General features: G+C 47.3%; 2 protein-coding genes across 3 annotated transcripts in view; both read left to right on the top strand.

Moving 5' to 3' along the window:
* Window positions 1–9,189: 9,189 nt before the first annotated feature.
* Window positions 9,190–82,387, top strand: AXL (AXL receptor tyrosine kinase). Of its 2 annotated transcripts, XM_081018669.1 has the most exons (19): window positions 9,190–10,102; window positions 24,793–24,991; window positions 30,871–30,971; window positions 32,319–32,501; window positions 50,372–50,452; window positions 51,642–51,757; window positions 53,447–53,642; window positions 55,164–55,303; window positions 55,417–55,582; window positions 58,809–58,938; window positions 59,114–59,205; window positions 60,456–60,551; window positions 70,126–70,203; window positions 70,617–70,709; window positions 74,543–74,664; window positions 75,725–75,834; window positions 76,841–77,000; window positions 77,386–77,522; window positions 79,129–82,387. In XM_081018669.1, the coding sequence occupies exons 1-19, from the start codon at window positions 10,030–10,032 to the stop codon at window positions 79,490–79,492; spliced, it is 2,637 nt and encodes an 878-aa protein (XP_080874795.1). In that variant the 5' UTR covers window positions 9,190–10,029; the 3' UTR covers window positions 79,493–82,387. The 2 variants fall into 2 exon arrangements, with proteins under 2 accessions (XP_080874795.1, XP_080874796.1); XM_081018670.1 differs by lacking the exons at window positions 9,190–10,102; window positions 24,793–24,991 and adding an exon at window positions 26,599–26,677.
* A 19,782-nt stretch (window positions 82,388–102,169) lies between these two features.
* Window positions 102,170–110,202, top strand: part of HNRNPUL1 (heterogeneous nuclear ribonucleoprotein U like 1) — a 23,731-nt gene continuing 15,698 nt past the window's right edge. Inside the window, exons 1-5 of the mRNA XM_081019546.1 lie at window positions 102,170–102,433; window positions 107,128–107,265; window positions 108,320–108,566; window positions 109,308–109,381; window positions 109,531–109,670. Of these exons, the coding sequence (XP_080875672.1) occupies window positions 102,250–102,433; window positions 107,128–107,265; window positions 108,320–108,566; window positions 109,308–109,381; window positions 109,531–109,670 (783 nt within the window). The 5' untranslated portion in view covers window positions 102,170–102,249. The remainder of the gene's footprint in view (window positions 102,434–107,127; window positions 107,266–108,319; window positions 108,567–109,307; window positions 109,382–109,530; window positions 109,671–110,202) is intronic.

The following is a 110,202-nucleotide window of genomic DNA, read 5'->3' as shown; positions in this document are numbered from 1 at the left end:
ATATACGGTACTCTAACAGTTTGTCTTGCCATTCCCTTTTTATTGGCACAATTTCTTTTTTCCAGTTTTTAGCAATTAGGATCCTTGCTGCTCCTGTGGCATAGAGGAATATTTTCTGATCTTCTCTTGCTATACCTGTGTCCATTATCCCTAGTAGAAAAGCTTCTGTATTTTTCATAAATACAAAAACAGTTGTGATACAAAAGGAAAATGGAACACGGAGGGAAGAAAAGTACTGCAGCAGCTGCATCTACACTGGCCGATGGATGGGCCAGGTTGGTCTCCCCATCACCATTAAGCTCTTCCTGGGAGGCAGGGGATGCAACCTCTCAGTGGTACCCAACCACCTGGCTAGGGAAAGGAGGATAGAGGTGAGACTCCCTAAAACATTGCATTGTGCGGGGTTGGACTAGATGACCCTTGGGGTCCCAACTCTACAATTCTACGTTTCTCTGAAAACAGGCATACTCCACGTGTTTCTAGCCGGGGTAGGATCATAGGGTTGTCACCAGGAAGGACGAGAAAGGACTTATTTACCATTTTCACTCGTCCTAATTGGTGCTCTTTTTATATCTAATTTTTCCTTCCTCGGGCCCCTCACTGCCTGCTGTTGTAAACAAAATCTGCGCTTCTTCCCTTACGGGGTATCCAAGAGCCCGTATAGAGTCCTTAAGTGGGATCCCTATCGGTAGGAGAAAATAACAGAGGCCAACCAGAGAATATTGAGAAGCAAAGCAACTAGAAAGCCTGATCTGTATTAAAGCTGTTGCCACAGAGTACTCCCCTCACACGCAGGAGGATGGAGGAAGACCCAGAACAAAGGTGTGCCCGCCCTTATATAGTCATTTTAAATTACCCGCCCTGGAGTCCAAGACCACCCCCAGAAGCATCATACATACATCATAGAAAAGGCGATCTACAACAGAAATCTGAGTGCATTGTTATCTCCTGTCTGGCAGGTTACCTGTTAATGGTCACTTGATTGGGAGCCTGGCCAGTTTTTTGTAATGATAAATACTTAGTTCCTGAGCCAGCTCACAGGCTCACCCTATTCATACACAGACATACCCTTAAGACAGGATTTGTGAACGACAATGGGGAGGCTTTTCCATTTTCCTTCAACCTTGCAGAGAAATATTTGAGGTCAATTTGGGAGGGACAAAATGGTCTCAGGACTTTTTCTGTGGGGTTTCAAACATGTGGTTTACACATGCAGTTATGAACATTTATCATATACATAAATGACCTTAAAAGTCTTATAACACAGCCTAACTTACTTTGCAGAGTTGCTGTGTGGGGATTAAATGAGAAGAGAGAAGAGAGAAGAATCACGTACGCTACCTGAGGTTCTTTGGAGAAAAACAGTAGGCTGTAATTTCAATAAATAGTTTTGCAAGCATTTAACAAACATGCAGTTAGAAGGATCCCCTTGAAGAGATGGTGCGCTCACAATTTCTAGCAATTTACTATCCACAGCCCCCTCTGCAAGGCTGGGTGGTGATAGGAGGGGAAACCAAAAAGGTCCCAAAGGATGACTCAGGAATGTAGAACATCGGACTGTTTTTTTGCTGAGAGGAGGGAGCGAAGATGCTTGCCTTTTTCCGACTTAAACAGAATTAGGCCTCTCTTGCAACTTCTGCCACCACCACCACCACCACCCAGCACACAAATTAAATTTATGAAAAACCAATGAATTGGAAATCCAACAGCAATACCTAAAATCAAACAGTTACAGCAGCAGGAGGTCCCTATTTTCCAGGGACCTCCCTGATTTAGAGAAGACATCTCGGTTTCTGATTTGATCCCAGAATGTCCCTCTTTTCCTTAGGATGTCCCTATTTTCATTGGAGAAATGTTGGAGGGTATGGAGTTATCCGACCTCCGAGCCGTCTGAAGGCAATCCTGTACAGGGAGGTGTTTTTTTAAATGTTAAATGTTTTATTTTATTATTATCTATGTTGGCCCAGTTGCCCAGTGCCTGCCCAGTAAGATGTGTGGGGTATATAGAGTAAAATTATCATTCTTCTTCTTCTTCTTCTTTATGGAATTGGATGTCCCTATTTTCATCAGGGAAACGTTGGAGGGTATGCCGATGTTATTGATCAGATCACAACCATCATTATGGGATGCCTGGAATGATAAGTATGGGGTGGGCCACAACCTTTGAATAGCTGTTATCTAATGGGAATAAAGGGAAGGATTGTGGAAAAGGCAAGGTGAAGGAAATCAGATGCAACAGTGGCAATTGTTATTCCTGGGAAAGTTAAATTGCTTGTCCAAATACCACCCTACTAATTCTGATAAGAAAAGCGTGCCTTCTCCAATAACTCTGAGCAGAAGATCTTTTCCTGCAAAAAGAATGCAAAGTGCATTGGCAGTGGCTCCAGGGCAGACTGATCATGGCTGACCAGCGGAATTTTATTCATTAATCTAGTTTTGTGCTGTCCTGGTCAATGCAATCTGAAGCACCAGCATTTTTTTTGTTCTTAAGCAAATTGCATCGTTATCTGCCCCTGAAATAACCTTGGCAAGATAAGCTTTGCCAGAGGTCAGCTGCCAAGTAGCAATACTTTCTGTAAAGAAAGCTTGCAGGACTCAAAACCTGGCAGAGGACTCTGCTGTGAAATGGGCTGGTGGTTGTTTGTCTGCATTGAGGAGAAAGTCCATTACAGAGAGAGAGAGAGGAGGGGGGATTATGTAGGACCTTCACATGTTTCAGGGCTTGAACTTTGACTTTCAAAACAAGTAATGAGAATAAACTGTGACTCAGTTTTATCTCTGGCTCCTTTTCAGCTGAGATTAGATTTATGAAATGCCTTTGCTGTGCAATTTAGAAGCCAAGTCCCCAAATGAGCATATTGAAATATTGGCTGGAATCAGTGATTTCAATTTCAGCATGGTTGTAAATGATTATTGTTGTGTTTCGTTTATTTTATTTTTATTAAACAGCTTAGAACCTTCACCTTGCGGTTGTTCCCATTGTGCAGATAAGGCAACTGAGGCAGGCATGCCACGGCTCGCCAAAGCCCTTGTTCGTTTTGTGATTGACAGGTAAGACCTTTGAATCCCAGGCCTTTCTGAAATTGTCTGGTGAGGAGCGCAGAGAAACGACATGGTGCATCTGCAGCAGTGCAGCCGGACGCCTTCCTCTGCCCCGGCTGCAACAAAACATGTCTCTCCTGCATCGGTCTCTAGAGCCACAGCAGGCGCTGTAACTCTCCAATGGTTTGACTTCACCTCTGAAAGCTCACTCCTCCATTGTCTCCCGAGGCAGACGGATGCCACCAAGTATCTACGGTAGTACAAAATACTTGCAAGTCACTAATACGGCTGCTACTCTGGAAATTAATGTTGATATTAATTGCTGCCTCAGACCCTCACCTCAGAGTGGATGGCACCAGTACGTATAGAGTCCTTAAGTGGGATCCCTATCGGTAGGAGAAAATAACAGAGGCCAACCAGAGAATATTGAGAAGCAAAGCAGCTAGTAAGCCTGATCTTTATTACAGCTGTTGCAACAGGGTGCTCCCCTCACCCGCAGGAAAGGAGGAGGACCCAGAACAAAGGTGTGCCCGCCCTTATGTTTTAAATTGCCCGCCCTGGAGTCCAAGACCACCCCCAGAAATATCATACCTACATCATAGAAAAGGCGGTTTACAGCAGAAATCTGAGTGTGCTGTTTATCTCCTGTCCGGCAGATTACCTGTTAATGGTCACTTGATTGGATTACCTGGGGAGCCTGGCCAGTCTTTTGCAATGATAAATACTTAGTTCCTGAGCCGGGTCACAGGCTCACCCTATTCATACACAGACATACCTTTAAGACAGGATTTGTGAACGAAAAGACAAGACAATGGAGAGGCTTTTCCATTTTCCTTCGACCTTGCAGAGAAATATTTGAGGTCAATTTGGGAGGGACAAAATGGTCTCAGGACTTTTTCTGTGGGGTTTCAAACATGTGGTTTACATATGCAGTTATGAACATTTATCTTTTTTATATATATGACCTTAAAATTCTTGTAACAGCTGCATGCATGAGGTGGGCAGGCCCAGAGGCAACTGAGCCATTGCCAGGTGTGGGGGGGGGGGTTTTGAACCCTGGTCTCCCAATTTCAAGTCCAGCCCTCTAACCACTGTACCATAATGAGGTTGTGTGTGTGTGTGTGTGTGTGTGTGTGTGTGTTCTGATCTGGTTTTTCACCTCAGCCATCGAAATGTCTTGGGGCTGGCATTGTTTTAGGGGGACGGCTGGAAAAGTCTAATAACTTTTGTGGAATTCTTACTTGCGAGGCTACGTGAAGGACTGAACCTTCGCACAGAAATTAAACAATCGGGCGCATGACGTCTTTGGAAACAGCTTGAGAAGACACAGCAGTCGGCCTGACATGCACAGAGCAAGTAAAAATTAACTAGCTACATCTTTCTGCAGATTGTGGAGCCTTTCCCCGGGAATGTGGATAAGGTTGCTGCTTTCACCCAAACCCACGCCAACAGCAGAAATTCATCCGGCGAGGCTTCTCCTTGCATGGAAATAGTGACTGCACTTCTAGGTGTCTCAGCTTCTCTGAAAAACCCAAGAATATTTTACTAGCCTTGCATCTGTGCCTTTAAGAACAGCCCTGTCAGGCAGATATCAGGCAGGTGAAGTTTCTCCAGTTTCATCACCACCCCAGGGAAAATATTTACCTGCCTGATTTCTGCCCATCAGACTGCAGGTCAAAGGCACAGCTCTCTTTGCTAGGGAGAGCGTATAAATTTTGCAAGGGGATGTGGGGATTTGGCCAGAGAATTCCTCCCCACCCCACCCCCTTTCCCCAATTCAAGCCTGACAGAGAGTTTAGGAGAGCTGTAGAAATATTGCCCTAATATGGCTTTTGGAACGGGCAATCTTTACATTTTGCCTAATAGTCGTGACTCTTTTCCCTTACCCTGGAGGTCTGAACACAGCGGCTTATCAGATCTCCCACCAGCCCAGCTCCCCAGAGTTGTGGGTAATGGTTAACTCTGCAATCTTGCACTGTGACCGCCCCCCCCCCCACCACATCCCCCAAAGAAACAAACAATGGGGCTGAAATATACTGGGAGTCCTAACAGGAGCGTTTTAAAGTGGCTTATCGTCGCATCTTTAGTTTATTAGCCAAACACACCTGGGGGGGGGGTGTGGCTTGCACAGCAGCTAGAGAAAGTTTGGGGGGGGGGACCTGCAGGGCTGACCTGAAGTCTCCAGGTTTTCCTGGCCCCTTCCAGGTGACTTATTGGGGGGGAATTGAATCTCCAGGAAGGCGAGAGTGACTAAAAAAAATGTTTCACGCCACCCCTATCGAGTGGTGAGAGAATCCAGGGGTTTAAGGCATTTACACGGGTTCAGTCTCCTTGGAAGGAAGGTCAATGGAGACTGTGGTGTTTTGGGTTTTGGTTTTTTTTTTACACATACACAACTTGATGCCACCAAGTATCTACGGTACTACAAAATTCTTGCATGTCACTAATACGGCTGCTACTCTGGAAATTAATATTGATATTAACTGCTGCCTCAGACCCTCACCTCAGACGAGTGGATGGCACCAGTACAAGGCTGGATTTAGATTTGATGAGGCCCTAAGCTACTGAAGGCAATGGGGCCCTTTATATGTCCAGCTGTCCTTTGTCAACAATAATTTGTCGCTGTTTTTTGTGTTGAATATATGCTATGTGGTAATTTATGGATCTAATAGGTATCTAACCAGTGATATTTTAGGGAGCAGGCTAGCAGGTGGGGCCCATGACTTACATCCTAGGAGCCTACACAACACAAAACACTGTTGCTGTATGTAGGTTTAATTTTATTTGTTTTTTATCTTGATAGTTTGGAAATGTACATCCGGGTTTTTTTCCCTTTCATTTTTTGCGGGCCTCCAAGAGAGCGGGGCCCTAAGCTATAGCTTGCTTAGCTTATACTGTACATAAATCCGGCACTGGGCTCACGGCATTAACACCCCCAGCAGATCTCAGTTCTCCATTAGTCGCCACTTTGGAATCCAGCACAGAGCACGCAGCTCTCTGTGTCTCCAGCTTCCAGGACCCACCAGTTTGAAAACTGACAACCTGGTTACAGGAATTCGCAATCTGAGATTCAGAGTCTCATGCTCTACCAACCGCGCATAAGGCCGAGCAATAAGGTAGGGACAGTGAAGCTCTGGCGCTCAAGATGTGGTTGGACTACAACTCCCATCATCCCCAGCCGTTGGCCATGTTAGCTGGGGCAATTGGGACTTGGCACCCAGCAATGCCTGGGTTCCTCATCCCTGGGATAAAGTGTGCTCAAATCAGGGAAGACATACTCAGAGCGGGAACTCCTACAGAGACACAGCAGATGCATCCCTCTGAGGGTAGATAGTCTTAGCCAGGATAGTTCTGTTGGTTAGGGTGTGGTGCTGATCATGCCAAGGTTGCAGGTTTGATCCCTGTAAGAAGTGGGTCCTAAGACCCTTAATCTCGCGCCTTAAAATACAACCTAGGCTCTGTGGTTTAGATCACAGTATCCTGAAGCACAAGGGACATGGGTGGTGCTGTGGGTTAAACCACAAAGCCCCGCGACGGGGTGAGCTCCCATTGCTCGGTCCCTGCTCCTGCCAACCTGCAGTTCGAAAGCACGTCAAAGTGCAAGTAGATAAATAGGTACCGCTCCGGCGGGAAGGTAAACGGCGTTTCCATGCACTGCTCTGGTTCACCAGAAGCGGCTCAGTCATGCTGGCCACATGACCCGGAAGCTGTACGCCGGCTCCCTCAGCCAATAAAGCGAGTGAGCACCGCAACCACAGAGTCGGCCACGACTGGACCTAATGGTCAGGGGTCCCTTTACCTTTTTATCCTGAAGCACAGGTTCCCTCCCTTGCCTCCCCATTGGCTCGGTACTACAAGGTTTACAGCCTGTCACGACTACCTACTAACATTCCCCTTATTTGGTCTACTTTCCTATGCTGTTACTTGCTAAGCCAAGCAAAAATACGACATCTTGACCACACGTTCTAAACATCCCCAGTTATGAGCAGTGGTTTGACCTAGACTGCAGGTGTCTGTCTGGCATCCTGTCCACATGCTCCATACTTCTCTAGTTATCAGGTGTGAATTGATCTGAACTGTAAACATCTGCCTGACTTGTTGCATTTGTGGCTGGGAGAAAGCAACATCCTCATTCTTCGCAATCTCCGAATGGGACAGCTGCGTTGCAGGGGGTTGGACTAGATGACCCTCGGGATCCCCTTCCAACGCCACAATTCTATGATTCTATCCACTCTGTGGAAAGTGCTGCAGGTGTTGAAGTAAGGTCTTTAGTTTCCATTGGGACCCATGCATAACTTAGCTGTCCAAAAGCACAGCACATCAGCCTTTAAGGTGCCCCAGGACTTGAACTTGGAAAAAGGGTAAAAGAATATTGGGAAATGATATATAATGAATTGGGGGGGAAATGTTTTAAAGTACCTTTCAAAAACAAACAAACAACCAGAGTCCTTTTTGTTGGGAATAATTCAGAGGGAAATTCCCAGGTGTCAAAAAAGAGTATTTATGTATGCTGCTACTGCGGCCCGCGTTTTGTTAGCCCCAAAATGGAAAACGAGTAAGGTCCCAACCGAAGAAGAATGGCAACTTAAACTGATGAATTACAGCTTGCAGATTTAACATATAGAATAAGAGAACAAGAAGAATGTACGTTTAAAGAAGACTGGAAAATGTTTACTGAATATATGGCGGGGGGGGGATTGTGTTTATTTAAAAATGCTGGTAGCATTAAGATAAATTCAACAGGATAAGTTTTGGAGGATGGTTGGAGGATGGATGGCGGCTAACAGATTGAGGTTGAATCCTGACAAGACAGAAGTACTGTTTTTGGGGGACAGGAGACAGGCAGGTGTGAAGGATTCCCTGGTCCTGAATGGGGTAACTGTGCCCCTGAAGGACCAGGTGTGCAGCCTGGGAGTCATTTTGGACTCACAGCTGTCCATGGAGGCACAGGTCAAATCTGTGTCCAGGGCAGCTGTTTACCAGCTCCATCTGGTACGTAGGCTGAGACCCTATCTGCCTGCGGACTGTCTCGCCAGAGTGGTGCATGCTCTGGTTATCTCCCGCTTGGACTACTGCAATGCACTCTACGTGGGGCTACCTTTGAAGGTGACTCGGAAACTACAACTAATCCAGAATGCGGCAGCTAGACTGGTAACTGGGGGCGGCCGCCGAGACCGTATAACACCGGTCCTGAGAGATCTGCATTGGCTCCCAGTACGTTTCCGAGCACAATTCAAAGTGTTGGTGCTGACCTTTAAAGCCCTAAACAGCCTCGGTCCAGTATACCCAGTATACCTCCACCCCCATCGTTATGCCCGGACGCTGAGGTCCAGTGCCGAGGGCCTTCTGGCGGTTCCCTCATTGCGAGAAGCAAAGCTACAGGGAACCAGGCAGAGGGCCTTCTCGGTAGTGGCGCCCACCCTGTGGAACGCCCTTCCAGCAGATGTCAAAGCGATAAACAACTACCTGACATTCAAAGACATCTTAAGGCAGCCCTGTTCAGGGAAGTTTTTAACGTGTGATATTTTACTGTATTTTTGGTTTCTATGGAAGCTGCCCAGAGTGGCTGGGGAGGCCCAGCCAGATGGGCGGGGTATAAATAATAAATTATTATTATTATTATTATTATTATTATTGATGGATATAGCAATGGATTACTGAATGGTTGTAAAATATGCAGGGGTGTACGGTATGCAAAATGAACCATGGAAAGAGGAGAAGGGAAGTCATTGATTTAAGGTTGTAGAAATGAATGTTTTGAAATGTCATTTAGAAAATTTTATAAAAATTATACATATATATAGTTTTCATTGAGACCCATGCGTACCTTAGCTGTCCAAAAGTACAGCACACCAGCCTTTAAGGTGCCCCAGGACTCTTCCTCCCCCCTTAACCATTAGGAATAACAGCTATGCTTCTGGGATGAGTTCTCACAAGTTTGGAAAACTTACTCTGCAGTCAAGCCTTGGGATGGCTTTGTATAGGGTCAGCACTGTCCAGTTCCACCTTGCCAATCTCTGTGCAGAATGCACCCATATTTTCTCGCTTCCTCTTTATTTATTTATATTTTTTTGGAATGTGGGTGCTTGTAACTTTAAGAAAAGTCTTTTTCTCTCCCTCCCTCTCTCTCTTTTCTGTTCCTCTCCTCCCATTAACCCTGCTTGGGCTGGAAGGAATGTTCACACACCCTTCCCTATTTCTCTCTTGCCCCCTCCTTCCCTTTCAACTTGCTAATCTCTCAAGCCTCTCTTCTTCTCCCAAACAATTTTTCAGCAGTGTGTAGGAGTGGGTGAGTCAGGAACAGAGCAAAAGAGGAAAAAAAAAAGGGGAAGGGACTTTCCCCCCCTTCTTCCACTGCCTTAGCTTTTCTCTGTTATATTTTTTTTTTTGGAGAAGTCAGCTTTTTTGGAAAGCGGGAAGCGCTTTGGAGAAGTTAACCGGGCAAGTTTTGTTATGATAGCCCTTGCTATAGATGTAGGCATCATCAGTTTTGCTTAGAAGCCAGGACAGAAAGAGCTTGGCAAAGCATGGAAAGGGGGGAAAATCAGGTGCAAGTTTTGAAAAGCTGCTGAGACGCAAGAGAGTAGGAAATCAGCGCTCGGAGTGGCAAGTGAAGCCAAACTTAAGCTTGGAAATTCGAAGGAAAGAACATTTTATTGGCACTCTCTTATTTTTGTGATACGGACAAAAGTTTCGAGCTGGGAAATTATTCTGAATTTCCACAAGGAGTTTTTTTTTTAATAGAAAAGTTTGGATCCAGTCGTTCTCCTGGGTACTGACTTCACCGAAGATTTCGTCACTTGTTTTTGGGATTCGGCTCCAGCGACAACCTTCTCCTTCGTCTCTTTTGAAACTTCTCAGTGAACTTGGGAGATATTTGAGAGAGAAACGGCCCCTGCCTCTTCCTGGGCTCCTCTGCCTCTGCCAATGAGCCCCTAGAGTGTTTTGGGGAGCTGGGAGCTGTTGTGGGGACTTCAGCTTTGGAAAATGGGTCAACTTGGCCGATCTTTTTTCTCCTGCCTGCTGGCTTTGTGGATGAGTATCGGCAACGCGCAAGAAGGTAAGTGAATGTTTGTGTGTTTCGGGGTGAAACTAGCTACACATCTGGGCATCTGGTCAGGGGTGAGCGACAGATCTAGGGCACCAAGAGCGATGTGATGGGTAAATTGTTGGGTGTGGACCAGGGAGAGACTGGTCCGAATGCCCACTGGGCAGCGATGCTGACGGAGAGCCAAGTGGCCATAACGCAGCCTCGACTTACACCGCAGGGTTATTGTCAGGGTGAAATAAGGCTGGATCCCTCTATAGCAGCGGTTCTCAACTTGTGGGTCCTAAGATGTTGTTGGACTACAACTCCCATCATCCATGAGCTCTGGCCTTGCTAGCTAGGGGTGATGGGAGTTGTAGTTCAAGAACATCTGGGGACCCGCAAGTTGAGAAAGGCTGCTCTATAGACACGATGCTCACAAAATGTTTCTTGGGCCAAGTGGCTACCTCTCAACTTAACCTGGACTCTCCTTCCTGGGAGGTCCTTAAACAGAGGTTGGATGGCCATCTGTCACGGATGCTTCAGTTGAGATTCCTGCATTGCAGGGGGTTGGACTAGATGACCCACGGGGTCCCTTCCAACACTACGATTTTACGATTCCTAGGGTGGTTGTGAGCATCAAACGCTATATCCGCACGGTGCGACCACCTGAAATCATGGGAGGAAAGACGAGATGATAAATATTTACTATTAAGCCGGTTTGTGTAAATGAGAAGCTGTGGAGAAGCCCCCCCCCCCCAATTTTCCTCACAACAGCCCTGTGAGGTAAATTGGGCTCAGGGCCACCCTTGTGGGTGTTTGTGGCCAACTGAGAACAGGATTTGAGCCCACTGTCTCCGCAACACCCGGCTGCCCCTCAAAACAGAGAGAGACAGAGGCACAATGGGATTTCTTCAAAACAGGCGGTCTCCCTTTCATCCCTGAGTCTGGTGACTGTGTGGGCTGGTGATTCAGTCATCCATCCTGCGCCAGCTTTCTGAAGGGCCTCAGCCTCCAGGAATGTCTCCCTTCTCCAGGTGTCCCCAGCTGGGCCACATCAGTCACCGCTTCTCCATCTCGGCCTCCCTGGAGTCGCCTCTTGAGTTTAGAGAGGGAAATCTGATTCTTTTTGGACTCTGGGGAGAGTAACGCAAGCAAAAACAGCTATTGTAACTAGAGCTGGGGTAGAACTTTGATGCTGTCAGGTGGGTCCCTGGAGAAGGCCTCTCTGACTGTGTGGATGGATCCGTGGTATAAGGGTCAGCACTAAGCTCCAGCCCCGACCCCACAAATCGCTTGCTGTTATTCCACTGATTTTCATATTCCAGAGCGGTAGTTGTCTTACTCTCTCTTGCGGCAAAAACAACAGAAAGCCCGGTGGCACCCACAAATTTATGATGGCATGAGCTTTTGCGGACTATGGTCTGCTTCATCGGTTGCAACTCAGAATAACGCTCCATGCGTCTCGTGAAGTGGACTGTGGTTTATCAAAACTTATGCTACCCTAAATTTGCCAGGCTTTAAGGTGCTTCAAAGACTTCTTGTTATATTGATGTTGGTAGCATTTGCAGAGTCCATAAGCAAAATTAATAGGTCTCTGCCCCAAGGGGTCCTCAAGTTACATTTTGACTAGGTTTGGTGAGGGTGGGTGGGTGGAATGGGCAATAAGAAATGAAATGAGGAAATGCAGGTCCTTATACCTAGAATGAATTTCCATTGGGAATGAGAATGGAAAGCTTAATCTAAAGACTTCATGATAGGTAACCTTCTCATGAAGGATTTGAAGGGAAATCATGAGTAGTGGAACTGCTTAGGTATTCGGAGAGGCTGTTTAAAAGTGACTCGGAAGCTACAGCTAATCCAGAATGTGGCAGCTAGACTGGTGACTGGGAACGGCAGCCAGGACCATATAATACCAGTCCTAAAAGAGCTACATTGGCTCCCAGTACATTTCTGAGCACAATTCACAGTGTTGGTGCTGACGTTTGAAGCCCTAAACGGCCTCAAGGGCCCAGTATACCTGAAGGTATGTCTCCACCCCCATTGTCCAGCCCAGACACGGAGGTCCAGCACTGAGGGCCTTCTGGTGGTTCCCTCACCGCGATAAATTAAGTTACAGGGAACCAAGCAGAGGGCCTTATTGGCACCCGCGCCCACTCTTCCATCAGATGTCAAGGAGGTAAATGACTTTATGGCTTTTAGAAGACATATGAAGGCAGCCCTGTATAGGGAGGTTTTTTAATGCCTGAGGGGTTTTTTAATGTTAGTACAGTGGTACCTTAGGTTAAGTACTTAATTCGTTCTGGAGGTCCGTTCTTAACCTGAAACTGTTCTTAACCTGAAGCACCACTTTAGCTAATGGGGCCTCCTGCTGCTGCTACGCCGCCGGAGCACGATTTCTGTTCTCATCCTGAAGCAAAGTTCTTAACCCGAGGTACTATTTCTGGGTTAGCGGAGTCTGTAACCTGAAGCGTATGTAACCTGAGGTACCACTGTATTTTGATGGAAGTTACCCAAAGCGGCTGGGGCAACCCAGTCAGATGGGCGGCATGTAAATAATCAGTGGTGATATATAAATATCCGTGATAATATATTGAGAGAATATGCTCAAGATATCTGAAGGAACGTCTCCACCCCCATCGTTCTGCCCGGACACTGAGGTCCAGCACCGAGGGCCTTCTGGCGGTTCCCTCACTGCGAGAAGCCAAGTTACAGGGAACCAGGCAGAGGGCCTTCTCGGTAGTGGCGCCTTCCCTGTGGAACACCCTCCCACCAGATGTCAAAGAGAACAACAACTACCAGGCTTTTAGAAGACATCTGAAGGCAGCCCTGTTTCGGGAAGCTTTTAAGGTTTGATGTATTATAGTATTTTAATATTCTTTTGGAAGCCGCCCAGAGTGGCTGGGGAAGCCCAGCCAGATGGGCGGGGTATAAATAATAAATTATTATTATTATTATTATTATTATTATTATTATTATTTCTTAACACAGACAGACAGTTGGATCAGTCCAAGGGGCCCCAATCTAGTCCAGCATCCTGTTCTCGCAGTGGCCAATGAGAACCCCAAAAAGCAGGGGCTGAACACAACATCACTCTCCCAATTTGTGATTCCCTGCATTCTGCCTCTGACAGTTGAGGGAGAACATAACCTTTGTGGTGTCTATCAGTTGGTTGCACCTGTAACCCACGTTCCTTTTTAAGAGAGGGTTGTCAACGGGCTTAAAGGGGATTTCCTTCCCCTCGCTGGATGATGCATATTTTCCAATTTATGTCTGAGATTGGGATTCGTAGCAGAAAGAATGCTCATGACTCGCCTTATTACTCAGAACCAAATGGGCGTGGTCTTGTTTTCTCCTTTAAAGGAGTATTAGATTCCGAATGGTGAAATGGAAGTGTGGGACTGGAGGGGTCAAGACTGCTGTCGCTGCACCCCGCTTCTCTGCAAAACAGCTGTATAAAACAAACCACCTGGAATCTTTTGTCAGGCAAAACAGCACAATGATAAGCTACGCAGGGTGGGCTGCCTGCAGCCTTTCTCTGCCGCCACCCATGTCTTTGTACTCCCTGCTGAATAAAATCTGGGGAAACTACGTCTTCTTGGGCTATATAAATAACTGCTAGCATAGCTCTTGTTCTTCACTCCACCCATGAGACTTTGCAGAAAGAGCAGGAGGAATTTCACCGTGCTAGTTTTGTACCTTAGGTTGGTCAAAGCGGAATGAATTGGTGCCTTTGAGTTCGTGCCTCTGGGAGGAGGGTGCAAAACTGGATCACCTGAAATATTTGCTGGGAAATGGGTGCGTTTGGCAGAACATATCAGGTTCCAGGAGAATGAGGAGCCAAGTCACTTTCATTGTGTTTAGCCAAAGGGTATAGCAAGATGAAACTGTTGGCTGGCCTCACCCAGAAGTGACAGGGGTTGTGATTAACTGAAACGTACCCTGCCCAACTTTGGACCAAGGAGCCACCTGTACAATTAACGGCCAGCATTTCGCCTGTTTCCCTCTACCGCTGTCTCAGAAAGCGCCGCTCTGTGGGTGGTATATAAATCTCGGCAGGTTAATCTCCCATCATATTTAAGTTCTTTCAAACAATATAGCAGGCTGCACTATTGTTCTAGAAAAAGAGGTTGCTGGAACTCACAATGAACACACCTCCCTTGTTCTCTTATAAGGCAGGAACTGAGTTCTTGTGAGCTCTGGCTGAAAAAAAGCCCTGGCCTCAGGTCACCCTGTGTGTTGCTGTTATTTCTTACCTATGTCATTTTAAACTGGTATTAATGCTGTATTCTTAGTTTTAGATTTTGATTTATGTCGAAATTGTTTCCCATTTGGTTGTGTATTTTTTTGAGGTGGGTTATTTATTGTTTATGATTTTTGTAATTTTGTAAAGCTTGTTATGCTGTAAGCTGCCTTGAGCATTGTTTTCTTAACTGTGGAAAGGCGGCATACAAGTAAAAAATGATGATGATGATGATGATGTAAGCACAAAGGGTAGAGTGAAAATGTCCCTGTGTCTGCAGCTCATAGCTCTGTACACTACGGTTCACCACAGTACTTCAGCGGCTTGGCTGATGCCACAGATTCTGAATCAGTTGATGATAGTCTTGGTTTCCCCCAAAGAATTCTGGGAGCTGTAGCTTGCAAAGGGTGCTGAGAGTTCTTCAGGAAACCGCTGTTCCCCTCCCAGAGCTACAAGTTGTCTGGGATGAATAAGTATGGGGTGAATATGGCCCCAGTCTTCCTTACCCAGGTTTGTGGAGGGGACGGATTTGAAACTATAAAAGTTCCCAGAAATACTGGGGGCAAGCCTTCCTGAACTTCTTGCCTTCTCGGTGTTCTGGATTACAAACCCCTGACCATTGTCCACGGGAGTAGCAGTCTACCAAATTCAAAGTGTTGGTGCTGACCTTTAAAGCCCTAAACAGCCTCGGTCCAGTATACCTGAAGGAGCGTCTCCACCTCCATCGTTCTGCCTGGACACTGAGGTCCAGTGCCGAGGGCCTTCTGGCGGTTCCCTCCCTGCGAGAAGCCACGTTACAGGGAACCAGGCAGAGGGCCTTCTCGGTAGTGGCGCCCGCCCTGTGGAACGCCCTCCCACCAGATGTCAAAGAGAAAAATAACTACCAAACTTTTAGAAGACATCTGAAGGCAGCCCTGTTTAGGGAAGCTTTTAATGTTTAATAGGTTATTGTATTTTAGTGTTTTGTTGGAAGCCACCCAGAGTGGCTGGGGAAACCCAGCCAGATGGGCAGGGTATAAATAATAAATTATTATTATTATTATACCAGCACTTGAAGGGGGGCAACCAGGTTGGATAAGGCTGATCATGACAAGCGTGCAGCTGCAATCGATTCTGGATCCGTGTTCACATCTGTCAGCCAGCTTGCGAACGTTAAGCTTAAAAACTATCTCCTTTGGGGACGAGGAATGTGTTGGCATCACAGAGGAGCGCCAGGCTCTCCGTAAGCCATAGCGTTTCAGAAATAGATTTTGAGGAGGTGCCAAAATGCTCTGGAAATCGGAAACAATTGTGTGTCGGATTTGCTGCAACCCAGTCAAGTGGGGCAGTGATTGCGAAGGCCTGCCTCTTTCCTCCTACGTGGGGAGGATACCTGAGTTTACCCCAGCCACTCCCCTTATGCACATTCCTTTGGTGGAATGAAATCCTGTAGACTGGAAGCTTAATGTGCAGGGCAAGGGAAGACAACTGGCTGTATCATACGTAGCCTGCAATAGCTGCATTTGTACTAGCTTAAAGGTAAAGGGACCCCTGACCGTTAGGTCCAGTCGTGGCCGACTCTGGGGTTGCGGCGCTCATCTCGCTTTATTGGCCGAGGGAGCTGGTGTACAGCTTCTGGGTCATGTGGCCAGCATGACTAAGCCGCTTTCTGGCGAACCAGAGCAGCGCACGGAAACGCCGTTCACCTTCCCACTGGAGCGGTACCTATTTACAGTGGTGCCTCGCAAGACGAAAATAATCCGTTCCGCGAGTCTCTTCGTCTAGCGGTTTTTTCGTCTTGCGAAGCAACCCTATTAGCGGATTAGCGGTTTAGCGGCTATTAAAGGCTTAGCGGCTTAGCGGCTTAGAAAAAGGGGGGGGAGCGGAAAAAATCGCAAGACTCGCAAGACTTTTTCGTCTAGCGAAGCAAGCCCATAGGGAAATTCGTCTTGCGAAGCGCATCGAAAAACGGAAAACCCTTTCGTCTAGCGGGTTTTTCGTCTTGCGAGGCATTCGTCTTGCGGGGCACCACTGTATCTACTTGCACTTTGATGTGCTTTTGAACTGCTAGGTTGGCAGGAGCAGGGACCGAGCAACGGGAGCTCACCCCGTCGCGAGGATTTGAACCGCCGACCTTCTGATCGGCAGGCCCTAGGCTCTGTGGTTTAGACCACTGCGCCACCCGCGTCCCATCTAGCTTAGACGGCTTTAAAAAACCCCCAACCACAATTAGATGTTCAAGGAGGAATGCCAGCAGCAATTAGCCATGAGATCTCAGTGGAACCTCCATGAACGCAAGCAGGCTATCTCTGAACAGCACAAGCTGGGAGCCAGCAGCAAGGGGAGGCCGAGACTTTCATGTTCTGCCTACGAAGTTGCCAGGAGCGACATTCTGGCAGAAATGCAGGGCTAGGTGGCCTTTTGGAGTGATGTGGCAGGGCCAGTTGCATGCCTGCAATTTAACAGGCCTAACCTGTGGTCTGGTTTGGGAGGAGTTACACGGTGCTGCCCTCAAACAAGAGGGGAAGAAAGCCACATATCTGAGCCTACTAATCCCAGATGCATCCACGGAGGCTAATACGGGCTGCTGAGAACAAAGCAGTGGTTCCTCTGCACATGCCCAGAGACACTCTGCTGTTTACTGTGGCCTTATATGTTCAAGGACTGAGAAGGATTACCAGTAGGCCCTGGGAAAGAGGTTTTATCTCCCTTCTTAGGCTGCCACCTTTTTCTGGACAAACCACTGTCCTTTAACTATTTGGCTGCCTGTTCTTTGAAATATATGTGAGCCTCATTTGCTCTGTTGCCTTACTGAGGCTGGGTTTAGGGTTGCCACCTCACCTGGACAAAACTAGCAGCCTGTAGACCGAGCTGTTGTTGAAGGCGCAGGAGCCAGGCCTGCAAAGGGACTTTGGCAACTCTATCCATGATAGAGGCCTGTGGGGGCAGGAAAGATTTGAGCCAGCTGGGAGGATCTGCCTTCCTCTGCTCCACTCTCCCAATTAACTTCCATCTCCAGGGGCTGCCCTGTGACACCATCAGGGCCCCACTCCTAGGTCTCAGGTTTGGGGCTTGAAATCTGGGCTGCTCTTGACCTGGCAAGCCTAGCTATGACTGTTAGCGCTGCCTGATGGGAGTTGTAGTCCAAAACCTCCAGTGGGTACCACTGGGGCAATCTTTGGGGCTTGGAACTGGATTTTTGGGGGGCGGGACGGGGGCTGCTGCTGGTGCCGGAGGGAGCAGTGATAGAGCGAGCCCGCCTCTCCACAACCACAACAGAGGTTTCAGTTCTCGCTGCAGTACTTGGCTCAAAAGGGAGGCGAATGGTCTCCAGCCCAGGCGTCCTGTGCCAACTTTTTCTCCCTGGGGCTGGGAGAGGCGGGCTTGTTTACATCATTTGCTCAGTGAGGTCATAGAGTTGAAAGGTCCATGCAGTCCACCCTTGTGTGGCTCCACTAGAGCTCTCTTCCCTGCTCCGGCAAGTCGGAGCAGGGCTTTTTAGTGTGAACACCCCCGTTCTGTGGAACAGCTTCCCTGTTGAAATGCAGCGGGCGCCCACAATTTCCACTTTCCGGAAACAATTGCAGTCGTTCCTGTTTGGACAAGCTTTTCCAGCTAAACGAAAAGGTCTCTGCCTAAGCTGTTTATTTTGTATTATTAAAAAACCTATACAGTGGTACCTCAGGTTACATACGCTTCAGGTTACAGACTCTGCTAACCCAGAAATAGTGCTTCAGGTTAAGAACTTTGCTTCAGGATGAGAACAGAAATCATGTGGCAGCAGCAGGAGGCCCCATTAGCTAAAGTGGTACCTCAGGTTAAGAACAGTTTCAGGTTAAGAACGGACCTCCAGAACGAATGAAGTTCTTAACCCAAGGTACCACTGTATTTTCTTTCTCGTACACTTTTGAAACCGTTTTCAGTCACTCCTATTGTATGCGCATGAGACTCATCGGAAAGACAATTCATGAATTAAATAATAAGATTAACATTAACAATAATAATAATATCAACATTAATAATCAGTGCTTTTTTTCTCGGGGGACGCAGTGGTACGCATTCCCTGGCCTAAACATTTTGTGAATCTAAGTTTGGCCTCATTGAGGGACAGTATTTCAATAAGAGTAGGAAAATGAGATTACCCCTAAACATTTTTTTTAGAAAAAAAGCACTAATGTTGTTGATGATGATATGCTTCGTCCAAATGCCTCCAGTAAGGGCTGTCAGATGCCAACCCCAGTATAGTGCCACTGATATAGTTGGCACTTTTGAGAATAATCCGAAAAGACAGGTCCCTGCCCCAACATGCTTACAATCAATCTTGAAAAAAAGAAAGAAAACACGACCAGGATGAGGGACATGGGCGTAGCCAGAATTTCACTGCATGCTTCTCTGTTGGACCAGGAGCCAATTTGGGTCTCTTGGCATAGAAGAAGATTCCCCCCCTCCCTTCCCCATCCTTCCTAGAGAAAGCAGCATGAGGCTCAAGAGTGAGGCCTGGGCTTCTTCCAAGTACGCAACTTTTGTTTCTCAGGCCCTGGAATGTGTCCCTCATTCCTCAAGGGTTAACGGCGGCTGCAGGGCAGGATATTCTCAGACTGGATTTATGCGCAGGCTGCTCCACCTCCTCTGTTCCGCACACATTATGCATCATCTAGTGGCGTATATTTTATGTCCCATGTGCCGCTCTCGCTCTTTGACCTCGAAGCGCCACAGAGATTCTACACCCTTGCTTTGCAGCCGAGGGAGATCCGCCCTCCTGAAATTAGAATATGTTCTCGCTTGATTAGTGTGGAAGTTTGACCAAATCGGTTTATGGAGGAACATTTTATCCAGTGCTTTTTTTCTGGGGGGACACAGGGGTATGCATACCCCTAAACATTTTGTGAATCGAAGTTTGACATCATTGAGGGGGCAGTATTTCAATATGAGTAGGAAAATGAGAGTACCCCTAAACATTTTTTTAGGGAAAAAAGCACTTGTTTTATCTACGAAGTTTATGGTGGTCTGTGGACGACATTTGGGGATCCCTGCTCTATTGTGCTGTCTCACATTTTCCAGAGTTTATGTCTGATACTCTTGTCTTCATCCCTGGAATTGGGGTGTGTGATGCTGCTTTTTTTGGGGGGGGGGGGTTACATGGCTGGAGGAAGGGTGAAGCAGACCCCCCTCCCCTCTTCTCCACTGACCATTCTTCATCCCAGTTTGGCATCCACCAGCAAAACAGGCTTGCAGGTGTTGCAGGAATTTATGTATAGGTTTTTTGGGGGGTTGTCCCTCCAGCAGATATCATGCACATGCAGCCCACTACCAAAATCAGCACAATCGCTTTTGTGACTTTTGTGATTTGTCCCCACAAAACACTACATCACAGTTTCTTCCTATCTATTCAAAGGGTCTCTGCTGCACAATACCAAATGTAAGAATTCACTGATAAATGTATCTATGTACTGGCTCACTGGGAAAACTTCACAGGAAAATCCTGGAAGGAAGAAAACCAAAAGAGTCTTGGACAAAGGGGTCAGCCTCTTTTCTTTGGCCTTAGCCCCACCCCTGGCCGGCCGGCCATTGTCCTCCCTGGCCAAGGGTGGGTCAAAGGCTGGCCCAAGCAGGTGGGAGACACCCGCCCAGGTGAGCCCCTCGGTGCTGCAAACCCCGCCCACCTGTGGAGAAGGAAGAGCGGAAACTCATATAGACATGTGAGCTCAGCTACTCAGCAGCCCCTCTGCCTGAGTGATAATTCCTGGCATCCTGATACCTGAGTGCCAGACAGGTAGCCATTCCAGAAATAACAAACCCAGATGAAGACAAAAGGGTGTGATTAACTTGGCTGGGAAACAGGGAAATGTAAATATCTCTTTTGCTTCACTGGATGGGTGTTTGGTGGAGGGCAAGGGGAACCATGGGGCAGGGTCCAGGATGCTCAGATTACTGCCACTAGACCTCCCCTTTCATGATGTAACCATGATGTATTAGTGATGTAGTTGGGGGGGGGGTGTGTAACATGGGGATTAGCAGCTAATAAAAGTTTGGGTTCTCTTTTGTTTGGGGCTTCCATCTTGTTTCACCTTGTGGCAGGTGGGAGTCCTGTCGCGACAGTCTTCAGCAAAGACCAAGCCTACTGGCTGCTGTTTTGCTCTGGTATTCCTGGCTGGTGTCCTTGTTTTTTGGCCAAGGGAGCCCTCAGATTTCTCCGTTAACAGGGGAAAACCTGTTTTTGCCATGGCAACAACCGGTTTAGGCCTCACCGAAGCAAATCCCTCTTTGCCTAACCTGACACTGAAAAATTGGGTTGGGGTGGCCCCATGTATTCCTACCCCGCACGTGTCCCAGAAAAAAACCCCAGAACATCCGGGTTTGTACTGCAAGAGCACAAATGAAATCTCACACGATTTCATTTTGGGGCACCGTGGAAGCATGTTTTTTGGGGGTTCCGTGATCTCACATGGGGAGCATGCTTGGGAAAACGTGCATCCTGGTTTTGGGACTCAGAGGATATATATATGCTGGTATCCTCAGAGGGGGATGTGGGTGGCGCTGTGGGTTAAACCACAGAGTCTAGGACTTGCCGATCAGAAGGTCGGCGGTTCGAATCCCCGCGACGGGGTGAGCTCCCGTTCGTCGGTCCCAGCTCCTGCCAACCTAGCAGTTCGAAAGCACGTCAAAGTGCAAGTAGATAAATAGGTACCGCTCTGACAGGAAGGGAAACGGCGTTTCCGTGCGCTGCTCTGGTTCGCCAGAAGCGGCTTAGTCATGCTGGCCACATGACCTGGAAGCTGTACACCAGCTCCCTCGGCCAGTAAAGCGAGATGAGCGCCGCAACCCCAGAGTCGGCCACGACTGGACCTAATGGTCAGGGGTCCCTTTGTCCTCAGAGGAATGGGGGGAGAAATGGACTAGAAACAAGAGATTAAAGATGGCATCCTTGCTGCCCAGAAACTCCAAAGGGCTCTTGACCCGGAGATTGCAACCCCTTAAACTGTTGTTGAAATGGCGGGCAGAGTGATTTCCCCTCCTTTCACTTCCCAGACGGTGAGGGAAAAGGAGGCAGTGAAACTGGAATTGGATGAGGGAATCCCGCCCCCCGCCATTCAAGGCTCCCACAGTGTTGGTTGTTGCTTCACGATAGAGAAAAATAAAAGAGTTTTTTCTGGCATTGACAGGATTGCTGCCCCATAAATCTGTTTATTTGCAGCATTCCTCTCGGTGCATAGTACAGTATTGGTTCAGTTCGGCTGCATGTGGGTGGTTTAGCTCTCCCCGCGCCAGTTTAATCAAACTGTGGGCAGAGTGAATCCGTTTTATTCCGGCAAACTTTTGATGTTTTTTGTGTGCTTGGTTTCAACCGCTGACCCTTAGCCAATGTGCTTTATTGTCACTGTGTTTCTGAAATCGCCATTTGAAATGCTGCACGCTGCACTGGGCGGGGTTTTTTGCGCTAGAAGGGTGGGGTAGAAATGTTTTAATTTAAAAAAAACCCCATGTATTTCTGCCAACAAGAAACTTATCTGATTTACTTTATGGGTTTGGGGGGATAATAAAGGCCTAAAAAAAATATAACCGCAACAAATAGATAACTGGGGTGGTCCTAGGCAAGGGAAGGGTAAGTTTTCTACAACTTTAATATTTATGGAGGGGATTTCAACAGGTGTAGCTTGTCAGGCAAGTTATAGCACACCTGCTGAAATCGCCTACACAAATATTAAAGGTGTAGGAGCGGTATCTTCCCCCGCCCTTTCCTTTTTTTCCATGCAGCTGCCTTAGTGTATCCAGGAGATTTGAAAGTAATCAGGGAGTTTAAATCTGTTCTGTTGAATTGACTGGAGATTTGGGAAGAGAAGCTTCACCTGTTGAATTTCTGCCGCTATGGCAGAAGTCCAACTGGTGAAGCTTTACTGTCAAAAGCTAATAAGGGGTTTTAGCAGACTGCTACTGAGACCAGAAGAACCCCCACCCCCACCCTCCAGGCCTCTAAGCTTGCAGAGTGTTTGCTGCTCTACCCTGGCCCACACTAGGGCTTGGGTGGGTATTTTTCGATGGACCGGGGAATTATAAGAACCGTCATTAAGCGGGTGGGGCTGGTGCAGCTGCTATCCCTTGGCAGCTGGTGACGGAGAGGCGAGGAGAGTCATCGTCCGCAGCCGGCCTGGCCAGCCAGATCTGAACGTCACCGTTCCCTCCCGCTGCCCCAAATTGGCACATTACAGAAGACAAGATTTGCAAAAAGGAAAAAAGGAGGAAAGTGATGCTAAAGAGTTGCCAACTTTTAAAACTAGCTGCTCCTGCTCCCTGAAGCAGTCAGATGATCTGCTACAGACGATAGCAGGTGGCAAATGGATAAGAGTTTAAAAATATTAAGCGAGATATGTATGTGTGTTAGTTAATCAATCAATCAATCAATCTTTGTCTCCAGGCTTAACAACCTTTCTTGTTGATTCCTGCAACCCAGACTCTTGCTACTGGCAGTAGAGCTGGCTTGAGTTCTCATTTTTTTCCTGGTCAGTGGCCATCCCTTTAAATAATATTCATAGCCTAATTTGACCCAGAGCTTGGACCCCACTGAACCGTTCTGCGATGCCAAAGCACAGCCATTGGAATATACAGTGGTACCTCGGGTTAAGTACTTAATTCGTTCCAGAGGTCCGTTCGTAACCTGGAACTGTTCTTAACCTGAAGCACCACTTTAGCTAATGGGGCCTCCTTCTGCCGCCGCGCCACCGGAGCACGATTTCTGTTCTTATCCTGAAGCAAAGTTCTTAACCTGAAGCACTATTTCTGGATTAGCAGAGTCTGCAACCTGAAGCGTATGTAACCTGAAGCATATGTAACCCGAGGTACCACTGTATTGTAATAAGAGAGTGAGGCATCTTGTGGGTCTCTGAGCATGCGCAGTGCATTTTTCCCTTTACGCAACCGGACTCCTGGAGTGTGACGATGAGAGCCATGCTTTCCAAGTCGGAAGTTGTTCATTCTCAGGCCTACTGCAGCCCGAACGCCCTTCCCTTGTAGCAGGACTCAATTTTATTTATGTAAAATTGCAGGCGCCCCCAGGACAGGTGGGCAGACAACGGCAAGGTTAAACGAGTTTAAAACCTGGTTTCAGTGAATAGAGGTTCTGGATATGGGCTAATACCTGGGAATTGGAAAAGGGGGCAATCATCATCATCATCATCATCATCACAGAGTCATAGAATTGAAGAGTTGGAAGGGACCCTATGGATCATCTAGCCCACGCCCTGTAAGGCAGCTGTTCCATATGGGGTTCAAACCTGCAACCGTGGTGTTATATCAGCACCACTCTGTATCCAATATTATTCTTATTTTAATTTCTTACTTGCCCTTCACCACATGGTCTGGGGGCAATTTTAAAACATTCAGAGGAGCCAGTGTCACATAGTGGTTAGAGTATTGGACTCAGACCTGGGAGACCAGGGTTCAAATCCCCACTTGGCCATGGAACTTATTGGGTGGCCTTGGGCCAGCCATAGCCTCTCCGCTTAGCCTACCTCACAGGCTTGTTGTGAGGATGAAATGGGGTGCAGGTAAAGCTTTGGGGCGCCATAAATGCCTCTTCGATCTCCTTAGGGCAGGCATGGCCAAACTTGGCCCTCCAGCTGTTTTGGGACTACAACTCCCATCATCCCTAGCTAACAGGACCAGTGGCCAGGGATGATGGGAACTGTAGTCCCAAAACAGCTGGAGGGCCAAGTTTGGCCATGCCTGCCTTAGGGGAAAGGTCGGCTATTGATGCAAAAGGCCAGCAGATGGTAGATAAATAGCTATGAAAATCGGGTCGAAACAATGCTGTAGGGTGGGTCGTAAAATATATACAGTGGTACCTCAGGTTAAGTACTTAATTCGTTCCGGAGGTCCGTACTTAACCTGAAACTGTTCTTAACCTGAAGCACCACTTTAGCTAATGGGGCCTCCTGCTGCTGCCACGCCGTCGGAGCACGATTTCTGTTCTCATCCTGAAGCAAAGTTCTTAACCTGAAGCACTATTTCTGGGTTAGTGGAGTCTGTAACCTGAAGCGTATGAAACCTGAAGCGTATGTAACCTGAGGTACCACTGTACATCTCAGGTGTCAGGTACAGTTACGGACGTGATTCGTGCGGGATGCATGTTTGCAACCTGCAGCGGCGCATCTGCGCACGCGCGGATTGCGATTCGTGTTTCTGCGTATGTGCAAAGCGCGATTTTAGCGCTTCTGCGCATGCGCGACCGCCTAAACCTGGAAGTAACCCGTTCTGGTACTTCCAGGTTTCGGTGCATCCGTAACCTGAAAAAACACAACCTGAAGCGTCTGTAACCCGAGGTATGACTCTACATACTTCTTAAAGAGGCACTTATTCAGTGTGCAGCAGAAACTGCACAACAAAGGTAGACTCCCATTGGCTAGACTCCCATCGCTGTTTCTATCCTAGACCCATCCCTATGTCTCATTTTCCTTCTGCACGATACTATTCAGGTGCTCCAACGCAATCTCTTTCTCTCCTCCAGCCGTGTTCTTCCAAGAGAGCCCTTCGAACCTGACATCTTCCTTGGGCAAGGACATCAAGCTTTCCTGCTCCGCCCTCTCCCTTGGCGAGCCGCCTGAGATCAGTTGGCTGCGGGACGGAGCCGCCCTGGACTTGGCGGACAGTAACCAGATGCAGTTTCCCTTGGATGATGAAGAATGGATGACCACCAGCGAATTGAGGTGAGCACCTTGCATCTCCAAAGCCACAGTAGGTGGGCTGGCGGGCTCAGCGTTGGAAAGATCTAGCGGTCTTAGTGGACCGCAAGCTCAGTACAAGTCATCAACGTCATCATCATCATCATTTTTAATTTGTATACCGTCTTTCTATCTTACGATACTCAAGGCGGTTTACAAGCTGAAGAAACAAAAAATGTACATCTTATAACAATCTAATGCAATACAAAAATGTTGTAAACATATGTTGTAAAACATAACTTTGAAATAGGCAACCTACATCAAAAAAGTAACATTCAACAACCATTAAGGTAAAGGTAAAGGTACCCCTGCCTGTTCGGGCCAGACTTGCCAGACTCTAGGGTTGTGCGCTCGTCTCACGCTATAGGCCGGGAGCCAGCGCTGTCTGCAGACACTTCCGGGTCATGTGGCCAGCGTGACAAGCTGCATCTGGCGAGCCAGCGCAGCACATGGAACACCGTTTACCTTCCCGCTAGTAAGCGGTTCCTATTTATCTACTTGCACCCGGGGGTGCTTTCGAACTACTAGGTTGGCAGGCGCTGGTACCGAACGATGGGAGCGCACCCCGCCGTGGGGATTCAAACCGCCGACCATGCGATCGGCAAGTCCTAGGTGCTGAGGTTTTACCCACAGCGCCACCCGCGTCCCTTGCAACAATCATTAGAACAGTATAAAATAATAATATCAACATATAAAAGTTAAACAGAAATCCACTCAACAGTTACAAAAAATAATATCCAAACTGTAATCAATAAAACAGCGGCAAGCCACAGTACATAAAACAATACAGTGATACCTCGGGTTAAGTACTTAATTCGTTCCGGAGGTCTGTTCTTAACCTGAAACTGTTCTTAACCTGAAGCACCACTTTAGCTAATGGGGCCTCCCGCTGCCGAACGACGGGACCGAACGGCGGGAGCTTACCCCGTCGCGGGGATTCGAACCACCGACCTTCTGATCGGCAAACCCTAGGCTCTGTACTTTAACTCACTGTACAATACACATTGAGAAGCTGTTGGCACATTGAGTCAACAGTGTGATGCAGCAGCAAAAAAAGAGAAGCCAGTGCTGTTCTAGGCTGCATCAACAGAAGTCTAGTGATCAAGAGAAGTCATAGTCCCGCTCTGTTCTGCCTTGGTCAGGCCACGCTTGGAGTCCTGTGTCCAGTTCTGGGCACCACAATTTAAGAAGGATGCTGACAAGCTGGAAGGTGGGCAGAGGAGGGTGACCAAGATGGCCAAGGGTCTGGAAACCAAGCCTTATGAGGAACGGTCGAGGGAGTTGGGTGTGTTTAGCCTGGAGAAGAGGAGACTGAGAAGAGATATGAGAGCCATCTTCAAATGTCTAAACTAAGAGGCTGTCACGGGGAAGATGGAACTACAGTGGTACCTCTGGATGCGAACGGGATCTGTTCCGGAGCCCAGTTCGCATCCAGAAGTGAACGCAACCTGCATCTCTGGGTCACGATTCACCGCTTCTGCGCATGCGCGTGACGTCATTTTGACCGTCTGCACATGCGCGAGCGGCGAAACCCGGAAGTAACCCGAAAATACTTATCCCGAAGTTCCTTCAACCCGAGGTATGACTGTACCCTCCTGCTCTGGAGGGTAGGACTCGAACCAATGGATTCAAGTTACAAGCCGACTAAACATCAGGAAAAACTTTCTCACAGTAAGAGCGGTTTGGCAGTGGGACAGAGTCTCTCAGGAGGTTTTTAAGCAGAGGTTGAATGGCCACCTGTCGTGGATGCCAGGCATAATTGCATGAACTTTCATCCTGTCGCCTCTTCCTCGCCTTTTCTCTAAAATGTCCCAAATGCTGCAACCTTTCCCCACGTTGAAGTTGCCTTGACTGTTTGGCTAGCCCTTTTCTGACCGTATTCCGATATCCTTTTTGACGCGAGGCGACCAAAACTGTGCTCTAGAGCCAGTCAGTCAGTTGCGCAACAGGAGGAAACGGTGCCACAGGGGAGCGGAGGAAAGTTGAAGCGGTAATGGGTGTTGCCTGTTTGACTTAAACCACCACCCCTGCTTTCCTCCACGTGAACAGCCGAGCCATCTTCCTTGTGGAGAGATGGGGAGCTGGCTGGCTTTCTCTGAGGGTGTGTGTGTGTGTGAGAGAGAGAGACACATTGGGAAATATTTCCAGTTGCTCAACCCCGAAGCAGCATAACTTGGTGAGGAGGAGTGGGGCTGGCAGCTTTCCTCTCCTGCCCTCGCATGACGCTTTTCTTCTCTGCTTCTTTCATTGCCCTTTCCTCTGGCAGGCCAGGCAAAGTAGGAACTGAATGGGGATGAAAGGAGCAGGGGCAGCTTACAGGACCGCGGCCCAAACTGGATGTCTGAAGTCCTGGATTATCCAAGAGGCAGGCTAAGGGCTCATCCACCCTCCTGCTGCTTCTCTGCTCCGCCCCCGTCCCCCCCCCCAATAGCCCAGGGGAAAGGGCTCTTTAGCCCACAATTCCAGTTTTCGCCGGATTAGCATTTGCTCCAATTTAGCACTAAAGAGTGGGTTTTCCCTGAGAAAGGAGCACAACCGGGGGAAACAGCTTGCACCCGTGTCTTCTAAGCACATGAAGGATAGCTCAGTCAGTAGAGCATGAGACTGACCTTGGAGTCAGTCACCATCTCTTAGCCCATGGGTAGGCAAACTAAGGCCCGGGGGCCGGATCTGGCCCAGTCGCCTTCTAAATCCGGCCCATGGATGGTCCGGGAATCAGCTTGTTTTTACATGAGTAGAATGTGTCCTTTTATTTAAAATGCATCTCTGGGTTATTTGTGGGGCCTGCCTGGTATTTTTACATGAGTAGAATGTGTCCTTTTATTTAAAATGCACCTGTGGGTTATTTGTGGGGCATAGATTCGTTCATTCCCCCCCCCCCAAAATAGTCTGGCCCCCCACAAGGTCTGAGGTACAGTGGACTGGCCCCCTGCTGAAAAGGGTTGTTGTGAGGGTGAAATGGGGGGGGGGGGGAGAACCACCTGCACCACCTGGAGATCCTTGGAAGATAAAGGGGGTATATCAATGTAATAAATAGTCATAGTAATAATGGTTCCCTTTCTGGTGGTCCACTCCCCAACCCCATGCTCCATCTCACAAAATGGTAATGATAATCCATTACTGGATTATACTGAATAAAGTCCCTATTTTTTTCTCTTGGGGGAAGCAGGCCTGTTGTGCAACAGCGCCAAATTCGCTGTTATTGTGCAAATTGAATTTGCCCATACGCGATTGAATTCCACCCGCAAAATAGCAACAGTCTGGAATCTCCAACAGTTCCCACGGTTTTTATATATTTTTTACTCTGCCTTTGTTTCGTTAGCTGCGTGGGCTCTTTAAACTTGTTTCTTTCCTTTCCTAAAAAGCTTATACATTCATCTCGAGTTTGATAAACAGCAAAAGACACAATGCTCAGCTGGAACAAACAGAAGGGTTTAAAGAACTCTGTAGAATAAACACACACACACACACACACACACACACACACAACTAGCACAAGAGTAAGATGCTTTGTTTTGTCTGCTGCTGCTGCTCGCGATGTCCAGGAGGAAACTGGCAGCTGGTCTTCTGGATTCAGGAGTCTGAGGATGGAAGGGGGAAGAATCATGACCCATAAACAAACAGAGAGGTTGTCGGCCTTTCTGCAGTGACATAAACAAACCAAAACACAAACAATCCCTAACCAGCGATAAACCATAACCCGGAGGGGTAGGGGCCCCAATATTTAAAATCAGAAATATTGGGCCCCTGTACAATTTGCCACAGCATACCCTCCAACATTTCTCCAGTGGAAATAGGGACATCCTAAGGGAAAGCAGGGCATTCTGAAATCAAATCGGAAACCGAGGCGGCTTTTGTAAACCCTGGAAAATGGGGACATTTGAAAGGTCTGCCATGGCATTCAAGTTGAGTTGAAAATGTTGGTTGTGTATGCCCAAATTCTCTTAACAAATATCTCAAACGTCGTAAGAGGTTTTTGGTGCATATGGGACCCAAGTTTATATCCGTGGATTTTAATGGTATTACTCATAGTGTGTTTTGTATCCTGATGTTTAATGGAAATGGGGGTTTTTGGACACACACCCTGTGCTTAGCCTCCTGGAGTGAGGCACCCTGGAAGAGAAGGGGTGGCTCAGGAGTGAGTGGTCTAGATTAAGGTTACCAGATTTTTTTCAAAGAAAAGGACACTTTAAAAAAAAAGAGAGAAAGAGAAAAGTTATTAAAGAAAAAGTTACCGTATTTTTCGCTCTATAAGACGCACCAGACCATAAGGCGCACCTAGGTTTTGGAGGAGGAAAACAAGAAAAAAATATTCTGAATCCCAGAAGCCAGAACAGCAAGAGGGATCGCTGCGCAGCGAAAGCAGTGATCCCTCTTGCTGTTCTGGCTTCTAGGATAGCTGCGCAGCCTGCATTCGCTCTGAGCCCGGCCTTGGCTGGGGAGGGCGGGGTATAAATAAAAAAATATTATTATTATTATTATTATTATTATTATTATTATTATTATTATAAGACGCACACACATTTCCCCTTACTTTTTAGGAGGGAAGAGGTGAGTCTTATAGAGCAAAAAATACGGTATTTTAAAAAATAATAATGAAGAAGTAATATATTCTCTTCTGTGGTCTCCTCTGTCGCGCGGCCTTCCTCTGGACCCTGGCCTGCTCTCTTGGAGAGCTAGCCGCCATGGAGTAGGCTCGGGTCGGGCCTGGGCTTGGCCACATGTCCTTGCCCTCCTGGTGCTCTCCTACTTCTCCTTTTCAGCGGCGTGGCAAGGTTGAAACTCCCCTCTTTTTTTCTTCTTCCTCTTTTTCTCTCTTCCTTCTCCTTCTCCTCTCCTCCTTCTCTCTGTGTCAGCTCTGGGGTTTTCCTGGCCCAGGAGCGCCATTGGGCAGCTCTCGCTCCTGGCTCAATTTGGGTTGCGGGGGTGGGGGTGGGGTGTCAGTGGTTCCCCCAGTTGACACGCTGGGCATCCCCAGTTCTCCCTCGGTAGTGGCAGCGGCAGTCTCAGCAGCCGGGAGCCAGCCTGATAGCGCAGTTGGCTCTGGATGGCTTCAGGAGCTACTCGCTGCCCGCCATTTTGCCTCGCCAGAAGTCCCCATATGATGTGTCTTGTGCTGTTGAACCAATCACACAACATTTATTCCCTACTAATAAATCTACAACACTTAAAATAAAAATCCGGGGACACTCCGGGGACGGATTTTGTCCAGGGACAGATTTGTGAATCTGGGGACTGTCCCCGGGAAACAGGGACGTCTGGTAACCTTAGTCTAGATGAACTTTCAGACTGATCCTGAGGGGAAGGCAGAACATTTTTGCATCCAGATGGTCCCAGGTTCAATCCTGATGTCTCCAGGTCGGGTTGAAACCCTGGAGAGCCACTCCCAGTCCATGCAGACAAGGCAGATGGACCAATGGTCAGACCTGGTATAAGGCAACTTCCTGTGTTCCTACCCAGCAGGGCTCTTTTCATGTTCTCATGAACAGGCCTGGAGCCTAGCCTGGTAGTATTCGCCTGAGCGAGTGGTCCAGATCAGGAGTAGAGGTTGTTGGCATCCGACTGGCGTGAGCCTTTGGGAGTGAAGTCAAACTGTGGGACCTGCTGTGGCTGTAGAGACCGATACGAGTGAGACATGTTTTGTTGCAGCCAGAGCAAATGAAGGCGTCCGATTGATGCACCACGGTGTTTCTTCTCTCTGAGTTCCTCCCGGCGGTCATTCCTCCTCTGGTCACTGCTAGAGATACTCTTGTTTAAGGAGGGTGCCCACAACCCTGCTCTCTCTCCTCAGATCAGGAATGAATTTTAAGGCACTGAGAAGCCAAATTAACTCCCTGTGTTGCTGTTCTCCTCTTCCCTGACAGCATCCTTTCTGTTCAGCTCTCGGACATGGGGAACTACCAGTGTGCGGCTTTGGTGAATGGATCTGAAGTCCTCTCTGATGAAGCCTACCTGAAGCTGGAAGGTAAACGCTGTTTGTCTGAGCGTGATGTGCACACACCAGATCACACCGAGAGGATCTTACACAAGTGTTCATCACAGGGTCGAAGAAGGAGGGTGGTGACAGAGAAAAGAGGCTCTGGAGCCCAAACTGGCTTTGCAGCCAGCTTCTCTTTCTTTCAAAACTTTCCCAACGTGAAAGCTTTGAAGAACGCAGACGCAACAAGTACTGTAAATATAAATGGAAGATGTTTTGTCTAGGGTGAGACCTTGGTTCCTTAGCCATAGATGATGACCTTGTGCGAGTGTTTGGGTGAGCTGTGTGGGGTTTCTACTGCGGTTGGAGGAGCCCTAGATAAGACTGGGTTTGAGCGTCACAGCGGAAGCCTGCCAGTGTTGTAGTTTGTGGATTGTTGGGATCTGTGATTGCTGAGAGGGAGGGAGCCTGTGGCTGTGCCTGATTGTAGACTGAATATGTCCCAAGCCGCCAATTAGTTTCTGGGCCCAATTCAAAGTGCTGGTGGCCTATAAAGCCTTAAATGGCTCAGGACCACAATACCTCAATATACACCAACCCGGACAATGCACTCATCATCTGAGGCCCTTCTTTGTGTGCCTCCTCCACGAGAGGTCCAGAGGGCAGCAACACAAGAACGGGGCCTTTTCCGGGGTGGCTCCCTGTCTGTAGAATACTCTCCCCAGGGAGGCTCGCCTAGCACCTTCATTATATGCCTGTAGGCACCCGACAAAAGCATTCCTTTTCAACCAGGCCTTTGGCTGATTAATATTCTACAGCCTTTTATATGTGTTTGTGGGAGGGGGGTATTGTTTTGTTGTTTTGGTTTCAGCTATTTACTTTTTTTTTTTTTTTTTACCTTGTGTTTTTACCCTGTGAATCCTCTTCATATCTTTGGATGAAGAGCAGTATATAAAACTAATAAATCAAAATAAATAACACAGGTGTGTTAGCAGACATGGAATCTTGAGCGAATGATATTGAGTGAGCAGAGTCCTGTTTAATAGATTTTGATGTTTTATGGATCTGTACCTGTATTGCTTTATAGACAGTATTTAATTTTGTTCGATTTCCGTTCTGAAACACTTTGAAACATAAGTATGTATTTAAAAAAACCACTTGAGATAATGGTAATAACTTGTACGTAAAATAACAAAAAATAAAAATTACAGCGCCATCAGGGACGAAAACCCACTCTTCAAAGCTGAATCAGCACAAACAGCAATCTGAGGGAAACCTGAACTAACGTTTGCTTCGATTCCGCTTTGAAGAACCTCACATTTACACATCACAAGGGAGCCTTCTGTGTCTGCTTGCTGAGTCTGTTCCTTCTTGTCCCCCCTTTTTTGTGTCCAGGTCTCCCTTTTTTCACTGAAGAGCCCCAGGATCTGGAGGTCACAGTCAACGCCCCTTTCAACCTCAGCTGCAGGGCTCAGGGCCCCCCAGAACCAGTGCGGGTGATCTGGCTGCAAGATAGCGCTCCCCTCAACTCCTTGAACGACCCGCAGGCCCGGACGCCTTCCACACTGGCCTTGAGAGGTGAGTCGCACAACGGATCATGTCTGATTCCTCTGCTCAGGAAACTACCTTTACAAAATGAAGTCACGTGATCACATCCGTCCCATACGTCCAAAGCAAAATAAATCCTGGGAACTGTAGTTTGTTGAGGATGCTGGATGTGGTAGTTCCACGGGGCAAACTACAGTTCCCAGGACTTTACAGGAGAAGCTCTGTGCTGTCCAGGAGGTCAGCTGTCTGGGGAAATACACATTGGGTGTTTGGGATTGGTCCCCTCTCAATCTCCTCCTTGGGACCAGAGCTTTCAAAATCCATCTATAGCTTTCTTCCGTCTCGATCCACGGCTTTGTTTTGCGGCTTTGCCTTTCCAAGTGGAGTTTAATCTTCTCAGTGCTGGGAGCCCTAATTCCCGACATCTGGGTTCCTGTATGATCTCTGTATGTGAAGAAGCATACTCTGTACACACTCCATAGTTCCTTCCTTGCCTTTCCCTGGCTCTGGACCAAGGTGTTGAAAACAGTTTCAGGGCCTAGCTGATGAGGCTCCGATCGAGCTTTTGTTTGCTTCTCCTTTTTCTGCATCTGTGTGGCTGAGCCAAAAAACCCCCGTCCTTTATTTTTCTCTCCATTCCGCTGGCTGCAAAGAGAGAGCCCTGGTTCTCCCCGCAAGCCAGTCCCTCTCTGGCGTTATTGAAGAGCAGGGGGCAGGAGGGAAGGGCAGTGAATGCAGGAGGGGGACCCCTATTCTCGCCCTCCATTCAGCCTTGCCTTCGTGAGCGTGCCCCTTTCCCCCCTTCCCTCACGTCCTTGTTCATTGTCTCGGGTGTCCCCCTCTCTCAAAGCCCCTCTTGTCCCCAGCCTCCAGCTTCTTTTGTTCCCTTTTCTATGCGAGTGGCTGGTTCCCGATGGCTCGGCTGGGGAGGGGGTTTTCCTCCGAGCGTGGGAACGGGCCCTGCAAGCCTTGCCAAATGCCAATTGGGCAGTGTGCGTGCGTGCATGTGCAAGCGTGTCTCCGTCTCTTGCCGCTCACGAAAACAACGCCGACCTGTTTCGAGGGTCCAGAGTGCTTCACCTTCGTTCTCTCGGTAACCCTTACAACACCCCTGTAAGGTAGGCCAAGGAGTAGGGTGGCCAGACGCATCTCAGCAAGTGTCGCTTGTGCGAGAAGCTGTAGCACTTGGTGAAATGCCCTCCTCTGCAAAGAGGCAGGAGCACTTGTCCTGCTTTTAATACAGTGGTACCTCGGGTTACATACGCTTCAGGTTACAGACTCCGCTAACCCAGAAATAGTACCTCCGGTTAAGAACTTTGCTTCAGGATGAGAACAGAAATCGTGCTCCGGCGGCGCGGCAGCAGTGGGAGGCCCCATTAGCTAAAGTGGTGCTTCAGGTTCGGAACCGTTTCAGGTTAAGAATGGACCTCTAGAACGAATTCAGTACTTAACCTGAGGTACCACTGTAATAATATTAATAATTTTATTATTTGCATCCTGCCCATCTGACTGGGTTTGCCCCAGCCACTCTGGGCAGCTTTCAACGAGTATAAAAGCATAATAAACATCAAACATTAAAAACTTCCCTATACAAGGTTGCCTTCAGATGTCTTCTCTAAGTCGTATAGTTATTTATCTCCTTGACATCCGATGGGAGGACGTTCCACAGGGCGGGCGCCACTACCAAAAAGGCCCTCTGCCTGGTTCCCTGTAGCTTCACTTCTTGCAGTGGAAATGGGTGGGCCATGTGGAGATCGGATAAGCATTTCGGGAGACGGGATGTTTGGAACGTCCCCTTGTTCTTTGGCACCACAGATGATGGGCAGTACTGCAAGCCACTCAGAGCCGTGGAAGGTAAACCAAGAAAGGACCACAGCTCATCCCTTTGACATCTTTGTCGGTCTATTTAGCATAATATTGTGAACACCGGACTCCTCCAGGCTACCTATTTATTAAGCATTCGTTCTGATTTGCATGGGACATGGGTGGCGCTATGGGTTAAACCACAGAGCCTAGGACTTGCCGATCAGAAGATCGGCGGTTCAAATCCCCGCGAGGGGGTGAGCTCCCGTTGCTCAGTCCCTGCTCCTGCCAACCTAGCAGTTCGAAAGCACGTCAAAGTGCAAGTAGATAAATAGGTACCGCTCTGGATGGAAGGGAAACGGCGTTTCCGTGCGCTGCTCTGGTTCGCCAGAAGCGGCTTAGTCATGCTGGCCACATGACCCGGAAGCTGTACACCAGCTCCCTCGGCCAATAAAGCAAGATGAGCGCTGCAACCCCAGAGTCGGCCACTACTGGACCTAATGGTCAGGGGTCCCTTTACCTGATTTGCTTGCACAAATCTTATGTGGAGATTGTACCACATCCTGTCTTATTGAGCATTCATTCTTAAAAAAAAAGAAGGCAATAAACATTTGACCCCAATTTGCTCTGATTTGCTTGCTGGACGTTTATACAGTTTCCTGTTTCTCATTTGTTCACCCCACACTTCTCGCTGCATTTTCCTAGCCTCAGGAAGTCTCAGGAAGTGGATTTGTTGTGCTGAGGTGACAGAGTGTTTTAACCCTGGCGGGCCCAAATTTCCCAGCATGCATTTGAATCCCTCCTGAAAAATGCTGACGGGAGAGTCTTTCCTATCCTCTCTGGGCCACTTGGAGATCCTGACCCAGCCTGCTGGCCGATGGCCTACTCTGTTTGCCCCAGAACAGTTTGGGGGGCTTCCCAGAATCCTTGCCGCTGGGCCTTTCTGCCGAAGGCCGCCGGCTGATTAGCTGAAGCCAGCCACAGCTATTTTCCTTTTCTTGCTTTTTTTTTTTTTTTTTTTTGCTGATTTGGCAGTTGCGTGGGGTTGCGAGCCTCAAACCAGACGCCTGGGTAAGAGGAAGTGGGTGTGAAGGGCTTCTTTGGCCAAAGGGCATCTCTTGCTGCTCCTCGCATAGAAACCAAAATCTTGGCAGCAAGAGTCTCCTTGTGGCCGTAGCCCTAAGCACACGGGATGCTGAGCCCGGTGGGACTTCCATGCGTAGGACGGAGATTTCCGCCAGAATCTGTTCTTGCCTGGGAGTGTAGTCTATGCCATGCAGCTTATTCAGACGCAGGGTGGGTTGGAGGCAAAGGAGTGGTGCAAACGGCAAGACGCAGCTCCCACATGTCTTTGCCATATTATTGCATGGAAGAGCTTGGGGAAAATACCCGCAAGACAACCGAGCAAGACTGGAAGGGTCTGGGAACCTGAGGCTGGTGCAATAGACCCTCCTGCGGGGGCCTCTGATGGTTGTTTCAGAGAGAAGGACACATGCTTTGAATGCAGAAGGTCCTAGGTGGAAGGCAGCCCTGTTTAGGGAAGCTTTTAATGTTTGATGCATTACTGTACAGTGGTACCTCGGGTTAAGCACTTAATTCGTTCCGGAGGTCTGTACTTAACCTGAAACTGTTCTTAACCTGAAGCACCACTTTAGCCAATGGGGCCTCCTGCTGCTGCCGTGCCGCCAGAGCACGATTTCTGTTCTCATCCTGAAGCAAAGTTCTTAACCTGAAGCACTATTTCTGGGTTAGCGGAGTCTGTAACCTGAAGCGTATGTAACCCGAGGTACCACTGTATTTTAATATTTGTTTGGAAGCCGCCCAGAGTGGCTGATGAAGCCCAGCCAGATGGGTGGGGTATTAATAATAATAATAATAATAATAATAATAATAATAATAATAATAAATGCCTGGCTTCTGTAACACCCAAGCTGTAACTCACTGCCCTGAAAATCCACCCACCGTCGTCTTGCTTCTGGCTGCCGGCTTTCCCCTCTTTTTCGCATTAGCTTGGGCCTGACTCTTGAAAGGATGTCAGCCAAACGCCTCCTGTAATAAAAGAGAGAAAAAAGGGAGGGATTGCTGTGTTCCCTTTGGGGTTCAAATAACAAAACAAAACCCTGATCTGCAGCTCATGTTTCTTGTTTCTTTTTTCATCCCGGTTTTTAAAATGGTGTTGCTCCACGATCCATATCTATCCTGTGGCTGTCCTGTCATAGAATCATAGACTTGTACAGTTGGAAGGGACCCGATGGTCATCTAGTCCAACCCCCTGCAATGCAGGAATCTCAGCTAAAGCATCCATGACAGACAGCCGTCCAAACTCTGCTTAGAAACCACCAAGGAAGGAGAGTCCACAACCTCCTGAGGGAGAGCCGTTCCACTGTCAAACATCTCTTGCTGCCAGAAAGTCCTTCCTGATGTTTAGTCGGAATCGCCTTCCTTTTAACTTGAAGCCATGGGTTCGAGTCCTACCCCCTAGAGCTTGAAATGCTTCATTTTGACGTCTCTCCCTCTGCCTCTTACTGACGCACCACCAGCTTCAATCCATATTTAGAAAAGGAGCGGCCGAGCGGTCATTTTAAGGAGGTTGTGTGGACAAGGCCCAAGCCAGCAGCAGGCGAAGCGTTTCCCCTGAAACATCTGGAGGGTATTAGTGGCCGTGCAAAACATCTGGGGGGGAAGGTGACAGATTAGCAGCAGCTATGCACACATTTCTTTTGCCCTGTTGTGGTTACCTGGGGTCAAAATTGTTCTGCTGGGTTTTGAAAAGAGAACAAGAGGAGGGGGTTTGCCCCTCTGGCCTGTTTGACCAGAGGCAACAATGGCACGAAAACCCCCTGTTTCCGCTCCCTGTGGGAAGATAGAAGCATTGTGTCTCTCCAAGCACTTTCAGTTCTCTTAAAAACTTTTGCCCTCCCATGTTCACACACTGCCCTTTGTCGTGCTCTTCCCTTCCTCCTCTCCCCTCAGAGCTGAGGTAAAAACCAGCCATTCCAGTGTCTTGAATAGTGTTCCTCTACCCTGCGCGTGTTTTGCCTCGCCCCACATACCTGCCGTGCCTCTTATTTCTCTTATTGCTCATTTGGCCTAGCCGTGGCACGCAGTGAGTCAGGGAAGGGGAATTCTGGGCAGGAGGTGACATGCATCTGAGTCACGAGCCAGGATCCGGATGCCGCTGCAGGAAGCCTGCCAGGGGAGCATTTGGATGAGGGGCCCTGAATGGGCAGATGTGGGGCCCAGGCAGTGACTGAAAGGTAGCTGGAAAAGGATGAAGGCTTTGATACCTCTTGATTTAGACCACTGGTATTCAAGAGCCTGGCAAATGGCCCTTTCTGAGGAGATTTCTCATGGACGAAAAATATCCAGTGGGCCTAGTGACCGATTTTTTGCAATGGTGTGATTGCCTTTCGCTTACTGGTGAGGAAGCACGTGGCCGGATTGGTCCCTGTTGGCTTGTAGCACCGTTTGGGTCGTGTCTGAAACACAACCGCTTCCATCTGCAATTAAATTTTTAGCGGGACAAATGGGAAAACGAAAGCGCAGGGAGACACCGTTTTATTTATTTGGCAAGCCTGCGCACTTCTACCTGTCTTTCCTTTTGAGCTTAATTATTTCGATAAGGAAATATTGCAGCTCTTTTCTTTTCTTTTTTTTTTTATAGAAATTTATTGGGTTTTACAATAGCAATACACATAATAAACATTGTAACATATATCTTGACATAATTTCACATTTTCTTTGGACTTCCTCACATCTCCCACTCCCACTTTCATCGTTATAGCATTTTGTCAGCAATTTATTATCTTATTTGCAATCTTATATCCCTTCTATGTTTCATAATCTTCTACTTCTCAAAAAGAGTTATATTTTCTCAATCTCACTTATTTTCTTAAAATCATCTAAGTTTAGTGGTGCTCAGTTATATTGATCTAGCGTCCTGTTTAGCATTCACTCAAATTGCAATATTTTTGTAAATAGTTCTTAAATTTCTTCCAATCCTCCTCAGTCCTCTCTTCTCCCAGGTCTCGAATTCTGCCGGTCATCTCGGCCAGTTCCATGTAGTCTATCAGTTGCATCTGCCATTCTTCCAGTGTGGGTAGATCTTGAGCTTTCCAATGCTTTGCGAGTAGTATCCTTGCTGCTGTTGTTGCATACATAAAAAATGTCTGGTCCTTCTTTACCACCCCTTGGCCGACAATACCCAAAAGAAAGGCCTCTGGTTTCTTAGTGAAGGTATATTTAAATACCTTTTTCAGTTCATTATAAATCATTTCCCAGAACGCCTTCACTTTAGGGCAAGTCCACCAGAGGTGGAAGAATGTTCCTTCACACTCTTTACATTTCCAACACTTATTGTCAGTCAGGTGGTAAATTTTTGCAAGTTTGACTGGGGTCATATACCATCTATATATCATTTTCATTACATTTTCTTTCAAAGCGTTACATGCAGTAAATTTCAATCCAGTACTCCACAACCTTTCCCAGTCCTCAAACATAATGTTATGCCCAATGTCCTGCGCCCATATTGCAGCTCTTTTCTTCCCTCGCTTGTGATAACGCTGTGTAGATTATTTCTTTCTTCCCGGAAGTCCTGTCCTCACCAAAGGGACATGCGTCCACCAGACGGTGCATCCTTCCCAAATCTGGGTGGTTGGGTGACCTTTCATGTGGCAATGAGGGATGTTCTTGTAGAGGAGGTTTGCCATAAGTTGGTGCGTGCAAAAGAGAGGAGAGTGATGCAAAAGGTTGAGAAATGTGCAGGCAAAGGGAGTGTGACCCGGGGAATGGAGGAAGTTGGATGAGGCAGGGGTGGTTACGCATGTCAGAGGTGAGTGCCTGTCCGTGAAACGAAAGATGCATTTGCGGACAGCCCAGGGTAGAGGAGCATTTAAGCAGATGCTGCTTTTATCTCTTCGGTGTGGAACGAAAGTGATGTTAAAGGCACAAGGCCAGGGTTATTTCTGACCATGTGGTAGGCCCACCTGAACACAAGAGCGTCGGAAATGTGCTCTTTGATTGTGCAGAATGGCTCGCTTGAGGGTTCTTGTACTGCCCAGCACTTGGTGGTATTTGGGTCATACCCTGCCAGGACAGACAGACGGACGATATTGCCATTTGAAACGTGGGCAGATGAGAGGGAGGAAAAGAGACTCAGTGCAGACCCCTCTGGGAAGTGAAATGGCGTGAGAATCATTGAATTTTAGAGTCGGAAGGGATTCTAAGGGTCATCTAGCCCAACCCCTGCAATGCAGGAATCTTAACTAAGCAGAGATATAGAATCTGTGGCCTTCCAGATGCAACCACAACTGCTCCGATCATTGGTCATGCTGGCTGGGAATGATGGGAGTTGGAGTCCACCAGAATCTGGAAGGTGCCACGGTGACTACCTCTGTGCATTCTTCCCCAAGCCTTTGGGGAAATGCTAGTGAACCGCACATTTCCCTGCTACAGGCTATTCCCCATTGTTGCAGTTGGTGATAAATTGCATTCTTGATAGGCAGGGGATCGTCTTCCTCTGATTCCAGAGAGGAAGGGAGGGTTTCTGAAATGTAGGAAGGCTGCGCATTATCACATTTGTTCAAGAAATGTTGGTCAGAAATAGAAGCGGCCTGCATAATCTCAGGGTTAAAGAAGTAGTTGTGCACCAGCTTCACACGAGAGTTTGGGTTTTGTGGTGTTGCTTTTGCTGTTTGGACAGAGGAAAAGGGGAAACAGGCCATTAAAAGCTGGAGATTCCCTCTGTTATTTGCCGAAGGAGGTTAATAAGGGGAATGTGGATTCCATCTACCATACAGTGGGAATCCCGTGACAAATCTAGTGATTAGCTGTAGGAAAAAGAGATACAGTGCAACCGAAACATATCTTTTATGTAGGTAAAGTAAAGGTAAGGGTAAGGTAAAGAACCCCTGTACGGTTAAGTCCAGTCAAAGGTGACTATGGGGTTGTGGTGCTCATCTCGCTTTCAGGCTGAGAGAGCCGGGCGTTTGTCCACAGACAGCTTTCCTGGTCATGTTTTGAAACCAGAGCATCTTTTATGTAAACCAGTCTGGCTGGCCTAGCGAAGAGCAAATCTGTTAACACGACAAAAGGTGCTGCTGCTGATGGTGATGAAGAAGATTTTGGATTTGATATCCCTCTTTATCACTACCCTAAGGAGTCTCAAAGCGGCTAACATTCTCCTTTCCCTTCCTCCCTCACAACGAACACTCTGTGAGGTGACTGAGGCTGAGAGATTTCAAAGAGTGTGACTAGCCCAAGATCACCCAGCAGCTGCATGTGGAGGAGCAGAGATGCGAACCCAGTTCAACAGATTACGAGTCTACCGCTCTTAACTACTACACCACACTGGCTCTCTGATGGGCCATGTGAGAGGAATCCTTGGGCCTGGGAAGATGGATGTTGCCAAGGTGATGGGGTGTGTATTTGAAGTGACAGGAGAAGAGAGATTTTGAGCAAGGTGCTCTGAAAAGAAGAAGGAAGACTGGGGTCCATCTTGGGCAGGCTGGCTGCAGGCTGGCTGGGAGAGATGCCTTGGACTGCATGGCTGCAGTCCTGTGAGGGACAAGCCCCTCTTGAAAGGATCATCCTGTAAGTTTTGGACTCCCTCCATGCAGACTGAAGGTGTGAATAAACCATATTTCTCAAAGCTACAACAGTCTCCGCCATGTCTCAATTCTCCAAAGGAACACAGGCCGTGGGTGAATGCCTGGAGTCCCTGGGCTCTTGCCACCATTCGGCAGAGAGAGGAGGCAGCGGAACCCAGCTTTTGTAACAGTACACATCCAAACATATTGGGCAGTTGCGCTAATGTTGTCTGGGGAGTAGCCTAAGCCTGTCTTTCCTGCTCGCTTCCTTACTCAGCATGCAATTTGTCAATAGTATCTCCAGAATGATGTCTGTGGTCTCTCTGCAGAAGGAAGCTACTGCAATAAAAGGATGCCCAAGAACTATAAAAGTGGAGGTCACAAGGCAAGAGGGAGGCACATGCCATGTGCAAGAACAAAACCGCACAATGCACTTCTCCAAAAGAGTGCGGTCCTCTTGCTTCAACGCTGCCACATCAATCCTATGGGTCCACCTGCAAAGGACTATGAGAGAGAGAGAGAGAGAAAGAAGAAGCATCTCTTTCCACCCACGTTTGCAAGTACAGTGTGCATGCTGTTTCATGTCCTTGTCTGGCATGCAAGGAGGACCTCGGAGGCAGGTGGGCTGTGGGCAGGCCGGGAAGAGCCTGGCTGGAAACCAGAAAATCCGAAAGCTCAGAGGAAGTAATTGCCACAACGGCTAGATCTGTTGTCCCATGCACAGGGATGGCATCCCTCTGTATAACAGGTGCTGGGGACAGACAATAAAGAGCCCTCCTACATGCTTTTCTTGAAAAATTCCTGGGCTATGGATTCATTAGTGGCTTAAAACACCAGAAGGTTGCCTCAGCCCCAAGTAAAAGGTAAAGGGACCCCTGACCATTAGGTCCAGTTGTGGCCGACTCTGGGGTTGCGGTGCTCATCTTGCTTTATTGGCTGAGGGAGCCGGCGTACAGCTTCTGGGTCATGTGGCCAGCATGACTAAGCCACTTCTGGCGAACCAGAGCAGCGCATGGACGTGCTTTTGAATTGCTAGGTTGGCAGGAGCAGGGACAGAGCAACGGGAGCGCACCCCGTCGCGGGGATTCGAACCACCAACCTTCTGATCCCACAGCGCCACCTGCATCCCTCGGCCCCAAGTACCAGGGTTCAAATCCTTGCTCAGCCATGGGATGCCTGATTATCCTCTTCCAAAGCAACTACTCCATTCCGAACTTTAAAATGGTAAGCGTAATGCTGGTGGTCAACAAAAGAGGTTTAAAGAGTCTCTCAAGGCAAATCTTAAAAAAAAAAAAAAAAGTAGTATAAACATTGACAACAGGGAAACACTGGCCTGCGAGCGCTCCAATTGAAGAACAGCCTTCACCAAAGGCGTCATAGATTTTGAAATATATTTTAAAAATTTTAAAAATTGTCCAGTAGCACCTTAGAGACCAACTAAGTTTGTTCTTGGTACAGTGGTGCCTCGGGTTACATACGCTTCAGGTTACATATGCTTCAGGTTACAGACTCCGCTAACCCAGAAATAGTACCTCAGGTTAAGAATTTTGCTTCAGGATGAGAACAGAAATCGCACGGCGCCGGCGCAGCAGCAGCGGGAGGCCCCATTAGCTAAAGTGGTGCTTCAGGTTAAGAACAGTTTCAGATTAAGAACGGACCTCTGGAACAAATTAAGTACATAACCAGAGGTACCACTGTATAAGCTTTCGTGTGCATGCACACTTCTTCAGATAGATTTTGAAGACGCTCAAACTCAGGATGAAAGAGAGAAACGTGCGAAGAGGAAGGCACGCTTGGCAAACCCTCACTGTGATCAATTCCAGTTGGGACCCATGTCCCAGTTGGAAGGATGTGTGGATCCAGAATTGGCCTCCACAGTCACATGGACTCACTGTTAAAACCATGTTCATGGAAGACAATCTTACTTGGCCATGAAGAATCGCCAAAGAATAAGAAGACGAGAGAGCCATGAAACTCACTTTGAGTGTCCTTGGGCCAGTCACTGCCTCTCAGCCCAACGCACCTCGCTAGGTTGTTGTAGCGATTAAAAAAGGAGAGCAGGGAGACAACCATGTACACTGTGGTTGAGCTCCTTGGAGGAGGAAAAAGTAGGATATACGGTAAATGCAATAAATAAAGAAATAACCAACTGCAGAGGGCACCAAGCTCAAGGGAAGGGTGTCCTCACCAGACCCTTCTTACGGCAGCGAAGAGACCGAAATAGTTAAATCATTTAGTTAAATTGTCTTGAAGAGAAACTGCTGGGTGGAAATAAAACAAGGCCAAATGTGACGTGCTAGAAAGGGAGTGAGCGAGCTATGTTGCAGATAAGAAAGCTTTTGGAGACATCCGGAGATGGAGGATGCAGCAAATCTTGCTGTAGGAGTTTCAGAGACAATTGCAGATTAAGCACTTAGGCGGGAGACCATGGAAGAGAGAATTTTGGGGGGTGAAGTCGAACTGCTGGAAGGCTGTAGCCCCTGCTGTGACCGTAGAGACCGAAGAAGGAGAGACGTGTTTGGTTGCAGCCGGGGGAGATGAAGGCGTCCGGTTGTGCTGCTGCAGATTCACCGTGGCGTTTCTTCTCTCTGCGCTCCTCCTAGGAGACGGGAGGATGCGGCAAATTATGCTGCAGAAGCTTCGGAGAGAATGACGGATTAAGCACTTGTGCCTTATGATGTCAAATGGGATAACGACAAAAGGGACTGATTGCACGCTAATTGTCCAAAGCTGTGAACCGCTACCGTATTTTTTGCTCTATAAGACTCACTTTTTCCCTCCTAAAAAGTAAGGGGAAATGTGTATGCGTCTTATGGAGCGAATGCAGGCTGCGCAGCTATCACAGAAGCCAGAACAGCAAGAGCGATTGCTGCTTTCACTGCACAGCGTTCCCTCTTGCTGTTCTGGCTTCTGAGATTCAGAATATTTTTTTTCTTGTTTTCCTCCTCCAAAAACTAGGTGTGTATTGTGGTCTGGTGCGTCTTATAGAGCGAAAAATACAGTAATTTAAGAAGGCTATTGATAAACTAGAATATGTGCAGAGGAGGGCAACCGAGATGATCGAGGGTCTAGAAACCAAGCCTTATGAGGAACAGTCGAGGGAGTTGGGTGTGTTTAGCCTGGAGAAGAGGAGACTGAGAGGAGCTAGAATAGCCGTCTTCCACTAGCTAAAGGGTTTTCACACAGACGATGGAGCAAGCTTGTTTTCTCTCTCTCCAGAGGGTAGTCCCCAAACAACAGCTTCAAGTTACAAGAAAGGAGATTCCAACTAAACATCAGAAATAGCTTTCTGACGGGAAGAGCTGTTCAATAGTGGAAGTTTATGGTCTCTCCTTCCTTGGAGGTTTTTAAGCAGAGGTTGGGTGGCCATCTGTCAGGGATGCTTTAGCTGAGATTCCTGCATTGCAGGGGGTTGGACTAGATGACCCTTGGGGTCCCTTCCAACACTACAACTCTATGATTCTATATTTGCATCCTTCATAGTGACTTCTGCATCGGGGTTGCTACCTTGTGCGTATGAATAAATGCATTTGATTCGTTACCTGGTTATTAGTGGCCTCTGGTAAGGGAACCTAGGTACAGTCGTACAACCTTGGAAGTCAAATGGAATCCGTTCAGGAAGTCCTTTCGACTTCCAAAACGTTCGAAAACCAAATTGCACCTTCTGATTGGCTGCAGGAAGATCCTGCAGCCAATCGGAAGCCACGGAAACCCCGTTGGACTTTCGGATTCCAAAAGAACGTTCACAAACCGGAACAATCACTTCCGGGTTTGTGGCATTCGGGAGCCAAAACGTCCAAGTTCCAAGGCGTTCGGGATCCAAGGCATTCAGGATCCCCTCCAACAAGGGGCAAGCTTGTTCTCTGATTCCTGGTTGCCTCTGTGAACTCCACAGAGCTTCTCGCCTGTGAGCCTTTGCATTAATGTGGAACGAAGTGGGTGCTTCCGTGCAGATCTCCCTGGCTGCTCCTTTCCTGCCAACGCCATCTGTTTATGCAGTTGCCCACTGGCTGACTCAGCCCTTGCAGGAATGATGTGGTCGGAGAGCAGCAGCAACCACCGTGAGGGGGCTGGCCGTTGTTCGCCCGCGCTCTCTTTGCCTCTTGTCTGCGGTACTTGGCCCTTAGCCTTTGCCTCTCCACAGCGATGTCAGGACCGCCAAGCAGGTGTTCTGCCGGCATTGGATTTTTACATCTTCCCTCCCCCCTTAAATGCCATCAGTTGGTCCAGGTGACAGCTTCCGGGTGCCCACCGGCTGACTCAGTCCTTACAGGAATGGCGTGGTCAGAAAATAGCACCTGTTGTTGCGTGGGAGAGAGGGTTAAATCTGGGCCCTTCGCCAAATCCCAGTAACAATGGTGTGTTCAAAGTGCAGTGACTCTTGGTTGCCGTCAGGGATCTGAAAGCTTTCATTCAGCCAGCTGATTTCATCCTCGGTGGGGTCTGTGTGCGTACATCATGTTCGCTCGCCATAGTACTTCACAAAAATGCAATGGGACGCACACACTCCACTGCTGTGACGGAGCTTGCGGCATGGAATGCTGTTGCAAAAGAGGCAGAGGAACCTATTGGCTAGTGACTGTGTCATCGCTAGTGGCAAACTCCTCCTCCTTGCGTCATGCTTGTGCCTTTATGTGCTTTGAAAGAAACACACACATACATATATTTTAAAAAAATCTTTAGAGCCAGGGTCCCCAATATGGTTCCCATGGAAACTACGTCACTCTCAGGCATTGCCCTTACTTGGCACCTACCAAGGTTTCTCACTCCTTCCATTTTTTAAAAAATAGCTTGGAATTTGTTTTGGGTTTTTTCTTATTTAGTTGTGGGTTGCCTGCTTTTTATGCCTGTCCTGTGTTTTATTTATTTATTTATTTGTGTGTGAGAGGGGGTGGGGTGGGGAGAGAGGGAGCGAGAGATAGGTGCCAGCTCTCTGGGGCCCTGGGTGCCCAAGCACCCACAAAATTATCCATGAAGGGGCTGGGCACACAGTATGGCACCCACAGCGCTGAGCACCCACAGTTGTGAGGCTAAGCTGGCACTCCTGCTGTGTGTGTATGTGTAGGTACATTGGCTGCTTTCTTTACAGAGGGAGCATTGCCAGTTTTTCTTCTGTGAAATTGTTGTTTTGTGGTTTCTTACCAAAGTTACTTAGATTCCCAAATGGGATCTTTTGCTTTTGCAAAAGATGGGGATCTCTATCACATGTGGTGGGAGTGTGAAAGGATGAAAAAGTTCTGGGATTTAATATATAATGAACTGAAGAAACTTTTTAAGTATACATTCCCGAAAAAACCGGAAGCTTTATTATTAGGGATTATAGGGGAGGAAGTAAAAAAGGAGGACCATAAATTATTCCAATATGCTACTGCAGCAGCTAGAATACTTGTGGCGCAAAAATGGAAATTACAGGAGACCCCAACGATAATGGAATGGTAGGCCAAACTTTTTGAGTATACAGAATTAGCTAAAATGACTTACAGAATTCGAGACCAAAAAGGGACAAAGTTTGAAAAAGAGTGAGGTAAATTTGTGGCATATATAAGAACTAACTGTAGAAGTTTAAAAACTATAGCAGGGTTAACATAAATCCTGTGATGTGTATAGAAGGCGAATAAGAATCTACAATAGAAGATATATATTAAGAAAACCAAAGCGGGAAGGAAGGAAGTCTGGGCGTGAATATATGCAGTGTAAATAAGATGACATAAAATGATGACTGTAAAAGATTGCTTTATTTTGTTTTATTTTTGTTTGTGAAAAACTCAATAAAAAGCATTAAAAAAAAAAAAGATTCCCAAATGGGATCCCAGGCCCAAAAAGGGTGGTGAGAGATCCTTGCTTTAAAGACTGAGCACTTCCCCAGCTCCTCTGAAAATGACAGTGTTGGACTAGGACCCAAGAGACCGGGATTCAAATCCCCGATCTCACTGGGTGACCTTGGGCCAGTCACTGCCTCTCAGCCTGGCTGGGTGGTTGTGAGGATAAAATGGGGAGGAAGAGAACCAATGTGTGCCACCATGAGATCCTTGGAGGAGAAAGTGGGAGATAAATGTGATTTTTAAAAAACAAATCTTTCCTTAATGAATGTATGTATGAATGACTATAGCCCTTTAAACACAACCAAAAACTGCAGCAGTATCACCATAATTTCACTTTTGGACAAAATATTACTTTAGACCTGTGCACTGTTTGGTTTTGCTTGCTTCTTTACATTTATGTTTTAAATTATATGCCTTTTACTGTTACAAATCTCTAAGGGATTTACAAGTGGAATTATTGAGAAAAGCGGTTGAAAACAAGCGATTTAAAACGTCTAAAAAGAAACGAAACCAGCGATAAACTAACAAGAGGAGCTTAGTTCTAAAGGAGCTTACAGGGAGTTTGATAGTAAGGCAAATCGAAGCCAACAAGCTGTGAAGGCCAATTAAACACAGTTAGCATGTGCATAGATACTGACCTCATTCACATATTTGTTTTGGCATCTGTCTGTCTCGAGAGACAGGTGGGTGTGAAGCCAAACCACTGCGTTAGCAGTACCAAAGTGGCCTCCCAGGGGCGCAATCCCGGGCAGTGCGCATGGAGGTCCTGGGCCTCCCCAACGACAAGACCCCCTTTCTCGGCCTCACTGATGTGGTCCAAAGGAAAACAGAACAAGATGTTTGGCACCAGCTGGGCTGCAGGAGCTGCCAAAAGGAGGCATATAAGACACCATCCAACCGCCTTAGGGACTCCACTCCACATTTGTGTAGGGTTTACTCCATAGACTTTTTCTTCTCCCAAAGATATCCCACAAGGCAGCGGATGTTTAGGACCGGAGTTTTGCTCCTAGATGGGCCACCTTTCCAAGTAGCTCACCTTACCCTCACTTCCCTCTACGACACGTGCAGATGGATGGGGAGGAGGAAACCATTCCATTGCAGGGAGAGAAAACCTTTCTCCAATGGAAGGTTTTCCTCAGCCCAACTGTTATGTACTGAGTTGAATAGGACCCGCAAGGCAGCAGTCTGATTGGTCCTAGAACAATAGGATTCAGAATGCAGCAGTCTGATTGGTCCTAGAACAATAGGATCCAGAATGCAGCAGTCTGATTGGTCTACTGGAGCCACCCAATCCAGCTCCAGGTGGAAGGGAATCCACAACCGGATTGGCCTACAGGAGAATCCCGGAATTAGCCAATCACGTGGGGCCCACCGTGTAAATAATGTATATAAAGCAGACATTCTGGGGGAACTTCCATTCCTCCTCACCACTACGAGCTGAATAAAGAGCATGAAATCCACTCCCGACTCTGAGTATATTTCACCAACCCACTGTAATCGGGTGACCTGTGTGTGCCAGCTTAATCTGCTGCCCCTGGGCTGTTGAAGGGAAGCTCCTCTCAGTTCTTATCCCTGCTGCCTCTCAGTTCTTATCCTTTTTTAATCTTTAAACCAGAACTGGATCAAGCAGACCTTTATCCGGAGGGCTCCCTGTGGCCGTCCTGATGGCAACTGAAGCCAGCCCCTGTTTCTTGCAGTAGCGCTTGCTCCAGCCACCCTTTTCCCTAATCAGGATAAACGAACCCAGGAGTCCTGGCTCGAGAGACCATCCAAAGCACAGAAACGGGGCCAAGGCTTGGAGCTTGGAACCAGACATGAGGAAACCCAAACCACAGACGGGTGGGCGGAAGGAACAGGACATACCAGCTGGGACAGAGGACTGGTCCCCAGATGTTGTTTCTCAGGGGCAGAGGGGAGGGTGGCAGGAAGGGACCTGGTTGGCTGGAGGAGGACAAAAGTCTGGCTTTTGTTTTCTTACGTCCGTTTGTTTGCTAACGTCTATGCCCTGCCTTTTCTTCCATCATGGAACTGGAGGCCGTTCAGTTCCCAGGAGGACACAGGAAGCCAGACCACAGTCCATCTAGCTCAGCCTTGTCTAGCTCTCTGCTCCTCAACCTTGGGTCACCAGATGTTGAGGAACAACTCACCCCTTGGTCCCAAGGTTGAAGAATAGCTGGACTATCAGCAGCGCCCCAGGATTTTAGATGAGGATCTCTCTCTCTCCTAGCCCTCCCTGACTGAACCTGGGACTTCCTGAATGTTGTTATTTAATATTATTTACTCTTAAAAAAGCACACCCTGCTTTTATCTTCCGTAAAGGAGATGCTCAGAGCACCTTACAAATGAAGGTAAAGGTAAAGGGTCTCCTGACCATTAGGTCCAGTCGTGACCGACTCTGGGGTTGCGGTGCTCATCTCGCTTTATTGGCCAAGGGAGCCGGCGTACAGCTTCCGGGTCATGTGGCCAGCATGACTAAGCCGCTTCTGGCGAACCAGAGCAGTGCACAGAAATGCCATTTACCTTCCTGCCGGAGCGGTATCTATTTATCTACTTGCACTTTGACGTGCTTTTGAACTGCTAGGTTGGCAGGAGCAGGGACCAAGCAACAGGAGCTCACCCCATTGCGGGGATTCGAACCGCCGACCTTCTGATTGGCAAGCCCTAGGCTCTGTGGTTTAACAGCGCCACCTGCGTCCCTTACAAATGAAACACACGTGTAAAAGCCACATAAACCCAAGCACCATATGCAAGTCAGTTTAATTAGCAGAGGTGCTAATTTCAATGTAAGTAAGGTGACATTTTATTCGCCCGAGATTAAATAATTATTCTGAATAATAATGTTTGCTTTGTGCGTGGGGACTTTGGGCAATGGAGTATTTTATTCTTTTGATAAATTATTATTAATAATAAAAGCGTTGCAGGGTTTTTTTTGGGGGGGGGTTGATGTTTCATGCTGGAAATCTGTAATAACAGCCCAGAATAGCCCCCAATCTCATTTCCCTGATTTTTCTTTGCCTGTAATTTGAAACTGGAGAGAGCGGGGAGGGGGTGAGTTTGAGGTGCTGTTGTACATTACTCTTGAGAAGTCCACAGTGTGCTCTTGAGAAGTACCCAGAATGTCATGCTAGGTGTGGAATATATGAGTTTATTCTGGAGCTCAAATAACAGGAGAGGAGGTCCTGCCTTGGTGGATTTTATTAAGGGACCTCAACACACAAATGGTACTAACACCTCTCACTCCCTCCATAGTTTGAGCATGGGCTTACTCTTCCTGTTCCCCTATAATTTATCTGGTTAACGACTCAGTCTCCTTTCCAGATCTGTAAAATGGGAAGATTAGCTACTTTACAGGGATGCTGGATTTGCAAGGCAAAAACTGAGAGGTCCTGAGTACTGCCTTGTGCAGTAGAAGGTGAGACTTGGGCCTGGGAGAGAGAGATTTAAGTCTCCGCTCAGTCTTAAATTCACCTGGCGACCTAGGTTATAAATAATGAACATGCAGCGCTCTGTAAGCTGGGAGCGCAAATTACTTCACAAAAACACTGCGAAGATTCATGGGCTTAGGAACGTAAAATCGCCTTAGACCTAAAACCGGAACAGATATGCTAATAATCATTGCGTTTTAAAACAAGGCTGCTGTGGATAATGACTAAATATATCTACTTTTGTGCCTCCTTTCGTCTCTCAGGTCTGAATCACAGCGCATCATTCTCATGCGAGGCCCACAACGATAAGGGGGTGGGCACATCTCGGACTGCAAAGGTGACAGGTGAGAAGATGGGTTGTGGGGTGCATTCCTAGAGCAAACGGAGACCTTTGCCAAGGCCACAGCACAACTGCTTTAGGTACACTGTGAGGGTGAAGCTAAATGCATATTTGGATTTAACACGGAAGTTTTTAACAATGCAAACACTGTCAGCTGGTGAGTGTGATAATTAATGGGATCTGTGCAGGCACAGAGGGGAAATTCCTCCCCCTGCTGCAATTCTGGAGGAAAGTCCCATTTACGAAGCTAGGTTTTTTTGCTTAGGGAGAAAATCTTATCAATTGCTCCAAGGCAGCGAGGGCATCTGGGAGAATTCAACCCCAGTGAATATACTTACTTCAGAGGAGGAATGTTCATCAGGACCACAGGAGAGGAGGAAAGGGAAGGTGTCCACACACACACCTCCTACACCTTCTCTGATCCTGTTAAGTAGTATCCCCCTTCCGCAGCTGATGCAATTTGCATTTTTAAAAACTCGGACTTCAAATACAAAGATACAACACAAAGATCCTTTTTTAACTTGGCAAGTTGCCCTGCGTTTACAGGAGGAGCACGTGCTACTCTCAGATTGCGGATTTGGATCATTACTGACACATCCCCCCACCACAATTCCCTGCAAGTAGAAAATGAGCATGTTGAGCATAAGACTTAAGATGAAACCTTTATCCTTGAGATGCTAGCTTTCCATCAGCAGGGATTCCTTGGCATGCGTTTAGAAAGGTAGCTGTCGCAATAAGTGTGCTTCGTGTAGTTGCCCGAGTATTCTTTTTTAAATAAAGTTTTATTGATCTGCAATATATAACAATTACCAAAAAGAGAGAGAGAGAGAAGATGCAAAAACAAAACCCCAACTCATCCCCCTCGTCCCTCTAGGAACAGATCAATCCAGTTAAGTTTGCCAAAGTCCAATCTGTGGTTTTGGTAGTTGCTGTTGCTCAGGGTTATCAGTAAAGTATTTTATAAAAGGAAGCCGTGTATTCTTGCAACTTCCGGATCACAGTAACGATGAACAAGCCCGTGAGAAGGAGCCTGTATCCTAATCACAAGTACGTAGGCCCCACTGACCACAGTGGGACTTACATCTGAGTAAACATGCATAAGGTCATGCTGTAAAACACCCTCTTTTTGACTTTCCTCCACAGTAAGCTCTTGTGGTATATCATACACCTGCTCTCTTACATCTTCCTTCTAGTGGTACCTGGGCGGCCAAGTGCCTTATCCCTTCTGCATCGTAGTGACCACCACCTGGAAGTGACATGGGAACCAGGACCAAGTGGGGCCTACGCTCTTGAGTTCTGCACCATCCAGGTAAGAAGGGAAGCCTTGAAGCCAGCCCAAGTTCCCTCGCCCAACTATTTTGAGGAAGGATGCCTCACTCGGCCACTTTCGCCCCTGCCCTTCGAGGGAACGGTTTTATTTTTAGGAGCCATTTCCTGGCCAGCTTCTGCTTCTCTCAAATGTCCAACCGGATGCCCTCATGACGTGTGACAAGCTCTCAGGAATAGGGAACTGAAAGAGCCTCGAAAAGGGATTGCAGAGGCCAGGAAACAAAACTGATAGCAAGGGGGCAGGGTGTTCAAATATGGGGCCATCTGTCCGTCCCCTTCTAGGGCCTGAGGTGGCAGAGTGATCTGTACCAGTTTGGGGTTTGGATGGGTGCCGCTTTTGAATGTTTTCCCCACATAAAACAAAGCAAACTGCTCGAGAACAGAAGGCAGGTGCCTCTGAGGCAAAAATCCTCCGCATTGTGTTAGTGAGTTTTTATTATTTAATTGCATGTATTTATTCAAGTAGGGACATGGGTGGGTAAACCACAGAGCCTAGGACTTGCCGATCAGAAGGTCGGGGGTTCGAATCCTCACGACAGGGTGAGCTCCCGTTGCTCGGTCCCTGCTCCTGCCAACCTAGCAGTTTGAAAGCACGTCAAAATGCAAGTAGATAAATAGGTACCACTCTGGCGGGAAGGTAAACGGCATTTCCGTGCGCTGCTCTGGTTCGCCAGAAGCGGCTTAGTCATGCTGGCCACATGACCCGGAAGCTGTATGCCGGCTCCCTCGGCCAATAAAGCGAGATGAGCGCCACAACCCCAGAGTCGGCCACGACTGGACCTAATGGTCAGGGGTCCCTTTACCTTTACTTTACCTTTCTTCAATTTGCTCAAGGTGGTGGCTCTTCTTCCTCACAACAGCCCTGTGAGGTAGGTGAGGTTGAGAGGCAGTGATTGGCCAAAGGACACCCAGCAAGCATCATGGCCATGTAGGGATTCGAACACTGGTCTCTCACAGGTCCTAATGTAGGGTTGCCATATGTTCGGCTCTTTCCAGACATGTCTGGGATTCCAATGACGAAATTAGTGTCGGGGGGGGGGGATTTTGGGAAATCGGCAAATCTTTTAAATTTCTCCAATGGAGGAGAGCTTCAACATGGAGCTTTAAAAAAGTGTGACGTGCCACCTGCACTGCAAAGTGGTACAGTCTGGAATTCTATCGCTGAGATCAAGCCTTTGAGCCGATCAAACATGTTATGCAATTGGCGAAAATCCTGGACCGTGCCACTGCAGAGGGGAGGGGGGGTTCTTTTTCTTTTATTTTCTTTTAATTCTTCAATATTGTTACACGGTCCAAGGAGGCTTCATATAGAATCACAGAATTGTATAGTTGGACGGTGTCCCAGAGGCAGGAGTGCCAACTTGAATAAAACATTGAGGAGGGGGGAGGTAAGCCCCGCCCCACAAAATCAGTCATGTTGTGCAGTGCGCACACACTATTTGAATGGCAATGCCCATCAACTTTGGGGGGGGGGTTAGCCCCCTAAAAAAAATAGGTGGGGGGCCCTAGGAGTCGGCTTCTATGCCCAGAGGGGCATCTCATGCAAGGCCGGAATCTCAGCTAGATTATTGTAGAGCATAATATGTTCCTAACTCCTGCCCCGTCAACCCATCCCCAGCACACACTGCCTTTCCGTCCTCAAATCCTTACCCCTGCCCCTTTTTCCCAGGCTGTGCGCTCAGACGAGGACCTCAGCACCGTGTCGGACCGGGAACTTTATAACCAGAACCTCCACGTCCCGCCGTTCAGCCACACCTTGGATGGCTTGAGCCCCTTCACCACCTACCACGTGCGGGTGTCCTGTCGCTCCCGAGAGGGCAACTCCCCGTGGACCCACTGGGTTGCTATGGAAACCCTGGAAGGAGGTGAGCTTGAAATGGGGGTTGGGGGGGGTGAGAGTAGGTGGTCGATCCTTCTGGGTTCTGCCTTGATCTCTCGGAGGAGAAAGGAAATCACAGAGGTGTGCCGCTTGGAGCAAGAATGAGGAACCAGATGTTGCTAGACTACAACTCCCATCAGCCTCCGGGCCGTTGGACATACTAGCTGGGCCTTATGGGAGTTGGGGTCCAAGCAACATCCGAAAGGCCACAGGTTGTCTCTGAACTTAGAGAGGGGCCAGTTTGGAAGCCAGGAAGATGGAGGGGGCCTAATGCATGGCTTAGAGCAGGGTTTTCCCAACCTTGGGTCTTCAAATGTTTTGGACTACAACTGCCATCATCCCTAGCTGGCAGGGATGATGGGAGTTCTAGTCCAGGGGTCAGCAACCTTTTTCAGCCGTGGGCCGGTCCACTGTCCCTCAGACCAAGTGGTGGGCTGGACTATATTTTTTTGGGGGAAATGAACAAATTCCTATGTCCCACAAATAACCCAGAGATGCATTTTAAATAAAAGGACACATTCTACTCATGTAAAAACACACTGATTCCCAGAGCATCTGCGGGCCGGATTGAGAAGGCGATTGGGCCGCATCCGGCCCCCGGGCCTTAGGTTGCCTACCCCTGTTGTAGTCCAAAAACCCAAGGTTGAGAAAGGCTGGTTTAGAGTCAGAGTTTCCCAGCTGCTTTTGGACTACAACTCCCATCATCCCTATCTAGCAAGGCCATTGGTCAGGGATGATGGGAACTTTAGTCCAAAAACAGCTGGAGACCCACAGTTAGGAAACATTGGTTTAGAGAGTAACAGTGGTTCTCAAAGAGTGTGGCCTGCCACTGTGGCTTGGTGGGAGAGGAAAGCAGTTGTAGCTGGAAGATTCAAGGGCAATCAAAGAAACATTTAAACATTAGGAGAGGATAGTACCAAAATGATTTCTTCACAACTTATTGTTCTGAACAGGGATTTTCAACTCGGACAAATATGAAAGATCAGAAAGGAGGACTGCTTTTTTTGTGTTCATGAGAGTTTGTCTCGAATTTGAACTAATAAAAATGAGATTACCCGGCAAAAGCAAGCTCACCTCTCTCATTGAATTGCTATACGTACTTAAAGTACATGCATAAGAGGTTCATTTATCTTTGTATTTTGGGAGTGATTTGCGTTCTTATGTAGCTGCATTGTTTTATACTTTCCTAACATCCCACAATCATATCATATAATAGTTGCATTTTCTGTTATAAATCAAGCTGTGCTAGGAGTGTTTCTTTTTTGTTTTCCAATGCATTTCTTATCAATAAAAAAATTCGGTGTGGCTCAAGCAAACGGTTATCTTGAAAGTGTGGCTCAGAGGAAAATAAGTTTGCGAATCAGTGGTTTAGAAGCTTAGACAATGGTTGTTACCAGTCAGTTGGCTGAGACTGGGCTATAGCCACTTGCCTGACGCCGCTTTGTGGCTAATGAGAAAGGGTCATGGCCGCAGTGTTTCCGTTGTAACGTACACTTTTCCGCGGCAGTGCCCACCGCTGCACCAGAGAACATCATGGCCACTCAGAATGGCACCTGCACCATCGTGCAGTGGCGAGAGCCGCGTGGCGTCATCAACGGGATCATACGCGGATACAAGCTGGTCTGTCAAAGCGGCGACTCACCCGAGGTGAGGACCTCCTTTCTCAGGACCCATTGACTTCCCTGTAATTATCCTGAGCCATCACCCGCCATCTTCCTAATCCCCCACCTGGCGTTTTCGCCACCCTCTCCCCCCACCAGGTGGTTGTGGACGTGGGGCTGACCAACGAGACTGTCTTGAACCTGAACAAAACCGTACACAATCTGACCGTCCGTGTCGCCGCCTACACACAAGCAGGAGACGGTCCCTGGAGCAAAGCCATCATGGTTTCAACTGGGGATGTCGGTAAGGAATACGAGATAATGTGTATTTATTTTTTTGGCGGGGGGTGGGTGGGTGGGTTTCCCTCACAAGCTTTAGTGTTGTGGCAAATAACAGAAGCACAGGGAAAGGAGAGGGTGGGGGAAGTTACATAACAGCATAATTTGTTTCCTTGGATGCTGCCCAGGGGGTCTACTCTGACTAACGTAGGATACGGTCCAAAGAGTTCAGACCCAGAATGATGAAACCGGTTAAGGACTACTTGAAATAAATAAAGTTCCGTTTTCATAGCCAATTATTCCTGCATATCTTTCTAAGTGTATCATATGAGATATGGGGGAATCGTTTGGCTGCCAAAAAAATAAGTTTTTTTTGTTTTGTTTTTAAAGTCCTTTCCTTAACTGTTCCCAACTGTTTCCCAACTCCTTGGTGGTTCTTCCAAAACGATCATTTGATCTCTCTTTTTGTTTTGTTTCGTTCTTCTGGCCCAGCCTTCAGTTTCCTGCTTTCTAAGAATGGTTCTGTGTTGGGCAATTCCTGATCTCAGTCCTGGTTCTGATCTAGCAGTATCTCCTGCTTCTAATTTGTATCCCACTTCTTGTTACGATGGCTTCTGGCGCCTTGCGGAGTCACAGAAACTGAAGCTGGTTATAAAACAGGACCCGTGCTTTCTGCTTTAGGAGTTTTGATTCTCTTTGATGTCCCCAGAAAAACAGCCTGAGGCCCTGTTGGCGGAAGCTTGACGCTGACATTTGGCTTAGAGGGAGACCATATTCAAATAATTTATATATATATATTTCTTTTACAGATGAACTGCCCCAGCCCCAGCCAGGTAAGAACAGTGCATAACACAGAAATGATTTGGGATTTTGGGATGGGCAGCATCGGGGAATGAGAGGCGGTGCCGTTTCCTTCTAGAACATTCCAGAGAGCACTTTGTTCTGGAAATCTGCTTTCCTTCTTTCTTTCTTTTGGTGTTGGCTAATTTGATTATATCTTGTTTTGGTTTTGTTTCTCTCTTGCGATAATAAGAATAAATCAAAACTTGTTTTCTAAAAGTTCCCCGGTGTAGGCAATACCTCGTGACCAGGCTTGAGGGCGACCATTGCTCTCCTTTTTCAAAATGGCTCCTCTAGGAGGAGAAGGAGCTGCAAGGGTTTGTGTGTTTTGTGACTATTGGCAGGGAGGAAGATGGGGACGTGGGGAAGACTGCATATTTGCCTTCCACCCGCATTCCCATTTTGATTAGGATATTTTCAATTTTTGTGACACACACACACACCTGCTTTGGCTGCAGGAAACATCTGAACAAAAGGATTGGGAAGGACCAAGAAGCTAGTGCAGGGGATTCCTAAACACACTGAGGATCTTTTTAGTTCGGTTCCAACTGGGATTTTTATTGAACTTGATTACAATTTGTTTTAAGGGAAATTTTATATTGAACTTTCGCCGGAAGGATTCTCAAGGCCAAGTTTGACTGACAGAATCACACACTTCTTTCCAGTCCAAGACTGTGAACTGGATTAAGATTTTGGGATGTGGGGCAGTTGTTTTCAAACGTCACAGCCTGAAGTGGTGTAGGAAGTGTTGGTTTCTAACAGGGTGGATTTTATTTAAATCACGAGTCAGTAAGACTTGATTTAAATCACTAGTCAGTAAGACTTGATTTAAATCATTTTTTTTTTACAGAAAGACTCATTCTTGCTGGTATAATCTTAATATTTACAACCAGATGAAGGTTTCATTTTTGAAATAATATATGTTCAGAGTAGTTTTTATAGTTATATCAAAAATTTCTGATTTGGTTATACTATTAAAAATACATTGACAGATAATTATGAAATTATTGTGAGGTTTTATAAGTTAACTGTTTATATTTAGACAACTTTTCTGCTGTACTTGATTGGAAGGTGAAAAATAATCATTTCCTTAATAACAATTTAAACAATTTATTTAACTAAAACAATAACATTATAGCATATGTATCCATGTTTGTTAACTGATGTGGTTAAATGATTTAAAAAAACAAACAACCAAAAAATCTTAGACTGAATTTTAGCACACATGAAGAGCTTAAATCCTGATGAATAGCCTTGGGACTATAATGTAACAAATAGAAAACTATCTTTAGAAAGATTTTTCCTCCAAAAGCATTTTATTTTAAAAATCCAATTTAAATTTTAAAAAATCCAATTTAAATTTTTTAAAAATCTGGTTTTTATTTATTTATTTATTTTAAAAAATCATTGATTTTTATCCACCCTGGTTTCTAAGGAGAACTCAGCTGGCTGCCAAAAAACTAGGAGATCCCCATATCTTCCCCTCAGCATCGTACTTGGTCCCAGATTCAGTCAATGGATTCTCTCCTCTATTCTTCCAGTTTAAACAGTAACAGGGGCTGCCTGCTCACCGTACACTTAAAGCACATTGTCCTCCACTCCAAAGAATCCTCGGAAATGTAGTTTGTTTAGGGTGCTTGCAGTAAACTACAATTCCCAGGATTCTCTGGGGACAACTTAGCAACTTAGGTGCTTTAAATGTATGTCGTGTGCACAGCCGAGGCAGGGAAAGGTGTGTGTGTATGTTCAGGGAGGCAGGAGAGGATATATTGTTTATTAATATCCCTCCTAACTTGCGCTAGCAAGTTCCTTTACTTAGCAGAGTTTTACACTCCCCTTTTAATGCACAGCGGGTAGCTGGTTGCAGGCTTGTGTAAGCCTCTCAATACCATACAATTCAGTATTGAATTGTATGTTCCTGGTGAGTTCCCTTTTTATCCCTCTTAAAAGAATAAACACACAACAATCTTATTGAGAGTCAGTAAAAGAAGTTTACTCACAGCACCATCAGTTCACAGTTGGATCCCTGAAGGCAGACTTAGTTACAAAGTATGTGGAGCTATCCCATATGGGGATAATCCCAGTGTCCTCTGTTGGTTGGAAGCCACCAGAGCATCTCTAGCTAAAAACTGCTCCAATGATGGAAGAAGTCAGAGAGAGAAGAGTGCTGTGTGCCTTGTCCTTTTGTTACCTGGACAGGTAAGGTCACACCCACCTCTAGTCACATGCAAAGGAAGTATGTCCCAGCCCAGGAGGAAACAGGAAGTTTTCGACTGGCTGGACCAAACATTCCCCCGCATGTCCACTCTAGGAAAACAAGGAATGTTATACTTGACTGCTACTTATGTATCACATCCCACAAGGTGATGCGCTGGATGGGCAACCGGAATGGCTCCTCCCATTGACCCTTACTCCTCTTCCCTTCTCCGTAGTAGAAACCACCGCCCCTGCCTTCTCCTGGCACTGGTGGTACGTGGTAATTGCCATAGCCACGGCCGCCGCCGCTGCCGCCTTCATAATCATCTTCTTGGCACGGATGAGGAGGAAGGAAACCCGCTATGGGTAAGTGGAGAACGGACACCTGCCATGGATGCTTTCATTGAGATTCCTGAATTGCAGTGGGTTGGACTAGATGACCACTGAGGGACCCATCTCGCCTTTCTGTGATTCTGTGACACTGGTTCTGGCAGCTTCTCCTGTTTCACTGTCTGTTTCTCTCCTCCTGCCCATTCCACAGGGAAGCGTTTGAACCCAGCATGGAGCAGGGAGAGCTGGTGGTCCACTACCGAGTCCGCAAATCCTACAGCCGCCGGACCACCGAAGCCACTTGTGAGTGTCACGGAAGGAGTGAGTCCGCCTTTCCCAACTACCCAGCATGCATTGCGCCCAAGCCTTGTTGTCCAGGATCCAACAAGGAATGCTCCCACCTCCACCACAATTGTAGGTTATTCCCCATATACAAACACTGCCCAATGCTCTTTTTCGGCAGACATCAGCTATTGTCTCCTTAATTTGGTGGTTCCGCCTGCCTTCTTCCCATCTTTTGCCTCAGTCATGGCTGCTGCTCCTTGCAGTCTCCTTGACGCAGGGCGCTTTGGCCCTGCAACGGTTTGATATTCAAACCTGCTTTCGACGATATTTGGAGAAGCAGGACAGAGACATTACTGGCCATTATTATTTCTGGGTTGAGCCCAATATTCCTGCCTCCCTGGTCCCACTATCGCTCCCAGGGCCTGCCCAAGTTGTTTTGCTGCATCCTGATGACACCCATGCCACTGCTGTGACCGCTACAAATCCTGCCCCCTACCGTCACCCCTGCGCTGCCACAGTGTCATGGGCGAAAATCCAGCAGGGCTGGTGATGGAGAGGACGATGAGGCAGTCAGATTTGCTGCCTGAGGCAAATGGCTTCACCTCGCCTCACTGAAGAGCCGCTCTAAAAGTGAGCTCAGGTAGGGAGTGCCAATGAATTTGAATGAAAAACAGGGCCGCTGAGAAAGAAGAGGAAGGTATCTGCATACTCGGGAGAATGCCAAGGTTTACAAAATATGAAAGATTTAACGGGCCCAAAACAGCCCAGTGAAGATGCTTTGTGTGTTCAGTAACCACAGAATGGAACGTCTCCCCTGGAAAAGAAAACTTAGACACCTGGCAAGGGGAGGGGAGAGCAAGAAGGGATGGCCTTTCTGGTTTGGAAAACTCTTGTTTTGCTGGCTCAGAAGTGAGAGGAATGACCTGAGCTGAAAGAGCTTAAATAGGGCTCCCAGACAATCAGAAAATTAGCCTGGAAGCCACACAGGACCTGGCGAAATGCTCTCAGCAACAGCAGGAGATGAAAACGGCTGGTGCATCTTGGCTGGCCTATTGGTTGAGGGTTCTTTGAAAGCTTGAAGGGCCAAACAACTAACCACCCCAGCCCTTCTCCAACTACATTTAGAAATCAGGCCGCCTTCCCTATCCTCCCCCTGTTTAAACCCCGCATCCTGGTCTGTGACAGAGACCTGGAGGTGTGGGCCCCGTGATGGCCGTGTGCATAATGTGCCGTGACCTTCTCTCTCTTTTTTCCTTTTCTTGTGACAGTGAACAGCCTGGGCATTAGCGAGGAGCTGAAAGAGAAGCTGCGAGACGTCATGATAGATCGCCACAAGGTGGCCTTGGGGAAAACCCTCGGTGAAGGTACATTAACCTGGTCAACTGGCACTTGTTTCCAAGATGGAGGCTTCTCCTCAGTGAGGCATAGTTGGGGAGAGACCTCAGGCCAAGTGGGATCCTATTGGAATGGTTAACAACAATCACCTGAGTGATGACTATGTGGGCCGCCATTTTGAACACTACTTGCCCTTAGGCCAGGGGTCAGCAAGGTTTACCTTGCCTGAGCCGGTTCACTCCCGCGGAGATCGCTCTGTGGGCTGGATCGTGTCTGCGCAGGAGTGATTTCTGGCGTCTGCAGATGTGATTTCCGGTGTTTGCACATGCGCGGACGCGATTTCCGGCGCCGCGGAAGCGAGTCCCCGCTCCGCGCTGTGCCGGTTCAGCACAATGTGCGGGGACTCACTAAGTGGGTGGCTGTGCTGGTCCCATGGGTTAACCGTGAGGCGAGGTCCGAGTCCAGTCCGAGGTCAAGGGTGCAGTATGGAGGCAGTCCGTCAAAGCTGAAGCTGGGTGCAAGGCAGGGAGTCGGGTGAGGTCAGGAGCTCTGGCAGGAAAGCAGGACAGGGTGCAGGCAGGAACTGGCTACCAACAATGTTGCTCCCGCAACTTGGGACTGGGGCTGGCCGGCTTTTATCTGCCCCAAGGCATAGGGCGGCCCCCATCCTCTGGTGACTCGCCTCTCCTGGCCTGGAGGCGAGCACTCCTCCTGCGGGAACTTAGTTCCCTCCGCCTCTCTGCCCTGAGCCTCTGCAGCTCAGGAGAGGCTGGAGGGTTACCGGACCCAGAGGCAATCTCCTCTTCCCCTGACGGGGCTGAGAGTGGAGCACCTGCAGGCAATGGGTCCTCCATCTCCTCAGGAACCAGAGCAGACTCAGCTGATGCCTGCACCTGAGGATCCAGCACAGCTGAGGACCCTTCAGGCTCAGGCCCCAGCCCCGGCTCAGCTGGTTCTGGAGGCGGGGAATCCTGTGCAGACTGGGATTCCTCAGGTTCAGCCTCCGAGTCCGAATCCCAGGCCATCACAGTGGCTCAGTTCGGGGGCGGCTCGTGGGCTGTTTAAATGACCCCTGTGGGCTGCTTGTGGCCCATGGGCCGCAGGTTACTGAACCCTGCCTTAGGCCTTTCTTTCCTCAGCAGTTTCCAGGCCAAAGCAGATGGCCACTTTCTCCTTCACAAATGCATACAGATGTGTCTGCAGACTACAGCATTAGGGGCTTTCTGATTTAGAGAAAGAGCCAGGGAGAGGCAACAGGGTTTATTTTTCTCTGGCTGCCTCCATTGAACAGCTCTTGAACCTTTTGGACATTAATTGGTAGACAGGTACGGGACTTACACATGGCATAAATAACAAAGCTGCAGATCAAACTTTTTCCAAAATGCAGTACAATGCTTACATACACTTCAGGTTACATACGCTTCAGGCCACAGACTCCGCTAACCCAGAAATAGTACCTCGGGTTAAGAACTTTGTTTCAGGATGAGAACAGAAATCGTGCTCTGGTGGCGTGGCGGCAGCGGGAGGCCCTATTAGATAAAGTGGTGCTTCAGGTTAAGAACAGTTTCAGGTTAAGAACAGACCTCCAGAATGAATTAAGTACTTAACCCAAGGTACCACTGTATGCTTTTACTTACAAGTTTTAGTAAGGCAGCACATTAAATAATTCTTGGGAAATTAATTTTAGAAAGCAAGCTAATTTTACAGTTTGTGTAGTTACAGATAAAAGCAAATACAAAACAGAGATAAATGCAAACAGCTATGCTTATTCTAATCTGTCCCCCTAACCAGGCCAATAATTATCAATTTGCACCCTTTACTTCAGCTTCTAGGTCCCTTTGGAGTCTTTTCCTTTCAGCTGCAATGCCCACTGTGCTCTCCTAACATTTCCTGCATTCATAAAGTGTTTCATCTCTCTTTCTTTCTTTCCGTCCTCCAGCTACAAACTCAACAACTAACTCTTCTACTTCTCCAATAAACTATGCTGTTTTCTAGCTTGTGTACAGTATTTTCATTTCCCTTTCCAACCTTTAAGCCAATCAGAAGGAAAAGAGAATTCCGATTAATTTTCTATTTCCCTTTGATTGCCAGATTCCTAGGCTGAACTTTTGACCCTTCTGTGCAAAACATCGCCTTGTACTTTTGACCCTCAAACATTTCACTATTCTGTGCAAGAGAGCTTCTAAAATGAAAAACAATTTTATATCAACTAGCTGAATACAAAATAGCAGGATGCTTTCAGGGGAGGAGAGGGTCAAAAGTATCCTGTTCCCATCCTGTTGGTGTTAGCACTCCAATTTAGAGGAAAAGGATGTGTGTTATGGCCCTACACTAGGACTTAGGGGCTTATAAACCACTGAGCTTCTTGGACTTGCTGATTGGAAGATCGGCGGTTCAAATCCATGCAACGGGGTGATCTCCCATTGCTCTGTCCCAGCTTCTGCCAACCTAGCAGTTTGAAAACACACCAGTGCAAGTAGATAAATAGGTACCTCTGTGGCGGGAGGGTAAACAGCACTTCCATGCGCCCTGGCATTCATCACAGTGTCCCATTGCGTCAGAAGTGGTTTAGTCATGCTGGCCACATGACCAGGAAAGCTGTCTGTGGACAAATGCCAGCTCCCTTGGCCTGAAAGCGAGATGAACACCACACCCCATAGTCGCCTTTGACTGGATTTAACTGTTCAAGGGTACTTTACCTTTACACTTAACTTTCCACTGCTCTTTTCAAGTATGGTCCATACTTTAAAACTCAGGTTTTGAGCACCTTCCTTTTTGCTCCAGATACTTCCCTGTAAAAACCCGCTCTTTAAAGCTCAATTGGAGCAAACATCAATCCACAGAAAACCCAAATTGACGTTTGCTCCAATTGAGCTTTATAGTGCAGCTTTTTGCAGGGAATAAACAACGCTCAGACGCAGAGTGTTAAAGCATGGACCTCTGCCTGGAAAGAGCTGGGCATAAAGTAAATGTGGATAAGTCCTTATTGGTGGCACAGGGCTCTGGCAACTGGAGCTTAGAGGAGATGGATCCATGTCCCAGTCTGTCTCATGTGGATCTGCAGGCATCAGAGCCTGCCTCTTCTCCCTTCAGCCCTAAGGAGACACTTCTGCTGCTGTACTAGGGTTTCTGAAACAGTCTCCAGCTGCTGTTGGACTCCAATCATCCCTAGCTAGCAGGACCAGTAGTGATGATGGGAATTGTAGTCCCAAAACAGCTAGAGACCCAAGTTGGGAAACCTTGTGCCAGACTCTGGTAGCCAATCACAGGCTACTCAGGGGATCAAGAGAGCTTTCAGGGGAGATCCTTTCAATTGGAAATCCCGTTACAGTCATACCTCGGGTTGAAGTAGCTTTGGGTTGAGCATTTTCAGGTTACATTCTGCGGCGACCTGGAAGTAACAGAACACGTTACTTCCAGGTTTCGCCGCATGCGCTCAAAACAACGTCACGCGCATGCATGGAAACGGCGAATCGCAACCCGCACAGATGCCAGTTGCGTTCGCTTCAGGATGCGAACGGGGCTCCGGAATGGATCCTGTTCGCATCCAGAGGTACCACTGTACCTTGAAGGAGCCAGCCAAAGGTACTAGCTGGTCAAGTGGCTGCATTCATGGTGTCATGGACTACTTAACTACGTAACAAAACCCAGCCGCTTGCCCCAGGACTTTGTGGCTTAAGAGTGCTCTCTGTGGTCCTGAAACCTTTTGAATTGCTGGCTTTTTCCTTGCCTTACTCCTGACATGCTGTCTTGCCTGCCTGCCTGGGGAACCAGGAACTACTGAGATGTCCTTGCTTGGACCACCAGCTCTTTTTTGGGGGGTGCATCTCCACAGATCGTGACACTATGCGCAGTTGCACACATGTCCACCTGAGGAACAAATCACTGGTGTGTGGGCTGGGAGGTGGAACTTCAGACGAGGAGGGGAAAGTTTGAGAAAAGCTGGGAAAGGCCCAAGATTTCATGGAAAAGGTAAGGCCTGAACAAAATAAGAATTGAGAGATGACACATCCCACAAACCTAAGAGAGGCAAAAAAGTGGAACCGCCTCAGAAATGGACTTCCTGTTTCGGATGTCTCTTCCTTCAGAAGTCTGAGGACCCAGCTCAGGAGACATGTTCTGTATATATAAGAATATGTTAACCTATAATCACAACCTTTCAAAAAAATTGAAAATAACATAAATTTTGAAAAAGCCATTACCAGGCAAAAGAAAAGCCCATATCCCAGTGACTTATCTAGTAATAATTTGAAATTCTATGCGTTTACTGGGAATGTTCAATGATTCTATGCCAACCACTGGAATTTCTCACAGAATACAAGGACGCTTTGAATTCGTTGCTTCCTAAACTCGTTTCTTTAGAGCAGGAAATAAAAGCTCTGGGTCACAAACAGGAATTGGAAGGCAGGGCGATGTAGGGGAAGCGAAGCAGAAATTCATCTGAGCTCCAGAACCTGTTTCCCAATTCCAAATCATATGATATGAAAACAGTTACCAGGACTATCGTTAGGAGTTCTTGTTTTTTATCACTGAATAACCCTGGAAGATTCTCATTCATCTAGGACAATGGGATTCTTCTTGGTCGAAGGGCAAAGGGAATCAACTGCTGCATGAGGGACAAGGACAAACTCCCTTGTTTCCTTTCCTGATTAAACGTCAAGGCCTTGTTTCTAACGTAGCCAGGATAATCAGTAACATATAACATCAAGTGCAGGACGAACAGCCCAGAAGCGCTTCGGCCTAGTTTTCTTGCTGCAGAAACGCCGAAGGACGGAGGGCTGTTTTGCTCATTTGGGTCGGAGGACTGGCAAAGTTTCCGCCTCAGCTCCGCAAAAAAGTTTCCTCTAAGCGCAGCTGGGATTAGTTTGGAAGCATATGGAAAGCAGAGATGGAAAGGCCCCTGGCTATGGCACATATGTTCCCCCTTGAACATTTCCACCCTGTGCCTCTCTCTTTTTTGTGGCTGCCCTTTTTCTGGAAGCGGGGAGGGCGGGAACTTGACTTGCACAGCCTCAGAGGAAACAGGCTTAACAGAGCCAGGCCGCTGGTCCATCTCACTTAGCATTGTCTGCACAGACCAGTAGCGGCTCATCGGCGTTTCAAGCAGGATTGAACCTGGGACCTTCTGCTTGAAAAGCAGATGCTTAATAATAATAATAATAATAATAATAATAATAATATATTTATACCCCGCCTATCTGGCTGGGTTTCCCTAGCCACTCTGGGCGGCTTCCAGCAAAATATTAAAATACAATAATTCATCAAGTATTAAAAGCTTCCTTAAACAGGGCTGCCTTCAGATGTCTTCTAAAAGTCAGACAGTTGTTTATTTCTTTGACATCTGGTGGGAGGGCATTCCACAGGGCGGGTGCCATTACCGAGAAGGCCCTCTGCCTGGTTCCCTGTAACTTCGCTTCTCGCAGTGAGGGAACTGCCAGAAGGCCCTCAGAGCTGGACCTCAGCGTCCGGGCAGAATGATGGGGGTGGAGACGCTCCTTCAGGTATACTGGTCTGAGGCCAGTTAGAGCTTTAAAGGTCCGCACCAACACTTTGAATTGTGCCGGGAAACGTACTGGGAGCCAATGTACAGTAGGTCTGTCAAGACTGGTGTTATATGGTATTAGCGGCCGCTCCCAGTCACCAGTCTAGCTGCCGCATTCTGGACTAGTTGTAGTTTCCAGGTCACCTTCAAAGGTAGCCCCACGTAGAGCCCCACATAGATGCTCTACCACTTGGGCTGCAGCCCTTCCCCTCAGCATCTGCCCAGAGAGTCCGAACATAAGAGCCCTGTTGGGACAGGACAAAGGCCCATCTGGTCCCACCACCTCATCTCACAGTGGCCCAACGGGAAGCCAATCGCATTCTCCCTCGCATTCTCAGCAGCGGGCATCCAGAGGGCATTCTGCCTCCCAACAAGAGTAGCAGATCACAGCCATAGTGGTTAGTTGCCATCAATAGCCTTGTCCTCTTATGAGTCTGCCCAATCCACTTCTGAAGCCATCAAGTGCTCCAGGAAGCCCCTGAGATCCCAACTCAGCAACTACCGTATTTTTTGCTCCATAACACTCACTTCCCCCCCCTAGAAAGTAAGGGGAAATGTCTGTGCGTGTTATGGAGCGAATGCCTACGGATGGCGGGGGGATCTGCTGCAGTCGTGAGCAGAGGATCCATGGTTCCCCTTCCTTCCCTCCTCCGTGGCTCGCTTTGGTCGCTTTGAAACAGCAAAGCGGGAGAAGAGCCACTGAGTGGGGAGAAGAGAGGGACAGAGAGCCTGGTTACAAAGCACGGATCCACATGGATCCTCAGGATTTTTGCACTGGGTCACCCCAAATTCACCATCAGATCACATAGCATGTCCATGGCTACAGCTTGCACCAAAAAAATCACGCACCCACTGTTGCCTGGGGCCGCAGTGGTGCAAAAACATGGTTACAAAGCATGGATCCTCAGGATTTTTGCATTGGGCTACCCCAAACTCACCGTCAGATCACGTGGCCACAGCATGAACCACAAAAATCATACATCCACTGTTTCGTTTAGAATATTTTTTTTCTTGTTTTCCTCCTCTAAAAACTATGTGCGTGTTATGGTCGGGTGCATGTTATAGAGCGAAAAATATGGTACTTTTCTTGGAGAGACTCGGGGCTCCATCCAGACTTACATAAACACAGGTTTCCCACTTGTCCAGCACGTTCTAGGCATGGGTCCGAGCGGTTTTGCCCTTGCTCTGCAGCTTTCCCCAGAAAAACTCACTCTTTAGCAATAAATTGAAGTAAACAACAATCGGGGGGGGGGGGCCGGAATGGTCTTTCCTCCAATCGGGTTTCTGCAGAGGAAAGTGGCAGAGCAGGGGCAAGTCTGAATTGGCCTTCTAGCTAATTCTTAAAAACAGTTTACTGGCAAATTCTTACTTTTTCTACCTCCAGAAAATCCATTTTTTATTTTTTATTCTAGATTGGCATGTGGAAAGTCTACCTTCCCTGGGTGTTGGCTGCAGCCTGAGGGCTGCCAGTTGCTAACCCTTACTTTAGACATCTAGGTTATCTTATCTGAGGGTGGGAGCTTGTAACGATTTTTCACCATCCCAGGAACCTGTATTTTCTTCAGCTGTCACTTATGCGAAGAAAAGAGAGGACTTAACAGGAAGCCGATTTGCATATGCAGATTTATATGTATAGATTAAGTTTCTGCCCTCTCTGTTCATGGTTCTCTGCCTTTAAACCAGACACGGATAGGACACCCCTTCAAAAGAGAGCAGGAGTTCCCAAAGCAAAGTTAAATGTTATTTGTACATAAAATAAAATCAACCAGGGTTCTATGGTCAACATCAAGACAGGATCCAAAGCACAGAGATGACAAGAAGCAAATATTATTAGGAACTAATAACTGAGAAAAGGCAGGGAGGGGAGGACAGGGGAGAGAAAGAGGTTGGCAGCCAGTTTTGGGGGGAATTAAGTAAAACAGTACATCCAGTTCTAGCATTCTGTGTTTCCCTTGGCAGCTGGAAATATACGGTAACTTTTCTCTAGCACAAAAATTTGCAGGGATCCATTCTTACAGGAAGACTTCCTAAGGCTCACAGCTTGACTTCTTATGTCTACAAAGCCCTAATCTCAAACCCTTCACATGGAGGAGTGGGCTGGTGTGGTCTTTCCCCAATGCAAGCAGGAAAGGCACTCTGCGCATGCTCAGAAGTGTTCTGCTGTTTGTTCTTGCTTCCCTTTTGCCTAGGCTGAAGCCCGGTGTTGGAAATGGATTATTAACACCCTAGTTCAAAGGCTGTTCTCCTCGCTTCCTTTCCACTCATTGCATTCCCTCCTAATTCTGTTGCTAAATTTGGAGAACTGGGAGAGAGAGATCATCACTGAGCGAATGTTTGCAGGCTCCGAACCCTTTTAAAAACAACAACCCACAAATCTCATGTCTTACGCCTATCCCTAGAACACCCCAGATATTTCATAAGGCAGCAGCCTGAGTGAGTCAGACATGGAAAGTCTGATCTGGTCCCGAAATGTCAGCCGTCGGCTCTTCCAAGAGTTCATGTGGCTTGCTGAAGCCCTTACATAGCTCATGTTCTTCTGCCCCGGGAGAAACAGGGGAAATGAATTTCCCACCTGCCTGCGTTTCCTATCCAGACAGAAGCCTCTGCTCCTGCCAGGGCAAAGCCCACACGACCCTTCTATAGAGCTGGATATTTTAGATCAAGGACCTCTTTTGTCATCTTGCAGCTTTATGTTGGGGGGGGGATGAAGGGTAGACTTCCCCCCCCCCCGCCCATCCTCTGGCTTGCACCCTATACAAAAGAACTTGCTGGATCAAGAGCTCTCTTTCCTCTTCCTACTAGAAGTCTGGTAAAAGTAAAGGTAAAGGGACCCCTGACCATTAGGTCCAGTCGTGACCGACTCTGGGGTTGCGGCGCTCATCTCGCTTTACTGGCCGAGGGAGCCGGCGTACAGCTTCCGGGTCATGTGGCCAGCATGACTAAGCCGCCTCTGGTGAACCAGAGCAGTGCACGGAAACGCCGTTTACCTTCCCGCCGGAGTGGTACCTATTTATCTACTTGCACTTTGACGTGCTTTCAAACTGCTAGGTTGGCAGGAGCAGGGACTGAGCAACGGGAACACACCCCATCGTGGGGATTCAAACCGCCGACCTTCTGATCGGCTCAGTGGTTTAACCCACAGCGTCACCCACGTCCCAGAAGCCTGGTACACTGCACCTGAACATGCAAGCTTCATTTTTTTTGCTGCTGGACTGCTCTCCTCCACAAACCTTATCTCGCTTTCTAATTTAAAGCAGCTGAGGCCATTTGCCACCACCAGCACATCTGGCAGCACTGCATCCCACATGCCAGTGATGCACTGCGCTAATTATAACCCGAACCGTGTAAACGCTGCCCGGTTTGAAAGGGGAGGCATGGTTACCAACGCTGTGTTTTCACTTATCTATAAATATTTGCGGTTTTGCTCTTATGGGTATTGGCTGCCGACTTCCCAACGGCACACAAATGGTTTTGGCGTTATCGGAACGTTCCCACCCACCCCTGGATTTCCTTGTTCTTGGACACGAGAGCTACTCAGTACCTAACGCTTGCTTCGCATCGTCTGTGTTTATATTTCCTACATGAAATCAGGACAGTGCAAAGTTGTACGGCGGTTAAAATGGAGCCTCCAGGAAAAAAAAATCCAGGCCAACAAAAATGGTAAACTAGCTGGCATGACTAGATTAATCACAGGCAGCCTAAAAAGAAAAGAAGAATCACTGGGGAGAATATATGAATATATATATATATGGTATTTAACTAAGTTTTGCTCGAAATTATGCTGAAATGAAACAACATGACTCAGGTCCATTCATTTCAGTAAGTCTACTCTGAGTAAAATTTAATGGCATACCCTCCCCCTTCTCTGCCTGGTTACCTAGGAGGAGTTTTCTGTTCGCTGCAGGTGACCAGGTTGTTTCAAGCCTGGGTTAAAATCACGGGCATTTTCTCACATGAACGCCATTTGGCCTGATCTACTCCCAATTTCTACCTGGCATGATTTGGCATTTGCTCTCTCTTGCTCATAGGCCTTTTCCTCTTCTTCTTCTTTGTCTCTGCAGGGGAATTTGGCTCCGTAATGGAGGGGCAACTCAGCCAAGACGGAGCAGTCCTTAAGGTTGCCGTTAAGACCATGAAAAGTAAGTAGCAGTGGAGGTGGAGGGGGTGGTTTCATCCTGGTCACGCTGGGGCAGGTTGGGATTATACCAGCAATGAAGAAACATCACTCTGCACGTGCCCAGAGGCCTTCTTTCCTTTTCTTCTGCATTGAAAAAACAACGTAAATTGGGCCTGCTCACCCATGATAGAAACCTCTCCATACTCTCTGCCTTTTGCCTTTGGAAATGCAATTTCCTACGTCCCCTTGACCTGAATACCACCGCCAGACATGGCTGAGCACCCTTCATATGCTCAGAGGTGCTCTCATTCTTCGTCACTGCTTCCAACGTTCTGCATCGACACCCGGGCGTGGAAAACAGTTTTCACTGCCTGACCCCCTGGCATGTTCCCAAAGCCCATCTCATGCCACCGACCTTACTTTTCCTCCTCACAGTTGCCATCTGCACCCGCAGCGAGATGGAGGATTTCCTCAGCGAAGCCGTTTGCATGAAGGACTTTGACCACCCTAACGTCATGAAACTGATTGGTGAGCTATCTTAGCCACGGCACATGAAGAGTTAATGCTTTCAGCGGGGGGGGGGGGAGCTTATGAGTTACCCCCACTCACCCTCTCCGCTATCATTACCCCGAAATTCCTCCAGGTTGTGTGTGGTACTGCCCCAGAGCATTCTGGGACATTAAGCCATTGATTCTTCTGCCCAACATATGATGCCTGGGCTAGGTTTTTTGGTGTGTAGCCTGAAGAACCACATCCGCGTAAGAACATGAGAATTGTCCTTCTGGAGCAGGCCAGTGACCCGTCTGATCCAGCATCCTGCACTCACAGCAGCCACCCAGATGCCGCTGGGAAACCCACAAGTGGGACTCAAACGCAAGAGCTCTTTCCCCCTTCCTGTGACTTCCAGCAGCATATATTTGGAATCATTGTGGCCTCTGACTGTGAAGGCAAAGCATAGCTGTCGCAGCTGGTAGCCATTGCTAGCCAGGGCTTATACGCTGAGGCCCAGCTCCGAGGGTCTTCTGCCAGTTCCCTCCCTGCAAGAAGTGAGGTTACAGGGAACCAGGCAGAGGGCCTTCTTGGTAGTGGCGCCCTCCCTGTGTAACGCCCTCCCGTCAGATGTCAAGGAGATAAACAATTATATGCCGGTTCCCTCCCTGCAAGAAGTGAGGTTACAGGGAACCAGGCAGAGGGCCTTCTTGGTAGTGGCGCCCTCCCTGTGTAACGCCCTCCCGTCAGATGTCAAGGAGATACAGTGGTGCCTCGCAAGACGAAATTAATTCGTTCCGCGAGTTTTTTCGTCTAGCGAATTTTTCGTCTTGCAAATCACGAATTCCCATAGGAATGCATTGAAAATCAATTAATGCGTTCCTATGGCCAAAAAAAGTCCAAACAAAGCCAAATTTGGTACAACAACCTCCCCAACTGTTGCAAACCCCTCCCCAACTGTTCCCCCAGTCACCCAGCACACAGAAATTCAAATCCAGAATTTTTTTTAAAAAACAGCAGAGTGGCCCAGTGGTCACAGAAAATCATAAAAATGCAGAAAAAAACCACACAAGCTTCCAGATTCTTGCAAACCCCTCCCCAACTGTTCCCCCAGCCACCCAGCACACAGAAATTCAAATCCAGATTTTTTTTAAAAAAACAGCAGAGTGGCCCAATGGTCACAGAAAATCATAAAAATGCAGAAAAAAACCACACAAGCTTCCAGATTCTTGCAAACCCCTCCCCAACTGTTCCCCCAGCCACCCAGCACACAGAAATTCAAATCCAGATTTTTTTTAAAAAAACAGCAGAGTGGCCCAATGGTCACAGAAAATCATAAAAATGCAGAAAAAAACCACACAAGCTTCCAGATTCTTGCAAACCCCTCCCCAACTGTTCCCCCAGCCACCCAGCACACAGAAATTCAAATCCAGAATTTTTTTAAAAAAACAGCAGAGTGGCCCAATGGTCACAGAAAATCATAAAAAATGCAGAAAAAAGACACAAGCTTCCAGATTCTTGCAAACCCCTCCCCAACACCAAGTCCTTGAATTCCAAACACCCCAACCCAAAATCCAAAAACCCCCAAAAAAGTTTTAAAAGCTTAACTTGGCTGCAAAAGAAGTTTTGGAAAAGCTTCAAAAATCACCAAAGTCTTTAAAAACCTCAAAAAAAGGCTACTATGTACACTGCGTTCTATGAGTTGCTCTTTGAAGTCAAGTCGCAACTGTATTAACGGTGTTAAGAAAAAGGAAACAAACTTGCAAGACGTTTTCGTCTTGCGAAGCAAGCCCATAGGGAAATTCGTCTTGCGAAGCAGCTCAAAAACGGAAAACCCTTTCGTCTAGCGAGTTTTCCATCTTGCGAGGCATTCGTCTTGCGGGGCACCACTGTAAACAATTATATGACTTTCCGTAGATATCTGAAGACAGCCCTGGGTTGGGAAGTTTTTAATGTCTGGTGTTTCGCTATGTTTTTCTTTAATACAGTGGTACCTCGGGTTAAGAACTTAATTCGTTCTGGAGGTCCATTCTTAACCTGAAACTGTTCTTAACCTGAAGCACCACTTTAGCTAATGGGGCCTCACAATTTCTGTTCTCATCCTGAAGCAAAGTTCTTAACCCGAGGTACTATTTCTGGGTTAGCGGAGTCTGTAACCTGAAGCGTCTGTAACCCGAGGTACCACTGTACTTTGTTGGACGCTGCCCAGAGTGGCTGGGGCAAACCAGTCAGATGGGCAGGATATATTATTATTATTATTATTATTGTCGCCGTCCCGAGAAATAGCACACTCGGCCATTCCATTTAGGGCATATTCTGCAGGCTGTAGCCTGGGAAAAACCAGAAGAGAGGAAACGGCCTTTGGATGGTGGTTGCAGAGGGAGGGAGGCAGGCAGAATGGACGCATCATCCCCAGGGAACAGGACTCCAAGTGAGGGGGCGAAGAAAAAAAAAGACTTCTTGGGAAAACAGATGTTGGCAAGGATGCTGGGAGCTCTGACAGTCCACAGAGGGGGTGGGTGGAAGCTCAGCTGATGCTAGTTTGCGACTCGCCCAACAGCCCCTTCTCCCTCTCTGGTTCACATTAAAGAGGAACACAGTAAAAATAACTCTCAGGCACAAGGCGCACCAAGAGAGCGTCCTGTCGGGTAAGAGGACCCCCAAAGAGGATGTTCTCACGGGCAAAGACTTTTGGGGGTTGGGGGCAGGCGTGGGACATGGGGAGGGGAGGGGGCTTCCAGATGGTGTGCAAGTTTGAGAGGGAGGCTCCCTCCCCCTCCGTGTCTTCCTTTTTTCACCTCTCTCACTCTTTGGAATTATAAAATCGTAGAGTTGGAAGGTCCATCTGGTCCAAGCCCCTGAAATGCAGGAAACAGTAAGAATTCAGGAAGAGTAAGAGCCGTTCAGCAGTGGAACGGTCTCCCTCGGGAGGTGGTGGACTGTCCTTCCTTGGAGGTCTTTAAGCAGAGGTTGGATGGCCATCTGTCACGGATGCTTTAGCTGAGATTCCTGCATTGCAGGGGCTTGGACTTCGAAGACCTTTGGTGTCACTTCCAAGTCTATGGTTAATAATAATAATTTATTATTTATACCCCGCCCAGCTGGCTGAGTTTCCCCAGCCACTCTGGGCGGCTCCCAATCGAGCGTTAAAAACAATGCAGCATTAAATATCAAAAATTTCCCTAAACAGGGATGCCTTCAGATGTCTTTTAAAGATAGGATAGCTGCTTATTTCCTTCACATCTGAAGGGAGGGCGTTGCACAGGGCAGGCGCCACTACCAAGAAGGCCCTCTTTCTGGTTCCCTGTAACCTCACTTCTTGCAATGAGGGAACCACCAGAAGGCCTTCGGTGCTGGATCTCAGTGTCCAGGCTGAATGATGGGCATGGAGACGCTCCTTCAGGCAGTGGCGTAGCGAGGGGGGTGCAGGGGGGGGCTGGCCGCACCGGGCGCAACATCTGGGGGTTAGGGTTAGGGGGCGCAAATCCACAGGTTAGGGGGTGCAAATTACTTGCCTTGCCCCGGGTGCTGACAACCCACACTACGCCCCTGCCTTCAGGTATACAGGACCATGAGAATCACAGGTTCTGTGGTTCTCTCAAGTTGTACACATGTGGCACGGCCTGGCCTGCACAACTTGCCACAAGCTGAGGGAGAAAGAGTGAAGAATGTAAGAACATCAGGAGATGTGGGCCAACAGCCCACCTGGTCCAGCACCCACTCCTCACAACGGCCAACCCAGCGCCTGTGAGAAACCCACAAGCAAGACCCGAGCACACGAGACCCTCTCCTCCTGTGGTCCTTGTTGGCCATTGATCCTCGTGTCTTCTCTGTTGCCCACTGAGAAACTCACACTCTTTCTCTTCCCTCAGGAGTTTGCCTGCAGAACACAGAGAGCGAAGGATACCCCTCCCCGGTTGTCATCCTGCCCTTTATGAAACACGGAGACCTGCACAGCTTCCTGTTGTACTCCCGGCTTGGCGAGAGCCCAGTGGTACATAGTGCTGCCCCATGAGAAATCTGTTGCGGGGAATCCATACCACACAGGTGTCCCGGAAAAATTGAGACATCCTGGTTTTTTTCTCATGAGAGAACGGCGGCCACTTTGGACGCCGTGATGATCTTGCACGATTTTGGACCTCAATTCCCCCCCCCCTCAGAAAAATGCTTTTTCAGGGCCACAGTGTCACGTGGCAGCCCAAAACATGAGTTATTGCGTGCCGTTCCCGAAAAAAGCACTGGAGGGGAAGAAGAAGAAGAGTTTGGATTTGATATCCCACCTTTCACTCCCTTTAAGGAGTCTCAAAGCAGCTAACATTCTCCATTCCCTTCCTCCCCCACAACAAACACTTTGTGAGGTGAGTGGGGCTGAGAGACTTCAGAGAAGTGTGACTGGCCCAAGATCACCCAGCAGCTGCATGTGGAGGAGCGGAGACGCGAACCTGGTTCACCAGATTACGAGACTACCGCTCTTAACCACTACACCACACTGGCTCTCTGGATTGCGGTGCAAAATCGCACAAGATCATGGCATCCAAGATGTCTGCCGTTCTCTCGCAAGAAGAAAAGGGAAGATAGCATCCTGGAAGATTGTGTCCCAGATTTTGCCATTGAGTTGTTGGAGAGTATGGGAATCAAATGTCAGGCCTCTTGGCCTGAAATCGGGAGGGCTGGTTTCCTTTTATTTGAACTAGGGTTTTTAACTGGGGAATTTTAATCCTTGCCTGTGTTTTATTTTTCAGTATGCATATGAAGTGCTTTTTATACATTTTATTGCTAGGCTTGTTTTGGTTTTCTGTTTCAATACGAGTCTCTCCAAGAGCTTTGCTATGGAGCAATATGGCGGTTTAATGAACGAACAAACGAACTGTAACACAGAGAATGACCACTAGAGGGGGACAAAGGGAAGGTGAAGGGAGCCCGCTGGATCCTGGGTCCTCCACACAGGAGTCCAGTGGGCCTCTCCTCTTACAGGGGAAAGAGAGTTAAACATTGAGGTGCCTGCAGCCCACCCACTGCTTGTGTCTGATCGTTGTGCTTTCCTCATCTTCCAGTACCTGCCCACACAGACGCTGGTCAAATTCATGACGGACATTGCTAGCGGGATGGAGTATCTCAGTAGCAAGAACTTCATACACCGTGATCTCGCCGCCCGCAATTGCATGTGAGTTTGTGTGACGCGAGAGATGATGGAAGAGGGGATTTCAAGGATGCACAGATTAGTGGCTTTTGACAATCTCTTTTTTTTTATAATATATATTTTTATTGATTTTTAACATATAAATTATAAAATGTACCACATAACTTATCACTTATACAATCTTTTTAGACTTCCATCAGCACCTCTGATGATCCACTGTTTTAACCACTTCTTACGCATTTCTTAACTTTATATTGCCTTTACATCTCTTAACAAATCATCCTTCCCCTTCTCCATTTTTGCAATACTTCCAATAATACTACTTACAAAACTTCTTGCAAACCTACAAACGTTGTCTGATCTCACAAATACTTTTCAAATAGTCCGTAAATTTACTCCAGTCTTCCGTGAATTTCTGGTCCCGCCGGTTTTGAATCCTTCCTGTTAGTTTATCTAGTTCTGCATAGTCCATTAACTTCATTCTCCATTCTTCAATCAGTAATTCTTCTTGCTTCCATTTTTGGGCCAGTAATATTCTTGCTGCTGTTATTGCATATAAGAAGAGCTTGCATTCCTTTCTATTTATATCACTCCCCACAATCCCCAGTAAAAATGCTTCTGGTTTCTTTATGAGTGTATATTTCAACATTTTTTTCATCGCATTATATATCATCTCCCAGAAGCATTTCACCTTTTTACATTCCCACCACATGTGATAAAATGTTCCCTCTTTTTCTTTACATTTCCAACATTTATTACTGACTTTATACATTTTCGCTAACTTGACAGGTGTTATATACCATCTATACATCATTTTCATCACATCTTCTTTTAGGGCATTGCATGCAGTAAATTTTAAACCTTCTTTCCATAATTTTACCCAATCACTCAGCTGTATATTATATCCAAAATTTTAGAATCATTACTTAATATCTCTAATTCAAACTTTGATCCACGGCTTTTGACAATCTCACATCCGTCTCTCCCACGAGCAACCCACACATTCACACGTGGCTTCTGTACCCAACAGGCTGAACGAGAGCATGACGGCTTGTGTCGCTGACTTTGGCCTCTCTAAGAAAATCTACAACGGCGATTATTACCGGCAAGGCCGTATCTCCAAAATGCCTGTCAAGTGGATCGCCATTGAGAGTCTGGCCGACCGTGTTTACACCATCAAGAGCGACGTGGTGAGCAGCCAATTGGGGAAGCCTTTGATCCTACCCTCCTCCTGAACAGGCCAATGAGAAGACCAGCTTCTGTGTCCTCCTAAATTGGCTTCTGTTTCTGTCTACCAATGGACAGAGCTGGCCTGCCCGTGAAGCAGACTGAGTCCCCCTCATGCTTACCCCTACTGCCAGAGAAGTGAGGTGAAGCAGCAGCAGCGGTCTCTGGTGAGATCTCACAAAATCTCGCCAGCCGCCGCCGCTGCACGACCCTAGCTAGCGAGGCGGGAGGGCGGCCATTTTGCCTCAGGCGGTGAAACAGGACAGGCTGCCCCAGCCAATGGGAGAAGTTGAATTCTGTGCTTGGCCAGCAGCATCTAATTCCCTCTTTCTGACTCCTTTCCTGCAGTGGTCGTTCGGCGTTACTATGTGGGAGATTGCGACGCGAGGCCAGACGCCGTACCCAGGTGTGGAAAACAGTGAGATCTACGACTACCTGCGTCAGGGCAATCGACTCAAGCAGCCAATCGACTGCCTGGATGGCCTGTAAGCACCACCACTGCTTCTTCAAATTGGCATCTCCTTCCTCTGTCTTCCCATGATGCTGTGCAGCATGGCCAATTAGGTTTTCTGCCTTATGATCAGTAAGCCTGGACTGTAGAGGGGGCTGTATCGTTGCAAAAAATAATTTCATGACATCCCACCACTGGCTCTCTCTGCCTTAGGAATGTGACTATGCTCACTCAGCGGGCAAGCAAATTCAGTTTTTTCACCCTACAACCCTGGCAACTGAAAACGGGTTCCAGGGTTGACCCGCTGCCCCCGGCTCAAATTAAGGCCTCCGTTACAAAACTTCAAGGTCCCTGAGCAGCTCTAATATTAATCTTGAACTCATCCAAAATCCTGAGCCGCTATGACATAGCGGTTAGAGAAGAGTTTTACCAAACTTGGGTCTCCAGCTGTTTTTGGACTACAACCCCCATCATTCCTAGGTAGCAGGACCAGTGGTCAGGGATGACGGGAGTTGTAGTAGTAGTAAGTAGTAGTAATAATAATAATAATAATAATAATAATAATATATTATTATTATTTGTACCCTGCCCATCTGGCTGGGTTTCCCCAGCCACTCTGGGCGGCTTCCAACAAAATACTAAAAATACAATAAAACATCAGACATTAAAAACGTCCCTAAACAGGGCTGCCTTCAGACGTCTTTTAAAAGTCAGATAGTTGTTTATTTCCTTGACATCTGATGGCAGGGCGTTCCACGATGCCATCACCAAGAAGGCCTTCTGCCTGGTTCCCTGTAACTTCGCTTCTCACACCTAAGTTTGGGCTGCAGTGTTGGTCTAGGATTTCAGAGACCAGGGTTTGAATCCCTGCTGAGTCATTTATCATTATCATCATCATCATCATCATCATTAAATTTGTATACTGCCATTCACCCGTAGATCTCAGGATGGTTCACAACAGGAAAATACAATATAAAGAACCACCAAATGCATAATAAAAACAAAAACAAACCAATAATCCTCCTTCCCATGTCATGGTTCAGAATGGGTGATCTTGCTTCAGTCACTGTGTTTCAACCTCACGTAGCTCACAGGGATGCGGGTGGTGCTGTGGGTTAAACCACAGAGCCTAGGACTTGCCGATCAGAAGGTCGGCCGTTCGAATCCCCGCGACGGGGTGAGCTCCCGTTGCTCGGTTCCTGCTCCTGCCAACCGAGCAGTTCAAAAGCACCTCAAAGTGCAAGTAGATAAATAGGTACCGCTCCAGCGGGAAGGTAAACAGCATTTCCGTGTGCTGCTCTGGTTTCGCCAGAAGCGGCTTGGTCATGCTGGCCACATGACCTGGAAGCTGTACGCTTGCTCCTTCGGTCAGTAAAGCAAGATGAGCGCCTCAACCCCAGAGTCGGCCACAACTGGACCTAATGGTCAGGGGTCCCTTTACCTTTACCTTTACCTCACAGGGATAAATTAAGGAGGGGAAGTAAAAAAGGTGGGATATAAACAAGAGAGAGAACGAGTTCTCCTTCCCCTTCTGAAGCATGGTAAAATCCCCAGCAGATTAAGTACCCACTTATAAGTAACTTCCAAGGATGCTGCGTCCCAAGTTCCCTTGAAATAACATCTCTTTTGGACCCGCGCAGGTACGAGCTGATGATGAGCTGCTGGGCCCTCAACCCTCGTGACCGCCCCAGCTTTGAGATCCTGCACCAAGAGCTGGAGAAGATCCTTAAGTCCCTCCCTCCGGCTAAGGACCCGGAAGAGATCCTCTACGTCAACATGGACGACGGCGTGGCCCCCGGAGAGGCGGAGCTGGGTGCTGTCGGGGGTCTGGGCCCTGAGGAAGCACCAGCCAAGGAGAACCAGTCGCTCAAGCCCACGGTGACGGCGGCTGAAGTCCACCAGCCCCAGGGCATGGGCCGCTACGTCATGTGCCCCACCCCTCACGAGAGCAGCCGGCTACTGACGGACGCCCCCAGCTGCGCCGCCACCGAGGAAGGGGCCTGAACGGGACGAGGCGACTTATTCGTTGTGGCCCGGGGGGGGAGGGGGAGGTTGCAAGCGGCCCAACTGGTGCAGTCCCTGCAAGCTTTGGAAGACGACGACCCCCCATCTCTGAGGAGAGGGGATTCATGGAGGACTCCACTAGCTGAGGCGCACCCGCCTCCTCTCCCAAAATGAGCCACTGCCTTGCTTTTGCCACAAGGGTCTTCCTTCCCCATCAACCCCCTCCAGGGGGAGTTTGGACTGACCCATCTCTGAGTATGTCTCACGGCTGTACATGCATTGACAGTCATGCTCCACACCACCAGCCTGAGGCCAGATATGTACTCTAGACTATGATGTTGGCAGAAAGGGGGAGTCCATCTCAGGTTACAGGGGCCAGGGGAGGTGGGTGGAGGGAGACACAGTGGGGAACCCGACAGGACCCACAGCTGCGCCCTTTTCTGCTCCTCACGTTGAAGGTACCTTAGCAATTTGACCTCCCGTCCGCAACTCCGTGGTCCAAATTTAGCTCGCTAACACTGAGGTCTCGTCCACGCTCCTGCTTGCCCCAGGCCTAGAAGGCACAAATTGGAGCGGTTTTAACTTGCTTTCCCCCGGAAAACCTGCTCTTCGGTGCCAAATCGGAGTGAATGTCAGTCCGGAGGAAACCTGGTCGACATTCGCTCCGATTCGGCGGGGCAAGTGGGGATGAGCCCTCGCCAATGGTACTAAAGTTATTCTGTGTTTGTGTGGCCCAGCTCCTGCCTTTTTCGTGTTGGGCCTGGCGCACAGCTGCTGAGCCGGCAGAGCATAGATTTGCTATGAAGGAGAGAAAAGCCTGGCTGCTCGGTTTGTGTGCTGTTAAAGGGGAGCAGGGCACATTAACCAAAACGGGGGGGTGGGAAGTATCGGTCCTAATTGCAGCCATCTGAAAGCGGTACGTACTTAGTCCTCCCCCCCTCCTTATTTTACTACCAGCTGTTTCACTGCCATGTCTCCCAGGTTGCATTTAGGCCGGTGGAGATGAATTAAACAGAGGTTCTGGAGGGCTCCCGTCTGAAGGAGCTGCAACAAGGGAAATGTACTCAGTTTGTGCACAGATGCACACTTTTTTTAAAAAAAGTCGCTACTGCTTCTCGGGAGCCAGCCCTAGTTTTTAAATCTGACCCCGGAGGTTAATTTTGGTGAAGGTTTCAGCTCGACAGACCAACCCACCCTGTCCACACAGCACCAAATTCTCCTCAACAGGTTATCGGGGGACGTCTGATCAGCCATAGCTGAGTTGCCCTGGAGGTAAAGATCCCACAGGGCACTGAAGCCATACTCAGGTGGGCGTCTCAGAGGGGGCGGGGTCTGAAGGTATATTTTTATAGCACATTTGAGATGGGAGAAGGGAACAAATTGGCCTTCAAGTCTTCACACCCAGCTAGGCCAGAGCTTCCCTGACAGTAGTGAGTTGGAGCCAGTGTGGTGTAGTGGTTAAGAGCGGTAGTCTTGTAATCTGGGGAACCGGGTTCGCTTCCCCGCTCCTCCACATGCAGCTGCTGGGTGACCTTGGGCCAGTCACACTTTTCTGAAGTCTCTCAGCCCCACTCACCTCACAGAGTGTTTGTTGTGGGGGAGGAAGGGAAAGGAGAATATTAGCCGCTTTGAGACTCCTTCGGGTAGTGATAAAGCGGGATATCAAATCCAAACTCTTCTTTATCTAACTTTGCTGGAAATGTGAAGGTTGCCATCTTCTCCCCATCCCTCAATGACTCTTTGCATTTCACCAATGCAGGCAGAAACTCAACAAGTATACCTTTCCCCCATTCCCACATCTCTCTGCTGGGGAAAGCCCTACCTGCTGGGTGCCTGCCCATCGTGCAGATGTTACAAACCCTATCTGATCACAACCAACCCATCTGCCACTTGGAGCAAACATCTGGACAAGAATTTCCCGAGTTATTCAGACATCTAAAGCAGCAGCATCAGCAGGCTATGATCACCAATGGCGTCTGGATATGAAATAGACAATATTAGTGGGTGCAATCAGAGTAGGATTCCTTGTCTCCAACCTTCTTTCATTTCACTGGGGCTTGTATGAGAATCCTGTGGGAAAATACCCAGGGAAATAAGTGGAGGTTGTCCAAACCGAATTAGCTACTCGTATGCTCCTTTTTGCTAGTGACAAACCCTCTCTTTGCGCCAGTTCACATGCCCACGATTGCCAGTAATCGCTTTCCCCCTGAAACATCACAGCTCCACTGAAGTAGAAGACAACTCCATATTTCAGAGGGCAAGTCCCAGCTCTCCATCAGTTCCATGACACTCCATAAATCAGACCTGCCAGCTGCATAGTGCCTTGATTAATGATATTTTCAACTGGGAACACAGTCTCTGAAGCTCCCACCAGTCACATGCAATTTAGAGGGGATTCACGAATTCTGTTTTGGACATAATGGTAGCTTTCTCCATCTAACATTGATGGGGTGCAACTGCTCACAACAGTAATCACACCATAATGGTTCATTTTTTTCTGGCTACCTCCCAGCAATGAAAGCCAGACTAGGGAGGTGGTAAGCTGAATGCATGTTTTGGCAATTTCTTATTGCATGTTCACGGTCACTTGGGCTGGGAACATTTTCCAGCTTTTCCTGAGAGCTGAAGATGGGTGACAAAAAGAAGAAGACAAATGTTCATGCTATACATGCTCATCCGACTTGCACTTTTGCTTAAACAGGTTTTGCAGGCTTTCGTGTTTCAAAACCTGCCGTACCTGTTCGGTCAGAAGAACCGGTGCCACAAAAGAACTGTACTTTGAACCACTTTCAGCTCTCTTGAAACCTGTTGTCTGGCTCCAGCCTTAAACTGAAGGCCTTTCCGCACAGTGATTTTTATTTTATTTTATTTGCACAATAAATGCACATTTTGTTACTGATTTTGTTCTGCACAGTCCATGCGTCGTTCCCTGCAGTTTGCAAGAGCAGCAGCGCTTTGCAGAAAGGCCAGCTTACCCCAGAAGCCCCTTCGTGCTTGGAGCAAATCAAAACATGCAGACGCCAAACAGTGAAGCTGCCCTAGTTCGCATGTTCACCATGTATTCACACTTAACAATATTCTCCCCAGGATTTAGGTGCAATTTTGTGTAAAATGCACTGACTTGATAGGCTTGTGTTATCACAAAAACATCTCCTTGGGGAAGCAGTTTTTTATTCTTCAATTCTTGCGATTTCTTGTTCTCTTTTTTTTTTTTTTGAAGCTACCAAACCTATGCTAAACTGAATAAGCTTGCAAGCAGCTCTTAATCCCTGCCTCTATCTGTGGCCTCAAGGCATAAGGAGGACTAACCAGGAAGTGGAGTCTATACTGGAATTGCGCCATCTTGTCCGTAGGCCTCATAGCAGTGGGGCCTGTATCTTACACCAGCCTTCCATGAAGGGGGCTAGCTTAGGGCACAAACAGCCCTCCAGATGTTGTGGACTGCAACTCCCATCACCCCTCACCACTGGCCATATAGTCTGCGACTGATGGGCATTGGAGTCCAGCAAGTTCTGGAGGCTGCCATTTTGGCTGCCCCTGGGGTTACGTCAGGGTAAAGCGGGTGGGAGAGGGGAGCTGAGCCTTTCCCTCTCCTGCCACTGCCCTTGAGACGGACCACCCTCACCCAGCCATGTCGTCCAGGGTGGCTGATTTCACTTCCGGCCTTCGATCCGGGTGGGGGGAGGTTTGGGGTGGGGTAGGGAGGAGCAACTGGCAGAGGAAGGGTCCCACACTCCTCTCAGACCCTCCAAGTGTCCCTGTTTTCCAGGGACATCCCAGATGTACAGAAGCCGTCCCGGTTTCTGATCTGATCCCAGAATGTCCGCTTTCCCTTAAATTAAAGGTAAAGGGACCCCTGACCATTAGGTCCAGTCGTGACCGACTCTGGGGTTGCGGTGCTCATCTCGCTTTTCCTTAGGACGTCCCTATTTTCATAGGACAAATGTTGGAGGCTTTGCCCTCTCCTGTCTCCTGCTCTTTTAAAGCTGCATGGCAGACTCCCGTTCTAACGGGGTCCCCTGCCTTTCCATCTGGGGGACACACAGCCACCCTATAGAAACATTTCTCCTCTTTTTGAAGAAACCGCTCATCATCTTCTGACTCAATTCGGTGGCACCTTTCAGGCGTGGTGAAACCATGTTTTCCGTTCTGCTTGCTGAAACACATTGATAGCCATCTGTCTCCTCTTTGGACTGGGACAGAAAAGGCTGGGCTTTCTGGAAAAAAAAAAAAGGCTTTTCTGCAAAAGGCTCTGTAGGGTTTTGGTTCCCTCAACCCCCACAATTTTTCTTGGCTACCAAGTGTGACTTATGTTCAGATCAAAGGCTTCTCTCACTCCCCGCCTCCTGCACTGAAGTGTATGCAGAACAGTCAGCTATTCCCCCTGCCCTAGAGATTCTTATTAATGAAATGTTTATATATATATATATATTAATGTATATAATTTTTTTTAAAAAAAGAAAATGCTATATCTGAAATGTTATTTTTTCCCACGCCCTGTCCTTTCTACAAACACATTTCCTCTCAGGGCAAGGTCTGTTTTAGTAAAAGAGAGAGCGAAAGAGAGAGATTGAGAGAATGCTCTGTGATATATTTTGCTTATGAATAAAACATTCCTGTAAAAAAAAGGATAAATTTGGAAGTAGATTTTGTTTCCAAGGAGTGGGTTGGGGGAGATACAGGGAAGGAGGGGGTCGAAACGCAAAATGGTGCCGTAGATTTGGTGCCCAGTTCAGTGCCTGACATCTCCAGTTAAAAGAATTAGTAGCTGCAATAATTTTTTGCAGCTGTTATGCAGATGTTGCATGGGATCAGTACAGCTCTTTTTCATCCTAGAAGAAACTAAGCAATGCTTATTTTCTCAGGAAACACAGCAAAGTTTATCTTTGGGGCAGATGCAACCTTCCTTTCCTGGGTTCCAGCTAAGACGCTGTAAGGAGTGGATGTACTGCCCAGGTACTTTCAATTCAATGACCTCCAGATGTGCTTGCCCGCCAGATGTGGAGATACTGAAGTAAGACTCAGCTGCCAACCCAGTCAGGTCAGCTTCTGTACCTGGAATGAAGGCGTTCTGGATCATGTCCTTTGCTCGAGGCAGCAGAAATTTCTCTGCTTGGGCCTGGTCAAAACCTTTTAGAGCCAAGTACATTTAAAGCACTAGGATACTGTTTTAAATAGTCATGATTTTCCCCAGAGAAACCTGGGAAGTGTAGTTTTTTTAAGGGTGTTGAGAGCAGTGTTAAAGGTAAAGGGACCCCTGACCGTTAGGTCCAGTCGTGGCCGACTCTGGGGTTGCGGCGCTCATCTCGCTTTACTGGCTGAGGGAGCCAGCATACAGCTTCCGGGTCATGTAGACAGCATGACTAAGCCGCTTCTGGCGAACCAGAGCAGTGCACAGAAACGCCGTTTACCTTCCCGCCGGAGCGCTACCTATTTATCTACTTGCACTTTGAGGTGCTTTCGAACTGCTAGGTTGGCAGGAGCAGGGACCGAGCAATGGGAGCTCACCCCGTCGCGGGGATTCGAACCGCCGACCTTCTGATCGGCAAGTCCTAGGCTCTGTGGTTTAACCCACAGCACCACCCGCATCCCTGTGAGCTACGTGAGGTTGAAACACAGTGACTGAAGCAAGATCACCCATTCTGAACCATGACATGGGAAGGAGGATTATTGGTTTGTTTTTGTTTTTATTATGCATTTGGTGGTTTTTTATATTGTATTTTCCTGTTGTGAACCATCCTGAGATCTACGGGTGAATGGCAGTATACAAATTTAATGATGATGATGATGATGATGATGATGATAAATGACTCAGCAGGGATTCAAACCCTGGTCTCTGAAATCCTAGACCAACGCTGTAGCCCAAACTTAGGTTTCTCCAGCTGTTTCTAACTCACTGTGAGAAGCGAAGTTACAGGGAACCAGGCAGAAGGCCTTCTTGGTGATGGCATCGCGGAACGCCCTGCCATCAGATGTCAAGGAAATAAACAACTATCTGACTTTTAAAAGACGTCTGAAGGCAGCCCTGTTTAGGGACGTTTTTAATGTCTGATGTTTTATTGTATTTTTAGTATTTTGTTGGAAGTCGCCCAGAGTGGCTGGGGAAACCCAGCCAGATGGGCATGGTACAAATAATATATTATTATTATTATTATTATTATTATTATTATTATTATTACTACTACTACTACTACTACTACTTACTACTACTACAACTCCCATCATCCCTGACCACTGGTCCTGCTACCTAGGAATGATGGGGGTTGTAGTCCAAAAACAGCTGGAGACCCAAGTTTGGTAAAACTCTTCTCTAACCGCTATGTCTCTAACCGCTAGGTGGGCAGGAGCAGGGACCGAGCAACGGGAGCTCACCTCGTCGCGGGGATTCGAATCGCCAACCTTCTGATCGGCAAGTCCTAGGCTCTGTGGTTTAATTAGGTGCCAAATGGCTCCTTAAATCAGGGTTGCAGTCACCAAAACAGAATGCCTAGTTGCCATTTGGGGGCCAGGCGGTTCAAAAGTTGTATTTTTCAATATGACTTTTTGGTTCCTGAAATTCATTCTGATTGTGCAGACAGAATTCTACAGGATGTGTTGCTGAAAACAGTCAAGATCCAAGGATCCCCAAGCACGTACCTCCAGATGGTGGAGATGTCAGGCACCATCCTGGCGCCCGGGCATCTACACTTGGTTGCAAGTGGCTGATAGCCGGGTGCAAAATGCGCCTAGCGCCTGGTGAATTTCGAACTCCCGGCTGAGAGTTGCTAGGAGGCGCCCTACTGCTATTACCCTCACAGAGTTACAATTCCCAGAGTTCCCTGTGAAGAGGGGTTGATTGTTAAACCGCTCTGAGAACTGTGAGGGGAATAGGAGTCTCCTAACAACTCTCATTAAAGAACCTTTTAATGAGGGTGAAAGAGGAGAGCGCAAAATAGGGTCTGAAGCGCAACATAAAAAAAACTAAGATCATGGCCACTGGTCCCATCACCTCCTGGCAAATAGAAGGGGAAGAAATGGGGGCAGTGAGAGATTTTACTTTCTTGGGCACCATGATCACTGCAGATGGTGACAGCAGTCACGAAATTAAAAGACGCCTGCTTCTTGGGAGAAAAGCAAGGACAAACCTAGACAGCATCATAAAAAGCAGAGACATCACCTTGCCAACAAAGGTCCGTATAGTTAACGCTATGGTTTTCCCAGGAGTGATGTATGGAAGTGAGAGCTGGACCATAAAGAAGGCTGATCACCGAAGAATTGATGCTTTTGAATTATGGTGCTGGAGGAGACTCTTGAGAGTCCCATGGACTGCAGGAAGATCAAACCTATCAATTCTTAAGGAAATCAGCCCTGAGTGCTCACTGGAAGGACAGATCCTGAAGCTGAGGCTCCAATACTTTGGCCACCTCATGAGAAGAGAAGACTCCCTGGAAAAGACCCTGATGCTGGGAAAGATGGAGGGCACAAGGAGAAGGGGACGATGGAGGACGAGATGGTTGGACTGTGTTCTTGAAGCTACCAGCATGAGCTTGACCAAACTGCGGGAGGCAGTGGAAGACAGGAGTGCCTGGCGTGCTCTGGTCCAGGGGTTCACAAAGAGTCGGACACAACTAATCGACTAAACAACAATAACTCTCAGCACCCTTAACAAACTACAGTTCCCAGGAGCCTCTGAGAGAATGCATGGCTGTCAAAGTGGCCCATTAATGCTTCTTTAAATGCATGGTGCAGATGTGGCCCCATTTTGGGTCTGAACAGGTTGCCATGTAAACTGTTCAGCATTGTGGCACTCAGAAAATCCTCCCGAACGCCGATGCTGGAGTGGCGCCGGCAGGGTGTACAAGCTTCGCTCTTTGCCCCTACCTCATTAGGCAGAGGGGGAATGGATCCCATCAATGGGCACATTCAGGGTTTGCCTGTTGTAACCGTTTCTACTCGAGTGAGTAATGGAGAACAAGGCAGGCCATTGAGAGGGGAAGCTTCACCACAAGCATCTGCTCCCATCTGGGGTAAAAAGATTAAGCTGTTCTGCAATTGTCCCCACAGCTTGTTGGACAGCGTCTAAACCCCCTCCCCAATAGCAGACAAATGCCTCTCTGTCTCCCAGAAGTCTTGAAAAGGAGAGCGGGAGATGGGCTGGGAAAGAGGGCATCCAAAATTAAAGGAAAGGGGGGGATGGCAGCGAGTGAGAAAGGTTGTGTGAAAATGCAGACATTCCTATGAAATGTGTGAGCCTGGGTCTTAGGATTATCATTGTTGTAAACAAAAATTGCCCTTTTCCCTTATGGGGTAGAGCCCATATAGAGTCCTTACATAGGTTCCCTATTGGTAGGAGAGAACAACAGAGGCCAACCAGAGAAGCAAAGCAGCTCGTAAGCTTGATCTTTATTGATCTGTTGCAACAGGGTGCTCCCCTCACCCACAGGAGAGGAGGAGGAACCCAGAAAAATGGCGCGCAAGGCCTTATAAAGACTTTTGAAATTGCCACCCTGTAGATCAAGACCACCCCCAGAAACATCATACATACATCACAGAAGGGGTGTACCTAAGACCACCCCTCAGATACATCATACCCACATCACAGAAAAGGCGGTCTTAAAACAGAAATTTGAATGTTGTTTTTCTCCTGTCATCTCCTGTCTGGCAGGTTACTTGATTGGATTGCCTAGGGAGCCTGGCCATTCTTTTGTAGTGATAAATACTTAGTTCCTGGGCCAGGTCACACTCACATCCTATTCATATCTTAAATGTGTCCTTAAGACAGGATTTGTGAGGAAAGTGACAGTGGGGAGGTTTCCCACTTGGACCTTGCAGAGAAAACATTTGGTCAGTTTAGGAATCAAAATGGTTCCAGGTTGGCCTTCCTGTGCTGATCTATGTACGTGCAGTTATATGGCAGTATCTAAGACCATAAAATTCCTATCACATCATATAATTGTAGAGTTGGAAGGGACCACGAGGTCGTCTAGTTCAACCCGCTCCATCACGGGATTCGAACCCACAACCTTTCATATTCTACAGTGCCAAGGGATCAGGATCAGGAGACTCAATGGCTTGATTTGGTTCAAAACCTTAGGCCAGGCATGTCCAAAGTCCATTTCTGGGGCCTAATCCGGCCCGCCGGTCAGTTCAGTCCAGCCCCTGTGGCAGTTTACTTCCTGCGGTAAAATCCTAAAAAAAACCTCAACAACTTCAATCCTAAAAACAAGCTCAACAACTTTGGCCAGCCCTCTGGCCGGCCCCCACGGCCCTTCACTTCATCAAATCTGGCCCTCTTTGAAAAAAGTTAGGCAGATCCACACCATGCATTCAAATCACACGACTCCCCCCAAAGAATCCTGGGAACTGTAGTTCCCCCCCTCACAGAACTGCAATTCCCAGCACCTATATGAAATTACAGCAGCCAGGATTCGGGTGGGGTGTGTATTAAGCAATGTGCTTTAAACATATGGTGTGGCTCTTCCCCAAATCATGGATACTTTAGGGGCTTGAGGTGTGCGCATTTCATCTGTTTTCCATACAGATTACAGCTTCATTGAATTGGTTTGGGAAAGGTGGGTTTCAGGGGTGGGGAAACCAAACAGGTAACACAGGTTGGGTGAAATATATCTTTGCCCATCCCATCTCTGGTGCAAGAAGCAGCACCGTAAATATGCAACTTGAAACACAGCAGGGGAAATAAGCATCTCAAGCTGCAAATGTGTTACATAGCCTTGATGCTGCCTGGAATTGATTTGGAACCTGAGCTGATCTGTGTATGACACAGCTGCCCTCTGCTGGTCGACGGTTTGGGCTCTTTGTTGTTGTTTAGTCGTTTAGTCGTGTCCGACTCTTTGCGACCCCTTGGACCAGAGCACGCCAGGCACTCCTGTCTTCCACTGCCTCCCGCAGTTTGGTCAAACTCATGCTGGTAGCTTCGAGAACACTGTCCAACCATCTCGTCCTCTGTCGTCCCCTTCTCCTTGTGCCCTCCATCTTTCCCAACATCAGGGTCTTTTCCAGGGAGTCTTCTCTTCTGAGGCAGCCAAAGTATTGGAGCCTCAGCTTCAGGATCTGTCCTTCCAGTGAGCACTCAGGGTTGATTTCCTTAAGAATGGATCGGTTTGATCTTCTTGCAGTCCATGGGACTCTCAAGAGTCTCCTCCAGCACCATAATTCAAAAGCATCAATTCTTCGGCGATCAGCCTTCTTTATGGTCAGCTCTCACTTCCATACATCACTCCTGGGAAAACCATAGCTTTTACTATACAGACCTTTTGTGCTGTTAGCAGTCACCAAAAATTGTACGGTGAAGGTGTCTGCCTGAGCTCAATAGGCAGGGGGTTCCAAAGTGTAGATGCTGCCAAGCGAAAAACTCACTTTCTTCCAAGTGTGGAGAGGGTGTTGTGTGGCACTGGTAAGGCGATCCCTCAAGTAAACTGATCCCAAGCTGTTAAGGTAGGGTTGGCATACTTCAAACCGTTAAAATCCAGACAGAAAAGTTGCTGAGATATTTCTTTTTTCTTTTTTGCAAAATTGCAAAAACAATTTGCCATTTCTGAGCTATTTTGGAGGAAGTCAGCAAAAATGGCACTGCTGACATTGTTGTTGTTGTTGTTTAGTCGTGTCCGACTCTTCGTGACCCCTTGGACCAGAGCACGCCAGGCACTCCTGTCTTCCACTGCCTCCTGCAGTTTGGTCAAACTCATCCTGTCAGCTTCGAGAACACTGTCCAACCACCTCGTCCTCTGTCATCCCTTTCTCCTTGTGCCCTCAATCTTTCCCAACATCAGGGTCTTTTCCGGGCTGCCATACGTCCAGATTTTCTCAGACTTTTTGAAAAAACAACTCTTTCCACCCAGACACTGTCAGGGACAGCGGTGTTCTGGATATGTCCAGGGCATTCGTTACTAATTGTAACAGCATTGTATTTATGGCAGTGCAAGTTGTTTCTTTGCACAGGGCACTGAGTGCAAAATTGAGAAGATCCATCACTAAGAAGATATATTTTGGGGTGCCAAATTTTGGGCTTGCTCAGGGTGCCATGTTACCAAATATTACCCTAGTATACCTCTGAACTTGAACTTGGTCCAGTAATCATCCAATTGGAGAATGGTAGAGACAGTTTAGGTACCACCCAAATGACTGTGGACACCTGCGCAGGTATGATAACCCTTAAAACCGCCTTTAGAAAGATCTTCAGGAGATCTTCGTGGATGAGTCATCTCTCTACATTTGGCTTTACAGCTCATAAATTGAACAATTTCTATTGCCCCAGACACAGTTCATCAACCTAATTATTGAATCGTCCCATTCAACAGTGCTAAAGACACAGCAAGGATAAATGTGACATTGAATACTACTCAATGTTGATCCAGAGTAGATTCCAATGTATAGTTAGCAGAGTAAAAACTCAAACACATTACAGGATTCCCAAAAAATAGACCAGAGGCAATTGTACAGTGGTACCTCCGGTTGTGGATAGGATCCGTTCCGGAGGTCCGGTCGGATCCCGAGGTTTCCACAACCTGAGGACCGCTTCTGCGCATGTGGCAAAACACAGTAAAATACCTCTGGGTTTGCCGCGCGTACTTCCCAAAGTTTTCGTAACCAGAGGTTCGACTGTATTTCATCCAGATCCAATACATTCAGGATTGGCACTGTCCATAAGAAATCCAGTTGCAGCAGACCTAATTTAAACTTACTGTTATAAGAATTTAAAGTCTCAAATATATAAATTAAATGTTCATAAATTTACAAGGCAAAAACATACATAAGTATGTAAACCATGTGTCTGAAATAGTATAGGAAAATAGTCCTGAAACCATTTTGATTCTCCCAAAATTGACCTGAATTGTCTCCCTGCAAGGAGGAAGGAAATGGGAAAACCTCCTCATTGTCTCTGTGCTCACAAATCCTGCCTTAAGGGTACATTTGGGTATGAATAGAGTGAGCCTGTGACTTGGACTCAGGAATTAAGTATTTATCATCACAAAAGAATAGCCAGGATCTCCAGGTAAACCCATCAACAGGTTTCCTGCCAGACAGGATTTCTGCTGTAGACCGCCCCTTCTGTGATGTATGTATGATGTATTAAGCTTTGTTGTTTAGTCCTCTTAGTCGTGTTCGACTCTCCATGACCCCATGAACCAGAGCATGCTTTGGAAACTCTCACTTTCTTCTCCAAGCTTCTCCTTTTTTTATGTCCATGGAGTTTGCTTGGCAAAATACTGGAGTGGTTTGCCAGCTCCTTCTCCAGGTGCATCACATTTAGTCTAAACTCTCGGCTATGACCTGTCCGTCTTGGGTGGCCCTGCACGGCATAGCTCTTGCTTCTTGGAGTTATTCAAGCCCCTTCGTCACAAGGCAGTGATCCATGAAGGGGGGCCTTAAGTTTACAGGGTGGCAATTCCAAAGAGTCTATACGTATAAGGGCTTGTACACCGTTGTTCTGGGCTCCTCCTCCCTCCTGCATGTGGTGAGAGAGGACCCTGTTGCAACAGTTTTAATAAAGATCAAGCTTATTAGCTGCTTTGCTTCTCAATATTCTCTGGTTGACCTCTGTTATTTTCTCCTACCGATAGTATAATGAGTATGGGTTGCTCGTGCGTAAGTTGCCGCCTCTCCAGGCTTTGTTGCCTTGGTAAACCTTTCAGTCTGGGCAGCCCTTCACTTCGTGGCTGCCTCAGTCGCTAGCAGAATCCGTCAGTGGGCGTTTCTTAAATCTTTTCCAACATAAAAGTTGTTTGACACCCAGTCTCCTCCTACTCTCTCTGCGCGGAAGTCTTCTGCGCAGGGTGGGCGTGGGTAGCGGGGGACCAGTGCTCTCCCCGCTGGTGTCCGGTGAAGAGTCCTGGAGCCCTCTCGCCGATTCCTCCATCAGCCCCTCCTTATCCCTGGTGTAGCGCTGATTTGCTTCCCCATCTGCGGAGCTGCCTCTCTCCCTGCTGGGCCCTTCTCCAGCATCATTTGAGAGCCTTCCCTCTGGCTCTAGCTCCGATGTCAGTTCCCTGACAGATAGTGAACCCACTTAAGGACTCTATACGGGCTCTTGGATACCCCATAAGGGAAAAAGAGTAGATTTTGTTTACAACACTTACAATAATACTTATAATAAGACTAAACCTTAACACTAAGCATACAGAACACCACACCAGAAGGAAAAGAGATAGAAAGTGAAAGGGAAGTCCAGGCTCCTTCTGGCCCTACTTTTATAGTCAGCATGACCTTCACAGAAAGAGATAAGAGAACCTGTTATGTACTGAAGTTCTCACCCTGGGCCAGCAGGTGGATACTGTAGATAGTTTTCACTCAGGTCCACATATGCAAATAAGGAATTGAAAGTGACATTCAGTGATTGGATAGTTACAGAAAGTTGTTACTGTTGTGTTGTAGTGGAGCTCTATATAAGCAGGCTGGCTGAACCCTTCACTTCAGTTCTGGCCTGTGAATAAACAAGAGCTGTCTGAAGAATTGCTGTGTTGTCTGATATGTTCACCCACAAATTAACAGAACCAGTTTAAGCCAGCTGTACTCAGCTTCTCAGAAGGAATAATCCAAACATCAGGAACCTTCTGCTTGCTTCTTTTACACAGAGAAGCTTCCAGACCCCTCTTGCATTAATTAGAATAGGTAAGATCTCTACACATCAGATCAATAAGATCTGCAAACTGACAATAAGAAATGCAAACTGACAAAACGCTCCCCTGTACTTTGAAACAGCTACAAGCATGAGACTGTGGTGATTTCATAATCTGAAGTTATTAAGGATTAATGAGGAACAAGATTGCTAACTGCAGTTCTTGTTGTTGTTTAGTCGTTTAGTCGTGTCCGACTCTTCGTGACCCCCTGGACCAGAGCACGCCAGGCACTTCTGTCTTCCACTGCCCCCCGCAGTTTGGTCAGACTCATGTTTGTAGCTTCGAGAACACCGTCCAACCATCTCGTCCTCTGTCGTCCCCTTCTCCTTGTGCCCTCCATCTTTCCCAACATCAGGGTCTTTTCCAGGGAGTCTTCTCTTCTCATGAGGTGGCCAAAGTATTGGAGCCTCAGCTTCACGATCTGTCCTTCGAGTGAGTACTGAGCTGATTTCCTTAAGAATGGAGGGGTTTGATCTTCTTGCAGTCCATGGGACTCTCAAGAGTCTCCTCCAGCATCATAATTCAAAAGCATCAATTCTTCGGCGATCAGCGTTCTTTATGGTCCAGCTCTCACTTCCGTACATCACTACTGGGAAAACCATGGCTTTTACTATACGGACCTTTGTTGGCAATGTGATGTCTCTGCTTTTTAAGATACTGTCTAGGTTTGCCATCGCCTTTCTCCCAAGGAGCAGGCGTCTTTTAATTTCGTGACTGCTGTCACCATCTGCAGTGATCATGGAGCCCAAGAAAGTAAAATCTCTCACTGCCTCCATTTCTTCCCCTTCTATTTGCCAGGAGGTGATGGGACCAGTGGCCATGATCTTAGTTTTTTTGATGTTGAGCTGCAGACCATATTTTGCGCTCTCCTCTTTCACCCTCATTAAAAGGTTCTTTAATTCCTCCTCACTTTCTGCCATCAAGGTTGTGTCATCTGCATATCTGAGGTAGTTGATATTTCTTCCGGCGATCTTAATTCCAGCTTGGGATTCATCCAGCCCAGCCTGGATGAATTCTGCATATAAGTTAAATAAGCAGGGAGACACTGCAGTTATTTAACTGCAGTTCTTACATACTGCAGATCTAAGTGTACTAATGTCTGAAGGAGTTGGGTCTTTCATATCTCATAATCGCCCAAATACGCAGGACAGAAGTCCTGCTTAAATGTAGTCCTTCCCATCTGTCTCATCCACTGGAGTATGAGAGCAATAAAGCGATATTCTGTATTGCTTCTGTGATAGGAATTTTATGGTTTTAGATATATGGCAACGTTCATAACCACATGTACATAGATCAACACAGGAAGACCAATCTGGAACCATTTTGATTCCTAAACTGACCAAATCCTGGAAAAGCCTCCCCATTGTCTCTTTCCTCACAAATCCTGTCTCAAGGATATGTCTGTTTGAATAAGGTGTGAGCCTGTGACCTGGCCCAGGAAATAAGTATTTTACCACTACAAAAGAATGGCCAGGCTCCCCAGGAAATCCAATCAAGTAACCTGCTAGACAGGAGATAAACAACAACAGGAGAAAAACAATATTTAAATTTCTGTGATGTAGGGGGATGTATCGGAGGGGTAGTCTTAGGTTACACCCCTTCTGTGATGAATGCATAATGTTTCTGGGGGTGGTCTTGATCTAGAGGATGGGAATTTCAAAAGTCTTTATAAGCCCTTGCACAGCATTTTTGGGGGTCCTCTTCCTCTCCTGCGTGTGAGGGGAGCACCCTGTTGCAACAGATCAATAAAGATCAAGCTTACTAGCTGCTTTGCTTCTCAATATTCTCTGGTTGGCCTCTGTTATTTTCTCCTACCAATAGGGAACCTATGTAAGGACTCTATATGGGCTCTTGGATACCCCATAAGGGAAAAGGGCATATTTTTATTTACAACAGATGGCGACCACGCACGAAGGGACTTTTGGTTACCCGGATTCTGGAAACGAGGAAGGACTGGTTATCCAGCGCGCACCAGGCAGTTTGCCAGGAGGAATAACCAGTCTTCCATCGGTCCCAGGGTCTGGAAATAACTGGAGTTTCAGCGGGGCTAACCAGAGGAAGCAAGGCTTGATCAGGCCGGCCTTAAACAACCAGTCAAGAGATCGTGGGATCACCAGGAACAGCGCATGCGGAAGTGAGTATTAAGTAGGAAACACGGGTAGTGGGTTGGGGTCTCTAAACCACAGCAACCAAAATTCTTGTAATTCTTCCTTTTCCCTTCAAATCTAAAATTTCTACTTTTTTCCTCATCTAAAAATTGCCTTCTCCTTTCTGTCCCCTCAATCTCAACACCAGCCCTAGCCCTTCGGAGTATGCCCAGGCAAAAGTTGTGTGTGACTTCTTTCATTTCCCTTCTACAGTCTATATGCCGACCTATTCCTTCGGAGTTTTGCCCAGAAAAAGGTCGTGCTTTTTCTTCTGTACTGAAAACTATAACTCCCAGGTGCAGCCGCACCTCTGCCATGGCGATCTTGTTAGAGATGACCTGTGAGCAGAGAAAGCAAGGGCACCTGATTCCTTTCCTTCTTTGTCATTTCTGAGTCCCAATCTGGCACTGCGCTACACAAGCGTCCAGTAGGGAACTCTCAGGTTAGATTGTAAGAGGCAGGAGGTTGCTGTGGGCTCCCTGGCTGAGTAATGACCAAAGGGGGGAGGTTTGAGATCGCTGACCGCACTGTTAGCTTAGTAGCCAGGAAAGGCCAACAGCTGTACCAGCCTAGTAAGTCAGGCCAGACGAACGGCGGTGTGTCACAGTACTAATTCTCGGAGTTGTCCAAATTGAGTGTACTGTGGGTTATTTATTGTGTTTCCTGAAAAGTGGGGATAAAACCCCGACTGCAGTATAAAAGCAAAAGCTAGCGCTATTAAAAATTCTTAAAATGGGTGCACCTCAATCAAAAGAAATGAACCCACAGACTCCTGATGGGAAAGAAGCCCAGTTGGTGCTTAATTCCCACCTGGACTCTGACAGTCCCCTTCAATTTGTGTTTAAGAAACGTTTTTCCAGTGTTTAAATTGTACTTAGGTAACATCCAGCAGCTGCTTAACTTAAATGTTTGTTATTTGAGAGAGGCTCCAAAAGAGTTTTCCTCCCAAGTGGTAGAATCCTGTATACGTGCTTGTTCCAGTCTATTCTGGGAATGTGAAGTTAACCCAATGTTTCTGCTGCAAAAGCCTAGTTGAGCCAACTGCTCTCTCAAGCTAAAATGCAGTGTATGTATTTCATTAAGCATATGCCTATGAAAGTATGGTCTTCCTTCTAAGAAAAATATCTGAGTCCAGTTTTAACTTTGATTTGGTTGGACAGAAGAGTTATTGTAAGGCTCCTGATATCAGTCTCTATAAGACTTCCTGGCCTCTTTTCTTAGAAAATGCCCCCCCCCCTTGTTTCATTCTGTCTCTTTCAGGTTTTTTTTCCCTTCTCCTTCTTATTCTGTGCCAGGTAAATTTACTCCCGAGTAAGCTTCCTTTAAAGGAAACTGCAAAGGGGGGGGGCATAGATTAGGCTTACTATTCCTCTGCAAGTTCAGGAAAAATTGTCACTTTTGTATTCCTTTTAAATCAAATCTATGGCTGTTTTAACTATGCTTTATAAGAGATCCTCTCCCTATCTTAGGAAAAATGTTCACTTCAGTCTTTAAAGATAATTTATCTAGGAACTTTCACTCTCTAGTCTAAGGAAGTAAACTCTCACTCAAACTAGCTTCAAGATCTGCTAAAAGGGTTCTGTATAAAGTTGGGTACTTTTATTTTCCTCTTCCTTAGTACATGATAGGCGCATGGTTTGTGATAGGCGCATGGCTTGTGATCTCTTCCCCAGTTGTGTCTATGTACATAAGTATGTGTGTGTTTCTGGTAGTACAAATCTTGCTATGAACCCTGTATTTTAGGGTTGGACTAGATGACCCCAGGTCCCTTTCAACTTTCCCAATTTGTAGCTGATGTGTTGAAATTCAGCCCAGATTTGCTCTTTGTTTTTTTAAAAGGTGTGAGGTGAAGCCGTGATGTTTGAAGCAGAACTGGTGATATCAGGCATTTAAGTGATTACAGTGTTTATCATTTTGTCTATTATTTACAAAAATCAGACTTAAAAGTCTACTCAAAGTTTAAGCACATACAAATGAATAATCAAGTAGAATTAGCCTTGACCAATCCTGTAAATAAAGGGCAGTAAAATTTGTCTGCAAATGGTAAGGCTGAAATGACTGAGAATGTTAAAAAAAAAAAAATCCTATGAATTCTAACTCTCTGGCCATTTTTACTCATAAATAAGAGAGCGGTTGATTGTTCCGCGAATGACCAGATAAAATGACCAATAATGATAGCCCTTTCCTGTACATAAAGGAAGCACTCCTTTTGCTTGGGCTGAAATTGCTAGCTTTGGTGAATACTTAAATTGCTGAGTTTCTCTTTTTGTTTTAAAATCTAACCCTATTTTTAAAATCTACTCCTTACCTTTCCCTTCCTTATTCTAATTGAGCCAAAAGATGCAACATTTTCAATAGTATAAAAGGTTTGCTGAGACATGAACTCTGCACATGCACAGAGGCTAGATAAAAAAAAAAGAGAGCGAGAGAAAGGAGGGGGGGAGAGAGAAGGTTTCCAGAGCTTGGGCTGCAGGGAAAAACCTTTCCAAATTTCCTTATGTAAAAATTGGAACCATTGAGGGAAATCACCCTAATGTGTCTTGCTCCAGGGGCTACGTAAGACAAAAGGTTCGCCTCCCAATGGAATTTAAAATTTATAAGCTTTTTTTTGGTGTGTGTGTGTATATGCCTATGCATTTTAGGAACAGCATTTCCTGACACACCTCTCACATGAAATAATTTTCCCTTTTAACAGAGTGTCCTTTCTTTTCTCCCACAGCACAAATGATAATGAGGGGATGCAAACAGTGATTTAAATACTCTATAAAAAGTAATTGCATTTGTTTTTCTTTTGTCTTTCTTCCCTTAAAGCCAAACAGTCACTTTCTTTCTGTTCAGCAAAACAAGTCTGAATCCCTGCTATATTAGTTGATTTCCCTCTATCTCTTTGTGGCTTTGACATTTTTTTTAGGTTACAAATAATCTGTTTTCGTTTATTAAGTTCGTTTTATCAGTTCTTCCATTATATATATGAAATTAATCGAAGCACAACCAAACATTGTTTATGGAATGGTATTTGTTTACCTTTTTGCCTGAGCATTTCTTATTAATTCTGTCATTTTGGCTAGTGCAAGGTACTTGCACAACTTTAAATTGCCATTCATTTTTTCTTGGTATTAACTCATTTCCCAGTATTCCGCTATTAACATTACAGCCGATGTTGTCACATCAAGAAACACTCTTTTATTTTCATTTGGGATGTTAGAATGCCAAAACAGATTACTTCAGGTTACTTCAGGTTTCTTATTAATTGTGTGTCTTAGCATTTATTTATTTTTGGTTCCTCATAGCTCATTTTGTGTGTGTGTGTTTTACCTTGGGGACATGTTCATCACATGTTGAAAGTCAGTTTCATGAAGTTCTTTTATCAGATAGCACATGGTGAATTTTAAGTTTCCCCCCCATTGTTTTCCCATTTTTTTCAGTCTAGTAGTAATCTGCGTGGTTTTGATAATATATTTAATAATAGTTCTTTTCTGAATCTGATGTCTTTGTGTCAAGTCCATTTTCATCTAACTGGTAATCTAATTTTTTACTTTCTTTTTATTTTTTAACCTTTCTTGTATTTTTTACAGTTCTCTTTATCTACATGTGGAGTAATTTTTTATTAAGTGAAGAAAAGCAAACAAACTTAGCAGATAATAACAGTAATTATATGGAAATGTGATAATGAATAAAATGTTTAATCCACTAAGATTGTTATTATTTGCAGCTTCCCATGGAAACTGGAGGACATCCTTTTTGCCTTTTGCCCCTTCCTTGTCTAACTGTGTTTTTAAGTCTCCCCAAAACCCTGCCCCCTTACAGGATATCACTTCTACAGATGTGCAATGATGAAAAGCAGCAACAACCCCTCAACTCAGTTCTTCGCCATCACAAGACCTGCAACACCAGAGTTTTCAAAGTGCCCACAGCTATCTCTTTCAAAGGATATAGACTGATGGGGAGTGGGGCTGACAAAGGGGGGAGGAGTTGAATTACAAGGACATTTTTTCACTTGAAACCTCAAGCCTCTGTGCTCCAGGATTCAAAAGATACATACGTAAAAGATCACAATTGTGTCAAGATATGCAACTGATATTTAATTAGTTTGTTTTGTATTATGTGTTATTATGTAAGAATGTTGAAATGTGTCTGACAGTGTGATTTCCACAAAGGGGGGCAATTTTTGTGTGTAATTGTTTTTTTATGTTTAATGTCTTATTGCTTACACACCAATGGAGAATTCTCATGCATTTTATACTTTCTAATAGCTCACACTATTGTGTAGTCCAATGTTTAGCTCAATTTATAACCACATTTCATTGTTCCACCTGGCACTCTGCCAACTTTCCCTATCCATTTTAAAATGTGTTAAACCTCGTTTTGCCAAGGACAAGCTTCTGGATCCATAAAACACCAGGTACATGAAGGTGCAAATGCTTTGGTTTAGCAGGAATGATCCCTTATAGAGTTAAATTGACTTATTTGGACAAAGTGCCCTTTTAAGAATGGTTTTCTTTTAACAGATTGGTTTGAAAAGTTGAGAACCATGGGGCAAGATAAATTCAAATTGGACTCAGTTTGAATTGGGCAAGTGTATCCAGGCTGGAAATAGCTTTTTGGTCCTTTAAGTGCAAGTGAGCAACTTCCCATGAGTGCAAGACCACAGCCTATAATAAAATCCCATAGCTAAAGGCCAAGGCAAAGGCATGTCCCTCACGAGATGTCCAAACCTGTGCCAGCTATGGTGAATGCCAGGCAACATGGTTAATTGAAAGCCCTGAGGGGATTCAACAGACAGGATGTGTTGCTGTAGCACTGTCAGTGTGAGACCACAAAAGAGCTAGCTTGACACCTGAGAAACACACAAAAATGGCGAAGGACAAAACACCAACTGCATTTTTCACTCATTAGTGGACCTTCCTGCTAGGTGTAAAGCATAGAACACTATTGAGTAAATGGTCTCTTCCAAAGTGTTAGAAAGCCACAAGTAATTTAGTAGCAAAATGCAACATGTGTTATTTTTATATGATATATTTATACAAAGACATCCATTTACAACATATGATGTTATTATTTGTGGGGCAAAAATTTTTAAGAAAAATTCTAGCCCCAAAGGGGGGAATAATGTGATAGGAATTTTATGGTTTTAGATATATGGCAACGTTCATAACCACATGTACATAGATCAACACAGGAAGACCAATCTGGAACCATTTTGATTCCTAAACTGACCAAATCCTGGAAAAGCCTCCCCATTGTCTCTTTCCTCACAAATCCTGTCTCAAGGATATGTCTGTTTGAATAAGGTGTGAGCCTGTGACCTGGCCCAGGAAATAAGTATTTTACCACTACAAAAGAATGGCCAGGCTCCCCAGGAAATCCAATCAAGTAACCTGCTAGACAGGAGATAAACAACAACAGGAGAAAAACAATATTTAAATTTCTGTGATGTAGGGGGATGTATCGGAGGGGTAGTCTTAGGTTACACCCCTTCTGTGATGAATGCATAATGTTTCTGGGGGTGGTCTTGATCTAGAGGATGGGAATTTCAAAAGTCTTTATAAGCCCTTGCACAGCATTTTTGGGGGTCCTCTTCCTCTCCTGCGTGTGAGGGGAGCACCCTGTTGCAACAGATCAATAAAGATCAAGCTTACTAGCTGCTTTGCTTCTCAATATTCTCTGGTTGGCCTCTGTTATTTTCTCCTACCAATAGGGAACCTATGTAAGGACTCTATATGGGCTCTTGGATACCCCATAAGGGAAAAGGGCATATTTTTATTTACAACACTTCCAAGCAAACGTGCTGGAAAAACAGGCAAAACTTTTTGTCTTGGAGCAGCTTCTGTGTGGCTATTTTATTGGAAAATGGGTCACACATGCCAGTTTTGCTCAACGTCTGTACGATGTGCCATTCTAATCAAAATACCCGTTATGTTGCCCATTTAAAATGAATAAGAAAAGAACCAGCGCAGAAACAGTAAATCTGAATTAAATGGGAGAGGGGAAAATATTGGATGGAATTTTTATGGGACATAAAATTGAAGGCACAGAAGCAGAACCAGAAAATATATAGCGATTTTCCTGGTGCTATTTGGGAGGGGAAGCATTTGTGCTTCTACAATCTGATGTTCATTATTCCACATCATGTTATTATAGTGATGTCATAGGATGACATTACGATTACGTCATCCGTTGTTGTTGTGGTGTGAGGTGCTTATATAACTTTATTTGTTTTCACTGAAATGTTACGTAACACGCCTTCCCCCGACTAAAGGGGAAAGCGGGTCACGGTGGGAGCACGAATTAAATTCAGACGTGAAATAACAATCCGCAAGAAGGCGCTTCCCAAGCCTCAGGCAATAAGAAAGACACACCCAGAGAAATGCCTCCCGCCAAGAACTCAGCCAATGGGAACTCGAGACACAAATGCAACCCGCAAGGAATATCTTGATGACGGCTATTCGTGGGCAAGAATAAAGCCCCTCGAGAGCTCAGCCAATAGGAAAAGTAAGAAAAATCCCTCCACAAACAAACAAATCCGTACTCCAACCAATGAGAACTCAGAAGGGAAGAGGACTCTTGATTGGTCTTCGAGAAGTTGGTCCAACCTCCCTCATTCGTCAATCAGTCCTTTCCCCTCCTCCGACTAGTTTTACCTACAGCAGGGGATGTGAGGGGACGAGCCACCGTTAGCCAATAAAGAAGCTCTTTGTAGACGGGCTCGCTCCCGTGTCCAATGGGCGGGCCTCTTCCACAAGCGGCAGAACGAGCGGGAGACGGAGGGAAAAGGGAGGAGGAGGCAGAGGTAGGGAAGGCGCGGCCCAATCAGCGGGCGCCTCTCATCCCTCCCTCCGGCGGCCGGCCAACCGGAGAGGCCGGCGCATGGCTGGCGGGGCGCTGAGAGGGGAGGAGGGCGGCGGCGGCCATTTTGAGCCGAGCCCGGAACGGAGCGCCGATGGCCGGGCAACCGCGACCCCGCGGCGGGGCCTGAGCGCGGGGGGGGGGGGATATGGATGTGCGGAAGCTGCGCGTCAACGAGCTGAAGGAGGAGCTGGGCCGGAGGGGCCTCGACACCCGCGGGCTGAAGGCGGAGCTGGCCGAGCGGCTGCAGGCGGCGCTGGAAGCCGAGGAGGCCCGCGGAGGAGCGCCGGGAGCGGGCGCCGACCAGCAGGAGCAGCTGCCGGACGGACATTGTAAGCGGCCGGGAAGGAGCGGGAGCCTCGCCGCTGGGGAGCGCCAAGCTGGGGGATCGGCGCCTGCGCTCCCGGGGAGAGGCATGGGGGGCTCCTCGTGCAGCTCCGCGCTGGGGACCCGGTCCATCTGTTTCTCTCCTTCCCCGGGAGAGGCACGGGGGTCTCCCGGTGCAGCTCCGAGCTGGGGACGGCAGGCCTCCTGTTGCAGATCCGCGCTGGGGATCCGCTGCACCCGTTTCTCTCCTTCCCCGGGGCAGGCATGTGGTCTTCCTGGTGCAGTTCGGTGCATCCGCTGGCTAGGAAATGCACGTGGGCCTCCCCGTACAGCTACGCACCGGGGATCCGCTGCACCCGTTTCTCTCCTTGCCCGGAAGAGGCACGGGGGTCTCCCGGTGCAGCTCCGCTCTGGGGACGGCAGGCCTCCTGTTGCAGATCCGCGCTGGGGATCCGCTGCACCCGTTTCTCTCCTTTCCCGGGAGAGGCATGGGGGTCTCCCGATGCAGCTCTTTGCATCCGCTGCCTAGGAAATCCACGTGGGCTTCCCTGTGCAGCGTCGATCTGGGGTCCCGCTTCGATCTCGGAGTTCAGCCTAAGGACTGGCGACTTGGTGGAGCTCTGCTGCAGGGCTTTTCTTGTCTCGCAGCGCAGACATGCACGGTGCCACTCTGCTTTCTGGTTCCCTCTATTCTCCTTGCCCGGCGCAGTTCTGTGCCTTTTTAGCATAGTTCATCGTAAGAGAGTGTCCAGCAGGCGTGAGCCTCCCTGGTGCAGCTGCTCCATGCTTGAGGGGACTTCGGAGTCTCCTGGAGGAGCTCCAGGCTGGAGGATATAGAATCATAGAATTGTAGAGGTGGAAGTGACCCTGAGGATCACCTTGCCCAGGGATGTCCAACCAGTAGATCATGATCTACTGGTAGATTCCCAGCTGATCCTGGTAGATCCCAGCTGATCCTTATCACATACAAAAAGTTATGGGGGGTGGAGCTAAAAATGTGCAATCCTCCCCCCCAAAAGGTCAAACAACTCTGGGCACTTCACTCCTAAAAAAACCTCAGCTCTGGGCAATCCACCCACTCCACGCATGCTCCTCCTCCCTCCAATGACAATGGGTAGAATGGTAGATCTTTGCACAATGGGTAGATCACTGCCAGTTTTTTTATACTGGGAGTAGATCATAGTCTCTTGGGAGTTGGACATGCCTGATTCTAGTCCAACCCACTGCAATGCAGGAATATGCAGTTTTCCCATACGGGGATCGAACCTGCAACCTTGGTGTTATCAGTACCACAATCTAACGAACTGAGCTGTCCACTTGGACATAGCGAGGTGCTTTATCCTGAGCCAGACCCACGGTCCACCTAGCTTAGTATTGTCTGTGCTGACTGACAGCGGCTCTCCATGGTTCCAGACCAATGTCTCTCCAACTTCCTGTCTGAAGATGCTGCTGGGGGTTCAACTTGGGACCATCTGCATTCAGGGCAGATGCTGTAACAGCTGAGCCGCAGCCGTGCTTAGTACTCCTGCGAGAGTGGCCTCGGGGCTGTGAGCCCGTGTTGTTATTTCCCCATGAGAATCGCAGATGAGTCTTGTCTCTGGAGAGAGGTGGTACTACCTGTAATGAATTGTGGAAAAGCCAGGATGCTGGTTTGCTGACACCTGGCTCCTGTGCCAGTTCTAGGTTTCACCTAAGTTGTCTAATGTCTGCTGTGTCTAAATCTGGGAGCAAACGGGTGTCACGTGGCTGGAGGAAATTTGCAGGGATGGTGGCTGTGTACTCCCTCTGTTCTTAGTGGCAGCATGCCCCTGAATGCCAGTTGCAAGCAGGGAGAGCGTTGTTGCCTATGAGATGCCCACAAGCAGAACCTGAGTGCATTTGGGTGGCCACTTTGATGCTGGAGTAGACAGACCTTGGGCCCTGATGTATCAAGGGTGCTTTGTGTTATTACAGTGGTACCTTGGTTCTCAAACATAATCCGTTCTGGATGTTTGTTCCAAAACCAAGGTGTGCTTTCCCATTGAAAGTAACACAAAATGGATTAATTTGTTCCAGACTTTTAAAATCAACCCCTAAAACAGCAACATAACATGAATTTTACTATCTAATGAGACTATTGATCCATAAAATGAAAGCAATAAACAATGTAGTGTACTACAGTCACACAATCAATCAATCAGTAGCAGAACTGGGTTCCATACAGTCACAAAAACAAAACAAAAAGCCGCATAAACAAAAATGGAAAATAAATAACAAAAACAGACAGACCTCAGCGTAACAGTCAAAACGGAAGTGTGGCACTCAAAACGGAGCATGTTCAGCTTCCGACAAAAGTTCACAAACCGTAATACTTACGGGTTTGCAGTGTTTGGGTTCCAAGTTGTTTGAGAGGCAAGGTACCACTGTAAAATTCACTACAGAAATGCTATGTGCTGTTGATGATTCTGCTGGTAGAGGAATTCCGGTTCAGTTGAGTTACCAGGTAGTATGCTGCTTTGAAAAGAGAGTGTCTGGGGATTCAGCAGTGGCCTTCCCCACCCCCTCCATCCTCTCAAATACAGTGGTACCTTGGGATGCGAACAGGATCCATGCAGAGCCCTGCTCGCATCCTGAAGCGAACGCAATCTGCGCGTGCACAGGTCGCGTTTTGCCACTTTCGCGCATGCGCGTGATGTCATTTTGACCATGTGCGCGTGGCGAAACCCAGAAGTAACGCGCTCCTTTGCTTCCGGGTCGCCGCAGAGCGAAACCCAAAAATACTTAACTTGAAGCACATTTATCCCGAGGTATGACTGTAATGCTCTTGCCTAGGATAATAGGACGGCAAGCAGTTTGCCTTGCTGTCATGTTTGCAAACATCCCAACCCAGGCATGATTGGTACCATGGTTTGTCATCTTGTAATCTCTAAATAGGAAGTCCTATCTTCCTTAATTGTAGTTGTGTCAGTTTGTATACCACAAATGAGAGGATTTTTCAGTGAACTCGTTAATCTTGGAGTCTGGTCTGACTTCCACTTGGAGTTTTATGAGTATGTATGCGTGTGATCAATGAGTACAGTGTACAGTGGTACCTCGGGTTAAATACTTAATTCGTTCCGGAGGTCTGTTCTTAACCTGAAACTGTTCTTAACCTGAAGCACCACTTTAGCTAATGGGGCCTCCTGCAGCCGCTGCGCCGCTGGAGCCCAATTTCTGTTCTTATCCTGAAGCAAAGTTCTTAACCTGAAGCACTATTTCTGGGTTAGTGGAGTGTGTAACCTGAAGCGTATGTAACCCGAGGTACCACTGTATATTGTGAAATATGAGTTCTGGGGGTTGCGACAGGCAGAGGAAGTGCTGTGATGAGAAATTATCAATCCCTTGTAAAAGTGGCTGAATATGCAGCAGGGATATGAAACTTGGTGTCCCTGCGTTTGTGCACTTCGGACTGCAATATGGGAGCTTCCCCTGCATGAAGCGCAATTGTTTTGTATGGTGTTTTGTATGGCTTTTCTTCCTTTCTCAAAAACCCTGTATGCATGTGGCAAAATCATGCAGTGATGCTTTTCCAGGCTAGGGGCTTGAAAGCTCCTTTTTAGAGAGAAGTAAAATTCACCTCCTGTAGAAAAGCCGTATGTGTGGGAGAAGGGGAGACTCAACACCTGCTTGTTCCCTGACATTTACAATTCGCCATGCAGCAAACAAATTACGTAAAGTGGTTTTCTTTCCCGGGAGGGACTTTCAGACATAAATCCCACTTGCTGCCTGCATCCTGAAATGGTTACACTCCAGTTATCTTCAGCTGCTTCATTCTGCTGATGATCTATAATTGGCATTTCTCAAACTTCTGAGTTCATTGATCCCTTGATGAGCATATGAAGTTGTCAGCAACCCCAACCAAAATTTGTAGGAATATAAATGAAAGTCAAGGAAGATGTGTAAATATGATCAACATTTATCAATCCTCAGCCACCTTTAACAATTGTGAAATGTGTTATATATATATATATATATATATATATATATATATATGAAGTAAAACAAGTGAAACTAATATGTTTTATTAAATGTAGAGGTTCCTTGTTGACAAGGAATGTGAAATATGTACAGTGGTACCTTGGTTTACGGGCTTAATCCGTTCTGGAAGTCTGTTCTTAAACCAAAGCATTCTTAAATGAAGGCACGCTTTCCCATAGCAGTGGGAGACTCAGTTTACAAATGGAACAAACTCAACAGGAAGCGAAACGTGTTCTGCTTTCAAGGCAAAGTTCACAAACCAAAACACCTACTTCCGGGTTTGCAGCGTTCTTAATCCAAGTTGTTCATAAACTAAGCTGTTCTTAAACCAAGGTACCACTGTATGTGCTCATGCTCTGTATTTCTGAGACTCATAGCTCCTGATTAAACCTTTTGCACAATTGTAAACTTTTCCACCCCGTGGCCCTTTCAACCACATGGTCTTTATTTGCCCCTTGCCCAGTCCCACCAATCCCAGGCGGGGTCAATATCAACCCGTATGGGAAACCCTGCTATCCACTGAAACCTCACCCATTTTGTATGTGTTGGTTGGCCTTGCTGAGCCTAGACCGCCACTCCAGCCTTCATCTAGCAGTCAAGAAACACTGGCACACATGTTTCCAACCTCCCTGTTGTTTTTTCAAAACTGGGCATAGAATGGAATAGCGGTCCTGACCTATGTTCTTGCCTTTTCCATTTCAAGATGGCACCCACGACAACACTCATCAGGACAACATGCAAGGATACCACCAGCCATACGAGCACTTCAGCGTTAAACAGGAGAACGAATCTGGGTACGAGAGGGGACCTATAGACCAAGATCATTCTGGCTTACATTCAGGTACAGTCCGGTGTTTTAAAAACAACAGCAACCCCAGACCTTTGTCACGTGCTGATCATCGTAATTGTATAGGAGCACCCCATCGACCTGGTGCAAAAGTTTTCAATAGCAGCTGGGATGTTCCCTTTTTATATATAACTTGTGTATTTACTTTTGGTGGTGGAGGAAGGCGCCCAGAGCGGTATTTCATATTGGCTGGTGAAGTGCACAGCCTTATGGTGGACATGAATGCCCTTGAGACACTATAGGGATCACAGAACATCTCCATATATACAGCCACACATTGGTCTCTCGTGATAAGAGTCCCTGCCAGTGTAGCCCGAGACACCAACTGTCAATGCCCGATTTTTAAAAATCCATCTTCTCCCTCCACCTGCCCCCCGGGTAAGTGAAAGGTAGCAATTTGTTTATTTGGGGTACAGTAAATGGTTGCATTTGAAGTCCACTGCTTCTGGTGGTGCTGCGCCTGCCTCTTCTGCCACATAATGCGCTGTTTTTGTGAGGGGCAGATCTCCCCACCCCTTTCAGCGACGCCCCAGACTCCATTCTGTGGATTTTTGTCCCCAGAGAATTCACAGAGCTGAACTGCCCTCTTGTTTACATATCCACCGCTCAGTTAACTTATTCATGTCCCGTGTTCTGCTGTGATGTTGGAGTGTAACAGAACTTCAGTACATAACATGGGAAGTGGGTGGGTTGTTTTATCTAGGGCACGCATGTCCTAAGTCCGTTTCGGGGGCCTAATCCGGCCCTCCATTCAGTTTAATCCGGCCCTCAGTGGCAGTTTATTCCCTGGGGTAAAATCCAAAAAAAACCAACTTCAATCCTAAAAGCTTAACAACTTTGGTTGGCCCTTTGGTCAGCCCTCACTTCATCAAATCTGCCCCTCTTTGGAAAAAGTCTGGACACCACTGATCTAGGGGATTGGTGGCTTTGGTTCTGCCTCGCAAGTCCCAATGGCAGTAATAGCACTTCCTTCCATGCCCATAACTTGTGACCTCAGAATAAAGGCTTCCTTTCCCAATTAAATGCGTTACGTTTTGTTTGAGTGTAGAAATGAAGACAGAAGTGAAGCAAGAGGAGCCAACCCCTGGCTATAACATGCCAGCTTCTGGTTACAATGCACCTTCCTCGGGACCCGCGTCTAACTACAACACTTCAGTTTCTGGCTACAATGCACCCCCTTCCAATTACGGCTCTTCCGACTCATCCCAGCCCTGGCAGCAGCAGCAGCAAGGCCGCAAGAGGCCAGCTGAGGAGTCCCGGGGGCGCGGATATTACGAACACCGAGATGATAAGAGGTGCGTTCAGGCAAGTCTTTACGGGCAGCAGCAACAAGGTGGAAATTAACCCATGGGTGCCATTGAGATTGAAGCAGCTACATATTGCATCTCTCAGTCTGGGAAGTGCATTCTTTAAACTTTGTGGATTTGAGTAACTCTCAAGGGATGTTGTATATCTGGCAGAATTTACAACATTTTGAAAAGTAGGATTTTAAGAGTGGCTGCTTCTTGACTGATACCTCTTAAATGCTGAAGTGGAAATGATGCTTAAAATTAATCTATGGAGTATCTGAGTTGTATGTAAATCCTGATTATATGTAAACACATTGATCATGGGTCAGTGGTAATTGTTAAAGCAATCTGATAAAGGAGTGTAGTTTTCTCTGCCATCTGCGGAGTTGGATTTGGGGAATCCAGATTGGGAGGGTTTGGAATAGGTAGGTTAGTTTTGGGAGAGTGATCATTTAGATCATGGCTATTTTGTCTAAGAGAGTGAAATTCGTGTTGTTCCATCTCTTTAGGTCTTTGTTTATTTGGCACCACAGGGGCTTGTAGTTGTGGAGGTATAATTTATTGAGGTTTGTTAAAGCAATCTGATGATCCAGAATTTGTTTTTAGCAGTGCCTTTGGTGACCCAGGGTGGGAACCAGTTGCTATGCACTTGTCAATGCGTGCTCCATGCGAGCTTCCCTTGCAGATTGTGTCTTGAGCCCATGAAATGGGTTTATGGGACCTGCATTTGCTGTCACTCTTTTCCAGGGGCCGATCTCCTCAGCCGCCTGCTGAAGATGACGAAGAGGACTTTGATGAGTCGCTGGTGGCCATTGATACATGTGAGTTTCCTGGGTGGTAGCAGCGTGCCATCGCTCAAAGCCTCCCTCTTGTCTGAACTTCTCAACGTCCACTGGAAAAAAGGGGTGTTGGAGGGTGGTAGCAGCCACTGGTGTGTGCTTCTGACTTCTCCTTTGGCTTTGCCTTCCAGATAATTGCGACCTGCATTTCAAAGTTGCCCGTGACCGATACAGCGGCTACCCTCTGACCATAGAAGGGTTCGCTTTCCTGTGGTCAGGTGCCCGAGCCACCTACGGGGCAAGGCGAGGGAGGGTCTGTTACGAAATGAAGGTAAGGGAGCCTGCTTTTTGGTTCTAGAGTTGCTCGGGGGGGGGGGTGTTGCTGCATGGATGAAGACAGGCAGGCTTGTGAGTATTGATACCCACTGGTGTTGTGCTTTAAATAATACTGGGGCAACTCATAGGGGCTCAATTTCCTTGATTCTGCTGCACGTCTACTCCCCACCCCCTTGCCACCCAAAATTTTGCAAAAACGGTCATTTTATTTTTACGTACAGTGGAACCTTGGTTTTCGAGCATCTTGGAAGCTGAATGCTGAAAACCTGGAAGTAATTGCTTCCATTTTCGAATGTGCCTCGGAAGTGGAACAGCTTCCGCTGCGTGTTTTTCAATTTTCTCAATGGATTTTACCAACCGCCCATTGCGCCTTGGTTTTTGAATGTTTCGGAAGTCGAACGGTCTTCCGGAACCGATTACGTTAAAAAACCGAGGTTCCACTGTATTTGCAATTCTGACAGCTAAAAGTTTCCTCGGTGTCATTAACAGTTCCAGCTAGAATTTGCTCTGGGTTCATACCTTGGGCT

This window comes from Podarcis pityusensis, assembly GCF_964106645.2.
Source record: "Podarcis pityusensis genome assembly, chromosome: 8".
NCBI lineage: Eukaryota > Metazoa > Chordata > Lepidosauria > Squamata > Lacertidae > Podarcis > Podarcis pityusensis.
Note: the sequence above shows the minus strand (reverse complement) of the source record. Positions and strands in the feature narration are given on the sequence as shown.

Coding starts and splice junctions, on each gene's coding strand:
- AXL (XM_081018669.1), top strand. CDS start 10,030: ATGGGTCAACTTGGCCGATCTTTTTTCTCCTGCCTGCTGGCTTTGTGG. Junction 51,758..53,446: donor TTGAGTTCTGCACCATCCAG/GTAAGAAGGGAA, acceptor CCTTTTTCCCAG/GCTGTGCGCTCAGACGAGGA. Junction 53,643..55,163: donor TATGGAAACCCTGGAAGGAG/GTGAGCTTGAAA, acceptor TTTCCGCGGCAG/TGCCCACCGCTGCACCAGAG.